This window comes from Ornithodoros turicata, chromosome 1, assembly GCF_037126465.1.
Source record: "Ornithodoros turicata isolate Travis chromosome 1, ASM3712646v1, whole genome shotgun sequence".
Lineage (NCBI taxonomy): Eukaryota > Metazoa > Arthropoda > Arachnida > Ixodida > Argasidae > Ornithodoros > Ornithodoros turicata.
Genome location: NC_088201.1, coordinates 123,423,631 through 123,554,385, shown reverse-complemented (window position 1 = coordinate 123,554,385; position 130,755 = coordinate 123,423,631). Strand labels below are relative to the sequence as shown.

The window sequence follows — 130,755 nt, the reverse complement described above, 5'->3', positions numbered from 1 at the left end:
CGCTTGCCATCTATTTAGTTGCTGCGGCCAGTGCCTGTGTCAGGTAACTTCGGTTTTGTTGGCCTCTGTGGCCGAATGCTGGGGGACTCATTCCTTTCCTTTTGACTCCTCAGTCCTCGGAACGTGTCGGACACCTCAAAGGTTTGGCCTGAGCTTCTCTAGAAAAAGGACAGCAATATTGTATTGTAGAGATATTCTGCATCATGTAGCAAATTATGTGTGAAAGAGCTCACCTCGCTGGTGTTCTCTTCGGTGCTCGTTTCATCAGGTGAAGCAGATGGCTCTTCGTGGATCATTGAGAGGAGAATGCCTGCATAACAAATCATTGTACAAAATATGTTGTGGTACACGGGAACAGCAAATACAGTGCATATTGACTGAGAATAGTAATATGAAAATGCATTACTTAGTGATCTACTTTTTAGTTCCGCATTTTTATGCTTGCATCTTCTCCGAAATATCAGCTAATGGGAAAAACCAATGTTCTGTGGACAAGCACGCTCATACAGGCAGGACAACTATCACATGTATACTTACTATTTTTGTGCAATTTTATCATGCACAATTTTATGTACTGCTTGTCATATAAATATTGTGTAAATGTACTATATTTATACATAATATATCATGTAAATATATGACTACTGTTGTCATCTAACCTCATCTATCGTTTACTGTACTCTTACTTTCACCTAACATTGTATGGTGTAGATACCTTCTGGAGTAGCTACACTGTGATGCTCCGAAGTGTTCCCGTCGTCCACAGTGTTCCATTCTATTAGCCTGGTTATTCACAGAACATGATTACACATTTTTTTTATGCTTGCTATGTAAAAGGTTTGTATTCACAACTTCAAGGAGACCATGTTTCAATTGTCGAGCACTTACATTAAAATGTCCTATGTAAAGAAAATAGTACTACGTTATCCTAAGAAAGTACACTTTCCATCTATGAGGTGGTGGCTGTGCAGTCTGCACTTCGTCATTGTAATTCCGCAGGGAAGAAGTTTGTGATAGAATTTCCTCATAACTTTGTGCTCAATGCGAATGGTTCTTGCTGTGCAAGTAACATGGTTGAAATTAAGGATAATCACTCGCTTATGTGGAACGTAGTTACACAAGCTGGCTGTACGTAGTTTCAGGAGCATTATTGCTGCAGTAATACTTACTTCTTGCTCTTTAAACAAGTCTTGAGGAACCCCGAATACTTGTACAGAGCCCATCTTGAAGTGGCAACTTCGGGAGAGGTATTTCGCAGTAGCTTCCAGAAGCGGAACCCCTGCGTATGCTCGCTCGTCGCATAGCAACGAAGATGCCATTCTGGCTTTTCTTTGTTGTTTTTCGTCGCAACTTCGCACTTCGCTGTCGGTAGTTTGGCGGGAACAAATCAACTTCAGCTTTCAACGTTTTGTCTGCGATTGCGTAATCGCGGTTGTGCATCTCTCAATGGAGAGCTCCCACTCGACATCCTCTGAAGAAGACGTTGTCAGAAAGCACCTGCGTGGCTTAAAGAAAGACGGCCACACGTGGACAGGCTACACTGAATCCAAGGAGGAGCTCGAGAAGTTCCAGCGTGACCTTGCCGCAATCAACGTCTCCTTTCCAAACCGAACACTCGACCAAGCTAAAAGGTGCGTTGGGCCCCAAAAGGGCCCCAAGCTAAAGCAATGGGGCCAGTGAAACGCAGGAATTGGAAGCTACGAGAGGAGGGGATCGGACTTCAACCATCCGATTTCTGCACTCTAAAAACCGAACTTCACGGCATTGCACGCTATGCACCAACCATGGCCACGAGCTATTGGCGACGAGCGCGACCTACAGGGGGTGCTCTGAAAGTCACGTGACCAGCCCGTAGTGTGGAAACAACCGGAGAGTTCGCCCGCAATGTGGCCCTCGCTGGTACTCGTCATGCGATATTGCACCGTTTTTAACTGCAAATCATCAGTTGCTACGCCAGGGATCACTTTTCATAACTACCCGAAGGATGAAAAGCTTCGTAAGAAGTGGCTAATAAAGCTACGAAACGAGAAGCAGGCGCGGATGGCGACTTCAGAGTGAAGGTGAAGCGCAAGCTTTATCACCACTGCTCGGTTGACCACTGATGCGGTATGCTACTTTTGATAACACGTTTAGACGCGAAACGTCGTTTTCTCAAACGAAGTGCTGTGCTGTCCAGACATCTTCCCACGCGACCGCTCGACAAGCGCCCAGCAAGAGCAGGCCCGAGAGGAGTCGCTGCTGTGCCACAGGTACGACACTGAGCACTTCGCCAATATTGTGCAGAATTGTTGGAGTTGTGTACCTGTTGTAGCCCATCTGGGATGTAATTACGCATAGCAAACATTCCGCACGCGCGTGTTCACGTGGTGGTTTCTACGGAGGCCGGCTGCATATTCGAACGCTATGGCCGCGTCGACCGGCTTACCATTGCATCGCGGATTTTACACTGCTGCAACGCAACGGCGCAACGGCGTGATATCTGTATGCGGTTTAGTAGACTTACTGTGCTTCCGCACTTCCACTAATGGAGGCAACACGCAAATGTAACAGCCTACAGTGCCTGGTAAAGCTTGTGGGCCAACTATATTTCACACTTGCATTTCACTGTGATAGAAGATCACTATTAAATTAGAGATTCTGCAACACCTTTTTGCGATGTGTCCATCCTGGCTGAAAGGGAAGCGCAACTGTCCCAGTCCTGCGATCAAAATGATGGTGAGGAAGATATCCTACTATCTAAGTGTATCGCATACACTCATGCGTATTTTAATTTTATTATTTGCAATTTTTTTTTTTAAGTGAGAAGTCCCACTGCGACATCAAGTAGCCGCAATGTTCAGCTCCAAGCCCCAGAATGTGAAGGTTATGATGAACAATCTTGCGTGGAAGCAGGTGCCATCATCAGTGAATTTCAGGGACTTACTATTGATTTTGGTTGCCAAGTGAATACATATGAGAAGAGAAAGATCTCCCCCTAGTTTCAGCAAAGGACATACAAAGTCAGGGGGAACTGACAGCACTCACCTCCCTTCCCTGTCTAGAACCCTTCAACAATATAGTTCGAGAGTACAAAGAATTGCGCAAGACAATCATGCCAAGAGGGTTTTCTCTAAGTGATGAAGATGCAGTGCTCATGACTGTTGTCAAGCTGTACCATAATGTTCCCTATAGCCTTCTCGCTATCTTATTCCGCAATCACAGGACGACAGTTGCTACAGTTTTTAAGTGCTCCATTGGCATATTAGCAGTTGCCTTGACTCCTGCATTTTACTGGCCAGAGAAAGACGAGGTCTTTACAAACATGGGGCCCCACTTCGTACCGTACAAAGACACACGTGTTGTCCCACACTGTACCGAATTCCCCCTACAGAGGCCAAAGGACCTTCTGTCACGAATACCAACGTACAGCCTCTATAAAGGAAGGTACACTATCAAGGTTCTTGTGGGTAAGACTCCAGGTGGGATGATAAGCTTCTTGAGCAAAGGTTATGGTGGCCGAACCTCCGACTCTCATATTACAAAGGAATCTGGGGTGCTTCACCTATGTGACAGGAAAGATGCAGTAATGGTAGACAAAGGATTTCTTATGGATTCACTCTGTGACGAGGTTGGCTTGAAACTGTACAGGCCTCCATTTTTGTGCCGTAAGAAGCAACTATCTGAGGCAGAATCACTAGAAAACCAGAGAATTGCTGCTGCTCGCGTACACGTCGAAAGAGCAATTCAAAGAATCAAAGTCTTCAGGATTCTCAGGGATCCATTTGACGTTGACTTGTTGAAATATTTCGATGATATTGTGCTTATCTCTGCGTGCATAGGTAACCTGTCAAGGCCAATATTCAAAGGATGTTGTGATGAAGAGCTGTAGACCGTCAAGTTCTCTAATTTATGACCTTTTACTTCTGATTTTTGTAACCTTTTTTTGTGAATGTCCTTGACAACGATTAATAACACAAATGCCACATTTATTGCACAGCTAGTTATCACAATGCCACGTTTACAGTTCTACAGAAACAAAGGATGTGTTGTACTGCTGTATGACTTTGGGAGTACTATACGTACGGAGACATTAAACATTAAAACAATTTCTCACGTGTAATACAAATACACTGCCACAAATACTAAACAACATTATGTGCAATCACTGATCATAGCACTGTACAGATGCATCGTGTACAACTCCTTGAGGGCTGCCACTGCGGAGTTGAAACCAGGTTCATCAAACTTGTATCTCACGCAACTGTAATCATCAGGGACTTTGTACACGGAAAAGTCATAGCTGTGGGCACCTGTTATTCTCATCTGAGTGTTCATTTGCATTGAATAATATGGCAGTGGCTGCTGCTGCTTCCTATCTTTAAATGCATTTTTAGTCTGCATGGGACACTTGATCTCCACAAGCACAACTGAATTGCGGCAACAAGCACAGCTGAACCTAACTTCACCATCGGGTGAACAGCCTCTTATTTCCTTGTTTAAATGAAAATCCCCGTCACGACGAGCACAAAATTACTTTCAACGTGTCCCTGCATTGTGTTCGCTCTTGTCCATAATTTAATGACATAAATGCGGTAGTGTAGCAGGCACCCTTCATGCAATACAATAAGTTAAAGAAAAGTATGAAAAGTCATGTTGAACATATGCGTGTGCCACACATCATCGTTACCTCTCTTGAGCACGGAAGATCAGCTGCATGGCGTGGCTTGAATCTTCTTTGCACCGTTTCTTTGGCCTGCTTACCCCAGCGCTGAGTCACGTCAGTGCAGGATAGCTGCGGAAGAACCTTTCTCTCTTTGATGACAAGTAATATCGCCACACAGTGCTTGCAGAGTTATGAAAGCCTGCGGTAAATCGAGTTCGTCTTGCATTAATATGAATAGCGAGAACCTGGCTTGTGATACACTTCTCTGAGGAAATACACAACTGCGTACTTTCACTCTGAAACTTACCCGGCCTTACACGTGCAGAAAACCCTTTCGATTCCGCCGCCGTTCAATGTTGCAGTCACTCGGTGTCACTCGGTCACCCGACAGGGCTGACGTTTGTAGCACAAACGCTAAAACATCTGTTTTCGCTGTCGTTGCGTTTTCGACACCACATTCGATAACCGTGGCCAGCGGACAGTACCTCGTCTCCTTCTATAAAGCAACCCTTCCTGTCCCCAACGTGGTCAAGAAGTGTGGCCATCGTCAGAGGCACTGCAATGCAAATATACACCCATAAGCGCGCTGTAACACGACGTGAGACAGACACACATTCCTCTCCAACTGTCATAAATTGCAACAAAGGCACTGTTACCACGAATTTCGTTTGGATCCACCGCTGGCACGCATGACAATACACGGTGATCTTCACAAATAATAAGCTACCGCATGCTGGAGATACGAATTGCATTGGTTGTTTCCACACTGCGCAGTTCGCTCAGCCGCCGCGCGAGGGGCGCCACCGTTTGCGCTCGTCCGCAATGGGGTCGTCGCTTCTGATTCGAAGAGAGAGGAGGGCGAACGGTTTTTTGTGTCAGTTATCATTTATCCGAATTGACACAAAGGGGGAGGGGAGTAATGGCAGGATCGGCTCGCAGTTATTTTCCACACAGAAGTGGCCGTCATCATGACTACAGGAAAAAAAAAAAGAACCAAGACAGATGGAGGATAGAGGATGAAGGGTAGTGTTAGCGAAGTAAGAATCCATCGCCAGGCATCGCTGCTTCTACAGGTATCGAATGACAACGGAGGCGCCTCGGCCGACTCCCGAGAGAGGGAACCACGAGACACGAACGAAACCGGACGCGTGGCCGCACAAAGCGTTTAATTTTATCCTATATCTAGTAAGTAACCTACGAAATAAAATTCAGTTATCCCATTACGAATTCACTGTGACTACGGTGCTCACAACTGACAGTGTAGATGCGTAGACGGTGCATGAGTTCGTCTAGGGGAGCAAACTGTTAGATGGGTCGTTGAGCGTTGAGCTTCTGCATAAAGTGGACAAGGTTTCTTGCTTTAGCAGAACGTGCGGCAGAATAACTAGCACACATACACCATTGACACAAAATAGCTGTACGCTCCATTCTGCCCTCCAATCAGAAGTGAACCTTATCATTCACGGCAATGGTTTGCGCAGAGCGTGTTATGCGATGACGCTGCTTTACTGTGTTCGAAAGGCGCGACCTTTACACCACAGCCGTCTCTGCTTTACATCACACTCAACACCGCTGACTGCTGCGGAGTCACGGTAGAATAACACACAGATAATTCGAAGAACCTGTTGCAGATAGGTTATGGACAGACGATCACTTGCTAGTATACTGTCACGGATATTCGTCTCTATACTCTCCTTATGCGCTTTGCTATGCGGAGCAGAATGTATTCAAAAGTGGCCTCATTCATTCTCAAAACATTCCGATAGACACATGGGTCTCCGTGTCGCAGCTCCCGTAGAAGGTTATTCTGCAGACCGTGCTCTTTCCTCGACACCCATTCTTTCGTCCATATCTTCCTTAACCGCTTATTGTGATGGTAACATTCACTATCGTCAATGAGAACAGTAAGTGCCACCATTTTTCGTCTTCTTTCGTCCATTGAGTACCAAGCGCCGTGCACATAAAATTAATGCTGCAATCTTCAAGCGCAGCGCGAACGTTATCTCCGGCCGCTAAGCTGAGAGCACATTGGAACAGTATCTGTGTAGGCATTCCAGGAGGGCGTAGCTTCAGCGCTTTATCATTTACCCTCTCGCGCCGTCAGTCGCTGCGCCGGCAGAAAACAGGCTCGTGTGAATACACGGTTCCTGACATTGTAGCATACCGCCGGATGAAAGCTAAGGTAACTCGATAACTTAAGAAAGAAGACCGGAAGCGTTGGCGTAGGTTTTGTCAACACCTTTCATCGTTTATCCTAGCCACAAAGATCTGCAGGACATTCGGAAGCAAAGAGAGGTTGGTGGGAAGGGGAGGAGAGTGGGACGAAGAGAGCCCCAGCGCCGGTACCGATCCAGTAAGGGTATAACCCGGCTAATGCTGGGGGGGGGGGGTGCAGACAAATGCTACTATCTTCCAGCAAATCCCCGGCCGAGAGAATCGCCGCGGCAAGACCGACGAGCAGGGAAAACCCCACCAAGCCCGAAGTCCATTGAATCTGCAAAGATAGCCGCCGTGTTGGTTCAGGTCTGGTAAACCCCCATTGCGAGACAAGTCCCGCGGAAGCGGCCATGCTCCTGCAACGGCTTTCGTTTCTTTTGCATGTGAATTCGCCCACTGCCTATATTCTGATAGGGACAGTGGGAATCTCGTTAATCCATTCGAGCTCTGGAGGATGCGCCCCCAAAAAGGAATCCTCTCGCGGCATTGGCTATCGTTAAGGGTGTAGACGAAATCACGCTAGCGACTCCAGGGAGGACTCCAGTTGTGGACACTGTAATCATCCGGAGACTATCGCGCATATCCTCACAGGATGCCGTGCATACCATACTATGCGGCAAACTCATCTTCTCCACGCCAGGCCTGGCATACTGACGGACGTCCTCTTCCCCGAAGGTTCTTGTGCGGAACGACTTTCAAAACTTCACGGCCTCGTGCGCTTTCTTCAAGAAACGGGCCTAGCGGAAAGACAATCCTAGTGCACCTCTCACCTACAGTGTGCCTCCGTCCCCTCAGTATCGGTCATCCTGCCTATGTATCACTTTGAAGTCATCAACTCCCCTCTCCCACTTTCCGTTTTTTTTTGGCTATACTCGTGACGATGCCCACTTGAGTGCGGACAACAACGGCAAGCTACCTCGACCTCGTCTTCGTCTCCGTCGTCCTAACGACTCAAGTGGCTGCCTCGACGACAACTGCAAGTCCTTCCACAGAGCATGACGACAGAAATTCACTAAGACTGGCTCCGTCCACTGGAGGTTATGGACCGCGACTTTACTGTAATCGAGCTGCAGACTGCGTTGAAACTTGAAAATTTACCGTCCCGACTACCAGATAAAATCACCTATGCCGCACTGCGAAACCTTAACGAGCGGTCACTCCAACCTCTCCTTCATGTTCATAATACGTCTTGGCGAGAGGGGTCCGTACCGTCTACCTGGAAGGAAGCATTGGTTGTTCCCATCCTAAAACCAGGCAAACCCCCAAATACCCATACTCCTTTCGCCCTGTGAGCCTGACAAGCTGTATGGGAAAACTAATGGAGAGAATGGTGCTGCATCGCCTCGACTGGTGGCTCGAAAAACAAGGTGTGTTCCCCCAAGAAATGCTGGATTTCGTCGCCACCGGAGCTCCATGGATCCAGTTCTCGACCTAGTCTCTAGTGTCCAACATGCTCGTGCTCATCGACGGATCGTTGTATCTGTTTTCCTGTACATCAAGCGAGCATATGATAACGTCTCGCACATTTGTGTGCTTCATGCCTTGCGGTTTTTTGGAGTATCTGGTCGGCTCTTTAGCTGGATGCACGATTTCCTTACGGACCGAACTGTCGCTGTCCACACATCCCACGGCCAAAGCCCTAAGCACCCTGTTCATCAAGGCGTACCCCAAGGAAGCATTCGGAGTCTTACACTCTTTAATGTGGTAATGGCAGGCCTAAAATCGATAATTCCTCGCAAAGTAGCATTGTCTGTGCATGCCGTTGCCCTATGGACAGTAGGCAAGTCACGACCAGCCATTCAGCGCCATATGTAGCTAGCCTTAAATAGTGTCCATCTCTACCTCACGCGACTTGGAATGAACCATTCGTCCGGGAAGTGCGTCGAGCTCCCTTTCACTTACAAAGCTATGAGAAATTTCCCTCTTCGGGTTGGTGCAAAGAAGCTCGAGCCTGTACGTTCCCATCGCTTCCTTGGTGTGGTCCTGGACTCGAGCCTGCGCCGGGCTCGCCACATTAAGCACCTTGAAACCAAAGCGCAGCGATGACTTCCTGCAATTCTACGTCTTTCTGGCTTAGGATGGGGCTGTGATCAAAGCTCCCTACTAGCCGTTCACGCGATTTTGGTGAGGGCGACTGTGCTTTACAGCCTTCCAATCTTGCACAGTGTTTCTACAACGTCGTTAAATACCATTCGGGCTCTGTTAGCCTGAAGCCTTCGCCGCTGCCTTCGAGTTCCTAGAATGACTGAAACACGACAAGTCCTAGCTGAAGCTGGTAAACTTCCGGTAGAAGTTCTCCGTAAGCAGGAAGTGGCTCGACACTTCCTACGTTTGCGTGCGCACATACCCCGTCACGCGCTGCTCACGATAATTCGATACTGTCCTGAAAGTGATTTCCATCGCGTAGCACAGAGGACACGCAACGCTTTCACTGCCTTCATACCTAGGGACGCCACACCACCAAGCGCCCCCGGTCTCTGACTCTGCCACCCACCTTCGCACGTCTTCCGGAGCTCCAGGACCGCAGAGATCACGTTCCCCCTCAAGTCCTTCGAGCCCATTTTTATGCTCTCGTAGACGCGATGTTTTCTCCGTCTGCCGCAGCAGACACCGATGGGGCATCTCGAAATGGCAACTCCGCGTTGGCATTCGTCATCCAAAGGTGTAGTTGAAGGACGTCACCTTTCGCATCAAACCTCAGCCAAAGCTGCGGAACTTTATCCCATACTTTTCTTTCTGCAGCACATCGTTCATTTTACCCCACGGGATTGGGTCGTATTCACTGACTCAACATCTGCGCTGCGAGCAATCGAAAACTCTTGCATCCGTGGCTCATCCGCACCGTTGGTCATGGGTGTGTTAATAGCTTACAAACTTGTCTACGAAGCAGGGCACAGGCTGGTTCTCCTGTGAGATCCAGTTCATTACGGTGTCGAAGGCAGTGAACAGACCGACACTTCGACGTCTCGTGGCTCCTCTGGCTACCCGCCTATGGACCTCTGACGTTGCCCAGTCCCTACTTCCCGCCATGCTGAGCAGGTTTCCGCATGCCTCGACATATCTCTCGTCAAGATGCCGCATTAGTTCATCGAATGCGCTTCGATGTGGCTTTGACAGCACACTGGCGTTACCGCTTGAGGCAAGTTGACTCTCCCCACTGCAGTCACTCCGGTTGTGTTGAAGACCTAGAGCACATTCTTCTCGATTGCCCACACTGCCAACCTTCCCTAACCGTACTCTCCGGAACGCTGAACGAGCTACACTCTTGCCCCCTCCCTCTCACAAAACTGCTTGGTCCCTTGCCACATCCAGCCCACTGACGCTCTGTCCTCAAGGATCTCTTCATCTTTCTCGACACCATAGGGCTTCGATCCTTATTGTGAAGGGGCTCATTGTTTCATTCCCCGCATCATCACGAGCAATAGGGTAGAGTATCGCCCTTTGCGATGAAACTCCCCAGTGATCATCTCGTAATAAAGTTGTTGTTTATGAAGACCATGTGAATGACGATAAGTGATATCGTATTTTATCCCTGGCTCTGTGTACCCCTTAACCAATGTTAAGGGCATTGCAGAATATGCCCTAGTTTATCCTACGTCATGATTGCAGAATAGTAGGGCTTTGATGGAACGCACTGCACATGGCGAAGATGACAGTTTTTCTGAGAGGCTAGCATAGCTAGGTATGATTCTCGAATGAAGAACCAACTAACCAACTTTGAAGGTGGTGTTACGGAGGTACTCTGCACTGGTAAGTTTCAATACGGTAGGTATTGCTGCCGTTCTGTGTTAGTATTTTACGTGTATCCTGAGGATGACAAGTGGTGTCAGTGTTCAATACTAATGCTGTCGTTACTAAGTTTCACATTTACGAGTGGCTAGCACAGCACAGTGGCAAAAATGAATAAAAGAGGTCTCCCACACAAAGGAAGAAAGTAATATGCAGATTGCAAGAAAAGAGAAAGGGAACAGTGAGATTAACGACCAGCTCATCAATGACAAGATCAATAGAGGCAATATGTCTCGATGAACAAAAGAGTAGGAACATATCACCAATTAATTTGTCCACAGATATTGTTCATTTCCTTAGCACATGTGAATGGTTATTTAGCGATAACATTTGTCATATCACAACGTGACACATCGCCAGTGCTTGGACTCTCATTATCTGTATTTATGTTGGAAATTATTATACAGTAGGAGCAATTCATGTGCTTGCTCATCTGCTGAAGGACATCAGTCTGATCGGTCCGCTGGTGTACTTATCTTACTCCATGTTTAGCAAGATGTGCTATGTAGCCTGATATACAATATGCCCCCTATTGCGCGAGAGCAGTTCTTTATAAGCAAACTACCTGGCGGGCATTGCACGTTATGCCTGAGCCAGATTCATTTGAAAATTTACCCCTCTCCCAGCTTTGCCACGAAAGAGCTGAGAAGTGGGCGCAAATGTGCCGAATTCCTATAAACTGGGATGTGGTGTGGTGACAGATGAAGAAGTGAAAAAGAAGGAGATTCACTTGAACCCCAGCATGCACATCCCAAGCACTTATCTCTACCAATCCTGGACAGTACCCACATCGATGCGGCCTATGGTGTTTACAATGCATCCGACTATCTGCCCTATCCTTATACTTTAGGAAGTAAAAGCTCCTTGTAATGGAAACAAAACTCTTCTCCCTTAGTTTAATAACTCTATGCGTACTTGGCTGACGCTACTTGAGAAGGCCACATACAGAGAAATGTAACACAACCTCATAATATATCACTCTATTACTGTTTTCTCTTAACAGCGTTGCTTAGGACAAGAGTACTGTATATATGCAATCGCTACAGAAGACCCTTTCATGTTCTAGCCGTGCTGTGTGACAGTGACAGTCCACGTGTGCACTAAATGACAGAGCAGATGCCATATCTACCGCGTACGAACATTATGTGGTGTTCTACCAGAAGTATGCTGCGTTGCTTAGGAGACTCTTCAGTTGGTGCGACAGACTTAGGATCTAAACGAAGGTTGTTTCTAGTCACGTAATTATGTTTCATGTACGTACCACGCAATGCGCAGTGTAATGTACAAGTTAGATGCATACTGTTTCCGTTCCCGGCCCTGCTGGAAAAATCAGGCTCGATCTCATTCAATGCGCTGGTCAATTTCAATGAGTTTCAATGAGAATTTATGCACCCAATTCACTTTATATGAATAAAGCAGGTATTTCTCATCGAAGCAATAAGAGATGTTGCGGGAAAGCCGACTTTATGTTTCAGCGCTCCAATAGATGTTGTGATGAGGGAGTCTTCCGGGAAACCAGAAGCTAATTTGCCCAATGAGAACCAATGACTTTCAATGAGAACTGAGGCATCCAATTCACCCTGCTGGAAGAAGCACGCTCCATCTCATTCAGCGCCCTGGACAATTTCAATGAGTTTCAATGAGTTTCAATGAGAATTTATGCACCCAGTTCACTTAACATGAATAAAGCATGTATTTCTCATTGATGTAATGGGAGGTGTTGCGAAAAAGCTGACTTTATGCTTGAGTGCTCCATTAGATGTTGTGGTGAAGGAGTCTTCCAGGAAACCAAAAGCTCATTTATGCGAGGAGAACCAATGACTTTCAACGAGAACTGAGGCGCCCAACCCTATCCTACAAACTTTCTTAGAATATTAGAGCTTTATTTATTTATTTATTTACTCGTTCAGGAGTACAAAGTTTGGGTCAGTTTGTACAGAAAGAGGTCCCATAGTTAATGCTAGTTCTGGGACCTCGAGTTATTGTCTTATTTTGTTAGCAGCTCTATATGGTAAATGTATATGTTAGGTAGATCAATCTTTAAAAAAAGATTAAACAACAACAATAACAGATATACAGTGTGATACATATTAACATACAGTAGATACAGTAGGAATAGTTAAATTATTACATTAGAAATATACTGTATATTTCTAATGTAATAATTTAACTATTCCATATGAAGCGATCCAATCGTGGCGCTCGACCCCCGTGGATTTCGATGTGAATTTTTTTACCGGTCGGAGTAAATGAGAAACCGACGCCCGAGAAGTACTTTTGCTGAATTACGCGGCGTTCCTGCGTTACGTGGGGCCAAGCTCCGATGATCGCCCTGAAACCATGTTTTCTTTGACGGCTTCTGTAGGGAAAACGGGAAAGGGTATTTTGTGTCTGTAAATGTCACTGCGGCCGCGAAGGGCCCTTCTTTCATCCTGTACCCGACAAAACAAAAGCTAGCGTGTCTGTGGTACCCCATGGCTAATGCAATCATGCCGCCTTTTTACACGTCTTTGACATTTTCTGCTGACTCACTGCCTACACCTAGAGACATGAAAATTGTTAGCCTTGTAGTCCGGGACATGAGGCATATTTTTTAAAAAAATTGGCTCTTAGGATAGTCGGGCAAGGTGAGAAATAATTCGTGAAATATGCGAATTTTTGAAAATTCGTCATATTGGAGCGTAAAAGAAAACATGTGGCCAACGATGTACGAACGTTCTGTCAGCGGTGAAACATGCGTCGGTCCCTCCACTTCAACGTATAAAAAAATGTCAGGGGTGCTTTTTGTTGTTTTCTTTTTGCAACGATTTTTTAAATATGACATGGTTACGAGAAGCGAGCATCCTGTTGCCGAGTGGCTGTTATATCAAATATACAGTGAGATACGTATATAGAACTATATCACTATTATGCAAAGCCATCAACGGGGGAAGTCGAAGTGTATTGTATTTGACTTTATTTCTTTATTGATGTTTTTTCGTTTTTGTGTGTGTGCAATTTATAGGCTTTCAACCCTTGTGCGCCGTATTATGGCGTGTTTCACGTCACGATTACGAACAATTCGATTTTTACGCCTATACTCTTGGTTATGCTGGTTGTGCCTTGTTCGAGTGGTGCTTTGGTTTTTTGTTTGGCCTCCCTTTGAAGAAGGATTGCAACAGTATGCACGCAATAACGACACAAACACCTGTATCCCATTAGACTGCTTCCGGTGAGGAGATACGGCACACCAGTATCTGCGCTCGCTCCAATGCGATAATAACGGGTGGCTGAACTTTCCCCTTTCTCACTCTTTTTCTTTGTGTGTGTATGTGCTTTGCAATAAATCCTCAAATCCTCTTGAAGCTCAATGTCATGACAATATTTGTTTCCGTGTTTTCGATACAAAAACAACCACTGGCGGCCCTGAGATCAAAGGACGCCGGTTATAAAGGCAACACATGTGACGGTCCAACAAAATTATCCTACCGACATTTGCGAAGGACCTTGTCTAGTCCAGCTGCCTACAGCTTTCCTGCGTCCGTCAATTTGCGCGCAACACTGCACTGGTGAAGCCCACTGACTACACAAGTTTACATCGTACCTCTGCGGGACTCATATTGGCCGCGTGTGTTGTGGACAGTACTGGTATGCCTGGCCATGAATTCTGCATCTACGCCACCAGAAGTGAGTGACACTACAATTTGCTCATTCGGTCCAAAAGGATGCCATCAGTACGTGCGTACCCCATCCGTGACGAAGTTCTGCGACTTAGCTGAAGAAGAGCAGTACCTCATTTCTGCTCGCGCAAAGCGGCTACCTTCTTCAATTGCAGCAGTTTGCAGAGACCACTACCTCCTCTATATTCGCAAGTACACCGATAAGTTGGCATCGAAATGTTGCGTGGATCCCTTCGAGAAACACAAGAAGAACGTACACGGGACTATAATAAAATCTTCGGCTCTGACGAAGCGCACTACACAGTTTAAACTTACTCCCGGCGATAAGATTGTGTCCAAAATGCTATGTGGAGTGCACGAAATATCAGTATGAGGACAATCCAACTGAAGCAGATCCGCGCTGAAGTCCCACACAAGAAGTGAGGGAAACGGAGCAGGAGGATCTACATCTCCTTAACAAATCCTTGGAACTTCTTGGAGAAACTCCGGTGACGTTAAAGAGGTCAGCAGCCCGAAGACAGAGCTACGCGCAAGCAAAGCAGCGAAAAATTGAATGCAAAGCAAGGAAAGCTCTAGAGACAACGCTGGGAGTGGCATTAAACTAACCGTCCACCCCTGGAACAGGGTGTCATGTAGTCGCAGAAGATTACAAAACCTTGCTCGAGAACCTAAAGGAAAGGTTTGCGACTCAAGAAAACACTTCCAGAAAAGTGATGATATTGCCGTTGGCTCCATTATCATGGTCAAGACGGCAGACTATGAACTATTTTGTGGCGTCGGATCGTATGGTGCGCAAAGCCAAGGACATCAGGACAAACGTGGGAATCCTCACTGAACCCACCAGCTCGAGGGGAAGGCCAGCAGTGCGAGAGGATACTAAAGAGAACATCCGTCAGTTCTACGAGGATGATTTTATATCGACCTGCATGCCGGAGAAGAAGGACGTCTTGAAGGGACATCAAAAGCGCCTGATGCTGACTGGCCTAAGGGAGGTCTTCGAGATATGGAAGTCATTCAATCCAACGATGAAAGCTGGGTTTTCCACATTCGCAGCCCTGAGACCACCGTGGTGCGTCCTTGCGGGAGATCCTGGATGCAACTCGGTTTGTGTTTGCAGCTACCATCAGAATATAAAGATGATGCTTCATGCAGCAGGGATGGAAGAGAACTACAAAGCACTTCTCGGACTAATGGTGTGTCGCCTGGACTCAGTGGATTGTATGCTTGACCACTGTGCTCAGTGTCCGGGGTTATCAACGGTTCAGCAAATCTTGGATGTCAACATGGCGCGAATATCGGAATTTTGTGACACAGTAACATTTCAACAGTGGGTGCCTGGTGCTTCAGTGCTTCGTACCTTTGTGGTACCAACGGAAGAATTCAGCCAGAACCTCCTGAGTGCCCTCCAGACCCTAAAGAAGCATCACTTCATAAGCTCATCGCAATCGCTTTACTTAAAACAGCTAAAAGATAACCTTCCGCAGAAATCGCCGAGAGTAGTTAACCATCCCAAGGAGACTCCTTACTTCCTGAGGGATAGTTGGTGTTGGGACTTGTAAGAAGGCAATGATCTTCTGGGGATCGGGACGGACGCCTTCAGCCAAAAAATCAGTCCATAGAAGGTTATCTCACTCTGGTGGAAGTGACACTTCTTGTAATTGAGCGTTATGCCGACTTCTTGCACTCGACGAAGGACAGCATCCAGGGCAGTGTTATGTTCGTTCTGAGTCTGCCCATAGACTATAATGTCATCGCTCACGTTCAAGACGTTTGGGATGCTGTTGAGGACTTGACGGATAGTGTTCTGAAAAATTTCAACTGCACTAGTGATGCCAAAATTGAGGCGTTTGTATCTGAATAGGCCAGCGTGAATCGAGAATGTTGTGAGCTGTCTTGAAGGTATGTCCAGTTCACACTGATCATAGCCATCCTTCAGATCCAAGTTGGAGAAGACTTTTGCTCCATTTAGTGCTACAATGATGTCTTCCACAGTTGGGCAGAGATGTCCTTCACGTTGTATGGCCGTGTTCACAGCACGCATGTCGACACAAATTCGAATTTCGTCGGGGTGATGCGGCTTGGGGACAATTACGACCGGGGAAAACCATAGAGTTGGATCGTCTGCTCGTTCGATGATGTCTTCAAATAGGAGTCGTTGGATATCGTTTTCTGTGGCCTCACGCAGTGCAAAGGGTATACGACGGTGGGGTTGGGCTACAGGAGGTACACTTTCACCTACAAAGAGATGGATTTGTTGCTCCTTGAGTTTTCCAACACCGTTGAACAGGCCAGGAAATGATTCCACAATAACTTCTTTTGTTGCGGTGTCCTCGACTTGATATGTGATGTGGACAAAGCCTAAGCCAGACGCTGCTGAAAAGCTAAGAAGCAGTGCACAGTCGCCAGGAGTGACAAATAGGTCTTCTTGGATATCCTTCTCTTTGTATGTCATGGTGACACAAACTTTCCCAAGTATTTGCAGTGGAGAAGTTGCTCTGTACGGAAACATTACCCAGTCACTACGAGAACTAACCTTGAAAAAAGCAAAGCTGGGCTTGGACTAAGCGCCACCAAGACGCCTTTGACCACCTAAAACAAGCCATGTCAGATGTTTCAACCCTGACTTACTTCGATTCATAAAAGCGGACAGATCTGGATGTAGATGCCAGCCCACATAGACTCGGTGCCATTCTCACACAGAGTTCCGACGCCGAGGAAGAACCTGCAGTGATTGCCTACGCAAGCAGGGCACTTACACCTGTAGAAAGTCGCTACTCACAAATTGAACGAGAAATGCTTGCAGTAGTATGGGGGCATGAAACATTTTCGACTGTACCTTTGTGGTGCTAAGTTCGTCTTACTTACTGATCACAAGCCTCTCGTGCGCATCCTCAGCAACCCAAGATCGTCACCTTCGGCTCGTATCGAACGCCTAGCACTACGTCCACCAGTACGTCTTTGACACACAGCACTGACAGCACACTGCACAGCACACTTGACTTTTGACTTTGACTGACAGCACACTGCGGGCAGTAGTAACCCCTCTGACTACCTGTCAAGGAACCCGCTGCCTATAAGCAGCTCCCAGCGTAGGATCACTACAGTCCCAACGGAATATGTGAACTTTATCCAACGTCACTATGCCCCCAATGCCTTCTCAGTAGAAGAGATTTCAGAACACACAAAGGAAGACCAGCAATTATAGCTCCTTGTGACTGCCATACTACAACCTAAACGCGACATCTGGTCATCGCCGGAACTAAAACCATTTGCAGCCATAAAAAAACGAATTGATGTTCACCCCAGAAGGTCTTATTCTTCGAAACACCCGTATTGTCCTGCCCGCCAGCCTTCAGCAACGAGCAGTACAATGCGCGCATCGTGGCCGTCAGGGAATCGTAAAGACCAAACAGGTACTGCGAGAAAAAGTCTGGTTCGCAGGCATGGATAGCCTTGTGCACACAACAATTAAAAGCTGCCTTCCCTGCCAAGCAGCAGTACCCCAGACAACTCGCGAAGCACTACCTATCACAAAACCCCCTAATGGGCCCTGGGATGAACTCTAAATGGACTTTTGTTGTACCTTTTCCTGACGGCAATTACGCCATGGTGATCATTGACGACTTCTCAAAATACCCTCTGGTGCATGTGGTTCGATCTCCCAGTGCCCGTGTGGTGCCCCCCATCCTTGGAGCGCTGTTTGCTCAATTTGGAATCCCTCTACTTCTTAGATCTGATAATGGACCAAAGTGCAGACTTCCAGGAGTTTGCTGCAGAGCTTGGCTTTCATCACCACCGAATCACTCCGCTATTGCCTCAAGTTAATGGTGAGGCGGAGCGATTCATGAGAACCCTAAAGAAACATGTCCACACTAGCAGTAATTGGACAGCAGAGCTCGACATATTCCTCATGGCCTACCGGTCGACCAAACAAGCAACAACTGACACGACACCCTATGAACTATTATTCGGCAGTAAAATGAAGAACCTCCTCCCGCAATACTTCATCTCCAATCAAGAGGAAGCTCAAATAGATTATGTGAAATCAGCCATGCATCATCAGAAAGTTCACAACAAGAACAATGCTGATCGTCGCAGACATGCACGACCACATCAACTTCACGTGGGGCAGAAAGTGCTTTGTAAACAAATTCGGCACAACAAATTCACAGCGTGCTACGAGCAGGTTCCCTGTACAATCACCAACATCCAAGGATAGCAGGTCACGGCATCAAACAATAAGCGAGCGATAGTTCGCAACGCGAGCTTTTTCAAAGATGCTACTGGAATATCACAAGCTCCAGATAGTTCGACACTGGACACAGATGATCTGTTATCTCGACCACCTGTAACGAACAGCAAGGACGCAGATAGCGACTCAGTGGGACCTCCAAGCCAATGCTGCCCTGAGAGACGATACCCCACACAAGAACGAAGACACCCAGTGCACTTCACTGACTTTACCACGTAAACTCAAACCACTCAGTGCCTTTGTACCGAATGATGTTGAACTTTAACTTTCATATATTGTTCTTTGTTTTAGTCCTATATTCCCCTAGAATCTCTCCCACAAGGAGGATAGTGTAGTGTCCTATTGTTCGATCTGCAGCTACAGTTATGCAACCCGTTGGCAACTATGTACCCGCCCCGATCATCGAGAGCTGCAAAATAAACATGGTGCCCGAACGCGCGCAGTTTTCATGAAACTCCGTTCGTAACGTAACCACAAGAACACAACACCAACGATGAAAACTTTTTCTTTAATGGACACTAGCTTTCATGCAGCAGACTACATTTCATCAGGTGATCACAGCTGATGATCACCTGATGACTGTTGCTGACTGTTTCTGCTGACTGTTTCCCCTCATCTACATTCTATTACTAATAAACTATAATTACTATAGTACTATTAATAAACTCTAGTAAGACTTAGTTTCATACCATGGCCTCAAAATATTGTATATCCATCGTACTAAAATACAGGTAGCGAGATAGTTACGCTACTGACGACTGACTTGCACAGCTCTAGCAGCACAACCGTGCTGTGAGTAGTATAGATAAGACGGCATAATAACGGTGCCTGGATAAGAACCAGACGGCATAAGGACCGTGCGCTATAACGACATCCTTTTTTCTAATCCAAGATGGCCGATTCTAATCCAATTCTAAGCCAACACAATCCAGTTCTAAGCCAACACAATCCATTTGTAATCTAACACAAGCCAAATCCAAAGCCATCTGATTGGCCGCCATTAGCCCCGGCCACTTCACGTTGATTGGCCACCGCGCCCCACTGATCTTTGATTAGCTGACCGTAGCTCCGCTCCGTTATGCTAATTAGTTGGCTTGGCTACGCCCAGTTCACGCTGAATGGCCCGTGCTAAACCTTGACTGGTCATTGATTGGTTGACTGTAGCTCCGCCCCCCTTATGCTAATTACTCGGCTCTGCCCCCACTTCACGCTGATTGGTGCATGCGTATCGCTGAGCACGGCTCCGCCCCCGTTATGCTAATTAACCGGCTCCGCTGATTGGTCCATTCTAAGCCTACTGATCACTCTCCCAGACTTTCTAAGCCCTCTGATTGGCCGCCGCCACCGATTGGCCCGTTCCAGGCCCACCGACTAAGCCCGCTGAACATAGCCTTCATTAGCGCCCGCCAGACGGCAGCGGCCCCGCTGCGGCTTTATCTCAGATGTTCAAACTTACCCATCTCTTCACGCCGATTGGCCCGCGCCATAATGGCTAGCGGGTGGCCTACTGAACATAGCCTTCACCGGCGCCCGCCAGGTGGTGCGCGGATCGCTAGGGCTAGGAAACAGCTAGGGCTCTCCTATTTTCTTGACGCATGTAACCAGGCGACGGAGAAGGCGCACGGCTATTTAGTTGTGGATCTGCACGCGCAAACACCTCCCACTCGTAGCCTGCGAACAGGTATTTTACCGCACGACCGGCAGTTCCTGTTTACGCCCGCGAAATGACGGCCGATCTTAGAAGACATCTCACGCTCCTCAAAGTATTGGCCGCCAGCAAACCGACGCACCGTGCGGAGTTACTTAAAGAGCTCAGCTGCAACAACATTCGAATCCTTTCGGAAATCTGTCTGAATATTCTACGCGGAAATATCCCACTTTCGACGGAACTTCATAAAAACCTGAAGAAACACAAAAAAATCCTCCGCTTCCTCGCTTACAAGTCACTTCATAAATGCCCCCGGCAGTTGAAGAAGTATATTAGGGGACAACGAGGTGGTCTCATTCCCATACTTCCACTGATCCTCTCAGGGCTATCAAGTCTCGTGGCGGGAGTCGCCGGGCGAGCGATATCCAAAGCAATTGGTCATGGCTCATAGGTGAAGTTCTCAAATCTAACGATTCGGACGATGTAAAAGTGGGCAAAATACTGGAAGCCCTCTATTACTTGCTGAAGCGCGCTCACTATCATCCTCCTCCTCCTCCTCCTCCTCTGGAACCTGTCCATTCGGAGCCCGAACCGGAACCCAATCAATTCAATTTTAATCTTCTACCCTCCGGCGTTGATAAAGCACGTGCGAAATCTGTGCTAAAAGAATTGAAGAAGGTTTTCACCTGGCGGGCGGATAATGTGCTAGTATATAGAGGGAAGCGAATCAATCGCTCAAACATTGTGGCTCTCGTGAGCTACTTGGCACGTCGTACCGCGCTCATCAAGAAACCGAGTTGGTACAAAAAGTATCGAAAATTATAAGCACTCCGAAAATACACCGCATTGCTCACTGGAGCCAGTATGGGGTCCTATAGAAAGATCAAGGAGAAAGGGTTAGGTGAAGTGGATCGGTACCGACGTTATCACAAGCTCACGCGCGCAGAAGCTGTGGAACAGCTGAAAAAAGAAGATGCTTACACCCTGCACAAGCCAGTGAAGAAAAAATTTAAGCGCCGCTCCATCATCGCAACTCACGTGCGGGATTTATATCAGGCAGACCTTCTGGAAATGCGTAAATATCAGAAATTAGACAAGGGCTTCTGGTACACCCTAACGGTCATAGATACGCTATCGAGGTACCTGTACATGGTCCCCATTCGCACAAAGCGCCCGCAAGATGTAAAGAAAGCCTTCCAACGAGTTTTCCGCCACGGAATTCCGAAGAATTTGCTCACGGATTGCGGAAGCGAATTTTGGGGTTCCCCCGTTCGTCAGTACTTTCAGTCGCTACTAAATCACTATAGCACGCAAAGCGGAATGAAAGCGGCCTCCTGTGAACGCGTGCAGAGAACAATTAGAGAAAGAATAGCCAGGCATTTCACTAGTACGGGGAAGTTTAATTATATCAACGCGCTGCTGAAGATAGTGGCCGACTATAACGACTCGGTACACTCCGTCACGGGTGAAAAGCCGAAAAACGTGAACGCCGGAAATGAAGTAGCTCTGTTCAGCAGATTGAATCGTAAGACGACCCCGCGCGAGAGCAAGTATAAAGCAGGGGACCAGGTGAGGCTCGCGCTAGATCGCGGTGTGTTCGCCAAAGGCTACGACCAAAGGTAGACGGCCGAAGTGTTCGAGGTGTCGCGAACGAGAAAGACCGATCCGTCCGTAGTGTACGTGAAAGATTCGACGGGAAAAGAAATACTGGGATCATTCTACGAGCAGGAGCTGCAGCCCGTCCACCATCTTTCCTCGTACGATAAGCGACTCATATCCGCGGTGATTAGAAAGAAGAAAATTAACGGGGTATTGCACTACTTGGTTCGTTGGTTCGGATACGCCAAAGATCACGATTCTTGGGTGCCCGCCAGCGATGTCAGAAAATGAATTGTACGTGTATCTGCTCTCGAACGCCAGCATGGACCTGTACCCGTCCAACACGCTGAATGACTTCACGATCGCGTTAGATAAGCCGCTACACCTGGATGATTCGTACGTCGTTGGTCTAAAGGGATTTTCCATTCCCAACAGCTTCCTGAACGTGAACCAACCCAAGCAGCACAATGTACTGAAAGTCAAGTGCAATAGGGGTGGACGGGTAGGTGGAAGACCTTGAACGAGCTGGTGAAACTAAAGAACATTGATAAGACACATACCGTCCACCCCTATTGCACTCGACTTTCGGTACATTGTGCTGCTTGGGAAGCGCCTGATAACCTGATAACGCTATCAACAGAGAAGTGGCAAACAAAACCGCTCACGTTCGAAGACACGGACACGCTATTGAATCAAATATTCCCCGAATATGGGATAGCGTTGGCTTACGAGGAAGATCACTACGTGTTTAAGCTACCGTCACGCGTGCGCTCGGTGAAATAAATCGACAGACCGCTGCATCTCGCCTGTGGAATCGTCGACATCGATGGAGATCACCCGGGGGGCGGTAAAGTACGCGCCGTCCCAAACGTGTTACCGCTCGCGTAGGAAAGAGCCGTTATGATGCGTGTTCGCCGGGTGATAGTGATCAATAACGTTCTAATTTTAGAACCCCGATCGCTAATTACCGACACGTTCAACGAATTCTTTAGAGCGACGAACGATACAAAATCAAGGGTGGAATACAAAGACAACACTTACTCGCTTTCTCTCCCGGCGAATTTCAACTTATCGACCGACTTCCTGGACCTCATTCAGGTGAAGCACGTCCGTGTTGAAGGATCCCGAAAGAGCATCACGTGTAATCCCATAGTGAAGACGTACCGCATCCACATAAACACTCGAGAGACGGAAAGTCGGCGCATTTCACTTCCACCGAATTCTACGAAACACCCGAAGCTCTCGTGAGCGCCATCCATGAGCGTCTGCAGCCAGAAGCTTCCCTCACGTACGATGCATGGGCGAGGAAGTGTTCGTTGAGCTTGCGGTAAAACGTGTCCCTTACATTATCCGATTACTTTGCGTACCTACTGGGTTTCGGCGCGAAAACCGTATTTACCGAAAACGATACAGGCGTCGACGAAGTGACCATAGATCTTCCCATTAGCTGTATTATGATATACACGGATCTCGTCGCGCCCTCCGTAGTGGGAAACGGGCGACATCCGATACTGAAATTAATTCCATTCGTATATGATAGAACGAAAGAACAACTGAGTTTCAGCTTTCTACCCGTTCAGTATTTTAAGTTAGTGCAGCGCGAAATTTCCTCAATCACCATCTCTATACGCGACGACACGGGTCGCAAGCTACTGCTACAAAATCGCGGTAGATCGACGCTGACGCTGCACTTTAAGCATGTACACTAAAACGGTACCAATCTACGGATTTAGCGTTCCGACGGTATACAGGTCGCACCTGTACCAGAGGTGAGGCAATTTCTTTTCTGAGCTCGGGCGTTTCGCTATTCCACTCTTTAAACGCGTATCACCCTACTTAAAAAGACGGCTGTTGCGGCTGCTAAGCGCGTAGCCAAAAATCTGTCGGAGGGAGGCTCTTTCCGAAGTGCGCTTAAAAGATCGGCGAAAGATACGGGCCGTGAAATTCTCCGCGACCTCGGAGTGGCTGGCGGGCGAAGAAAGAGGAGAAAACCGGACGTCTTCGACGGCATAAATAACGCTGGTTGCGCGGCCACAATTTAGTTGTGAGATGGACACGATTAACGTCGTACATCCCGACACTCCTCTGTTGGATAAGTCGGAAACACTGTTATTTTCCGTGCCGGGAACGCAGTGGCATATACTGAAGGGGGAATATGTGGTATTCTACCCGGTCGCTGACATATCCTCCGTCATAGAGCTCCAGCTTTCGAATTTGGGGCACCACTATTTCGATTTGAACTCCGCGTACATAGTGACGAAAGTCCGCATCGTACGTGACGATGGTTCGCTACCGGAAACACAGGCTGGCGATCGGACGACCTACGACGAGGTCTACCCCGTCAACGCGTTCGCCAGCTCGCTTTTCAAGAACGTAGCCGTCTTCTTGAATCAGACCATGATTACGAATAATGATTTGTATAGCTTGAGAAGCTACCTGGATATTTTGCTTCACGCCAGCACCACGGAGCAGAATACCGTGCATAAAGTAGGTCTGTACACGCAAGAAGAAGCGCGTCAATCGGAAAACAACATTCGCGCTCGTGGACCGACCGAACGATACAACGTCACACGTGGCGGCAAGACCATCGACCTGGTTTCCAAGATCAACTCGGACATTTTCCTGCAGCCTAAGTTACTCATATCGGGAGTGGAAATTAGGCTTGTTTTTTATCAAGGCTCCGACGCGTTCCGCATTATGAAGACCGATCAGGAGCAGCACACGCATAAAGTGGAAATCATGAGTGCCACCTTGTACATAAAGAAAATCACCGTGTCTCCCAGCCTATTCCTCGGACACGAAACGGAATTGCAGCAGCGCAAGGCTCTCTACACACTGGCCGGAAGTGAATCGCGTATTCGTTCGCTACCAGTTGGCAACCTGGATGCATGCCTGGAAGATTTATTTCCAGAGAAGATACCGTCTAAGGTGGTTGTCGCATTCGTGCCCACCGTAGCCTACCAGGGAGCATTCAATCGGGACCCGTATCGATTTGTGAACTGGGACATTGAGTCGGCGACGCTCACCGTGAACGGGACGCAGCGAATAGACACGTTCGACTTCAACAATAACCTGAACCACCGAAGCTACTTCAACCTCCTGGAGCAGCTGGGTGAGAAGCACGTCTCCTACGAATACGACCACTACGTTGGAAACAAGTTCCTACTGTACTACGACCTAGATCCCGATCAATCCTCCGTCCACCTGTCACCGATCAGGCGTGGAAACGTTCGTCTGCAACTCAAGTTCCGACGTGCCTTGGCCGAACCCACGACCGTGTTGATACTGTCCGAGAGTGTGCGAATTATGTCCATCGATAAGAACAGGAACGTCACACTGGATTAGCGATGTTCGAGCAAGATATCGAGAGATTCCTGAAGTACAACGATTACGCTTCGGCAGTCTTTCGCGGTGTATACGCTCGAGACGACCGTCTGCCCGCGCTGGATAGATCGGGTATAATCGTGGTGAACACCGATCGGCGACAACAAGCTGGGGAGCACTGGATTCTGTACGCGAAAATGAAGGATGACCTCATCTACTTTGATTCCTTCGGATTGCCACCCATCGAACCCGAGTTGAAACGCCTCACCGTCGACGAATATAATGATGTCTGTATCCAATGCCTGTATTCTCCAATCTGTGGTGTGTACTGTTGTATCGTGGCGACATTGTTGGCGAAAGGGAAATCACTGAAGAGCATTGTATCCATGTTTTCCGATAATCTCGCCGCTAATGACCTAAAATCAATAAAGCTGCTAGAAAAGTTGTTTGTCGCTTAAAAAAGTGTGGTGTCCTTTATTCTCTATAGCTCCCAACAAAGTATACTTGCTTAGTTAATGAATACGTGCTATAGCTCCCTATCATGTCATTCTATCAATAGAGCTTCCCATCATATCAGCCTATCTTCCTAATCCATCACAACAACGCAACATTTTTTTCTCTTAAAATCAGAAATACATGTATTTTTATTTTACTGCTGATTACATATGGGACGCGGACTTTCGCTGGTCTCGCGGTCACTTCTTCTTCGCGTCAGTAAAGATGATGTCGGGCGATGCGACTCTTTTACCATCCGTGAATCTCTCCTTCTTCTCTAGTTTGAGATCTGGTAATTCTCGCATTTCTTGCAAATCTTCATCTGTGAGTCGCTTAACGCGACTGGGTAGGTACACCTTTACGCGTTTATCGTTGTCCACCAGGAGTTCACGTACACGGACTCCCCGTACATAGTATCCGCTTTGCGTAAGTCCAACACGTCGAGCTTTTCGTTGTTCGGAACAATGCTCATTTTCTGAATGTCCCCATCACCGGGTTTCTTTAGTTTATCCAGCTTCTCGAAAATGGATGGCATATCTCTCAGTGCAAGTTTCTACGCACGCCAAATGAACTGAAAATGAGGACAACTATTACCTACCTTTCCTCATCTTGAAGACAATAGTGAAACATACCTTTCTCGTTGTGCGCTTCACCGGGAGTCGACCGACGGAAGTAGCTTCACAGACCTCAAATGAGTTGTATATATCGCAACTTTTATATAAAGCACCCCTGGAGGAGCGCAAGGGTGGTGCGATTCTGTTTATACAATCACGCAGGAACAGCATGTGATATATGATGCGCGCGCGCGCGCGCGAAGGACATTTGGAACTTCTTGGAAGCTGCATAAGCGAACCCTTTGTTTTTGGTTACAGAAAGCTTGTTTCGGCAATGAGCAGGTGGTGACGTGGGCTCATAGGGATATTTTCCTTGAGATAGACTTGTCTCATCAGGCACAACAGTTTACTTTTGGTTTTAATATGCACGGCCTCGGAAAACATGATTTATGAGGTGACCCAGTTTCTCGGAGAAAACCTATTTACATCACCTTGACGCAACATCTTTTCGCTAGGGCCCGCCACGATGGGTGGAAGTGCGTTTTTGATAATAAACAGATGGCGCCGTCGTGTTGGGGCTTGTCTCAAGGTGACCCAATTTCTCAGAGGAGACCTATTTACATTACCTTGACGCGACCTTTTCTCCAACAAAGCTCACCATTCTATAGTATAAACTCATTTTGACCATGAAGCGCATTTTGATATAAAACAGGCGGCCCCAACGTGTTGGAACATGCAGCCGACTCATCCTCAAGGTGACCCAGTTTCTCGGAGAAAACCTACTTACATCACCTTGACGCAACATTTTTTTTCCCGCTAGGGTCCGCCGCAGAGTTTGGCCATAAAGCGCGTTTTGATATTAAACAGATGGCCCCAACGTGGCCTCATCCTCGAGGTGACACATGATTTACGACCGTGTGGAAACAAGCGAGCCCCGACGTATTGGCGCATGTAGCGTGGATGCTGGTTTATAAGCCGCGCGATCGCCTCAGGGGGGGAACAGTCTGCTTTCACTCGCTTCGCAAGTAAGTTATTCCCTTTACTTGTTGCACGTTTCTTACGGATCCATTTATTTTCAGTGCCTCGGTGTGTGTTCCGCTTTTTTGATCCTCACGATATCGAGGATGAATCGGACGACGATTCTCGGGACGGCGCACCTCCTACACTGTCTGCTCACGTGATGCCATCGCACCCCGACGTGGATACATCCTTCCTGCCCTTCTTCCAGACTGACTCCGCATTTAGAGGTATCGTCAAAAGATTCATGCTATTGGCATCTGTTCACGATCAGGGAGTAGAGGATTTGCGACAATATTTAATGAGTCGCTTTCACGATATGCTCGCTATATTGAGAGCGCAAAGAATACCCTTTAGGTTTTGCATTTGTTCGGATGTTTTAATGGTAAAGGAGACTCGTGGGAAGATAACAGCGCACATAGCCCACTTTATGGCGTTTGCTCGCGAAGTCCACAGCGACGGAGCCGTCGCGAATACCTTGATGGACGTGATTCAGGAGTCCACGGGGCGCGTCGAAAATTATCAGCGGGAAGGGAGTGGGTTCGTGTCCACCGACGTCCAAAACGTTCAAATATGTGTTTCCGCGGTGAAAACTAAAAAATTCGGATGCAAAGGGGCACTTCCCGATCATTTGGCTAAACGCAGGAACGTGCTGACGAATATTAATTTACCGGCACATAAGGAGGGTGAGTGTTTTAAATACAATACGCTTGCTCTCCTGCACCCGCAGGAAAGGAATTCGTGGAAAAAACGTGAAAACTACGCAGCGGGGTACTGGCGGCCTAGTCGCTTCCCCGTTTCCTACTCTGATCTGGATGAATTTGAAGACAAAAACAAGATATCCGTGTACGTATACGAGTACGTCGATCAGGGAGTGCACGTATCGCGACCTCCAAAACTTGAGTATAAAAAGAAAATTCACTTATTGGCTATAGATGAACATTTTTTCGGAATCAAGTCTCTCGAGCGGTTACTGATGAGAGACAACAGGCGTTTCGTATGCGAGCGTTGCACGCGCTCTTTTAACAAGGAAGAGAGCATGACGAAACATCGTCGCCTGTGCGCGGACGTAAACGAAATTATATTGGAATTTTGCGAACCGGGCAACAACAACAACTTTATTTTCGACCTTGGAGAGTGGGGAGTTTCATCGCCACAGGCGATACTCTACCCCATCGCCGGATGGAATGGGGGGAATAAAACAACGAGCCCCTTCACAATAACGATCGAAGTCCGATGGTGTCCAGAAATGTCAGAAGAGCTTTGAGCGCAGAGCGTTGCTGGGCTGGATTGGGCCAGGGACCAAGCAATTTCGAGAGGGAGAAAGGGCGAGAGCCCAGCTGACGAAAAAACTTTGTAGAATTTACTAAAATACAGTACAAGCAGCAGTATAACTACGTCGTCGCGTTGGACACGGAAAGCGTACTCGCGCCCAGTGGCGTTGGCATGCAGCGTCACGTCACCTCGAGCTTCTGTGCCGTGCTTGTGCGCACCCACGACTCGAAGGTGATACGCATCAGGGCGCACCACGGTGAAGATTCCGCGAGGCAGTGCGTCAGAGCTTTGATGGAAATGCGGGACGAGATGATCGCCCTGAACGCCTGCCCCGCAGAAATGGTGCTGAATGATGAGCAACGAGCGCGGCACAGAGCTGCCACCCACTGCGCATACTGCGGGCGGGAGTTCGCGCAAGATCTACCACGTGTCCGGCACCACGACCATTCCAAGCGTTGTACTGTCGGCGAGACAAATTACATCGCGACGCTGTGCAACCCCTGTAACTTGGCGTGCACGACGCGGGAAAAACTACCCATCATGGTGCACAATCGGGCCTACGATTTGGCCGGACTGTTGCGGGAATTTCACCTTCTCGAGTGGAAGCGTGGCCAGTTCCATGGAAAAAATCCGATCGCTCGAAATATGCACATTCCTATTCAGAGATACCATGAAGTACCTAAATTCGTCGCTGGGAGAGCTCGTGGAAACCGTCGAATCCATGGGGGCGCAGAGGCGTTCCAATGCCTGAAGCAGGTATTTGGAGACGACTACGAAATTTTGCTTCGTAAAGGTGTATTCCCGTACAGCCACGTTAGCTCGTTCGCGGTCTACGACGAATTGGCTCTGCCGGCAAAATCCGCCTTCCGAAACGATCTGACGGGGGAGGATATAAGCAACGAAGACTATCAGTACGCGCTGCACGTATTTGAACGCTTTGGATGCTCGAATCTTAGGGATTATAATGCATTGTACCTGAAAACGGATGCCCTGTTACATGCTGACGTAATGCAGCACTTCCGGCGCCTGTGCTACGACGCGCGCGGATTGGAATTGCTTCATTGTGTTTCGCTGGCATCCTATTTGTGGCAATGCGCTCTAAATTACACGCGGGCAAAATTGGAGCTGATCATCGACGAGGACATGTACCGGACCATCGAATCGGATGTTAGAGGCGGATTCTGTCAGGCGAGCAGGCGTCATTTACGGGCTAACAACCCGCTGTGCAGTGGCTATGATCCCGATAAAGAGGAGGTGTACATATCGTACATAGATTGCAACGATCTTTACGGATTCAGTATGATAAAGCACCTCCCCGTCGGCGATTTCGAATGGGTCGAGGATTTTAGCTCCGTGGATTTTATGCGTCATCCCAGAGATTCGGATGTGGGATACGTGTACGTGTGCCATTTGGGGTATCCAAAATCTATCCACGCGCTGACGCGTTACTTCCCCCTGGCTCCCGAGAAGGCGGTCGTTCCGAAGGAATGGCTCTCACCATTCCAGCGAGGGCTCCTCGAAGAGTTAATGTATCAGCCGGCGAACAGCAAAAAGCTGCTGCTCACGTGCAAGGACAAGGTCGAGTACGTTGTTCATTACGCGCTGCTCGCGCTCTATTGTAGATTGGGCATGCGGGTGACGAAAATTCACAGAATTCTAAAATTTCGTCAGGCACCATTCCTGCGTCCCTACATTGAGGACAATGTTGCTAGACGCGTCGCCTCAAGCACGACGTTCGAGAAAAAATTCTATAAAATCTCAAATATTGCGGTCTTCGGGCGTACGTTGCTAAATAAATTTAATATGCGAGACATTCGAGTAGCCTTCGATGAGGAGACGGCGAGTCACCTCGGGGGTCGGGCGGAATGCGTGCGAATGGAAATTTTGTCCCCCGATTGTGTCATGTACGAAATGCGCAAGAGAAAAGTGCGATGCGATTTCCCCCTGCAGATTGGCTTCACGATTTTAGAACTGAGTAAGTTAACCATGTACACGTTCTACTATGAAACCCTGTTGAGTAAGCTCACTTGTCCGGTGATTACCTGCTACTTTGACACGGACTCTCCGATCCGCGGCCTATTCTGCAAGGACTACGAAGATCAGTTACGTGCGATCGCCGACGACCATTTAGACTTGTCTTCCTTCGATCGTGATCATCCACTGTACAGCGAGAGGAATCGCGGTAGACTTGGCGCGTTCAAAAGTGAAACGGGTAGCGTACCCATTGAGGAAGTAATATGCTTAAAAGCCAAAATGTATTCTATCAAATTAGCCGCGGGAAAACAGATTGCAAGAGCTAAAGGGGTCAAAAAGAACATTGTGCGCAAACACCTCCTCCATGATTCGTACCGCGATACCCTATTCAAGCACGCTAGCGTATCGCACGAGCAGGTGTCAATAGTGGGAAAGAAAGAGTGCATGTACACCATCAGAAATGTGAAAAGAAGTCTGATGGCGTACGACGACAAACGGAAGCTGCGAATATGGTAAGCTCGAGTGGATGACGTAGATAGCGAGATTTCACCCGGCGTTCTTTCCCCCGCCGCACAGATAATGCAGTGGATGAGAAGGAATAGCGTCGTTTGGGCTGCGTCACTGGAAGGATGTGGCACCTCGTTCTCTTCTCGCTCGTCTCGTGCGCGCTGGCGCTGGACGCCGGCAACTGTACGGCGAGCATCAAGCTCGAGAAGGATAAGCACACGTACGCGCACGAATGCCCCGGCGACATCTTGGCCATCAGAGAGTGGCACGTGGTACCTATGCGGTCCGGCATTAACCTGGACAGGAACGCTACTGGATCGTTGCGTACGTGCCTTCACTCGCTGGACGTGAGCGACAGCTACGAAGATATCCAGTGCACGCGGAAGTGCCAGCTCACGGAGGACGAAATTTTTCTCAGCCGCTGTCCCGGAGACGTCTACATGATCCGTCACTTCCGTGGAACCATGCCCAGCATCAAAGGAATCAACCTCTCCAAGACTGCCATGCTTTTCCTCAAACATGTACTCAATAAACGTTGAAAGGCATTTTTTTCCCTGTCTGTTCGATCTCATAGAGCTATATGAGATAGAGACATTGGGTTAGAACCATCTGAAGTCACCGCCGAGCGATCCGCGCACCATCTGGCGGGCGTCGGTGAAGGCTATGTTCAGTAGGCCACCCGCTAGCCATTATGGCGCGGGCCAAGCGGCGTGAAGAGATGGGTAAGTTTGAACATATGAGATAAAGCCGCAGCGGGGCCGCTGCCGTCTGGCGGGCGCTAATGAAGGCTATGTTCAGCGGGCTTAGTCAGTGGGCCTGGAACGGGCCAATCGGTGGCGGCGGCCAATCAGAGGGCTTAGAAAGTCTGGGAGAGTGATCAGTAGGCTTAGAATGGACCAATCAGCGGAGCCGGTTAATTAGCATAACGGGGGGCAGAGCTGTGCTCAGCGATACGCATGCACCAATCAGCGTGAAGTGGGGGCAGAGCCGAGTAATTAGCATAAGGGGCGGAGCTACAGTCAACCAATCAATGATCAGTCCAGGCTTAGCACGCGCCATTCAGCGTGAACTGGGCGGAGTCAAGCCAACTAATTAGCATAAAGGAGCGCAGCTACGGTCAGCTAATCAAAGATCAGTGGGGCGCCGTGGCCAATGAACGTGAAGTGGGCGGGGCTAATGGCGGCCAATCAGATGGCTTTGGATTTGGCTTGTGTTGGATTACAAATGCATTGTGTTGGCTTAGAACTGGATTGTGTTGGCTTAGCATTGGATTAGAATCGGCCATCTTGGATTAGAAAAATGATGTCGTTATAGCGCATGGTTCTTAAGCCGTCTGGTTGTTATACAGGCACCGTTATTATGCCGTCTTAATCTATACTAATGCTGTGCTATATCGTTTCAAGTTAATATCATTTGCATCAATGTGAATCCGCATTCCATGTTTTACAGAAAAGAAGATAATAGACGCATAGCAAACAGACTCCGCGAATACCAAAACTCATGTGGGTCTGACGTTACCGCAAGCGTCTCCACCAGTGGGGAAGCACAAGAGAGATCACGTGCTTACGACTACCAATGGGAATGCCCGGAACTTTAATGTTAGGGCGTAATGAGTACGTACCTGCAAGGGTTTATATCTCACCGAATATGACACGTTGAAGTATAATAGCAAACTAATTATTTTATTCTTCGTTACTCTAGTACGCAATACAATGTGTGCATGATGCACCTTTATCAAACACTTACAGCCCCATTACCTGATGGATCACTGTATTACCGCTGTGAATTCGTATTCAGGAGAATTCAGCAGCACTGGAAAAGTCATGCATTGCGAATATCACAATGGTAACATCTGAACTGGCGTCTCAACTTCCTGCCGTGGGTTCGCATAATTGTCTGCTAACTCTGAAGCAATTGTTCTTGTGGTCATTTACATACATCCTGTCTTAACGCGTAATGCTTTCTGTGCAAATCACATCTCTATTAGAGTCAAGCGTTGCTTGCAAACACAGAAATGTTAATCACCGGTCCACGAGTGATTAATAAGCGCACTGATATTTCGAAAGTCACTGACTCGCCTTCGTACAGGAAAGAATACTAACGTAGCGTATGCATACCAGGTAAAGTGCTATTAAACAAGCTCACATTAACCTTGTTCTCTTGAACGGAAATGTTGCAATAAGCCGCGGTATGACGATGGCTATAAAACGGCTACCGTTTCTGCCCGTTTCATTTCTTTGTATCGCCCTTTCTTCGGTAGCTGCGCTTCAAATGTTGCGGAGTGGTTTGCTTGCCTTGTGGTGCTTCGCTTACGTCCAAGGTAAGGATTGATTTTTTTGTACTTCGTGTTAGCGCCGCGAAACAAATGGTGGCTTTGAGCGGCGTGCAGACATGGACACATGGAGAGAGGACAGCAGGAACGAGTGAAGAAAGGGTGACTTAGTATGCGTTTTGGGTTGACTTCTGAGGGAACTGTGCCGATGTGAGTTTCAAAAGTGTGCCGGGCACCCCAGCGAAAACCTCAGTCGGCACAGCCGGTGCCGGGATTCGAACATGCGTCAGTCTCATCGCGGACAGTGATTATCCTAACCATGAAAGATGAAAGTCACTGAAAAGGTTAGCCAGCTGTAGGACTCGAACCCACATCTTCTGGATTGCCGGTCCAGGGCTCTACCAATTGAGCTAAGCTAACACGCCTTCTCAGCGACTTCCAGGGGCGTCATCTGAAGGGACAAACCAGCCACTCTCTCTCACTCATCCTCCTTTCACTCTTACATTTTTTGCTCACTCACACGCACATTCATACGACGGGATCGACGCAGGCGGCAACTGATGAACATGAAACAACTGATGTTCTGAGGCTGGAACAACATAGAAGGGACAAATACATACAAAGCCTCAATTTGCCTAAGAAATTAACGATGAAAGATGAAAGTCACTGAAAAGGTTAGCCAGCTGTAGGACTCGAACCCACATCTTCTGGATTGCCGGTCCAGGGCTCTACCAATTGAGCTAAGCTAACACGCCTTCTCAGCGACTTCCAGGGTGCGTCATCTGAAGGGACAAACCAGCCACTCTCTCTCACTCATCCTCCTTTCACTCTTACATTTTTGCTCACTCACACGCACATTCATACGACGGGATCGACGCAGGCGGCAACTGATGAACATGAAACAACTGACGTTCTGAGGCTGGAACAACATAGAAGGGACAAATACATACAAAGCCTCAATTTGCCTAAGAAATTAACGATGAAAGATGAAAGTCACTGAAAAGGTTAGCCAGCTGTAGGACTCGAACCCACATCTTCTGGATTGCCGGTCCAGGGCTCTACCAATTGAGCTAAGCTAACACGCCTTCTCAGCGACTTCCAGGGTGCGTCATCTGAAGGGACAAACCAGCCACTCTCTCTCACTCATCCTCCTTTCACTCTTACATTTTTTGCTCACTCACACGCACATTCATACGACGGGATCGACGCAGGCGGCAACTGATGAACATGAAACAACTGATGTTCTGAGGCTGGAACAACATAGAAGAGACAAATACATACAAAGCCTCAATTTGCCTAAGAAATTAACGATGAAAGTCCCTGAAAAGGTTAGCCAGCTGTAGGACTCGAACCCACATCTTCTGGATTGCCGGTCCAGGGCTCTACCAATTGAGCTAAGCTAACACGCCTTCTCAGCGACTTCCAGGGCGCGTCATCTGAAGGGACAAACCAGCCACTCTCTCTCACTCATCCTCCTTTCACTCTTACATTTTTTGCTCACTCACACGCACATTCATACGACGGGATCGACGCAGGCGGCAACTGATGAACATGAAACAACTGATGTTCTGAGGCTGGAACAACATAGAAGAGACAAATACATACAAAGCCTCAATTTGCCTAAGAAATTAACGATGAAAGTCCCTGAAAAGGTTAGCCAGCTGTAGGACTCGAACCCACATCTTCTGGATTGCCGGTCCAGGGCTCTACCAATTGAGCTAAGCTAACACGCCTTCTCAGCGACTTCCAGGGCGCGTCATCTGAAGGGACAAACCAGCCACTCTCTCTCACTCATCCTCCTTTCACTCTTACATTTTTTGCTCACTCACACGCACATTCATACGACGGGATCGACGCAGGCGGCAACTGATGAACATGAAACAACTGATGTTCTGAGGCTGGAACAACATAGAAGAGACAAATACATACAAAGCCTCAATTTGCCTAAGAAATTAACGATGAAAGTCACTGAAAAGGTTAGCCAGCTGTAGGACTCGAACCCACATCTTCTGGATTGCCGGTCCAGGGCTCTACCAATTGAGCTAAGCTAACACGCCTTCTCAGCGACTTCCAGGGTGCGTCATCTGAAGGGACAAACCAGCCACTCTCTCTCACTCATCCTCCTTTCACTCTTACATTTTTTGCTCACTCACACGCACATTCATACGACGGGATCGACGCAGGCGGCAACTGATGAACATGAAACAACTGACGTTCTGAGGCTGGAACAACATAGAAGGGACAAATACATACAAAGCCTCAATTTGCCTAAGAAATTAACGATGAAAGATGAAAGTCACTGAAAAGGTTAGCCAGCTGTAGGACTCGAACCCACATCTTCTGGATTGCCGGTCCAGGGCTCTACCAATTGAGCTAAGCTAACACGCCTTCTCAGCGACTTCCAGGGTGCGTCCATCTGAAGGGACAAACCAGCCACTCTCTCTCACTCATCCTCCTTTCACTCTTACATTTTTTGCTCACTCACACGCACATTCATACGACGGGATCGACGCAGGCGGCAACTGATGAACATGAAACAACTGATGTTCTGAGGCTGGAACAACATAGAAGAGACAAATACATACAAAGCCTCAATTTGCCTAAGAAATTAACGATGAAAGTCACTGAAAAGGTTAGCCAGCTGTAGGACTCGAACCCACATCTTCTGGATTGCCGGTCCAGGGCTCTACCAATTGAGCTAAGCTAACACGCCTTCTCAGCGACTTCCAGGGCGCGTCATCTGAAGGGACAAACCAGCCACTCTCTCTCACTCATCCTCCTTTCACTCTTACATTTTTTGCTCACTCACACGCACATTCATACGACGGGATCGACGCAGGCGGCAACTGATGAACATGAAACAACTGATGTTCTGAGGCTGGAACAACATAGAAGAGACAAATACATACAAAGCCTCAATTTGCCTAAGAAATTAACGATGAAAGTCCCTGAAAAGGTTAGCCAGCTGTAGGACTCGAACCCACATCTTCTGGATTGCCGGTCCAGGGCTCTACCAATTGAGCTAAGCTAACACGCCTTCTCAGCGACTTCCAGGGCGCGTCATCTGAAGGGACAAACCAGCCACTCTCTCTCACTCATCCTCCTTTCACTCTTACATTTTTTGCTCACTCACACGCACATTCATACGACGGGATCGACGCAGGCGGCAACTGATGAACATGAAACAACTGATGTTCTGAGGCTGGAACAACATAGAAGGGACAAATACATACAAAGCCTCAATTTGCCTAAGAAATTAACGATGAAAGATGAAAGTCACTGAAAAGGTTAGCCAGCTGTAGGACTCGAACCCACATCTTCTGGATTGCCGGTCCAGGGCTCTACCAATTGAGCTAAGCTAACACGCCTTCTCAGCGACTTCCAGGGTGCGTCATCTGAAGGGACAAACCAGCCACTCTCTCTCACTCATCCTCCTTTCACTCTTACATTGCAACTCACACGCACATTCATACGACGGGATCGACGCAGGCGGCAACTGATGAACATGAAACAACTGATGTTCTGAGGCTGGAACATCAGCCTCAGAACATCGTCTTCGTCTGGTCCTGTCTTCGTCAGGACCAGACGAAGACAGTGCCACTGTCGAAGCGTCGACCATTCTTTTTTTAATCTATGTGTTAAATTGCCCATTAAATAAATTAGTTTTTCTTAACGTTCCTGTAATCTGTAGTCCAAGTCTTATTATTTCACTTATATATATATATATATATATTCAATTACCTGGTGAAATCGTGATAGCGAGTGTTGTGCAATTTGCCGATGATTTGCTGAACCACCTGAAAATAGTGCCCCCTGCTCGCTTTTTTCTGGGACATTCGCTGTCTGATTACCTGTATGGAAACGCTCGGAGCCCGCCACAATCATATATTTGTCACCAACTTATTAACGACGCCGGTTGTATGTTTTTCCTACCTTTTGTTTAACTTTGCTACAGTTTCTCTCAACCTGGAATATCACGTTACACACAGCTGCTCCGAGAGTTGCGCCAACGTTGGTATATCCAAGGCTACTGGAAGGCAGGTCATCTGATGGGCAAAAATTGCTTCGCATCAACGATGACCTAACTCTGAGCCTAGAAAGGACGTCCGTGTTCTCCAACCCACTGACACTAACTACCCACGAAGGAAATGCGCCGAAAGATGTGGACGTGAGTTTTCACACCGGTAAACGACACTCAAAACGAGCTCGAAATCCTGTTTTGTCGAATACGGATGCCTATAGAGAAGTATGACTGCATTTGAAATTTCTTAAGCTTTATTACTGGCTCATATTCTACTTGTTAAGTGGAGCCTCTGATGGTTATGCACCATCTAGCCTTTTAGCTCGCTCGGAAGGTTTCCGGAAGCAAATTTTGGTGAAGTTGGCACAAGGAAATAGATTAAGCAGACAACTTCTCGTATATTCTATTATCTCCTCGTGTTTGCAACTAGTGATCCCTATTGTGGTCACGTTTCATGAATCTTCCTAAATGCTTCCGCGCGGAATACGTTTTTTGCCACCCGAAATGGTGGCTTCGACTTTCAAAGAATGACAGTGGATTCATAGCTTAATGTTTGCTCAATCGGTTGCTGTGCTCAATGGAAATATGTGTATGAGACCGATACGGTAGTGTTTGGAACCGCTTCACAGTCTACTGGTCAAATTGCACTTCAAAAAACAGCTTAGATATTATGTAAACGAGTTTTAAAGACTCGCACAGCCTCTGCAGCTATGGAAGGCTCACCGATTGTAACTTCATAACGACGTGAGCCAGGCACACGAATGGGAGCGCAGGCGGTTGTTTCCGATCTCGTTGGTTTAGCGTTCGCATGTGAAAGGTAAATCTTTCGCTAATCAGTGTGAGGTCTGACGCGACCATACCACGTGTAACACGCGGTTTCGTTCCTGGCCCTACGAAGACGTCTGCCGCTAACCCGGAGGTGACATTCACTAATATGGTTACCACTACCTGCTGACGCTTACCTTTCCGCCTGTCGGCAAAGCACGCTCCCCGTTTAGACTTGTGCGTATGACGCTTCCTTTGATTCCCAGAGAAAGTAGTTCGGAATACTCTCAACGTCCGGCGTCTGCTCTTACCATGAGTTATGTCAGATTGCACAGAAAATACTCCAGTAATTCGCGGCTTATTTTCGGCGTTATTCTCGATTATGAACGAGGAGTAAAATGGCGAAAGTTCCGGAATGGCCGGGGCCCATGCGACAGCCCCTTTAAAGTACCACTACAAATATCGTGTCTTAAGAATCTTACTGTATCTATATCATTGAAATCCATGTATTTCCCATTCTATTCTCCCAAAATATTGTACCTGTATTGAAAAATTTACAACAAAATAATTTCTACCATTGGGAAGTGTTACGTCATGTGCTGTCCGATCCACCCCTACGTTTGGGAATATTCCTCAGCGAACGTTGTTTTCGTCTCCTCACCACGACTGCTGGAAGACTTCCAATGCTTGGTGAAGAGCGAGGACACTCGCGCTGCTGCAACGCTTATAGAATCTGAAACAATAGAGCTTTGCAGCTTATTTCGAAAATGTGGGGAAGCGCGTAATGTTAAATTTTGCTGGTGGGCCCGGATGGATATTCTAGATAAACAGTATGGTTTTCGGTTTGACGCTGCGTGTTCCACTACGATAAAGTCGAATGTCTAAAATTCTAATTTATAGAAACTGTGGGGGTTTAATGCATCACTTTTCGAGTGGAGAGGACTTTTTGGGTGCTTCATCGACTGCAAGCATGATAGAGCTCCCACAGCTTCTGGCCATAGTCCCTATAATTTGTCTCAGTTCAGAAATGTGCATGGGAAAACACGCAACGTGGTCGTGGGTTAACGCGGGTAAAGATTGTGGAAGGTTAACCACAATGAGCGAAAAGGATCGGGAACAAATGGGAACATTTCGTATAGTATTGTCAACTCACAGTGACACAGCGCTTCGAGCCGGTGTTTCTGTATGCGAAGTGTAAAGAGGAAGACAGGTGTACGACAAAATACGGGACGCCTCATTCGTCGCAGTTGAAATCGTCCTGAGACGAATTCTTGCGAAATAAGTGGTCGCAGCACCCTACTCCGACACGCTCTAGCGCGTCACAAGTCCTTGAGTGTGATCAAGCGCCCCGCGCCGACTTCAGCGCGACCTTGGCTACCACCAACGAGAGGACGCTTTTAGCTACTCAGCCATGCCGGTGGTGCTATATTTTATAATAGGAGAAAAATTCCGTGATGTAGTTTTTGTCGTACATGTGCCTGCCCCTTTAAGCCCCTGTCGGGAACCATATGCATCATTTTCTGGACAGGGTGTAATGTTACGGAATAGGTATATGAACAAAGTAGGGGTATGCAGCAGAATGTGCACGTGAGAAGGACAATATCTCCTTGACTCACTAAAGGACGGCAGACTGTAAAAACAGCAATAAACCTTGCACCTTTGCTAGTTTCGTGGCTCTTCGCAAACATAAGAATCCATTGCCCTTCTCGTCAGGACAAGTGTGCTTGGTGGCGCATTTCGCATTTTTCTATAATTCTCGATGTTTCTGGAGGAGCGTGAAAAATTTCCAGCCATTTAAATTTTCCGGAAATTTTAAATATCTCACACATGGCCAGCTGCGCCGCTGATAAAGGCAGCTCGTCATTGGCTACCACCGATGCTACAGTTCTAGTGACTGGAAGGACTCTAAGTATTACATGACGTTCGAGATGACACCAGACCCCGTTTGGCTTGGAAGGCGGTGGCGTCATGAGGTACCACCACGAGGAATTCAAAAACAGTTCTGTGACGTAATTACCTACGTGTATTTACGTTACGGCAGTTAACTACTCCTGAAATAATTAATTATTCTACCTAAACACTTTTCAAAATAAGTGACTAAGTTAATTACCTCTCGTCTCGGATTTGTGCTCGGGTGACCGTTGCTCGCTGCCGCGATTTGAACAAGTGCATATAAATTTCCGTCTGTGCCACATTGCCTCTCCACAAACGCTGATGCAAACTGCAATTAGGGTGTCGTTTTCTTTTCTCTTTTTTTTCTTTTTTGTTGTTGTTGTTGCAGGAGATAAGGTCGCATTCACCTCCGCGCTGTGTGCTGTCATCTAACAGCCTTATATCCCAACAAGAATGCGTCTAAACTACCGATGTAATAATTTATGCATGGAAGTTTCCTGTCATGCAACTGCTTAGCACAACAACTTCGTCACATCCGTAACAACTGCCATGTGCACTTGCAGGTAGATGTCAGGAGCATTGAAGAGAACCTCTATCACGACCCGGACACGATGTCGGCGGTGATAATGGACAGATTCGACACTGGGGTCCACATGGTAAAAAACACACTTGAATTTTGCATACCTCTTTGCGATCGGGGTCTTGGATTCATTCATTATACAGCCGTCAGCACGACTAGCGCAGGCATAGAACGTCAATTCTAAACGAAGAGCAGTGACTCAATAAACGCAGGGCAGGCTCAAAGCTTAATACGAGCTAAAAAGTGGAATGTACAACATTCCATCAAGTATTCGAAAAGCGAAAAGAGGAGAACAAAAAACAGGTTCCTCAGAGGAATAGGCGGCTGTGCATAAAGTAAAAGAAAATTCATTGTATGTGCAAATTGTTATTACTGACAGGTTTTATTCCCACTGAGGAATTTGAATTTGCATACCTCGGCGTCCTCCGTGCACTTCTGAGATATTGTTGTGAATAGCGCGCGTATTTTCTAGATTTGATATTTTATGGCTTGCAAAGGACGCTTGTGAAAAATATGTGTCGTGTTTGGTTGTTTTTCCGGATCTCAGGGTTTAAACACCTGTACGCGGATTTGTCTTTGTGTGTGTGTGTTGTGCTTTGTGTGTGCGCGTGCATGGGCGTGTATGTGCATGCGCTCGCTCGCTCTGATCGCGTTAGTAAAGAGCGTATGAAAAACAAGAGCGAAACACTACTTGCACAGAAGAATACGGAAGACAAAGTGTTTCTTCTGTTCGCTAGCAACAGAGAAGTTAGCTCCATCTTGCTACATGTCTCCTCGCCTTGGTGTGCCACTTAGCGACACAAATGCTGATCTCAAGGTTTCGAACCCCGACCGAGGATGCCATCAACTTGATGGCAGAATAGAACTCTGCTAGAAGTGGCTTTCGTTAAAGTGCCCTCAAGCGGACACAATTAATCCACGGACCAGCCGCCGCAGTATCGCTCGTGGTCATAGCTGTCTCGCGACGTAAAGCCACGAATTATCATTATCGAACTGCTCACAACGTCGAACGGCTCGAACGGCTCGAACGGCATCGAACTGCTCGAACGGCTCCAACCCGTGGCTGTGTTCACACAACATCACCGTAAACCGCGAACAGCGGGAACTCATTCAGCGCTTTCGCAGCTTTCGCGACCTTCACATTCACATTGTACTGCGAAAGCCGCAAATGCCAATGCAACCGTCCTCCGCTTCATTCTTCAACCTGTACTCAAGTACTCAAGCTCCGCACGTGTAATACGTATAATGTTGTGCTGCAGCAGACTGCATGTCTTTACACAGTATTTCCACATGATCGACACACACTTAGAGTAAGGAGGCGCAAGATGAGACAGAAATCTGCAATTGAATATGTTTTTTATTTTATTTTTCGTGTTTAAAAAGAATCTAGCCATAGGCATATTCTCAGTGGTCCACAGCTTCTGACCTGTAAATGCAGAGCGGATTAAGCCAGTGTAAAGTAAACACAGAACAAGAAATTAAAAAATGCATATTGTCACATCTTGCCGCAAGCATCGGGGCAAGACGAGACATCGCGTGGGGCAAGATAAGACACGCCATGATAACGAACTATGCACATTTGTTTTGGCAGTCCAAGCAGACAAAAGTAAAGCCCGTATGCCCCTACCAACCCCCTTGAGCCCACCGCCCACATCATGTGCAATAAAACCACACATAACACGGTACTATTTTGGACCGCCGTCCTCTGCAAACACGGCACCGCCTGGAAAATCCTAGGCAATATGCAAAAGAAGCAAAAAGAAAAAGAAATCTCTGAGGAACAAGCATAACGCCGCCTAAAAGTTAATTTATGCTGTTTATGAGTTATGATGTTGTAAAAGTTGATGATGGTGGTGATGACGAGACCAACTTGAAGAGAAGATCATCGCATATGGCGCTCAGGGCTAACCTTATCCAGAATATTATGTGTCTCTTTTCTTATTTCATTGAAATGAGAGTTGTGCGTCTCTCTGTGACAAGTAGGAAGATACGAGGGTGGTTTCATAAGTTTCAGGCCCGAGGCAGAAAATGCGCGCGAATTTGAAAATGCGATTAAGGACGCGTGGCGCCATCTGTTGGAGGGCCGGAGCACCCCCTTCAACCCTCTACATGCTTTTGTCGGTTGGAGAGCGGCATTTCAAACAGCCAGGGTGCACTCTTCAGTTAAAATAGAAAAAATCGAGTACCGCGCTGTGATAAAATTCTTGACAAAAGAGGGACTTTCGCCTAAAGAAATTTAAGCGCGACCGGACAAGTGTACGGGGAAGCCTTTCCCCCGTATACAACGGTAAAAGACTGGGCTAAGCAGTGGCGACCGGGGCAAGAGTCCATTGCAGATGATCCACGCGGTGGTCGTCCAGTGGAAGTGGTGACACAAGAAAATTTGTCTCTTGTCGAGGAGGAAGTCCTGAGCGACAGGTGTCTGAAGGTGGAGGAAATCTCAGAAAGGCTGGGGCTTTCCAAAACAACCGTTTTTCGCATCATCGGCGAGGGCTTCACATGAAAAAGGTCATTGCGAGATGGGTGCTACGACTTCTCTCGTCAGTTCAAAAGCAACAGCGCGTCGTCTGTGCCAAAACGTTTTTGGAGCTCTGTCAAGAGAACGAAGAAGAAATATTTAAGTCAATTGTCACACGGGATGAGACTATGGTGCTCTACTATGATCCCATTTCGATAAATGAGTCGATGGAATGGCGCAAACCAGGAGAAGCCCTCCAAGAAAATCCAAGGTCACACAATCCACAAAGAAGATCATGGCAACAATATTTTGGGATTGTCACGGGATCCTCCTCATCGACTTCAAAGAGAGGAACTCCACAGTGAATGCGACTGCTTCACTCCTGCACCGACTGCGAGACGCCATCAAGGAAAAGAGGCGCGGCAGGTTGAGTTGAGGTGTCCGGTTGCTGGAGGACAATGCCCCTGTCCACACGGCTTCTGTTGCCAAGGCTGCACTGAAGGAGTGCGGCTTCGAAGAAATCCACCACCCACCCTACAGTCCAGTCTTGGCACCGAGTGACTACTTCCTGTTCTCAAACTTGAAAAGGGATCTCAGAGGAGGGAGATTTCAAAACGATAGTGGGATGCAAGGGGCAGTTTTCCAGCATTTTGCGGACGAAACTTCGGACTATTTTTTCAATGGTATAAGAATGCTGGTTGAAAGGTGTCAAAAGTGCATCGACGTAAAGGGTGACTATGTCGAAAACTGATACACTTGTTTCGTCTCTATGACTATTAAAAGTTGGTCGGGCCGGAAACTTATGGAACCACCCTCGTATATTGCCTACATGTTAACAGACACGAAAGGTGTAAGCATCTCTCTCACCAGAAATCAGAAGCGTCAACTGGGTGATTTAACGCTAAATCTGGCAGGGCGGTCCGGTCGAGCTCTCCAATTTTTTTTCTATCAAACACATGTTAAAACCTTGTCCCTAGGAGGCATATTGGCGCTGAAGGTAGTTGAAAATAATTGGTGGTTATTTTTTAATTAATCATCATTCAGGTGTGGGTATTTCGACCACTGCGCCCCTTATGAGGATTGACGCCACGTACCTTCATAACTATTCAACATATTCAGCTGACTTTTCTTTTTTTTTACATATTGTCAGGTGTGGGTAGCATTGCGTCCTAAGTTCTGAAGATTGTAAGGTCTGCCTCTGGCGAGATAAACGAGTTCAAGGTTGCCTCATTTGTGAAATATGGTACGTTCTGGGAACCTCACTAGCCTTTTCCCAATAGTGATACCCGTAATCTATATCAATGTGTTCTAAGTAATATATGCCATTGTGTTCCTCTCGAAATGTCCTTTCTTCTCCTAGCAAGTACAACGTATTGTGATTTCGGGCTTTTTGTGAGCGGTGTCTACCGAAAATGCGTAAATTCGACAGCGCGCATCCCATATATCCCCACTCATGACATCGTTCATATTACTCGCAAACGTTCATGACGACTCAAAACAGCACATAAAGAAGAAGAAAAAAACGAGACACAGAGATGGGTGAAGTTACGTTCATAGCGCAACTTCGTTGATCTCAGGAGCTTTTTTTTTCTTTTTTTTTATGAGCTGCTTTGAGTCGTAGCACTAAAGTAGTACTTTAGTAGTACTTTTGGGAGAAGGAAAACTAGGGCGACATCCTCACACCACGTAATCACGTAATGTTACCGTAGAGCCTCTCCCGAAAGGTTTTATTTTTCTGGCTAAGCTACCGCCTCTTGCAATTCCTGTTAGGCGCTGAAGGTCTGGTTTATTGACTGCAGCGATAGATCATGATACGAGGTATGTCCGGGCGTCTGCGCGTTAGAATGACATAGGGCGCCTTACGTAAACTACTGCACTGCCTGCAGCAGATCACGAGGGGCGTAAATGTGAAACATTTTTGTCGGACTGGGGATTCTTTATGCTTCACGGACAATAGGATTCTAACATTCACCCAACTCACTGCGGTGCAACGGTAAGCGGGGCAGGAGGCTATCCCTGTTGGTCGAGAAGATATTTAATACTGAATGACGCGCTTGCTGCGAATTTGTGTTCGCGAGTATGCGTAGAGCAGACGATATCGATGGTGATGCTGCTGCAAATGAAAGAATATACCAGGCAATCGTCACAGGGCTCGATTTTAAAGCCAGTGAACTCCCACAAAGGTCATTACCTAAATTTCTCGATCAAGGTCTCACAAATCACGTACCACAGTGATGGCTATGATAAGTGACAAAGAGTAGTCATCTTGTTGTCTTATGATATGATAAAACAATTCAGTCTTGTACTACCGTGCTTTGCCGCGTTTTGGGAGGTGCCAGAAATCACAATCACCGTGTGTCAATCCCTATAGTCATCCCCTGTAACTTACAAGTGAGTCGATGCCTCTCGCGTTACATCTTCTCCTCCCTTACAGGAAGGAATACTAAGGGGAAACCTCCGCATTGAACCCTCACTCGCCAGTGCCCGGTCTGCAGATGGCCAAGTTGCACATGCACTATACGAGATCGAAGAACCAACGCACGACAGCTACGCCGATGGTATGTTTCATTCCCAAGAGTAGGTACATAATTGCACTTGCATGCTCTTCCCAATTTTTCATTCCACCAACTTATCACAAAAGATGTACTGCATCAGATTGATTTGGACCTGCCCAGAGATTGGCCTGCAACGACAGTGCTTATGCTGCTTCCGAACAGTTTTCGTCATTCTCATTCCAGTGGGATATTCGAACACAGCAGTAATGATAATAATTCGGATAAGATATACACGTAAGACGAAATGGAACGGAACATTATGAGCAACTGGTTGCCATCAGAGTATGTATGATCAATACGATATGCCTTCCCGCTTCAACCAACGCAGTGTTTTACCATTCTGATGTTATTGATACGACTCGCATGGTTCCCTTTACTAATGAGATAATAATTATATGCAAATGAAGTGCACAACCAATTCCTGGCAGCATAACGCTTCCAGAATGGCCCAAAAACCTGGAGCGAATGACGGGACTGATTTCAGCAGAATAGTGAAACTTCTTGATCTTGTGTATGCTTACTGCGACGTGTAGCGTGGTGTATAATGGTACATCGTTTTTTTTTTTTTTTTTCAGCGCTCTGGGCTCTGGAAGGCAGAAACCTCAAAACAGAACCACGTATGTTTTTGCATTCGTCTAAATCTTTCTCCGGCGTAGCTTCCTTTTGAATCACTAGAGTTTCCGCCTGAAATGCAGGTGAGGATGGGCCGACCTCCTTCAAATATCCGTCGATTATCTACCCGGAGCTTTTTGTGGTCACAGACTACGCACACTCAGGAACCCTCAAGGACTCAGAGCTCATCTCATACATGGCTATGTTCTATGCTAGTGTAAGTTGCACGCAGCTTGATATATTCAGCTAGTGAACGTATATTTCGTGTGTACTGAACCAAGCATATAAGGAAGCTCGCTTGTTTCGCTGACACAGTTTGCAGCGACCTCTACATGCTCAAGGACGAGAAGGGATCATTCGTCAAGTGTAGTTATACTTCCACACACTTACTAACTTTAGTGACATTTTCGTCAAGTACACTCGTTCCAAGCGAATGTCACTTTCACTATACATTCGTGCTACGCGGCGTAGGTGTCACAGCACTTTGATGGCAATGGTGATAGATGAGAATGAAGGACGGCAATATTTCTAGGCGTGCGCCACGATTCTTTCATAAGAATATCTTTCTTTGATTTAGAAACACTCCCCGAAAATCGTTTTGCAATCGTTTTGAGGCCAATATTATGTTAAACATATTGGCCTCAAATACAGGGTGTTTGCTCTAACGTGTCCAGAAATTGTATTTAGAGCGAGCAATAAAAGAGAAACGAGCGCTACTTTTCAGGTACTTGACTAAGAAACAGGTGCTACTAGTGAAGCAGTACCTTACTTCTTACTCAAGTAGCAGAAAAGTACCACTTGCTTTTCTTTTATCGCTCGCTTTAAATATAATTTCTGTACACATTAGAGAAAACACCCAGTAAATACCACAATAAATATAACTGCGAACAGATCGCTAGCCCGCGAAGTTTTAACAGGCTGTTAACGAGAGTAAGTACATGTTCTTTCGGTACAATGTTGCACTGAACTTAAGTCAAATGAGCACGATGTTCACGTTAGTAGTTTAAACATATTGTGGTTGACAGGCTATTTTGCTTTTCCTCAGTATTTTTATTTGTACCTCAAAGTCTGTTGTCGAGGTTACATACTTGGAGCAGTGAAGTGAAGAGAAGTGAGTTTGGGGAACCCACTAAATCTTCAGCGCACGTTCTGCAGAGTGTCGCTGAAAGATGCCATGTGACACCACCCGAATGACACTAAGCGCAAATATCACTCCTTGAAGGTGCAACTAAGTAAGTCCGTATGACAGCCGTAACTTGAAGTGAGTGAAGTGCTTTCTACTCGACACTTATTATGCTGTTATACTGGATTACTCTGGCATCGCTCAAAGAACTAGTCGTGAGGTTTTCACCATTTTCTTAACTTCCCTTGTTTTTAACTTGCTTTGTGTTTTTCTTTGTTTTTTCAGAGGTAGGTACACAAAATATACTGATACAGACATAAATACGCCGAATCTCAGGGGACGAATGCAAGGTATATGTTTGCTTACCAAATATTCCACTATCCAGTCCAGACTCTCCAAAAGTGAGGCTCTTTAGCACTGTTCACCGAAACGACCTGTTTTAGGGTGGACGTGTGCGGTGTGCTTCTTTCTGTGGATACATCAGTGTTTCACGGTGTTAGCGGCCACTGTGGATGTCGGAGCAAAAGTTCAAGAAACGATAACTGAATGATAGCACGTCGCTTCAATGTATCTTATCAAGTATAGCATCATTCCGGACGCCTTAGCCGTATGCTGCAAATTGTGGCTCTTTACGGAGCTTGGCGGGAGAGTGCCTAGGGGAAGGTGCAGTAAGACTGATCCGAACTGGCACCGTGGTTCCAGCCATGAGCTAGCGCATGTGTTGTGTTTCTTCTTAAGTCCTCGTCTTATAGCGCTCAGCAGGAATATGAGCTACGGCACCCGCTTTTCTGTCAAGATGCAGAAATACCCCCTGTGGAGGTATCGATCATTCCTATCAATCAGAGGTTCTGTGGCATGTCTTGAGGCAGGAGGCGTGCACAATGTCCGCATTGGAAGATCACCGAACTCGGGGTCGTATGGAGTTGGAATCCTGAACAACGTAGTCAGCAGGAGAAGCCTTTCGAAGGACTTGTATATGCGGAAGTAGCGGCGGATGAGCTTTGCTGAAAGGCAAACCTTATGATCTGGTTTCCAAAGCAAGACAGGTCGCCTGGGTGGTATTCCACATCTCTACAGGCAGCGTCGTATTGAGCCCATTGTCTATGTTGCGGAAACAGTGTATAGTCTCGAGCATATTTTCATGTTCCGAAATTCCACAATTTCGCTAGACCGAATACGGAAGTATATTTTGTCCTTTCTGACAAAATATGATTGGTAGTCCGTGTGACACTGAAATAACAGTATCTGCGGGTTGGCGGCCTCCGTTGGTCTATAGGAACACTGTATTCAACGTTGTTGCACTTGATGTGGCAAATATAGACCCATTTGAGGCAGTAAAGCTTATCCTACGCTTATCAATATCATGTCCGCATTGTACTACATTCCGTATTACTGAACGGAAAAATAATTATTTTCTACATCTAGATAATGGGAACACCGACGCTTGAACAAACTCTATCCACTGAGCTTTTCCATCAGTGCAGCGGGGATATCGGCCATTCCTATTGATTCCCGTAACCACCTGACCCTTTCACGGGCCGCCTCACTGGCAGACATTCCTGAAAGGACGTCACTGCCTGTTTAGTTTCAGGTTCGCGGTGACGTTTTTCTTACTCGTCTATTGCACTTATTGTTGTACACCTGGGAATGCATATGCGATACAAATATCAATGTTTTATATTTATCCGGAATAACATGGGCAAAGTTGAAAGACGAAAGTCACTGAAAAGGTTAGCCAGGTGTAGGATTCGAACCCACATCTTCTGGATTGCCGGTCCAGGGCTCTACCAATTGAGCTAAGCTAACACGCCTATTCAGCGACTTCCAAGGTACGTCATCTGAAGGGACAAACCAGCCACTCTCCCTCACTCATCCTCCTTTCACTCTTACATTTTTGCTCACTCATACACACATTCATACGACGGGATCGACGCAGGCGGCAACTGTTGAACATGAAAGAACTGATGTTCTGAGGCTGGAACAACATAGAAGGGCTTTGTATGTGTTTGTCCCTTCTATGTTGTTCCAGCCTCAGAACATCAGTTCTTTCATGGGCAAAGTGTTGCAACTAGAGTTGTCAATCGCGATATCCCGAAATCCCGGGAGCCCGACCAATTTTTGACGTCCCGAAGTCCCGGGATTCTGTGAGGGCAAATATGACATGAAAGTGAAACACCTGTAGGTCATCAGGCAAAGACTCACTCCTTCGTAAGGAAACGGCACGTCTTATGACAGAAGGTAGGACCGCTGCCTACAAGTGCGTACAGGTATTTCCTGAGTGTCGTTACTTCTAGCGCTGAAGCTGAACGGACCTTCAGTTCGGCAGCCGGTATTTGCACAAAAGTTCGCTCGGAACAGGGAGACACCACCCTCAACGCAATATGCTTTCTCAGGTCGTGCTTTATCATTGTACAATGTGATAAGCACGCAGCGACGGTGTTGTTTCCTATCATCACTGACAACCACAAAGTAACACGCATTTCCACTTTTTTGACCACTGCGCTGATGTCGTACAAGAAACCATGACACAGACACATCTAATTACCAGGCATTGACCAGGGAGTACTCTCGGTTTACTCGTCAACGTTCACACCGATGCGAGTAGTGGGTCGGGTGCGGGTAACCTCTGGAAAAAATATGCGGGCCGCGGGCGGATGCAGGTCTCAATTTGTAACTGGACGCGGGTTGCGGGTCGGGTGCGGATTTTAACTTGCGAGTACGGGTCGTATGCAGGTCGGATGCGGGTCAGATAATTCTGTCCGCGCAAGACTATATTGGAAGCACCATCTGAACTCGTCACGATCCCGAAATACCGTCCCGTGATCCAGGAATTGATAGCAAAAAATCCCGAAATCCCTGGACTGCAAGAATGGTGTAGAGGACGGTGGTCTTCCTCTACATGAGTCCCAACCGGCGATGATGGTATGCCACGGAGAGGCGGTGACGGTGGCCTATCTCCATGGCCGCGCCGGTGGAACTGAGAAGCGGGTGCTCCATGCGCGTGGCCATCGTTGTCGTCGTTGTCGTCGTCCAGCGTCCGCTACAGCTGGAGTCCAGGTAACGCGTCTCGGAAAAGTTGCTGTTGAGGGCGACCGTGGTAGACGTGCAGACGTGGTGACGTGTGGTCGAACAGGGGCACGGCACACGTTCGCGGAATTTCACAGAGGATGGAGACGGGAACAGCGATCCGTCAGGTACCGACGAGCGAGAGAGAATGAGGCGCTCGGTGTCGTGGTCCTGGGGTGCCGCGACCGGCACGGGAACCGAAGCTCGAGAGTCCCAGGTGGAGTGAGTGAGTTGCCGAGACGGGCTGAAGCGTGCCAAGGCGTCGGCTGCCGCGACTGCCGCGACCGGCAGGTGAGCGCAAGACTCGAGTGTCGCGGCCGACAGTGAGAACCGTGAGAAGAGGAGTGAAGAGTACCGACATGCGGTAGGAGTGAAGGCGGGCCGTGTGTGCCGGAGGTAGTGCTGCGCGATGGTGTCGTCACAAATTTGGGATGGTGAACTCTACAAACGTGAACGGAGCCTCTACAAATGGCTCCGGATTGACAACCCTAGTTGCAACCCCTTTTAGGAGAGGTAAAGGCGATGCTTGGTAAAGGTGAAGTAAGACTCTTCGGAGGTGGTGGCACGGTGCACAAAGGGAAAGGGTGAAAAAAGGGTGGGGAAACGTGATTATGATGCAGGAGAGGGGGGTTCCCTCGTACTCTGGGACACGTGTGAGCCCTCAGGCTACACGATGGGGATCTTCAGGACGGGTTAGAGAAATCGCGTCCTTTTAGGTGGGAGAATGCAGTGTGTCTGAATCAGAAATGAGTGTTCCACGGTGTTGGCACATACTATGGAGGTCATACGATGGTATCCGAAGCAATACGACATGAATGAAAAAAGAAAACTCAACGAATGCATGGAGTGTATGTGTTTAACCATGGGAGGAGTCGAGCCCAGCACTGCCGTGTTGCATGAAATAAAGCACTTCATACCGTTGAAGGACATTGGATTCTGTATGATAAATGCGTACAATGGTCTTTTCGTGACATCTGCGTTCTACAGAGTGATCAACATTTCTGGAGGGTCCAATAAAAACACCCCTGAAGGTATGTCTCCGAAAATAATCACCCAAGGGGAAAATGTCCCTCGAACAGAACAGTGAGGAGACTATTTTCCCTGAAACATTTTTGTTTTAATTCCGTGTCACCTCTGCGAAGCAACTGTGCTTATGAAGGGCGCGAGGTCGTAGGCAGGTGTAGACAGGACAGCAGCAAGGAGAAGGAAACGTGGGTTTAGCGTCCGTCCTTGGGTCGACTTTTGGGAGAATTGTGGCGAGAGCCTCCAGTAAAGTCCGTCGGAAAAGTCCGCCTGTCTGGGCCAAATTGGCCCTGTGCGTCTGTCTCTGAAACTGCCCGATCATGTGCCATGTTCTTCACAACCAGTTTTCGTGCGTGGCTCTCCAGTTGCCTGCGTTATCCTTTCTTTTTTCCCCTTTTTTTGCTTTTCATGACACTTCTTCCTCTAGAGCTCTATTTGCAACGCCTCCACGGCTGCGTTTATGCTTGGCATTGCTCATCCACCCGTCAAGTTTTATCGTTCAAACGCAGACGGATTCCAAGAATCCGAGACAAAAAGAAAAAAAAAAGGAAATAGGGCCATAAAACATCTATACTGCGCGTCGTCCCCGTCGCAGCTTACCAAAAGGCGTAAATTCAGTAGGTCAAACAATCAGCAGGCCGAAACATACAAGGTCGAAAGATCGCAACGCCGAACAGAAGGCCAAAAACCAAAGGTTAATTCACAGCACGGCATCCGCGTGGACGGCGAACGACAAGGGGAAGGCCAGGTATATAGGCGCTGCTGCCACTTGTCGCCAAATTTCACGCCGAGGCCGCAAAGTCGGAAGACCGAGCTGAAGAAAGGCCGGATGAACAATCAGAAACCACCAAGAAACGAAACGTCTATTTGAAAACTTGCAACTGTTACATAAAGTAGTTCCACAAGTCATGTTCAGGACAGGCTTTGGAAAGTGATGCACTAAATAACAAACTAAAAAATAAAAACCAGCAATCACGGAACCTGCGCTATGGGTTATGATCACGTTTATTGATCACGTTTGCACCCTCATAAAACAACAAGCATACAGGAATCGTCACCACCCTCTCCTCAATAAATTACCACACAAATTATCAGCAACCGCCCTGTAACAGCAGGCGGCACGGAATAACGAACTAACCCTAACTTGTCCCTTCTGCGGGTTACATCCTTGCAGTTGCAGCACCCGTGCGCATGTCATAGCCAACTACCTCTGCGCTTTATATTCAAATAGTTTATTTCGGCGACATCCCCTTCAGTACCATAGTTTTCGGGCTCGCCATAGTTCGGTCTACTGGCCAAGTGTCCTCACCCTCTCGGAGGCTTGCACCAACCTACCGCAACATATCGAAGACATGATATGTTTATCAGAAGGGAAAAGGAAGGAAGACATATGGGAGGCTTGTGATGCGCTTCTCTTGCAACCCATGTGCCGGTACCGCAACCTACCCCAGAAACGATCTAACTGTGTTAGGAACCGTGATAGTCACTCCCAAACTAAACAGGGTAGAACACGCCTTAGCCGCTGCAGCATGTACACGTCATGACACCAGCAGCACAACTATTAATTTTATTGCGAAGGGAGTCCCGTATGTAATGTATGAGAGATACTTTCTTCCGACCATAAACATGCTTCAAACAAAGCCCCCGTGATGCATGAAAACTCAGCACTTCTTGTAGAGAACCTGCAATGTAGTAATGAGGGAGCGGTATCACTTAATGCTGTCAGATGAAAGATTAATTGTGGCTGCGTTGTTGCACACACGATTCAAACCATTGTTTAGAGCAGAGTAGTTGGTGTCGTGGGTGGCAGTTGCTGGAGCGAGAAATGGAGAAATTGAGCTATGTGCACGCAGTATAGTTCTGCTGATAGCGACGGTGTGGCTTGTGACACACTTTTTCATGACGTACAACAAAAACATCGTTTCCGTGTGGAAACAGGAGTTTGTAAAATACACAGCCTCAACGACATTAGAAGACGTTAGTTACTTTGCAGCCCTTCCCAGCACTCAAGTCTATGTTTCTGAAGTACAACACTGGACTGCCAAGCTGTGTCGCGGTTGAGAGGCTGTTAGTTAGTGCGTCTTGTGACTACGAACCTCCGATCCCGCATCAATGACAATTGTTTTTGAAAAGGCTCTGCTCCTTCGACGGAACAAAAGGTTCAAAAATGCGAGTACACACATAAAGATCCCTGTAGAAACCAGCAGCGGAGTGGAAGGAAAAGTAGTTGCTGCTGGGCAAACTAATTCAATTGGTAAAACTAAACTGTCAAAGCACTAATTATATTTTTGAGGATCTCTAACTGTTCCAAAGTTACTTTTAAAAGCATCTCTAACAACCCTGCCATACATGTTGTATATGTTAATATTCATGCATTTACGCTATGTACACAGGATGTTTCACCTGAAGTGATGAAAAATTATAACCGGCCACTTACTCGCCGGAGGATTGTGGGATTTCCGGTATTTACCTTCTGGAAACTTTTGCCGTCGTTTAGGGAGGCTTTGGACAATATTTAACTGAGGGAAATTCATCTTGTTCAACTGAACTTTGAAAATTGGCAAACGAACTTAACTTTTTTTTAACAGAAATATGAAGCCTTCCACGGATAACCACAGTCCCAACAAAACCTATGCACAGTATCGCAACAGAAATAGTTAAAAAAACAGTAAAAATTCCGCTTTAGCCCCGCCAGCTTGATTGCCGCAAAGAGGTGCGCATGGAAGGTGCGGGGAGAGGAGGAGGAGTTCCCGCCTGTTGTTTTGCATTCCTTCACTCGGTTTGGGCTTGATGCTGGTGACAACCGTCTTATCACAAAGAAGGCAAAACAAATGAAGGCGGGGACACTTCCTCCTCTAGAAGCACATTTCGAGTGCACTTCATTGCGACAATGAAGCCGGCGGGGTTAACGCGCAATTTTCTTTTTTTTTTTCGACTATTTCTTTTGCGATACTATGCATAGTTTTTGTTGCGTCTGCGGTTAGTTCACAGATACATACGATATCTACGTGGGGAGGGGAATGTTCCACTGTTGGAATTACCCAAGCAGCAAAATGTACTGAAAGTCGAGTGCAGTAAGGGTGCACGGGTAGGTGGAAGGCCTTGAATAGACTCGTGAAACTAAAGAACATCGGTAAGACACATATCGTCTACCCCTATTGCACTCGACTTTCAGTAGATTGTACTGCTTGGGTAGCAACATACTGTCAAGCGCAAACGCCTTCTTTTACGTGCGGCTAGTTCACACATACATACGACATCTACGTTGGGATCTACCGTAGCTGATAGTGCTATCTGTTCAGTAACAGCCGGCTGTAACAGCCGATAGTGATAGGCAAGTGTTCCTTCCATTGAAACAAACTTATATGAAACACCTCTGCACTCTCTCTCATTCATGCGCTGTGTTCAAATGTGATTCCAGTGTACTTCTTAGTTCCTTTGGTGTGTAGTTGAAGACGTGGATCATACACTCCAAGACTGCCCGAGGTACAGTGCACACCCTTGTACCCTTATGTCATCGCTGGCCCACCTGGATAATGGCCATACTCCACCGAAAAGGTTATTGGGTGTTGGCCCGGAAATCAGATCATACCTGCCATGCGCGCCGTTGTGCAAAGCCAATATCTTGAAATTATCTGTCATCCTGTTGAAACTGTTTAGGCCACTTCCACGGAGATGACGTTTTCTTAGTATTGCTTCTTGTAAGCTTTTCGGTTGTAGTAGATTTCCGTTGTTGCTGCATTGACACAAGCTGTTTCTTTTTAACTTTGCAACAGTGTAGGTCAGGTTAAGCCTAGCTTGGGTTAGGTTAAGCCAACTCCGCACCAGGAAGGGTCACCAAAGAGCACAGGAAGTGTCAGCAACAAGGGCGGGACCGGCGCGGAGGCGTTTCGAAGAGGCCGCGTTCCCTTCCTGGTGCTTTGCAATGGATAATTGTTAACCTAGAGAAATATGGATTTCTGTAGTTGTGAACACACTTTTGTATGTCTACACGCAACGCTCGTTGTGTGCGTGCGTGCGTGTTTGTGAAGCCGGGAGCCCTCTTCACACCTAAGCTCTTTGGTATGCCATTTTGTGTGCTGATGAACTTAGGACATTTACGCTTTCGACAATTCAATTATTTTCGAAATATGTGTAATTGTTATTATGTATATAGTTACGTTCTTATATCTTATGTGTGATTATTAACATGTATGCGCTATTTGGTGCAAGAGTCTGTATGATGAACATTGCACGTTTACGTTTCGACAATCGCTTTTTTTTTTCGTATTATATAGGCAAAATGAATGTAAACACAAATAAGAGTTTGAGCACGAGGTACCACAGGAGTTGATTTCATACGTTAAAGAGCATAAATGAAACGCAGCAGGAACTTGAAGCAGTGGCATTCTTTGCTTCGAATTCCAGCGGCCACAAACGAACACCTGGTGCTACGAATAATTCGAAATTTCCTTACCGGAAATATTCGGATCGAAGTGTCACCAGTTAAGCCTGAAAAAAGAAAAGTGTCACTCGAAGGAACACTAAACGCAAGTGCAACATGACACACAAACGCTATCACGGAAACCTGAATCACCGGCATAGACGCGCAACGCTTCATTTTCTCCGTTTGAGGCAACTACGAGAGCTGTTTCCGCTGGAAGCATGGCCAATATTTCGTAAACGTGCTAGAAAATCTATAACTTAAAAATTCGAGGCTGGGGACAAAAACGGATCTATACCGGAATGAAGTAAAGTTGTAATTGATTCGTGTACTATTACATGCATACGCCCATCTGAAGAAGTTGGAGGCGGCCGGGAAATGCGGTGTAAACGATAGTGAAGACGCATACATCACAAATACGACGACGATGAGAGACGATAGTAACAACCAAAGAATTCACAACCCTGAAAGCTTTCCCCGAGAATTCTGAGCTTAGCGCACTCCGCAGAATCACCACGTTATAACGTACGCAAAGGCGGTGTCATACGATGCACGAAAGCTTCCTAATATAGGATTTTATGAAAACGTAATCTCACGATAACGTTTTCGAAAACATGATAAGCCAATCGGGGTATATATGTTGGGAATGGACGACTACGCTTTGTTTTTAATTTATACGTGCGGCTAGTACACGTATGCATTCGGTATATACGTGAGGAATGGATGACTGTCATAATTAGCGAATTCCGCGTTAATCCCAAACACTTTGTTTTACGTCCGATGTGATCAGTCGATTCCTCTCACGTCCAGTGACACGTCCAGCTGCACGTTGAGCATATGTTTACAATTTGATCGTGCACTCCCAGCCAAGGACAGCTGTTTCGCTCTACTTGGAGCTCGTCAGCCTGGCGTAGGGAAGTCACACGATCTTGGGTCGGCACAACAGTGCGTCTCGGCGAGACGTCAATGTTCCACGGTGACGACGCCACCTGTGGAGGCCGCAGTGCAAGCCAGCAAGTACATATAAAAAGTAAAAAAATACCCGAAGCTCTGTAGCTGTAAACATATGCTCAACGTGCAGCTACAGAGCTACGTGTGACGTCTAGCGTCATTTATTTATTTCTTTAATGGCTTTTCCCCCCTTTATAATTCACAGGCTTGCACTGTGGCATTGAGGAGTGCTCAGTCACCCTCCCAGGTGTATATCGCTCGCTGAGTGACCCCTGGTTTGCCAATCCCGAACGATGCGCAGCTACCGAGGGCTGACGAGCCGCAAACACGGCGAAACACGTGTCCCCTGGTGCTGTCACATCGTTCAATGAGTATCTGTTTCTCTACGTGCAGCCATAGAAGCCATCTTAATCTGCAAGTTTGAATTTCAAACACGTCTAGCGCCATTTATTTATTTCTTTAATGGCTTCCCCCCCCCCTTTATAATTCACTGGCTTGCACTGTGGCATTGAGGAGTGCTCAGTCACCCTCCCAGGTGTACATCGCTCGCTGAGTGACCACTGGTTTGCCAATCCCGAACGATGCACAGCTACCCAGGGCTGACGAGCCGCAAACACAGCGAAACACGTGTCCCCTGGTGCTGTCGCATCGTTCCATCAGTATCTGTTTCTCTACGTGCAGCCATAGAAGCCATCTTAATCTGTAAGTTTGAATTTCAAACACGTCTAGCGCCATTTATTTATTTCTTTAATGGCTTCCCCCCCTTTATAATTTACTGGCTTGCACTGTGGCATTGAGGAGTGCTCAGTCAACCTCCCAGGTGTATATCGCTCGCTGAGTGACCCCTGGTTTGCCAATCCCGAACGATGCGCAGCTACCCAGGGCTGACGAACCGCAAACACAGCGAAACACGTGTCCCCTGGTGCTGTCGCATCGTTCCATGAGTATCTGTTTCTCTACGTGCAGCCATAGAAGCCATCTTAATCTGTAAGTTTGAATTTCAAACACGTCTAGCGCCATTTATTTATTTCTTTAATGGCTTCCCCCCCTTTATAATTCACTGGCTTGCACTGTGGCATTGAGGAGTGCTCAGTCACCCTCCCAGGTGTATATCGCTCGCTGAGTGACCCCTGGTTTGCCAATCCCAAACGATGCGCAGATACCGAGGGCTGACGAGCGCAAACACGGCGAAACACGTGTCCCCTGGTGCTGTCGCATCGTTCAGTGAGTATCTGTTTCTCTACGTGCAGCCATAGAAGCCATCTTAATCTGTAAGTTTGAATTTCAAACACGTCTAGCGCCATTTATTTATTTCTTTAATGGCTTTTCCGCCCTTTATAATTCACTGGCTTGCACTGTGGCATTGAGGAGTGCTCAGTCACCCTCCCAGGTGTATATCGCTCGCTGAGTGACCCCTGGTTTGCCAATCCCGAACGATGCGCAGCTACCCAGGGCTGACGAGCCGCAAACACGGCGAAACACGTGTCCCCTGGTGCTGTCGCATCGTTCCATGAGTATCTGTTTCTCTACGTGCAGCCATAGAAGCCATCTTAATCTGTAAGTTTGAATTTCAAACACGTCTAGCGCCATTTACTTATTTCTTTAATGGCTTTTCCGCCATTTATAATTCACTGGCTTGCACTGTGGCATTGAGGAGTGCTCAGTCACCCTCCCAGGTGTATATCGCTCGCTGAGTGACCCCTGGTTTGCCAATCCCGAACGATGCGCAGCTACCCAGGGCTGACGAGCCGCAAACACGGCGAAACACGTGTCCCCTGGTGCTGTCGCATCGTTCAATGAGTATCTGTTTCTCTACGTGCAGCCATAGAAGCCATCTTAATCTGTAAGTTTGAATTTCAAACACGTCTAGCGCCATTTATTTATTTCTTTAATGGCTTCCCCCCCTTTATAATTTACTGGCTTGCACTGTGGCATTGAGGAGTGCTCAGTCAACCTCCCAGGTGTATATCGCTCGCTGAGTGACCCCTGGTTTGCCAATCCCGAACGATGCGCAGCTACCCAGGGCTGACGAGCCGCAAACACAGCGAAACACGTGTCCCCTGGTGCTGTCGCATCGTTCCATGAGTATCTGTTTCTCTACGTGCAGCCATAGAAGCCATCTTAATCTGTAAGTTTGAATTTCAAACACGTCTAGCGCCATTTATTTATTTCTTTAATGGCTTCCCCCCCTTTATAATTTGCTGGCTTGCACTGTGGCATTGAGGAGTGCTCAGTCAACCTCCCAGGTGTATATCGCTCGCTGAGTGACCCCTGGTTTGCCAATCCCGAACGATGCGCAGCTACCCAGGGCTGACGAGCCGCAAACACAGCGAAACACGTGTCCCCTGGTGCTGTCGCATCGTTCCATGAGTATCTGTTTCTCTACGTGCAGCCATAGAAGCCATCTTAATCTGTAAGTTTGAATTTCAAACACGTCTAGCGCCATTTATTTATTTCTTTAATGGCTTCCCCCCTTTATAATTCACTGGCTTGCACTGTGGCATTGAGGAGTGCTCAGTCACCCTCCCAGATGTATATCGCTCGCTGAGTGACCCCTGGTTTGCCAATCCCGAACGATGCGCAGCTACCGAGGGCTGACGAGCGCAAACACGGCGAAACACGTGTCCCCTGGTGCTGTCGCATCGTTCAATGAGTATCTGTTTCTCTACGTGCAGCCATAGAAGCCATCTTAATCTGTAAGTTTGAATTTCAAACACTGCTAGCGCCATTTATTTATTTCTTTAATGGCTTTTCCGCCCTTTATAATTCACTGGCTTGCACTGTGGCATTGAGGAGTGCTCAGTCACCCTCCCAGGTGTATATCGCTCGCTGAGTGACCCCTGGTTTGCCAATCCCGAACGATGCGCAGCTACCCAGGGCTGACGAGCCGCAAACACGGCGAAACACGTGTCCCCTGGTGCTGTCGCATCGTTCAATGAGTATCTGTTTCTCTACGTGCAGCCATAGAAGCCATCTTATTCTGTAAGTTTGAATTTCAAACACATCTAGCGCCATTTATTTATTTATTTAATGGCTTCCCCCCTTTATAATTCACTGGCTTGCACTGTGGCATTGAGGAGTGCTCAGTCACCCTCCCAGGTGTATATCGCTCGCTGAGTGACCCCTGGTTTGCCAATCCCGAACGATGCGCAGCTACCCAGGGCTGACGAGCCGCAAACACAGCGAAACACGTGTCCCCTGGTGTTGTCGCATCGTTCCATGAGTATCTGTTTCTCTACGTGCAGCCATAGAAGCCATCTTAATCTGTAAGTTTGAATTTCAAACACGTCTAGCGCCATTTATTTATTTCTTTAATGGCTTTTCCGCCCTTTATAATTCACTGGCTTGCACTGTGGCATTGAGGAGTGCTCAGTCACCCTCCCAGGTGTATATCGCTCGCTGAGTGACCCCTGGTTTGCCAATCCCGAACGATGCGCAGCTACCCAGGGCTGACGAGCCGCAAACACGGCGAAACACGTGTCCCCTGGTGCTGTCGCATCGTTCAATGAGTATCTGTTTCTCTACGTGCAGCCATAGAAGCCATCTTAATCTGTAAGTTTGAATTTCAAACACGTCTATCGCCATTTATTTATTTATTTAATGGCTTCCCCCCCCCTTTATAATTCACTGGCTTGCACTGTGGCATTGAGGAGTGCTCAGTCACCCTCCCAGGTGTATATCGCTCGCTGAGTGACCCCTGGTTTGCCAATCCCGAACGATGCGCAGCTACCCAGGGCTGACGAGCCGCAAACACAGCGAAACACGTGTCCCCTGGTGCTGTCGCATCGTTCCATGAGTATCTGTTTCTCTACGTGCAGCCATAGAAGCCATCTTAATCTGTAGGTCTGAATTTCAAACACGTCTAGCGCTATTTATTTATTTCTTTAATGGCTTTTCCGCCCTTTATAATTCACTGGCTTGCACTGTGGCATTGAGGAGTGCTCAGTCACCCTCCCAGGTGTATATCGCTCGCTGAGTGACCCCTGGTTTGCCAATCCCGAACGATGCGCAGCTACCCAGGGCTGACGAGCCGCAAACACAGCGAAACACGTGTTCCCTTGTGCTGTCGCATCGTTCCATGAGTATCTGTTTCTCTACGTGCAGCCATAGAAGCCATCTTAATCTGTAAGTTTGAATTTCAAACACGTCTAGCGCCATTTATTTATTTCTTTAATGGCTTTTCCGCCCTTTATAATTCACTGGCTTGCACTGTGGCATTGAGGAGTGCTCAGTCACCCTCCCAGGTGTATATCGCTCGCTGAGTGACCCCTGGTTTGCCAATCCCGAACGATGCGCAGCTACCCAGGGCTGACGAGCCGCAAACACGGCGAAACACGTGTCCCCTGGTGCTGTCGCATCGTTCAATGAGTATCTGTTTCTCTACGTGCAGCCATAGAAGCCATCTTAATCTGTAAGTTTGAATTTCAAACACGTCTAGCGCCATTTATTTATTTATTTAATGGCTTCCCCCCCTTTATAATTCACTGACTTGCACTGTGGCATTGAGGAGTGCTCAGTCACCCTCCCAGGTGTATATCGCTCGCTGAGTGACCCCTGGTTTGCCAATCCCGAACGATGCGCAGCTACCCAGGGCTGACGAGCCGCAAACACAGCGAAACACGTGTCCCCTGGTGCTGTCGCATCGTTCCATGAGTATCTGTTTCTCTACGTGCAGCCATAGAAGCCATCTTAATCTGTAGGTCTGAATTTCAAACACGTCTAGCGCTATTTATTTATTTCTTTAATGGCTTTTCCGCCCTTTATAATTCACTGGCTTGCACTGTGGCATTGAGGAGTGCTCAGTCACCCTCCCAGGTGTATATCGCTCGCTGAGTGACCCCTGGTTTGCCAATCCCGAACGATGCGCAGCTACCCAGGGCTGACAAGCCGCAAACACGGCGAAACACGTGTCCCCTGGTGCTGTCGCATCGTTCAATGAGTATCTGTTTCTCTACGTGCAGCCATAGAAGCCATCTTAATCTGTAGGTCTGAATTTCAAACACGTCTAGCGCTATTTATTTATTTCTTTAATGGCTTTTCCGCCCTTTATAATTCAGTGGCTTGCACTGTGGAATTGAGGAGTGCTCAGTCACCCTCCCAGGTGTATATCGCTCGCTGAGTGACCCCTGGTTTGCCAATCCCGAACGATGCGCAGCTACCCAGGGCTGACGAGCCGCAAACACAGCGAAACACGTGTTCCCTGGTGCTGTCGCATCGTTCCATGAGTATCTGTTTCTCTACGTGCAGCCATAGAAGCCATCTTAATCTGTAAGTTTGAATTTCAAACACGTCTAGCGCCATTTATTTATTTCTTTAATGGCTTTTCCGCCCTTTATAATTCACTGGCTTGCACTGTGGCATTGAGGAGTGCTCAGTCACCCTCCCAGGTGTATATCGCTCGCTGAGTGACCCCTGGTTTGCCAATCCCGAACGATGCGCAGCTACCCAGGGCTGACGAGCCGCAAACACGGCGAAACACGTGTCCCCTGGTGCTGTCGCATCGTTCAATGAGTATCTGTTTCTCTACGTGCAGCCATAGAAGCCATCTTAATCTGTAAGTTTGAATTTCAAACACGTCTAGCGCCATTTATTTATTTATTTAATGGCTTCCCCCCCTTCATAATTCACTGACTTGCACTGTGGCATTGAGGAGTGCTCAGTCACCCTCCCAGGTGTATATCGCTCGCTGAGTGACCCCTGGTTTGCCAATCCCGAACGATGCGCAGCTACCCAGGGCTGACGAGCCGCAAACACGGCGAAACACGTGTCCCCTGGTGCTGTCGCATCGTTCAATGAGTATCTGTTTCTCTACGTGCAGCCATAGAAGCCATCTTAATCTGTAAGTTTGAATTTCAAACACGTCTAGCGCCATTTATTTATTTCTTTAATGGCTTCCCCCCCTTTATAATTTACTGGCTTGCACTGTGGCATTGAGGAGTGCTCAGTCAACCTCCCAGGTGTATATCGCTCGCTGAGTGACCCCTGGTTTGCCAATCCCGAACGATGCGCAGCTACCCAGGGCTGACGAGCCGCAAACACAGCGAAACACGTGTCCACTGGTGCTGTCGCATCGTTCCATGAGTATCTGTTTCTCTACGTGCAGCCATAGAAGCCATCTTAATCTGTAAGTTTGAATTTCAAACACGTCTAGCGCCATTTATTTATTTCTTTAATGGCTTCCCCCCCTTTATAATTTACTGGCTTGCACTGTGGCATTGAGGAGTGCTCAGTCAACCTCCCAGGTGTATATCGCTCGCTGAGTGACCCCTGGTTTGCCAATCCCGAACGATGCGCAGCTACCCAGGGCTGACGAGCCGCAAACACAGCGAAACACGTGTCCCCTGGTGCTGTCGCATCGTTCCATGAGTATCTGTTTCTCTACGTGCAGCCATAGAAGCCATCTTAATCTGTAAGTTTGAATTTCAAACACGTCTAGCGCCATTTATTTATTTCTTTAATGGCTTCCCCCCTTTATAATTCACTGGCTTGCACTGTGGCATTTGGGAGTGCTCAGTCACCCTCCCAGATGTATATCGCTCGCTGAGTGACCCCTGGTTTGCCAATCCCGAACGATGCGCAGCTACCGAGGGCTGACGAGCGCAAACACGGCGAAACACGTGTCCCCTGGTGCTGTCGCATCGTTCAATGAGTATCTGTTTCTCTACGTGCAGCCATAGAAGCCATCTTAATCTGTAAGTTTGAATTTCAAACACTGCTAGCGCCATTTATTTATTTCTTTAATGGCTTTTCCGCCCTTTATAATTCACTGGCTTGCACTGTGGCATTGAGGAGTGCTCAGTCACCCTCCCAGGTGTATATCGCTCGCTGAGTGACCCCTGGTTTGCCAATCCCGAACGATGCGCAGCTACCCAGGGCTGACGAGCCGCAAACACGGCGAAACACGTGTCCCCTGGTGCTGTCGCATCGTTCAATGAGTATCTGTTTCTCTACGTGCAGCCATAGAAGCCATCTTATTCTGTAAGTTTGAATTTCAAACACATCTAGCGCCATTTATTTATTTATTTAATGGCTTCCCCCCCTTTATAATTCACTGGCTTGCACTGTGGCATTGAGGAGTGCTCAGTCACCCTCCCAGGTGTATATCGCTCGCTGAGTGACCCCTGGTTTGCCAATCCCGAACGATGCGCAGCTACCCAGGGCTGACGAGCCGCAAACACAGCGAAACACGTGTCCCCTGGTGTTGTCGCATCGTTCCATGAGTATCTGTTTCTCTACGTGCAGCCATAGAAGCCATCTTAATCTGTAAGTTTGAATTTCAAACACGTCTAGCGCCATTTATTTATTTCTTTAATGGCTTTTCCGCCCTTTATAATTCACTGGCTTGCACTGTGGCATTGAGGAGTGCTCAGTCACCCTCCCAGGTGTATATCGCTCGCTGAGTGACCCCTGGTTTGCCAATCCCGAACGATGCGCAGCTACCCAGGGCTGACGAGCCGCAAACACGGCGAAACACGTGTCCCCTGGTGCTGTCGCATCGTTCAATGAGTATCTGTTTCTCTACGTGCAGCCATAGAAGCCATCTTAATCTGTAAGTTTGAATTTCAAACACGTCTATCGCCATTTATTTATTTATTTAATGGCTTCCCCCCCCCCTTTATAATTCACTGGCTTGCACTGTGGCATTGAGGAGTGCTCAGTCACCCTCCCAGGTGTATATCGCTCGCTGAGTGACCCCTGGTTTGCCAATCCCGAACGATGCGCAGCTACCCAGGGCTGACGAGCCGCAAACACAGCGAAACACGTGTCCCCTGGTGCTGTCGCATCGTTCCATGAGTATCTGTTTCTCTACGTGCAGCCATAGAAGCCATCTTAATCTGTAGGTCTGAATTTCAAACACGTCTAGCGCTATTTATTTATTTCTTTAATGGCTTTTCCGCCCTTTATAATTCACTGGCTTGCACTGTGGCATTGAGGAGTGCTCAGTCACCCTCCCAGGTGTATATCGCTCGCTGAGTGACCCCTGGTTTGCCAATCCCGAACGATGCGCAGCTACCCAGGGCTGACGAGCCGCAAACACAGCGAAACACGTGTTCCCTTGTGCTGTCGCATCGTTCCATGAGTATCTGTTTCTCTACGTGCAGCCATAGAAGCCATCTTAATCTGTAAGTTTGAATTTCAAACACGTCTAGCGCCATTTATTTATTTCTTTAATGGCTTTTCCGCCCTTTATAATTCACTGGCTTGCACTGTGGCATTGAGGAGTGCTCAGTCACCCTCCCAGGTGTATATCGCTCGCTGAGTGACCCCTGGTTTGCCAATCCCGAACGATGCGCAGCTACCCAGGGCTGACGAGCCGCAAACACGGCGAAACACGTGTCCCCTGGTGCTGTCGCATCGTTCAATGAGTATCTGTTTCTCTACGTGCAGCCATAGAAGCCATCTTAATCTGTAAGTTTGAATTTCAAACACGTCTAGCGCCATTTATTTATTTATTTAATGGCTTCCCCCCCTTTATAATTCACTGACTTGCACTGTGGCATTGAGGAGTGCTCAGTCACCCTCCCAGGTGTATATCGCTCGCTGAGTGACCCCTGGTTTGCCAATCCCGAACGATGCGCAGCTACCCAGGGCTGACGAGCCGCAAACACAGCGAAACACGTGTCCCCTGGTGCTGTCGCATCGTTCCATGAGTATCTGTTTCTCTACGTGCAGCCATAGAAGCCATCTTAATCTGTAGGTCTGAATTTCAAACACGTCTAGCGCTATTTATTTATTTCTTTAATGGCTTTTCCGCCCTTTATAATTCACTGGCTTGCACTGTGGCATTGAGGAGTGCTCAGTCACCCTCCCAGGTGTATATCGCTCGCTCAGTGACCCCTGGTTTGCCAATCCCGAACGATGCGCAGCTACCCAGGGCTGACAAGCCGCAAACACGGCGAAACACGTGTCCCCTGGTGCTGTCGCATCGTTCAATGAGTATCTGTTTCTCTACGTGCAGCCATAGAAGCCATCTTAATCTGTAGGTCTGAATTTCAAACACGTCTAGCGCTATTTATTTATTTCTTTAATGGCTTTTCCGCCCTTTATAATTCAGTGGCTTGCACTGTGGCATTGAGGAGTGCTCAGTCACCCTCCCAGGTGTATATCGCTCGCTGAGTGACCCCTGGTTTGCCAATCCCGAACGATGCGCAGCTACCCAGGGCTGACGAGCCGCAAACACAGCGAAACACGTGTTCCCTGGTGCTGTCGCATCGTTCCATGAGTATCTGTTTCTCTACGTGCAGCCATAGAAGCCATCTTAATCTGTAAGTTTGAATTTCAAACACGTCTAGCGCCATTTATTTATTTCTTTAATGGCTTTTCCGCCCTTTATAATTCACTGGCTTGCACTGTGGCATTGAGGAGTGCTCAGTCACCCTCCCAGGTGTATATCGCTCGCTGAGTGACCCCTGGTTTGCCAATCCCGAACGATGCGCAGCTACCCAGGGCTGACGAGCCGCAAACACGGCGAAACACGTGTCCCCTGGTGCTGTCGCATCGTTCAATGAGTATCTGTTTCTCTACGTGCAGCCATAGAAGCCATCTTAATCTGTAAGTTTGAATTTCAAACACGTCTAGCGCCATTTATTTATTTATTTAATGGCTTCCCCCCCTTCATAATTCACTGACTTGCACTGTGGCATTGAGGAGTGCTCAGTCACCCTCCCAGGTGTATATCGCTCGCTGAGTGACCCCTGGTTTGCCAATCCCGAACGATGCGCAGCTACCCAGGGCTGACGAGCCGCAAACACAGCGAAACACGTGTCCCCTGGTGCTGTCGCATCGTTCCATGAGTATCTGTTTCTCTACGTGCAGCCATAGAAGCCATCTTAATCTGTAGGTCTGAATTTCAAACACGTCTAGCGCTATTTATTTATTTCTTTAATGGCTTTTCCGCCCTTTATAATTCACTGGCTTGCACTGTGGCATTGAGGAGTGCTCAGTCACCCTCCCAGGTGTATATCGCTCGCTGAGTGACCCCTGGTTTGCCAATCCCGAACGATGCGCAGCTACCCAGGGCTGACGAGCCGCAAACACGGCGAAACACGTGTCCCCTGGTGCTGTCGCATCGTTCAATGAGTATCTGTTTCTCTACGTGCAGCCATAGAAGCCATCTTAATCTGTAGGTCTGAATTTCAAACACGTCTAGCGCTATTTATTTATTTCTTTAATGGCTTTTCCGCCCTTTATAATTCACTGGCTTGCACTGTGGCATTGAGGAGTGCTCAGTCACCCTCCCAGGTGTATATCGCTCGCTGAGTGACCCCTGGTTTGCCAATCCCGAACGATGCGCAGCTACCCAGGGCTGACGAGCCGCAAACACGGCGAAACACGTGTCCCCTGGTGCTGTCGCATCGTTCAATGAGTATCTGTTTCTCTACGTGCAGCCATAGAAGCCATCTTAATCTGTAAGTTTGAATTTCAAACACGTCTAGCGCCATTTATTTATTTATTTAATGGCTTCCCCCCCTTTATAATTCACTGACTTGCACTGTGGCATTGAGGAGTGCTCAGTCACCCTCCCAGGTGTATATCGCTCGCTGAGTGACCCCTGGTTTGCCAATCCCGAACGATGCGCAGCTACCCAGGGCTGACGAGCCGCAAACACAGCGAAACACGTGTCCACTGGTGCTGTCGCATCGTTCCATGAGTATCTGTTTCTCTACGTGCAGCCATAGAAGCCATCTTAATCTGTAGGTCTGAATTTCAAACACGTCTAGCGCTATTTATTTATTTCTTTAATGGCTTTTCCGCCCTTTATAATTCACTGGCTTGCACTGTGGCATTGAGGAGTGCTCAGTCACCCTCCCAGGTGTATATCGCTCGCTGAGTGACCCCTGGTTTGCCAATCCCGAACGATGCGCAGCTACCCAGGGCTGACGAGCCGCAAACACGGCGAAACACGTGTCCCCTGGTGCTGTCGCATCGTTCAATGAGTATCTGTTTCTCTACGTGCAGCCATAGAAGCCATCTTAATCTGTAGGTCTGAATTTCAAACACGTCTAGCGCTATTTATTTATTTCTTTAATGGCTTTTCCGCCCTTTATAATTCACTGGCTTGCACTGTGGCATTGAGGAGTGCTCAGTCACCCTCCCAGGTGTATATCGCTCGCTGAGTGACCCCTGGTTTGCCAATCCCGAACGATGCGCAGCTACCCAGGGCTGACGAGCCGCAAACACAGCGAAACACGTGTTCTCTGGTGCTGTCGCATCGTTCCATGAGTATCTGTTTCTCTACGTGCAGCCATAGAAGCCATCTTAATCTGTAAGTTTGAATTTCAAACACGTCTAGCGCCATTTATTTATTTCTTTAATGTCTTTTCCGCCCTTTATAATTCACTGGCTTGCACTGTGGCATTGAGGAGTGCTCAGTCACCCTCCCAGGTGTATATCGCTCGCTGAGTGACCCCTGGTTTGCCAATCCCGAACGATGCGCAGCTACCCAGGGCTGACGAGCCGCAAACACGGCGAAACACGTGTCCCCTGGTGCTGTCGCATCGTTCAATGAGTATCTGTTTCTCTACGTGCAGCCATAGAAGCCATCTTAATCTGTAAGTTTGAATTTCAAACACGTCTAGCGCCATTTATTTATTTATTTAATGGCTTCCCCCCCTTCATAATTCACTGACTTGCACTGTGGCATTGAGGAGTGCTCAGTCACCCTCCCAGGTGTATATCGCTCGCTGAGTGACCCCTGGTTTGCCAATCCCGAACGATGCGCAGCTACCCAGGGCTGACGAGCCGCAAACACAGCGAAACACGTGTCCCCTGGTGCTGTCGCATCGTTCCATGAGTATCTGTTTCTCTACGTGCAGCCATAGAAGCCATCTTAATCTGTAGGTCTGAATTTCAAACACGTCTAGCGCTATTTATTTATTTCTTTAATGGCTTTTCCGCCCTTTATAATTCACTGGCTTGCACTGTGGCATTGAGGAGTGCTCAGTCACCCTCCCAGGTGTATATCGCTCGCTGAGTGACCCCTGGTTTGCCAATCCCGAACGATGCGCAGCTACCCAGGGCTGACGAGCCGCAAACACGGCGAAACACGTGTCCCCTGGTGCTGTCGCATCGTTCAATGAGTATCTGTTTCTCTACGTGCAGCCATAGAAGCCATCTTAATCTGTAGGTCTGAATTTCAAACACGTCTAGCGCTATTTATTTATTTCTTTAATGGCTTTTCCGCCCTTTATAATTCACTGGCTTGCACTGTGGCATTGAGGAGTGCTCAGTCACCCTCCCAGGTGTATATCGCTCGCTGAGTGACCCCTGGTTTGCCAATCCCGAACGATGCGCAGCTACCCAGGGCTGACGAGCCGCAAACACGGCGAAACACGTGTCCCCTGGTGCTGTCGCATCGTTCAATGAGTATCTATATATATATATAAATATATACTCTTTCTTTTTCTGTACAGTGGATCGGTATGCCGGAAGACGAAATCATATACAAGTTCATTTTTCTGCGCCCGTAGATATTGTTCTACTGGTCCGACTACATCTGTAATGTTGGCAGGACGGAATCGGAAATGGCGGAATTAGTGCTACCGGCGCACGTACCGGTGAAGTTAATGCGGTTATCCGTGGAGGACTCTAGATTTCCGTAAAACAAAGTGAGGCTCGCTCGGCAATTTTCAAAGTTCAATAAAAAAACAAATTTCCCGCAATTAAATTTGTCCAGAGCCTCCCTTAGTTGTGACAAAACATTCCAGAAGGTAGTTGCCGAACGTCCTACAACCCTCTGGCGACTAAGTCGCCACTTAGAATTTTTTATTAAACACCCTGTATATGCTGGTTGTATACGGTCCGGTATATAAAACCACTATTCGCCTACTTTTTGCCGGATGAAAGGATTACGGATGAAAAATCTCTTCACCTAGTGACCCCATGAGTTATGTTGTGGCGGACGCGAAAAGTGCATGCGCCAAATAATTCGTGCCTTTACTTCGGGTGTCAACTATGATCACGAACAAGAAATGTGCATGGGGAAGTTTCTTCCCGGAACAATATTCTCGGGGGCATTTATCACGGGTACATTTTTTCTGGGTCACACCGCAGTGCGTACCGAGAAACTGCATATGCAAGAGGGGAGGGAAGCCGAAGCTTAGCACTTCATATACTGCATGTGCTTGCTTATTCAGCTTGACGATACCGAGCTGCGGACGGCCGTCTAACACGAGTTCCAGCTCCTCAGCACAGCTACGATAACTACAATTCGGGATATAACAAAAACAGTTTATTGAGAAAGAATAAATTTACCAACTACCAGGACACGTAAGCTTCACTTGGCACACATTCTGAATATCCAGTTGGCGTGATTGCTTATCAATAGTGCCGCTACGTAGCTCAGGAGGACTATCTGTCCCAAATTGGGCCACGTTGGCGCAGTTCAGACGGTAGCTATATGGTATGTAACAAACAAGAAACAAATGGTCTTGTATTGTTCGCCAATATCAACATCAACCATTGTACGTTAACGTTTCTTGCAAACCTTAATGACCAATTCCTTTTTACGTTTCCGTCGCATGAATCTATTGTATACAATATGACATCATTCATTTGTGATGCTCGTTTCGTTTCAGGTAAATCTGAGATTTAAGGACTTGGCGGACCCCAAGGTACATTTTACGGTTGGACGCATAAGCAGACTGGGTGTAAGTCACTATATACAATTTTGCATCACATCATTAACCTCCCTTTCAATTCAGCTCCAATTTTGAAATCTAATTTGGCTTAAACACATCTTTGCACAGTGTAGCAAACGTAGGTAACTGGTGTCACAGGGTTCGTAAGTAGTCCAAAGCAAAAAAAAAAAAAAAAAAAAAGGGGTGGGGGACGCGGATTTCTGCCTTCTTTTTCATTTTCTACGATAGATGTCTGTCTGTGGATCTCACCTCTGCCGTGAGACGGACAGCGGGGAGTTTTTCTTTTTTTTTTCTTGGATCGTTGAAAAAAAGTTCGTACGGTTCTTCTTCTCGAGCATTCACACTCTCATGTGCGCCACGTGTACTTCACGGGGTTCGACGTCAAGTCTGTCGACGTCAAACTGTTCGGAGCATGCCCGAAGGAACTAATGCGGCGAACCGCGGGAACATCGCTTAACTTTCCCATAGATACCGATGTCTCCCACGCATCATAATATGCTTCCAATGCTTTCGCTTTGTCGTACGCGCATACATGCATATGGAGGCACCGTCAGGTTCGAATGAACCTGACCATGCCTCCATATGCATGTATGCGCGTTGCCGACCAGCACTGTTTTCTCAACAACACACTCTTACCTCATAATTCGTCCTTGGATAGCCGTTTCTTCACGAATTCGTGAAGTTGGTGAGAAAAACGCTCTCTTATCACAGACGGGGTGTTGGACCGTAAAACAGGGATTCCGGTCGGTTACATTAAAGGTGTTCTGTAGAGTCCGAAAAACGCTGCTACTGTTTCGTGCATCTCATAAAGTCCCCGCTGTAGAACAACTCTGCAAAGTTTCATCGCATTTAGTAGACGCAAACATATTTTAAAATCATTCCCAATTATGTAAAAACTCGCTGGCTTTCAGCTGTTGGCAACCTCTCCTGCACGAATGGAAGCTGCCATCTTCGCGTCTTCGCAGTCGGCCGCAACCAGCTATTTGGCTACCCTGCGATTTCGACGCGCGGCATTGTCCTGCGAAAGGGCCTTCCAGTCCGGCTTACCTTGAGCGCAACCGGCTACACTCTAAGAAAAAAAGGTGTAATTTTCTACCTTTTGGGGTAGAAGTGCGTTGTTACAGATTCTCAACCCTTTTGGGGTAGAAATGTTCTACCCCTCACTTTCTACCATGCTGGAACATTTCTACCTCTGAGTGTGAAGAGAATTCTACCCTGTTAGTGGCAACATTCTGCCCCTACATGGTTAACTGTTATTCCTCTGGGGGGTCTATCTTTTCTCTCCATATGGGAGACACCTCTACCCCAAGGATGAGAAATATCTGCCCATCTTGACGCTAAATGTTCAACCATTCCCGAAGACAGTTCTACCGTGAGTAGAACTGTTCTTCCTTATTGGAAGATAATTTTTTTCCCGATATGGTAAGAACCTCTGCTATTATTCGTGCTGTGCCTACCGGTGGCATATCTCTACCCGTAATGACGGGGCATTTAGACCTTGTAGGGAAATATTTACTCCGTCTTCCATGAAGGACGTCTGCCCTTTTGAGAAGAACTTGACGTATAGTATTTGTGTGGATGAGATAGGATATATACGTAGACAACTGTTACTGGTCACAGCATGTTATTACCACGTCACAATTGGAATCGTACACTTGCGCTAACCAATGCGAAAGGTACATCCATTTTGTAGAAGCCTGAGCATGGAGGCACGAAAGAAAACACGACACAACACAGACGACTCCATTGTTGCATCATCAGACTGCACAGCATTTGCATGGACTGTCTTGCACATAAATTCCACATGCATGCACCATAACAAGGGCATCGGGATAACTTCTGAGGGCTTGACGTTTCACACTACTGTGTCGCGCTAAATACACACGAGCCTTCGCTCGGTGTGTAATATCTGCCCGGAGGAACACATCGCAGGACGGATGATTTCAACTGAAATGTAAATGAAATTAATAGAGCATTTAAGATAAGCGATAAATAATAACGACGGTACATGTTTCACTCCTCAGAAATATGTTTACATATGTGATTCCCTCAGAAATAAGCATGCAAAAAGAAGAAGGCTATCCCGGCAGTGGACAAAAGCCAAAGAAAAATAAATAAATAAATAACACAGAGCACATCTAAAAAACCATGACTCGAGTGATGAGTGCCTTCTCCCATCAAACAGTGGCTCACCGTATGTTATGGCTCCGTTTCTTCGTTTTCGATGTGGATCCTTTAATCACATCCGGCGGGCGCTGATAAGGTGCCGTGCTAAAGTTGTCATGGTGACCTGCGTGTATTACACAAACGCATTTGCTCATATAGGATGCTGAAAAAGTGTCAGACGACATGCCGATCAACCCGAACACGCAATGCGCAAAACACATCTGATCACTGCATATAAGACGCTCGGGAAGAAAAATATTGAATATTGCAATTACTCACCTGATTCTGTCCTAACTCTACCTTGCTTATGTTCATACCATTGCAGCTGAACCGATAACACCTTCCACCACGGAGATGCGAATACCCGACTCAGCATAGCCATTAGGCCGCATGCATGGCCTTCGGTGCAGCAGTGTCCACGTGAAAACGGACACTTTCAGCGTGCGTCTCTATACTGACCCCTTTTACACAATCAGCGATTCCGCGCAAGCGCAGACACTCTGTGTTTGGTCGCTCTGGCTAATCTCTTGAACAGTTGCCTCGAAGCTGGACCAAACGCCTTTGTGCGCAGGATTAGTAAACCTCAACTCTTCTCGTCGCTTGAGTGACTCCATTTACACTTCCATTAGTGACCCTGCTACGAAACACACAAAAAGAAAAAAGAGTCACTTGAACCCTAATAGTGACAAGATTGCCACAGTGGTTCTACCGTTAGGGGGAGAGAGTTGAGTAAAAGAGCAGAAACAGCACAACTTCAACCTGCAGTCGGTAGAGGGAAAATAGGTCGGGGAAAACTGTTGCGCTTCTACCTTTTTTGAACCTTTTTTTCTTAGAGTGTACCCCAAGATCGGAAGCGCGCACGCCTGACGGCTGGCATGGAGGTGTGACGTCGTATTCCACACAAAAATGGCGCATCTTTTGAAATGGCGAAACGGAAACTGTACGGTTAAACGCAGTTAATTACCAGTGTTCTGTAACAACCACAGAAACCAATACTAGCGGACTACGAGAATTGAGTTCATGCAAGCATTATGCACCCAACATTAGAAAAGTTCCGTTCTCTATGTGCAGAACTCCTTTAAGCACGACAAAGCACGCGCGGGTCAGGTAGCAGGGGGTCATGAAAATGTCACCCACCAGTTGATCGAAAAGCGCATCTGGGACGGTTTTGTTTTGCCAACTGCAGTATGGTACAAGACGCAATGCTTCACCCAGAAGGATATATCGTAGACTCGATCTTCACCACGAGTCGGCAAGGCATCAAACACTACTATCCAAAAAGGTAGACATTTACACAATAAGAGGAGTAAACGGCTTGTCCCATAGCGAACCCCTCCAGATGAGTTTTTTTTTACCACTTCTAGAAGGAGAAGGCATGTACTCCTTGTGGGCTGAAGTAGATACACTCCTTCGATGGAGTTCTGTAGCCCACATGATATATCGAATGAGGAGTGAAATACGAATACCGAACGAGAGAAGTGCAACACGTAAGTTTGACACCAGAGAACAACGAATGTGAAGTGTTACACACATTTATTAACCATAGAGACACGAAACAGGTAAACAGGTAAGAGTGAAATAGTACATACGTCCAATTTCCAATATCCATATGTCAACGTCCATATGTCCAATCGAATCCAAACCGGCTTGGCCATTAGTATTGAAGTATCGACCCCAACACACAAGGAAAAGAAATGCAAATCGGGAAAGTCGCAGTACCTACAGAAACACAGCAAGTTCTTACGCATTAACACCATGACGCCTCTGTGCACAATTTCGTCGAAAGTATGTCTTTTCCAGTGTTTGAACGTCCAGCGGCCAATTTGCACGATAAAACTGCAAAACAAACAGACGCACGTCGTAAGCGACTCACCACAAACACAATGTAAGGACCTGTATAGCAACATGACCTCATCTGTGTTTCAATCACAGTGACACGCTTCATTACCAGTCAAGCTAGTATGCAACCTGAAAATGATAAATAATTCGCTGAATTGACTCCATCGAACAAAGGTTATCAGTATGAAACGGTTTTGTTAAGCATTACCGTATTCAAGAACACCTCTCACGGCCGTGGGTGCCCTATTAAAAAAAAAGAGGTATGTGGTCCAAAAAGATCCACTCGTATGTGATTATTGAAATGGGCCCAATTCATAGAAATCTTATTAGACCCCATTCAAGGGGTCTTATTGGGCCCTGGTACCTTACCTGTGTGATCTCATTTGTTCCGGTCTCATAAAATGCAATTAGGTGTACTCAATGTGGCCTAATGTGGTCTCACATTTTCCCACTTGGCGCCATATATATATATATATATATATATATATATATTGGCGTGGAGCCAATGTTGCCTTCTGCCGGAACCTACGTTCCAAGACCGAAGGCTACATCAGATCACGTTGAAGCAACTGATTCAACGTAAATTGCTGCACGAAGAAGCACAGAAAGTTGAAATATGCCAGCAAATTAACAAGTGACAATGAGCAATAAATTGAAATATTTATTGTATGAGCGTGAGACAGTCTGACTGCAAACGAAGACACTGTCTATGCAAACTCGTCTTACAGCAACGAAGGAAGATGTAGAAAGAAGGTATAGCTAAAACAATGAAAGTACCCCTCTGCTCCATTAATTTCTAATGCACACTAATACCCATAACAGGTATGATAACAGATGTATGCTACATATATTTAGTTTACATGCGGTAACAGTGGCAACACTGTGAGAAAATAATGTGATATCACACAATTTAATGCAACGTCTGGTGATAGATGCATGACCGAAATGAGAAAAGTCACTTATCAGTCGCTCTTTCTCATTTGTCCGACAAAGTAAGTCCATGCAGTACAAGCGTGACGGTGACACGTCATAAAAGCAGTTAAGATAACTATAAATACATATCGGGTCACTACTACATTTCTTGGTTCAGATTTGAGACTTGAGGATATTCAAAACCGTCCTACCCACGCCGCTTACCCTTTGTCGTAATAAAGCTCTTGCACGTATTCAGGAACAAAATGCATAACGGAGCACTTCACTACACAAATGCAGACATTCACATTTTTATACTGTCGGAGGAGATGAAAGACAGGAGGAAACAACTAATTTATCAAGATGCGTCTCAGACGCCGACACGCCAACAGAAATTTCTAAGTTCAAAACAGATCCTGAGTTGATGCCGATGGCGCTTGGTCGCATATAACGACAAGAGCATTATAGCTCTAGTTTCGGTTTGGAAGACAGGGAAAGCCCACGTCTCGCAGGGTAAAGCCAGAAACTATCATATCGCATAATCATTTTTTTTTTTGCAACCTACTGAGGTAGGTGGAGTTGTGCGCATAACTTTGCACACTTTTGGATATTTATTTATTATTCAATTTATTTTAATTTATTTTGATATATTTATTTTATATTGAACCATATATGCACACATTTGTGCAACTAATTTCGGCATTGTTTGCTTTATATAAGACCAGGTTAACTTCATAGCCAGGAATCTAGCCCAATCCAGCGTACTCGCTGGAGCATCCCATTTCCAGCTCTGCTCCAGCAAGGTACCATCCTGGTTTTCGAATGCAAGTTGGATGGTTCCAGAATGGAAATTAAAACTGCAGTAGACCCAGCATGGAAATAGCCTTGGCCAGCCCAGATCTAGCCTGGGATCGCTTTTCCAGGCTGGTTCCACAGTTGGTCCATGCTGTATTTTTTTTATTAGGGATATCAAAATGCGTGTGTGCGAAAACTCATTACACTTGTCTTGTGTGTCCCGTGTGGCCGTCAATGGCCATAGCCAGTGCAAACTGTCATTTTTTTTACACGTACGCATCACGCTTTTCGAGCAGTCAACCTGTGCTTGTACACGTGAAATGTGTTCTGTATAAAATTACCTCCAATGACATTGGCAGTCGGCTGCTACTTTGCTACCAATGTTCCACAGCACTTTTAAGCTGAAAAGTTAACGCACTGGATGGAAAGCACATTTTTAAGAGAAATTTTCCTTGTGTGTTTTCTGGAGGTAGAGCACCAGAGTTGAAAAAACAATTAGAGTGAGACACGAATGTCAGAAAGTGATAGTTAAACGAGTCGCCCCGTGAAAATTCTGCTAGCACTTACTACTTTTCTGGTGTCTGCTAAATATAGTGTTGAAGGTGCCTCACAGAACGTAATGTGATGCAATTGGCTTCTTTGAGGTGACTCTTCAATGGGGTTCAGACTTGTGGGGTTCACCTATGGCACTTCAATGATACCCTATAAGCCTCCAAGATGCACGGGGTAGGGAGAAATTGGATCTACTTGAGGTCACATACAAACCCCTTGCCTTGCCCTAATGGGTTGCATAAAACACCTTTCGGGTCTTAGGTGGCCCACCAGAAACACATTAAGCCTTAATCGATGATCTAATGGGATTCTAAAATATTTTTTGATAGGGTGGACTTATACTCCCGAATGTATTCAGTCCGAAGAATCATTCCGAAGAGTATAAATCCTTGATAACACTCAGCTTCACACATACGATCTTTAACGCCTCTGCTACAGTGAAAAGTTTGTGAACGACCGAACACAAACCAGCGTTCGCCACACTCCAGACCGACGTGAAAGGTCGCGTAAGCGTACAAGAGTGCGGGAGTATCAAACATGTCCACAAAGAATTTACTTGCGTTGGTGACGACTGACGACTAACGAGAGACAGAGTTCACCTATTTTATATCATCACGGAAATGTATATTTGAGATTTAAGGTGTTTAAACGTTTAAAAGTATTGGGAACTATGTGCCTTACATGCGCGGATGAAGGTGCACGTCGGCGGAGCGGTCGAGGAGAGAAGGTGTAAGAAGGAGTAAGATACACGCGTTACCGCTTCTCAGCGAGGTTCGTACACCTCTAATACGCCTTCCTCTCAAACGAAGGGGTAGATGTCCAACTTTTCTCCTTTTGTGAGGTGTGAATCTGACGTGAAAAGAGTAGAAATGGGAACTCTACCTTTTTCACTCCATGAGAACACCTTTTCGAATAACAGTGAAGAGTTACGAAAACTCTCCCTGCAAGCGACTGATCCGCTTGGAGATAGCATGTAAGATAGATGATGCAACTGCGACAATTGAAGCATTAAGGAGCTCAGGACGAGTATAGTTTGGACAGAACGGATGGGACGCGGATAGGGGAATGGACGGGAACTCTTATTCGCCGTTTCTTCGTTCAAATTGTCCTTGACCTGAACTCCACAAATTCAGGGAGACGCTACCGTCCTCCGCCTTGCTTGCGTTTCGAATTAACGTCGCAACCGGATGTAACAAGAACCATGTTGCAAGCTTCACCACCTTCATTAGTCAATTCAATGTTACAACATGGTTACGTCCACTCGGTGAGAGGGTCTTCAAAGACCGAAGCAAGTGAAAGGTTAAGAGCGGAGAGAGACAGAACGAACGACCACATCACGTATCCGCTTTGTTTGCCTCAGTTGCCTATACACTGAATGCATTCTACATTAATAGAATCCGCTTCATGAGTGCGCGAGCTCTAAAAATGAATGCACGACACAACGGTACGCTGCTGATGTCATCCTAATGTGGAAACAATTTTAAGATATGTCACAACGCTTCAGCGAAAAGCCGTGAATGCTATTTGAAATCTATTTCTGCAACAAGATTGTTTGGAAAAATAATTAAAAAATGATATGGAACAATAACAAATATTGTTTCTGTTCATCCAATGCAAATATTCATTTAATTTTTGTGCGCGTGTGTGTATGGCTTCCTGATACAATTCGGTCTTGTAGGCTGCTATTTAAATATATTAATACATAGTCAAATAACCTACAAGTATTCTCAGAGCAGCATTCCAGCGTTTCGTCCAGGAACTGCAGCTTATCTGTCGCTGCATTTGTTCTAAAGGAAGTGGCGACCCATCGTTTTCTTCCTCAACAAATTGACGGTTAAGTGTTGCGTTCCGCATGTGTTCAGTCGCTTTCATAACGTTCTATCGTGGTTACCAGTACTAAACACCTTTTGTCTGTTGTCGTTCTCTTGCAGGTGGACACTGGCTATATTCTGACCAAGGTATTGAAGGATAAGAAAGTTTACTTGAACTTCACAAGTACCTTGGGAAAGTTCAGGGCGCATTACAAAGAGCACCAACAGGATCAACACATTGCTATTTTAATGACGGGGTAAGTTGAAATGTCCATGCTTTAAGTGCAAAGTTTCTCTTTAATAATACCTTGTAGTTATATACCGCAATGAATTGAGAACGTAAACATCATTTGGGACTTCTGATTGTGAGCTGTTACTAGTTCAGCTAGGGCTTCGTGCTACTCACTAATTCCTCTCTCTACAGTACGCGTACCTTCGTGGTGTCTCTTGTTGCATATTTACCACAGCCACCTGTAACGCTGTTGTAGTGCGTGTTCGGGAGATGACCAATGAAAGCTTATTCTGCATTCATCAAATTGCGTGACAAGGACCAATCATGAAATTGGGTCATGGAACGTAATTATGAGATATCCCTGATGTCATCCTTCAGTAAGATTTTACTGTAATCCACACACGGTGGCAGCTAGAGGCGTGAGGGCTGACTAAACACATCTAATGCTGAACTTAAGTCACGTTTTAAATGCTACATATCGGTGTTAAGGAATGCCATGGAAAATAATATTTTGAGAGCCACGTTATCGGCGCTAGCAGCACAAAAATGTGGTATATCGTAAACCTTGCCGCCAACAGAAAAAATCTAAGAGAACTACATGTATTCTTGATGAACATAATATAACTAACTTCATAAAGCAGTGAGTAGACCTAGCGACCGAGTTCAACAAATGTCTTTGTAACCTCGCTTCTCATGTTCAGTTACACTTCATCCGAAAGCCATTGTGTACACCTTTTTTCCAGCCTACCTGAGTCTTAACGCCAGTTGACACGTAAAAAAAAAAAAAAGAAAATTATAATCTCAAGGGAACATGGTCAACGGCTTTTGATATACATCAAATGTGATCAAAATATATGGTATAAAAAGTGAAATTGTTTTTGGAGCTATCAATCTGTGTACACGAAACAATAAATTTACAGGTCTGGCATCGTGTTTTTCCACATAGAGCACAACTTGGGGGTTGATGGTGAATCTTTGACGAATATTGTAGGTAACGTAAGTTAGTCTGTCGCTCGGAAGCGACCGTGGGTGCCTGCGGGAAAACTTCCTTCAATTTCCTGTCAGCGTGAAGGATATTTAAATGGCGGTTTATGATTGTTTTACAGTTATGGAGAGATTTATGAAACTGGGTGGTAAAAACTAAGTTTGGACTTTCTGTTTTAGTTTTTGGTGCTAGTATGACATATCTTTCCTGTAAGTTTGATTTGTGGAGGGCATCACTGAGTAGAGGGGAAGGATAACTACGGTTTAGGAAGTCTTTAGTCATGTCGCGTACATGCTTAGTAAAATCTTCCTGGTCTGAGCATATACGTTTTAAGCGCAAAAACTGTACATAAGGTATGTTACCTTTCTGTTTCTGGGGGTGGTAACTGTCAAAATGAAGATACTGGCGTCGATCTGTGGATTTTTTGAAAAGCTCGGTAACAAGTGGGCCCGACCTAAGAGAGACGGCTACGTCTAAGAAGTTAACAGATTGGTGTGAGAAGTGACATGAAAATTTAATGGAATGATGGAGCGAGTTAAAATGCTCAAAGAATTGCTTTAAAGACGTTTCATCATCAGGCCAGATGATGAATATGTCATCGATGTACCTAGAGTATCCTAGGGGCGTATATCAAATGATTCTAGTGTTTTATGTTCAAATTGGCCCATGAAAAGGTTAGCATAATTTGGAGAAACTCGCGAACCCATCGCTGCTCCGTGGATCTTTACATAATATGTGTCTGAAAAGGTAAAGTTTTTGTATTTCACAACCAACTCTAACAGTGCAATTATAGCGGTGCTGTGTAGAATATTGGGAGGATGTAAAGAAAGAAACGCTGAAAAGCTTTTAAGACCTTCATCATGAGGGATATTGGTGCACAGGGATACTGCATTTATGGTCGCTAGAACTACATTATCAAGACTGAGCTGGAGATTGTTGAGTGAATCGATCTTGCCAAGAAAATCTTTTGTGTCCTCAACATATTATGGCAGAAGAGGAGGGATGTGGTTGAAGCATCTAAAACTACAGAAATCTTCTCTGTCGGGGTATTCTTTAGTTTTAGATAAGATCATCAACCACAACCCTCCTCTTCTGCCATTATATCTTAAGGACACAAAAGATTTTCTCGAAAGATCGATTCACTCAATTTTCTCCAGCTCAATCTTAGTAATGTCATTCTACACACTAAATCTTTTACACTCTTCTTCGTGTCAATTGGGTGCGTCATATCGCACACCCTTTTGAGTGTAACAGCTACACCCAACATAGTGGGTGTGATGAAATACACTTTAACCATGGAGTGTAATGGCTAAACTACACATCAAACTTTTTACACCCTTTTGAGGTTGAGGTGGGTGTACTAGAACTCACACTCATTTGAGTGTAAAAGTTTGTAGGTGTAATGAAATACACCACCTGTCAAGGTGTACTTCACAACACCCTCAAACTTTCACACTTAAAAGGGTGTGAGTTATGGTACACCCACATTACCTCAACATTTCATTACATTTCATACAACATTTCAGCATTTCATTACAACCATATTGTGGGGTGTAGCTGTTACACTCAAAAGGGTGTGCGATATGACTCATCCAATTTACACCAAAAAGGGTGTAACATTTTAGAACAAGGTAAACACCCTTAAACCATTACATCCTTATCACATCCCTATTACACCCTTAACACACCAATGTAGATGTGCACCCCAATTCACACCCACATATCAGAGGATCAGCCTCGCAGTGATGTAATATGAGTGTGATCTGGGCGTGTATTGCAGAATACACCCCTCTTACACTAACACAGGTGTAAAAAATTTTAGTGTGTAGCGACCATAGGTGCAGTATCCCTGTACACTATCCCTCATGATGAAGGTCATAAAAGCTTTGTAGCGTTTCTTTCTTTACATCCTCCCAATATTATACACACAACGCTATAATTCCTCTCTTAGAGTTGGTTCTGAAATACAACAACTTTACCTTTTCGGACACCCATTATGTACAGATGCACGGAGCAGCGATGGGTTCGCGAGTTTCCCCAAACTATGCTAAAATTTTTATGGACCAATTTGAATATAGAACACTATCATCATTTGATATACGTCCCCTAGGATATTATAGATACATCGATGACGTATTCATCATCTGGCCTGATGATGAAGCGTCTTTAAAACGATTCTTTGAGCATTTTAACTCGCTGCATCATTCCATTAAATTTTGATGTCACTTCTCACACCAATGTGTTAACTTCTTAGACGAGCCGTCCCTCTTAGATCGGGCTCACTTGTTATCGAGCTTTTTAAAAAACGCACAGATCGACGCCAGTATCTCCATTTTGACAGTTACCACCCCGAAAAACAGAAAAGTAACATACCTAAAGGAGAGTTTTTGCGCTTAAAACGTATATGCTCAGACCAGGAAGATTTTTCTAAACATGAACGCGATTCTTGACATTCTTGAATTCTTGCCACCGTCTCGCATGTTTTCTCATGATCGTTTCATTAACAATATACAGGGTATCCCAGAAAACGTGTCATTGAATTATAATAAAAAAAACTATGCCACCTAGAATCATGCGGTCAACAGCATTTGTTCTTATTAGGTTTTTGCCACCTCCTAATGGGAATGTCCTGTACTCCAAGTTTAATTATGTAAATGTTTGCGAACTGAACTCGGAAATTTGCCAAGTAAAGGTCACTTTTTTACCCCACCAATATAAAGAGCGTGCCGAATTCACTCAAATTCATGATAATTCACAGTGATATTCACGAGTTATTCCATCGGAAAAAATAGCCGAATATCATGCTTTTCGGAGCACCGGACCATAGCGCGCGATGACTTTTTGAGCGCAATCGCTCTGAGTGCGACGAAACGAGGTTCCGAAGCCAGCCCACAGAGTGATAGTAGAAAAAGTAACAGTTCCTAAAGTGGGAGAGGGAAAGCATTATCCCAGCGAAAGTCGAACGTGATAAGCCGTGCCTGTTTTATCTCCCTCCGCGACGTCGGGGAGGGCTGGGTTTCCAACCTCCATTCGTCGGACTGACAAAGATTGCGCTGAAAAATTCATCGTGCGCTATTCTGTGCGACCTCCGTACAGCATGATGTTCGGCTATTTTTTCCGATGGGATAGCTTCTGAATATCCCTGTCAATTGTCATTAATTTGACTAAATTAGACACGCTCTTCACATTGGTGGGGTAAAAAGTGACCTTTACTAGGCAAATTTCCGACTTTACCTCGCAAAAATTTACATAATTAAACTTACGTTACACGACATTCACACGAGGAGGTGGCAAAAACCCAGTAAGAACAAATGCCATTGACCGCATGAGTCTAGGTCGTGTAGTTTTTTTATTATAATTCAATGACACGTTTTCTGGGACACCCTGTATGTACTGTTTTGTAATTTTTAGTAAGAAAAACATTGCAATGTATGTGTTATTTTTAGACAGTTGAGTCAACTAATTTTTATATGCTATTCCTTAAACCGGGTATTTTATTACGGCTCCCATGGGGTCTACACACTCAGAAGCGTCACTACCCTTGAACAAAGCTTTTTGTTTGGCTAATTTGTTCTGAAGAAGCTTTTCGCTAGTTCGTCTTCCCGTCGATGGGAACTAAGCAGTTGTGTGCGAATGTCTCTTTCTGTTCCCCGGTCATGGTTTTGCAATATTGTAGCAGTGCTCAGCACATCGATTAGAATTGATCATTATCGTGGCACTGTAAGCACTCGTCTACCACCATCGTCTACCTCCACCGCAGTCACCACCGTGAGAGGTCTTATCGCATCGTTGGTGTGGCTATAGGGATAATGTATTGCTTGTGTATTGCTTGTCGTTGAAATGAGAGCGCTTCGCGAGAGACGAATGTAGGAAGAACACAACGTCCCACGAACAAGGAAATAGGTGAGTTTGTTGACTGGAGGTGTGTTATCAACGAGCTTTCAGCCTGCCAGTGCGGCGGAAGGCATGTTGGCCTGGGAGGACTGTAGGCACTGAGCTAAATTAATCGGGACCTTTGCTGATATCTGGCAGGACCCAGAGAAAACAAGGAGTCAGCGCAACCGAGTCACTTGCCAGTCTCAATATGTGATGCCAAAATCTCAGCTACTAAGCCATTGTAACAACCTGAATTCGGCGAGTTGGGAATGAACATGTCGGTCATGAGGCCGGTTGGTAGGGTAACAAACTGTGGCTATGAGTGGCGTTAAGACCTGGACAGATGGAGAGAGGACAGCACAAAGGATTTTGAGACATGGACGTTATTATCCGTTCACTGTCGACCTCAGGGGGAACCGTGAGGACATTCGTCTTGAATGTCTGTCAGAAAATCCAGGGAAAACCTCAAACAGCACAGTCGGTACGGTGATTCGGACCCATCTCACTTTACAGTATCGGTTTGGAAGGCGATCATCTTAGCCTCTACACTAAAATTAATAAAAAAAAACTGTGTCGGGGAACACATATTAAACTACACGACACGCAACATTGAGTTCCAATCTCTAGTTGGACTAAGCGCTACGCCACACGTGCTGATCCTTTTCGTTTGGATTGATTAATACACTTTGTGAGTACTGCTTCTTTGTTGGTTTCATGTGATTTTTACTGCCTCAACCACACCTGGGAAACTGCTAGTCAGTTACTCGAGAGAGAATCTTTTCGGCTCGATTAACCTGCAGGATGCATCAGTGCCAACTAATTTAGCGCAACAGTGTTCGCACAGCACATCTCGAACTCTTTCATCAAAAGGAAATTTCAACATACAATGTGGCAATAAATAACGAACAATCTAACCCTTGGCACAGATGACACAGGCGTAAAGCAGAAATCGCACGAGTGTAGGGGAAGCAAAGTACCCTTCAGAGAACAGTGCTCCTTGCGGGAATGAAGTCACTGTGACTGATGCTATGGAGCCATTTTACCCTTCTGACAGTGTCACATTTTCCTTGCGGAATCACGACCATGCGGGAATCCGCTTTCCGGCACTGAAATACACAAATGACACTGCATAGCGCGAGCTCTCCAAGTATGAAAGGGTGGGAAAAAGGACGTGAACGAAATACAAAAACAGAGCATAACGCTTCGCGCGCGTAACCCGGACGACTGCCTAGAGCCAATAATCGTTCAGAAGATGCGGGTGAATGCAGCGATCGACAAGCGGAGAGAAGAGTTCACGCTCTTTCGGCAAAGATCTCAAGGTGTCACCACTTTCCAATATCTAAGACTTTAGTACTGGTCAATCTAAAAAAATTGAGAGAGAGTGTACACTCCCTTGAGGGTGTAGGAGAACCCCTGTCGCGGCACAGTTTCTCGTCTGCTGGATTGCTATTTCGTACGCGTTACGCAATTTGCGAAAGACTACAGACATATATTTTCTTTCTTTCACAGCCTCGACATGGTAGTTTCTACTGGGGAGAACGCATGGTTAACGGGCGCAGCTGGTAAGTGCCTGGGATGTATGCAAATGAAGGTAGAAGTGTTCCTTACCAAGTACAAGAACGAAAAGGAAAAAGGATGACGGACTCACACACAATCAGACAGACTGAGTCACAATCATCATGTTTATTTGTTGATACGTTTATTGTTCAAAGCATATGCCAATAACGATGACAAATCCTCTAAGGGATCCTGTAGCCCGACCATACATAAAAATTGGCTGTGCTCTTTGGCGCACTGTCAAACACGTTTGAAATGCTATAGCGTGACTGCAGTCGCGCAGCGTGTAGCACTGCAGTAGATGAAGGACGACGATTCCATTTTGGATGCGAAAGAGGAATACTTTGGGAATTTTAGCAGGTAGGCAGCACTCAATGAAGACGACAGGATAATAAGGGCGTTGTCAAATCAAATATCAGCAACTTGATGCAAGCTGGGTGACTTGTACTTTCCCAAGCGGTTATCATTGAGAGCTTCCGTTCTGCTACAACTCAGCATTCATTCTAAAGGCCATCAACCTGAACATGCAACCGTGCACGATCACTCGGACGGTTCCTCTTCGTCTGGATGATCTGCAATTCTAGAGATTCACACAAGAGATTGGGGATACTGTATTAGCATATGTAGTCCATGTTGCGCACGCTAACATTCACTGCTCGCGAACATACAGTATATCGTTCTGCTTTTGCGTGTGATCGGCACATTCACATCACTCACGATATCCAAATTGGGCATCCCCTTCATATAGTTGATAGCCAGCCCATTGTTATTGTCCCTGACGTTCATGTTAAAGTCCCCACGCACAATTAGTGGTAAGTCGGTACAGTGTTTACCTCGTGAAGCTTTAATTGCGTTTTAGGAGGTGGCGGCAGGATATTCCAAGTGATGGAGAGTTTAATGTCGTCTTGTGAAACCTTGGCGAGAGTTAGGTATCAACGATGATGATTCTTACGACCATTGATAGTGCTCTCCATTGCGCACATGTCTCCCACTCACTTTTCCCTTGCTTGGCGTAAAGTGCGACACCAGCCGCTCTGCTCCTTTGGCGCGTATCGCAATCGAGTATTCGAAACTGGTCATGCAGATGAGTGGTTAGCGGTGCGCTTGAAGTGATAGAACATCAAGTCTCCGCCGACATTAGTGATGTACAGGCCCTCAAAGGCTGTTACTCAACAACATTGACGAGGTGTGGCGGTTTTCACTTGCTCTAGGAGTACAAAACCTTGTTGTATGTCGTACCTTGCAATTTATGAATGGTCATGGCGTTCGTGTAGACGAGAGGGAAGTGAGAAAGTTTGCAGGCGACACCTTTTTTTATTTTTGAGGACATCATGGCAGTGACCGTTCTCAGGTTCATGGTAACCCTATCACGGCCGAGACAACAGTTGATGGCACGGGCCGAGGCGGCCTTGATTTGAGCTGTGCGACCCTTTACTTCACCAGCAAACCGGAGTCATAGGCGGACGACGCGAACTACTCCATCGTTATCGACGAATTTGAAGGTCCCCATGGAACCGTTAACGATGCCGTGGTGCACAACGACATTTGCCGTGATCATGTCGTTTACAGTGTGTGGGGCGCTGCACTGATGCAGTCGCTGGTTATCGAAGGAGATAAAAGCGTCGCGGCGATGGGAGGAGAAGGCAATGTTTCTGCCGACAGCTGTCGAGGTAGGGAGCGAAATTTTGAGCGGAACGGAGGATCCGCGACACATGAGATGCAAGGGGTGCCCTTGTCACTGAGTAATGTGTGTTTGTTCACTTGTGTCTGTGCCTCTCGGTGCAGCGGTTGGGCAAAAGACAGGTGGGACTCAACCCCGCGTGAGATTGAAGGGGGCAGAATCCTACAAATTGGCGCCCAACCTTGGGGCCGACCCGTCTTGCCGCACGCCCGGGACTGACAGCTAGTGTAGTTGCAGTGTAGTTAGTAGCATTTGTCGCCCGTGCCCTCCGCTCGGTGTCGCTTTTGTTGTTTTATTTGTAGTTCGGGAGTGTGCATTTGCTGGCCATGCCGCCCTAGAAGCCTCTCGAGCCCGTCTACGAGGACTACCCGCCAGTAGCGGAGGACCTGCTTCGGCAGATGACAGCTCTCTGCGCTTTATTGTCGCAGCAGCTTGGCAGTATAGCACGTCCGCCGCCCAGCCGTCCTCGGATCCGCCGCTACGCCTGAAACTGACCGTACCGACATTTTCGGGCTATAGCGACGCCAAGACTGTCGAAGATTTCCTTGTGGACCTGGAGGCTTACCCGACAGCCGTTTGAGCAACCGACGAAGCCGTCCTGCGCCGGATATTACCCGCTGCATTGGTAAGCTCAGCTGCTGTGTGGCACCGGTCTCAACCCGCATTTCCGTCTATGACTGAATTTCAGCGGCTGTTTCGGGAGGAATTTTTGTGGCCGGATTATGCGTACGCGTGAGGAACTCATGACTCAAGCATGGTTCACACCAGTGCGTTCCGCCGCGTGCGGATGCATGCGGGCGCTGGTTACTGTGGCAATAGATACGTGCGCGACCTCCCGCAGCAGAACGCAAGGAGTTCACCCGAGCTCAACATTTTCCGACCCACGCAGCAGCCCGCAAGCGGAGAACGAATCGCGAGGCCGCCTTCCGAGCGTATGCAGTAGGCTTGTCTCTGCGAGACTGTTTTCAACATGGCGACCACCGGAGTGGAAATCCCGCTCGGCGCACATTGGCTTACGGTTTGGTGACGCACGCATTCGGACGCAGGTATGTGAACAGTGGAACGGATGCCTTACAGCGCACGCATACGCACACAGGCGCCCGCATGCAGCAGAACGCACTAGTGTGAACCAATCTTCAAACGCACCACGCAGAGGAGAGCCTGTTGGAATATACCTGGGCAATCCAAGAGCTGTATCGCAGAGCCGAAACGCTTGCTACAGGAAGCGAGAAAGTGGCCCGCGCTATTCGCCAGTGTCACACTCGTTTTAAGCCTTATTTGCGGGGGCGAAGCGTTTCTTCGCTCGATGACCTTGCCAAAGAAGCCCGTGTCATCCGAGCAGATTTGTTGGCGGAATTGCAGTACCTCCCACCGCCTAGGCCGGAACAAACACTGGAGCCTAGTTGCGCATGAAACGGGCCGAGACACTCGGTAGACGCGGAGCTAAACTACCGCGGCACTGTGGGAACACACGGCGGTTCGTCCGCCGGAGCGGTATATCGTTCATTGGTTCCCTTTGCATATGAGCAAAGGAACCGAGCGAGGTCGGCACGAGCAGAGCAGCGCGAGCGCGAAGTCATGCATGTCATGCACCGAGGCAGGAGAGGCACGACTCTGGGGCAGGTAATAACGCTGGAACACAACCCCGTTGTTACGGTTGCGGCGAACGCGGTCATTTTCGTCGTAACTACCCGGAACAGACCACTACCACCCCCAGACAACCCCCGCAGGGAAACCCGTGACGCCGGCGGCGGTAATTCGGAATGACACAGGTGTGTCGTCGGCCGCGGAAAACATCGATAACAGGCAAGCGAATTCTAACCATGCTATCTTGTCTGATAACGTACTGGCATCGGTCCCGCTCGTGTGTCGAGCGCAGGATGACATATGCAACATTGAATCGTATATCGTGTAGCGCGTTCTGAGTAAGGACGTTGCAGCTTTGGTGGACACTGGAGCGGCTGTAGGTCCCTGATAGGTGACACCATCCACTATTGGTGCCGGGAGCGGAACATTTCCGTGCGAACATCCAGGACCTGCCTAAGGCTCGCATCAGATGTAGTGGTACCAGCCAGAGGAGCAATACGTCTCACTTTGACCGTCGACGGACAAAGTGTGAGACAACGCTTCATGCAAAGGAGGCAAAGGAAGGCAAGGGAAACGCTTCATCTACCTGCCCCGATTGGCGGGACTGATGATCCTGGGACGCGACTTCATTATCCGGATGGGACTCGTCCTGGACTTACGTCGCGGAGGCTACCAGCATGCAAGCGGTACTACATTCCACCCGTTCATGGAGTGGAAGAGGCCAGAAAAGGAGCAGAACTGGACCGGCGAGGAGACCCAAGATTCCGGAACTGGACAATCTACGCCCGTTGAGCTATTTTCCGGGGCAGAACACCCAACAGGCGACGGTTGTACCCGCTGTCTTGGAGGACGCCCTGAAACCATTTCCAGGGAGCACGGACCAGCGACGCATGCTCGCTAAAGCATTGCGGCCATTCTCCTGTGTGTTCACAGAGAGACCAAGTCTAACCCATGCATTGGAGCAACGGATAGAAACCGGCGACGCAAGGCCCTGGCAATGTAATCTTTGGCCTTTAAGCGTGCATAAGCGCAAGCTCCTCGATGCTGCGCTAGATGAAATGATCGAGACAGTTGCTGTGAGACATTCCCGCAGCCCGTGGTCTTTTCCAATGGTTCTTGCGCCGGAAAAGGATGGAACCGCAAGGTTGTGCGTGGATTACCGCCGACTGAACGAGGTGACGGTAAGAGATTCGTACCCTTTTCCCTCGATAAACTCGATCATGTATTCGTTGGGATCAGTCCACGTGTTTACAACTTTGGACTGCAGTAGAGGATTCCTATGATTCCGATAGCAGGGTATGATGTTGAGAAAACAGCAGTTGCCAGCCACAGGGGACTATTTGAATTTGTCCGACTGGCCTTTGGACTGTCTAATTCCCTCGCTAGTTTTCAGCGAGTGATGGACGAGGTGCTTGGCGATGCGAAATACAATTTCGCTATGGCGTACATGGATGACGTAGTAATTTTTTCACGTACATTACAGGAACACCTTTCTCATTTGAATCTGGTGTTAGGACGCGTGCAGGCTGCAGGAGTGACTGTCAATCCCCGGAAGATGCATGGTGAAAAATTGGAACCCGAGAAAGCGACAGAGGAGGGACGACACGACACGTGTCGAGAACGTGTCGTGTCGTCCTTCCTCTGTCCATTTCTCGAGTTCCAATTTTTCACGATGTACCAGCTGGCCTGCACCCTTGCCCTTTTGTCATTCCCGGAAGATGCAGTTGGTTACCAACAGCATCGATCTCCTCGGGTTCAAGGTGGAGTCCTGCACGGTCAGGCCGAACGAGGACAAGCTAAAGGCTATCCTTGAGTACCCCCGCCTGACGGATGTTAAAAGCTTGCAACGCTTCCTGGGTTGGCTTTTGCGGAAGGGAGCACGATGGTCGTGGGGTCAAGCGCAGGAACAGGCATTTACCTCTCTGGCTAAAGCGATCGCGGAAACTACCCGCTTGTATCTCCCTGACCTGAATCGCCCATTTGTACTTCAAACAGATGCGAGCGATTACGGCCTTGGTGCAGTCTTGTTACAAGAGCATCGCGGTGAACTGCAGCCCGTGGCATTTGCAAGCCGCACGCTGACGCCTCCCGAACGCAATTACAGCGTGGCGGAGAAGGAGTGCCTAGAAATCATGTTCGCACTACATAAGTTCGATATGTATCTGTATGGCGGGAAATTCACTATTCGAACTGACCATCAGACACTATCCTGGTTAAAGCGGTTGAAAAAGCCAGCCGGACGGCTCGCACTTTGCAGATTAACGTTGCAGCGATACGACTTCTCGGTGGAATACCAGAATGGAACCTTAAATAAGCCGGCAGACGCGCTATCTCGAGCACCGCTGCCCCTTGAGGACGTCGTTATTCTGCAGGAGCTATTGGCCGCGGTTAACCATACCGTCACGGAGGAGGAGCTCTCGTGGGGACAGATTGTACGCAGGAACGACATCCTGGAAGCGCAGAGGACCGACGGCCTTTGTCAGCGTGTGTCAAGGCGGCTGGAAACGGCTAGAATGCAAGGTGGCTGGAAACGGCAAACCTGGAAGGCAAGGAAGACGCTAAGGAGAGGTACGACTCCTATGAGCTGAGCGAGGAGTATCTCCTGGTCCGGTACATTCCCCAGGCGGACGACGAGGAGGTTGGTGATAGCCCCTTTCGGATCGCAGTTCCAAGGAAGCTGCCTAAGTTATTCCTCAAATACTTCCATGATTCTGCATTGTCGCGTCACGGTACCGGCAGCAAGACTTATTCTAAGTTGTGTCGTATCGCGACTTGGCCAGGCATGAGATAGGATGTTTTGCTGTATACACGCAGCTGTCCGATATGTCAGAAGTCTAGGCCGCGTGGAGGGCAGCCTCCCGGCTTGCTGCGACCGATTGTTTGCCAGAAACCTTGGCAGATAGTCGCATGCGACGTAATGGGTCCTTATCCGAGAAGTCCCCGTGGTAACCAGTATCTGTTAGTTGTAACAGATCACTTCACGAAGTGGGTTGAGTTTTACCCTCTGCAGAAGTTGGTGTCCACTCGGATCTGGGACAGACTGCTGGACGTTTTTTCCCGGTTTGGATTCCCGGACCAGCTCATCAGGGATAACGCCTCGTACTTTACAAGTAAGGTGTTTGTCGATAGCTGCTCCGCGTTGAGCATACGTCACGTAAAGACGTCCCGTCTGAGCGGGTTAATCGCAACATCAAGATGATGTTGGTATCTTCTACCGAAAGGCATAGAGATTGGGACGCCCGTCTTACGGAGCTTGGCTTTGCCACTCGTACGACGGAAAATAGGTCGACAGGATTTACCCCGGCTTATTTGAATTTGGGACGGGAAATAGTGTTCCCGCTCGAAAACACATTGCGAACACGGCATGCACAGCCTGGTCGTTCGACGCGAAGTATGCAGACGATCTTCGCGATAGAATTTCGACTGCCATTCGTTTGGCACGAGAGAGTCTTGAGGTCGCAAGTCTGGTCTCTCCAGTACAACAAAGGTCGAGGCCAGGTCATTTACGCGTTGGAGACCTGGTTCTAAAGCGAACTCATACTCGACATGTCGGACCTGCCAGACATGTGAACTCTAAGGGGGGGGGGGGAGTGTGGGGCGCTGCTGTTCGCCCATGATGCAGTCGCTGCTTAACGAAGAAGATAAAAGCTCCACGGCGATGGGGGGAAAGGGCTATGTTTCTGCCGACAGCTGTCAAGGTAGGGAGCGGGATTTTGAGCGGAACGGAGGATCTGCGACACATGAGATATAAGTGGTGCCCTTGTCACTGAGTAAAGAGTGTGTTTGTTCACTTGTGTCTGTGTCTCTCGGTGCAGTGGTTGGGCAAAAGACGGGTGGGACTCAACCCCGCATGGGATTGAAGGGGGCAGAATCCCACAAGTGTAACTCAAATCCAGGACGACATAACGAAGTGACATAGTCAGCAGGACGCAAGCGCTCTACGAAAACGGTAGAATAAATAGAGAGTTTTAGTGTATCGTACGGTATCGCCTTTGCGTACGTTGGGGATAGCGTAGTGGTTCTGCGCAGTGCGCGAAGCTCTCTTTATGTTTTGCGCGTGCGCATAACCACCAACGCTATTCCTTACATACGCAAAGGCGATAGCATACGATCCACTAAAACTCGCATATGAAGCTGTCAAAACAAAGATCGATAACATGATTCCAGCCGCTTGAAAGAAATACGGGCTTATCGTATTTTAGGAACCGCAATCACGAAGACCTTCTAATCTGCTAAATCCCCTTCGCCGAAACCTTTTTTTAGGAGCCGAGGCGCGCCACTAACGAGGGGGACATAACTCATCGCGAGAGTGGAAGTGTCGCTCTCCACTGACGCTGTACTTTCAAGGCCCCAAACACGTCAAAGAAGTGCTGTCGCATATTAGAGAGTTTTAGCAGACCGTTGATAACGTGGCTTGCGTCGAACCGTATCAACCGGAACCAATCAGTGGATAAGATTCTGAGTCACGTAGGACTGCGATTGGTTCCGATAGGCACGATAACCTTATCGACGGTATGCTAAAACTCACTATTGATATGTTTCGGGGAATTGCTGCAGTGCATACGGTCGATCAGTCGCTCGGTACATAGTCCAGTAACAAGGAACCGACCGGAGACTCACCACAAACAGTTTTCGTGAAACGGAGGAGAACAACTTTTGTGATACGAGTGGCGCCATCTCACATTAAGAATAGAAGAAAAAACAGTTTTCGGTGCACTGTAAATATTCTTCCACAGAACAATAAAAAGCACACTCCCACACGTATATTCGAACAGTTCTAAGTCACCAAGCATCCCCACATGGAATGACGTTCAAAATGGCGCAGTGATCTTGACGATATTTTCTACGCCGAGTTTCTGACCTTCAATCTGGGTAATGATGAACCAGGAATATCAACACACCGCGAGGTTACCGAGGAACGGAACTTTGTAATGAACCATTACGCCATCCACGGAATACTTCACAGCTGCCAACTTAACACGAGGAGAGAATTCAGGGACATTCACTCTGAATGCTGGCTTCACCTTAGTTCAGAAATGCCTTATAAAATAAGCAATGCCACGGGTCACAATCAGCTGAAAGGAGGAACTCTTGGGTAGGGCGGGAGAGTAAGCCGGAGGCCGCGTGAAAACAACTTATCATTGTTTCGCTATTCTTCCGCCAGCGCGATTATCAGTTTATCATTTTTTGTTTCCCCGATTTTTTACCAGACGCCTGCTAAACAAGCTGAAGAAGTAATCTTGTTTCGCCGCTTCGGTTGTACGCCGATTTAGCTCGCCGTTTTCGGGCTGCAGGAGTACAGTTTAGGGGGAAAAGAAGTTTCTCAAACGCTGGGATCTCTCAGCCTCCCCTGCTGCTTTGGGGAGCAAGTGTTGAGCAGAATCCTTGGAATAAATCAACTCACGGACTGTGGTCAAGAAAAGTTCCCTTAGGGCCACAGGGGAAGAATTTAAATACAAGATTTCAGCGTTAGAGAAACTTTTGTCCCAAGCTGTGTTGACGGCATAGGTGGATAAAATCCAAAAATCCCATCACAGGCCTAATCATGAACTGCATACCGCAAGCGTTGTCGTTGTTCTCAAGATTGGCGCGAGCAGGGCTGCATGTGAATTGGCCGTCGCGGTGCATAATGAGGACATAGCGCGTGCTACAGGATATCCGGTCCCTTAGGTCATGTCTCAGTAATCAAAAACAATCTTTAGAAATATGGACAAAAAAACGGGGATATTGAGTTCAGCGCACGCTGCAGCAAGCTCATTTGCAAGCGACTTTTTAAAAGCGATATCAGGTGGTCGTGCAACCTTCAGGACGCTTACAAAACAATGCGGGTTTTCTAACACTTGGCTACAATTCTACTATCCTCGTGCTTCCGAACATCCACCAAAGAGAAAGTTAGGAAGTTAATTTGGATATATCCAATCTGACACACGTGTACTGTTGGTCATCGAATTTGCACCACTCTGCGTTCGTATGTATACGAAAACCATGCCACTCATAATTACGGAATCCAAAGTGTGCGATATTCGATATCGTATTTTACCCACACAGTGGCTACCTCTCCCTTTTAACAATGCTGCTTTTAAAGTGACCAAGAGCCAAATAACAACTACGTTGTTGCACACTGTATATATGTCGTGGCGGAAATGATACGACCCATAGTGCGGGCGTGTTTGACGAAAACAAAAATTTGCTAGAGTCGCAGCGTTGATTGCAAGAAATTAAATCAAAAGCCCGCAAAACAGTGTGATATAAATAAGTGGTTAGAAGCTTTCTTATATCCTTTAATTAGTTGCAGGACTTTCGTGCAGTGGTTGCGCTAAAAGGTCGCTAAGTAGGCATTCAATGAGCTACATTACAAAAAACCCCAGATAGCTTATTTGTCGGTCGGCATCAGAAACATCAATATTTTTCACTACAGTTGCCAATGCCTTCATAATGAAGATAAATGCGATTTCGAATAGCGCGTGGTGTGCGCGAACCATTCGAGTTTTTTGACGGCGCCTTTCTTCGTCACATTTTTTTGTTAATGCCAGGCTACAATTCTGCTGGCACGAATATTTCAGACGTCAGCCGTAATTGAGACTTCCTAATTATTAGTCACCGGGCACGCGCCTACTCCCGGTCATATTATTTCCGTGTATATCATACACAATATAGTAGTTGTACTTGCAGTTAGCAAATTACAAAGTTGAGTCGATTAAAAGGAAACTCTGTACAATGATATACATGAATATATAACGTCCTTGCGCTGTCGGGTCTACAGGGTGTCCAGCCTAACGGGTCACGAAATTATATTTGAAGAGGGTGATCAAACGAAAGCGCTCGCTACTTTTCGGCTACTTCAGTCAGAAACACGTGCTACGTCAACCGTAGCACCTGTTTCTAACTCATGCAGGTGCAAACTTGCATTGTTTTTCTTTTATTAAATTTCGTGACATGTTAGGCGGGACACCCTGTATGTGGATGTACTATGTATATTACATGTACTTCCATTTAGACATTATCTTATGTCTTGGTAATGTAGCACTTTTGAATATAACTGTTTATGCATGAAGGCTTTCGAAAATGACGTGTTCCTTGCATCGTTATATAATGCGCACGCCGGACCTTTAACGTAATGCAGTGCATTATTAAGCGTAATAAGCGCATCTTTTGGGAGTACACGGCAAACGCACGAACAGCCTCCGCTGCACTGAGTAGATCATAGTCGGACCCGCCGAAAAGCACGAGCGAGGAAAGCGATCTTGTGGGTCTGTCCTTGAGGTCGATGCTCCGCCGCACACTTTATTCGCCGTACACCGCTTCATTTCACCTTCTTGACCGCAAAAATATAGCCCCTCCCCCGCTCGAAAATGTAAAGAAATAAAAGGAGAGAAACCACTTGCTTGACGCCCTCATGAATCGTCCTTATCATTGCTAATAAACACTCTACCACTCTTCTTTGCTGCCTTCAACCAAGCTGAGTAGCGTTCCTGTACCAATTGGAAGAAACACTGATCACCTGCACTGGCCGTTCGTGGCCAAAGATAACTGCGGTTATATGAATGCGACAAAAGCGTATCATATCGAGCTATCGCAACACATCCTCTCTGACAGGGCCAAGTCAACCAATCCGCCGCTTGGGGTTGGTGCGAGGAGGTGCGATAACTCGATACGATACGCTTGTGTATCATTCATGTAACCGCTGCCATTGATAGAGCTGCCAGCTGTGACAGCGACAAGTCTTGTTCTTGCTTCCCACAGAACGCGAATGTCTTAGATTGCAATGGACTTTTCCTTGTCATTTTGTTGAAATCGTGGAACACATGGTACACCTGAATTGAAATGGTATGATGTAAGTTTCGCTTTTAGGCTTACGTTGCCCTCTCATCTGATGTGCACACGTCGTATCTGTCACAAAGACATGCAGCATGGATAGAGCGAAAAAACGAATGACAAAGTGCTAAGCAACAAATGCAAATGACCATCTGTGGGGTAGCTTGTCTGCAACAGGAGGACTTTGCCCTTGCTTCCACGGCTCGCGAGCACATTTTCTTCTTATTATTATTATTATGTGTGAATCATCCAGGCAACAGGCCTGTGTCGGAAAGATCGGGCCGAAGAATGTAACTAGAGCAATAATATATGATTAGAAGAATCCGTAACGAGGTTCACATTTAAGAATAAACTGTGATAGCACGAGGTATTCCCTTTTTCATAAATCACTCGCTTTGACTTAATTTCGGGAGACATCACTAGTCCGAAACTGCTCTCGCGATAGCGTGTAAGCAGTAGGGAGGAACTGGTTCCTATATTTAGGTCGGTTGTGGGTATAAACGTGCAGATCAGCAAACTGCCTACCAACTCAAAGGCTCAAACAGCAGTTGCTGCAACGCATCCGCGATATCGATACGCGATTTTAAAGTTTCAACCAGCGAACTGTTAGAATGGTTCCCAGATCACGACGCTCACCACGTACTAACAACAACGTACTCATATTAGTTCCATGCATCTACGCAACGGTATCTCTACTGCGCTCGTCATCCCGATCCCTGTACGCGCGACTTTTAGCAAAAATAAAAATCAAAAAGCGCAAACAGCAACCGGTGCGAAATGCATAAAAATACGTATCAAGGAGTCAACAGAGTAAAACAAAGTAAGTGCAATGAACGAAACGCGGGGGTGGGGATTCGAACCCGGGCATTTCTCAGTGAACGCTGAAGCATTACCAGCCAGGCCAGCTGAACACGAGTTGTATCGGCGTAACCCGGCATAACCTCGATCACAGGCCCCGTTCCTTGATCGAGAACTTTATACGCCCGGGCCAAAAATTGACGCTACTTTGGGTGGCGTTCTTCGTCTCAGCTTGAAGTAGAATCTTGCACCTTCACGTCCCATAGTGGACATTTTTTGGGGAGCTTAGAGTTTCTTAGATATTTGCAAGCAAAAATTAGGCGTACAGCCAGCCGTTACTCCGTAGAAGAAACGCGAATAGGCTAAGTTGGTCGGGCAAAAAATTATGTGGCTCTAGAGGCGCCATTTTGCTATCAAAATGACGTAGAGTTCTCATTCGTTCGTCTTGATGTGGACATTTTCTGGCAAAACTTAGTTTATTGAGATGCAAGAGAAAAACGTGGTGCAATACATTGCACCTATGGGATATGCAGGTATAGCACACTTTAGGGAGGGTGTCCCGCGATTCTCGGAATGTCGAATCAGGAGTCCCCGAAAGTGAACGATATAAAGTGAACCGATCGTGACCTTGAAGCGGTCAGGAAGAACGCCGCGCGGGAAGGATAATCCCTCCGAGGTAAAGCACATGCACGTCGTCCGCGTCACTCCGGACCAGAGTTGCACACGTTACTTGATTATGATTGATTGATTACAGTTACTGTTACTAGTGCGCAAAAATTAATTCTTTACCATTACAAATTACTTCATCAAAAATGTAATGCGTTACCAAGTAAAAATGTAATGCGTTACATTTCCTGTTACTTTCAAATTGTGGGTCATAGCAAAGCCAACAAGCCTGCAGAGAATGCAACCATGCAGCTCTTGTTGCAAACTCTAATTTGAGACACCAGCATACATGATAAGTGAAATTCACAACCCCAGGCCACATTGCAGGACATTGACATGGACGACGACGACTGCTTATCGCAGAAGTCGTCTTCTAGTCTCCCAGGTGCTCTCTCTCAGGGAAAACAAAAGAGAGAGAGGACATCTAACCAAGGTAGGGGCAGCAGACCAAAAAGTACACAGAAAATGCCTCCACCAAGAATAATTCCTCCCTAAGTAACATTGATGTCTATACGGTCCACAGGGTTCTGTATTAGTGACCACATGATCAAGAGTTTGCTGCTTCTCTCTTCCATCATCTTTTTCATGGGTGCACAGGTTATACTCCAATGGAATTGTCGAGGTCTTTTATCAAACTTGGACGACGTTCATGACCTGTTTGAGGAGAACAGTGCAATGTGTTTGTGTTTACAGGAAACATACCTAACTCCGAAAAATTTAAATCCCTTTCGTAGGTACACTATCTTCCGCAGGGACCGTGCGCACACAGCACGTGCATCTGGTGGTGTAGCTGTTGTTGTACCACTCTCTGTCCCTACAAGGAATATTCCACTGGCAACAGACCTTGAGGCTGTAGCCATACAAGTATGCCTAGACCAGATTATTACAGTCTGCTCTTTGTACTTGCCTCCCTCAGCTATTGTACGTCAGAGGGACTTTGAGTAGCTTTGCGACCAGCTGCCTCAACCATTTATGATTTTGGGAGATTTTAACGCCCACAATTCTTTGTGGGGCAGTGCAAAAACTGACAACCGTGGTAAGATGTTGGAAAGAGTACTCTTTTCCCGGTCAATTTGTTTGTTAAATAAAGGGTTGCCGACTTACATGAACTCTGCAACCCAGTCACTCTCTGCAATTGACATCTCATTATGCTGTCCCAGTCTTTATCCTTTCGTTGACTGGAAAGTCGACCAAAACCCTCGAGGTAGCGATCACTTTCCCGTTATCCTTAGATTATCTGGTACCAGTAATAAAAGAGCACGGCCACCCCGATGGAAGCAATCTGAAGCAGACTGGGAGTTATTTACCAAAGAGGCAGAACTTGCGCCTTCATCTTTTGATCCTCTCGGTGTGGAGGAGGCCAACAAGGTGACCACAAACAAAATTATTCATGCCGCTAAACTATCCATACCACAAACACAAAGAAATCTCCCCAGGCGTCCTAAACCCTGGTGGACGAGTGAATGTGAAAAGACACGCAGGAAGCAGAACCGAGCGTGGGGGATCTTTCGAAGATACCCCACGGGTGCAAACCTGCTTGCATTTAAAAAAGCTCGTGCTAAAGCCCGATGGACGCGACGCCGAGCAAAGGAGGACTAGTGGAAAAATTTTTTATCCTCTCTAAACTCTAGCGCCCCATCAAAAGCACTGTGGGATAGACTAAGAAAAATTAAGGGCGACTACGTCATTTCCGTACCTCTACTACAGGTTAATGGCATAGTTTGTAAGAGCATAGATGAACAGGCAAATGCTCTTGGTGAGCACTTCTCAAACGTTTCGAGCTCATCACATTACACACCTGACTTCTTAAGGTTCAAGGAACGTGCGGAAAAACAAACACTCTCAAGCGCATCAGGTGACCGATGTGGCTACAATAAGCCATTTACAAAGACAGAACTTCTTCAAGCCTTGTTTTCTCGAAAAGCCACGGCACCTGGACCAGACAACATCACTTATTCTATGCTCAGCCATCTGTTAGACACCTCCCTTGACAGTCTTTTGGACTTCTTTAATCTGGTCTGGCCAGAAGGCATGCTGCCTTCTAGCTGGAAACTGGCAACAGTCATCCCTCTCTTGAAGCCAGGAAAAGATAAATCTGATCCATCAAGCTACAGGCCGATTGCTCTCACCAGCTGTCTCGGAAAAACCTTACGAGCGCACGGTGAACAGTCGACTTGTGTACTACATGGAACAAAACCAATGTCTGGACCGTTTTCAGTGCGGGTTTAGAGCTGCACACTCAACAACTGATCATCTTCTGCGCCTAGAAAGCATAATAAGGGAAGCTTTCATCAGGAAACAGCACTGTGTTTCTGTCTTTTTTTTATTTGGAGAAGGCCTATGACACAGCGTTGCGTTATGGTATTCTCAAGGACCTCCACTCTCTGGGAGTGCGTGGTCGCCTGTTTCGCTGTGTCAGAGACTTCCTCCAGGGTCGACTGTTTCAAATTCAGTTGGGCATTACTATATCGAGGCCTTTCGTACAGGAGAATGGTGTCCCGCAGGGCGCCGTTCTCAGTGTCACCCTTTTGTAATCAAAATGAGTTCACTTGCCAGTGTTATACCCTCATCTGTCTCGTATTCTTTGTATGTAGACTATCTGCAAATATGTGTTTCGTCTTTGAACCTTGCTCTGTGCGAAAGAGAGCTCCAGCTGACTATCAACAGGCTAACCAAATGGTCATCTGAAAACGGGTTCAGGTTCTCACCCACCAAGACTGTTTGCGTACCGTTTTCCAGAACAACAGGTCTTTTTCCGGATCCATCACTCCAAATGAAAGGTCAGGATATTTGTGTTCAGTATGAACATAAGTTTCTTGGTCTGATTTTTGACAGAAAGCTGACCTTCCTGCCCCATGTGAAGGATTTGAAACGCAAATGCTTAAAATGTTTAAATGTGCTTAAAATCCTCTCTCACAGGTCTTAGGGAGCCGACCGCGAAACCCTACACCGCATTTAGATATCCACTGTCCGTGCTAGGCTAGATTATGCATGTTTCGTGTATGGGTCTGCACGTCCCTCAGTTTTGAAGGCCTTAGACACAGTGCATCACCTCGGATTAAGGCTGGTCCTTGGAGCCTTCAGAACTTCTCCAGTCCAAAGTCTTTATGTTCAAGCCAACGAATGGTCCCTAGAAAGACGACGATTTTATCTTGGTGCGTCGTATGGGCTCCGAATTAAAGGTTACCCTCAGCATCCTGCGCTGCCCTGTACGGAGGGCACATGTTCCGAACGGATATTCATGAACAAACCGAATGCCATACCTGTATGCAGTATCCGGCTCCAACAAGAGGTAGAGCACTATACTTTTACGCAGAGCTACAATCTACCCCCGCTACAGTCCCCACAAATGCTCCCTCCTTGGCGAACACCCGTGGCACATGATACTTCGCTAACCAAATTTAACAAACAAGAGAGACCTGCTGTGGAAATACAGCAAGAATTTGAGACCCTCAAGGAAGACTTTGGTAAACACACTGATATTTGCACGGATGCCTCAAAAACTAGTACAGGAGTATCGTGCGCCATGATTTCAGGAACATGTACAAAATCGCATTCTTTGAGCAGTGTTCTGACAATTTTCAGCGCAGAAATGTATGCGATTATTGTTGCACTAAATCATATTCTAGAAACACGGATAACGTTGTCTGCTATATACACAGACTCACTGGGTTCCATACATGCCATTTGTAACATCAAGCCACACAAAAATCTTTTAGTCAGACGTGTGCAGCATTTAGCAAATGCCATACATGAGAAAGGGTACAGTTTGAAACTCTGTTGGGTACCCAGCCATGTCGGTATAAGCGGCAACGAGAGGGCTGACCGTGCAGCTCTCGCTGCCCATGGATATGACACCGCTTCTTTTGAAATCCCTCTCCCTGATCTACTGCTGGATTTGAAAAGGGTCATCAGCAGGAAGTGGCAAGCTTACTGGTCTGGAGAAACGGATAACAAATTGCACACAGTTAAACCTCAAATAGGAGCCGCAATTCAAGTATTTGAAAACCGGCTACACGAGATTTTGTCAAGTCGGTTAAGGTTGGGTCACGCACATTTGACCCATGGGTACCTTTTGCGAGGAGAGGAAGCACCTGAGTGTGCACACTGTGGCGCAGACCTTTCCATTTTGCATATACTCATTAGTTGCCCTTCCATTGTGACACATCGCCAACGTCATTTCCATATCTTCTACAAGTACTGTATCCCCCTTCACCCCGCATTATTGGTGGGATAAGGCTCTGAACCCTTTCGAGGACGTTTTCCTATTTTTAAGAGATACAGCCATCGTGAATGAATTGTAATGTCTTAGTTATCTTTTTTTTATATGGTGATTTACACATCTATCGAACCAACTCCTTTCGATTCCTTTTGATTTTAAACAAATCAGTTTATTTTTAAGTTACATTTGTTTTAAACAACAGCAGAGTTTTGGCGCATTAGGATCCCAGTTGTTGCTGCGCCACAAAACTCCCAATCATCATCATCATCACTTGAAAGCAACATACTCAACACATACACGCCTTCATTACAGATTTATATACGCATTTAGAACAACATCGAAATATCCGCTCCGTTTTGTTACCGTTATGTTCAGCCCGCACAATTTCTAAATACTGTAGCTTTTACTGTAATTATATTTTACTGTAGCTCCAGCAGGTCGCGCTTGTAAGAGATTATCATATTACTGTGGTGTGCATGGAACACGTGCGGACTAGAGGCGGCCGTCACAGTGACCTCTGCGTCGTTGCTTCAGTCGAACTCGTTCTGGAATAGAAGAACAGATTGGTTTGCTGAAAAAGGTTACCATTGTTGACAGAAGGTTAAAAATGTAATCAATTACTCAGTAGTTGATTACCGGAAATTGTAATCAGATTACTTGGAAAATTACTTGCTCACAAAATTAATTGATTACGTTAGAAAATTACTGAAAAATTAATTGATTACGTTAGAAACGCAATTACTAGTAACGCGTTACGTACAACTTTGCTCCTGACTCATCGTATCTGGTGTGCTCAACTGGTTCCTAAACACTTTCTAATAAAATTCGTTAGTCTTTATCTGCAACAAAATTCGTTAGTCTTTATCTGCAACAAAATTCGTTAGTCTTTATCTGCAACAAAATTCGTTTTTACGTCGCGAAGCAACTATGACATGCCGCTATAGAGCTCCCCGTGTTCTAATAAACACTGCAGCGACTGAAGCGTCACGGTGGTCGGCGTCGATCGCACGTAGAACCGTCTGCCTGTGTTGGCGTGTATGATCACGTGTGTTTGTTTTACCCACCAGTAGGGACACCGCGTCACAATGACGTAGTTCTCGAGGAACTCTATTGACAAGGCAGAACCTCGTATAAGCTTGCCATCCACGTGAGTCGTCCGAGTGTGAGAAAACTGAAAAGTGATGAGAAGTTATTCAAAAAGCAGCTCGGGTTTTCGATGTTAGGACAGTGTTGGGCACCGAAGAAGTCGACGGAACGAGAAATAGCAGAGAAATAAGCTGGTATAAACGATGTGGCCAACGTAACGTTTCGCTTGGATGGACTTGGATTGAGCTTCAGCGTGGAGCTTGACAATGGACAACCAGAAAGGAACAGTCGATGCTCACAGGTGTCAGATATGCCCGATAGCCGCCTTCGCGCTCCGAGGCACACACGGACGACGCATAGAGACCTAACGTAGCAAGTAGAGCCTATGAACTCTACCAATTAGACCACCGACTGTGTCGGCAACTAACAGCTGTGACACCTTTTGTGTAGATGAATCTTATAGGTCTGTATTCAAGCAATGCGATCACGTATACCTCGGCTACTGTTCGATTCCTCAGTCATTCGGTCCGCCACTAGTTTTCAACGTGCTTCGTATTTCAGGCTTCGTCGCACCCGACGATAACCGTTGTGAAGTGGAGCAGCCCTTAGGCTTTTTCAGAGCCTTTGAAAAAAGAAATGTAACCGTCACGGACCTCCCGCCGTAATCTGGACGGGAGGTCCAACGTCTCTATGACACTTACCACAGGTCAACAGGTCCCCGTCAGCCCTGCCAAACGACAACAGGTAGGGAGCCCTTCGTCTGGTGATCCTGACAATCCACGGACCGTGAATGTTCCCGATAACACCATGGACACTTCGGTACCGTCAGCTCCTCAGCAGACAGATGAGATGAACGATGGCAACCTTGCCACTTCTCTTCATGACCCGTTCACCACTGTCACCCACAGGAAGAACCGAGCCGGCGGTATTCCCATACTGTTTCGACCAGCAACTAGTGACTACTCCTTCTGGAAGGTGAATCCTAATGCGGTCGCTAGTGAGGTACGCCTGCTAGCCCAACAACAGGTTATGCACAACCGTTTCCACCGAGATGGTTCTCTCTTCGTCTCCGTACGGTCCGAAGCAGCTGCCTGCAATCTTTTGTCAGCTAAGTGCTTAGCTGGGATTCCGGTGATACCATCAATACCCCAATCGTAAGCCAGAAATATGGGCAAGATATATGATGTTCCAAGAGAGTATTCGAACGACGACCTCGTGCTCTACCTCAAAGACGCAGGAGTTTTATCTGCACGGCGACAGGTTCGGCATTCCATGGCAGAAGATGGCAGTGATGTGTTTACCCCGTTACGGAGCGTTATCCTGACTTTTGAACCTACAATCCGTCTTCCCCACCGAATTGCCCTTGGGTTTCAGACCTTCACAGTCCAATTGTACATAGAAGGCCCCATACAGTGTTATAACTGCCAACGATTTGGCCGTATTTCACGAAATTGCCGAGGTTCTACACGGTGTGGCATCTGCGCCAGGCCTCACCGGAGATCAGACTGCAACAATAAAAGAGAGTCAAAATGTGCTAACTGCAAATCCAGCCATCCCGCATCATTTTCTTTATGTCCTGTCAAGACCGCCGCCACCAAGAAGGCACCAAGACCAGACACTACGACTTGCGTCTGACGCTCCTAGGGATGGTAGGTAGTGCCACACTCCCGTCTCGTACAAATGCACAATAATTTCCTGCACTACCCCCTCGATCTGCACCAGGTGAACGAAGGTCGCTGAACACAGTCGCGGCTAAGCCTATCAAGCAGCCACCCACCGCCTCCTCGTCCATCAAGGCAGATTACAAACACGTACGCCAGTGTGATGGAACCAGCAGGCACGAGGAGACAGTTACCCTCATCAGCCTCTGAATATATGCCTTCTCTGGAACTCTTCTCAGCGGTACTCGCTGCCCTTAAGGCAATTGTCTCTGCTTTTCCTCGTGCGTCGCAACTGCCCAAGGTTCAAGAGCTTCTGGCACTGGAGGCATTATCTTCGCATCAGCATGACGTCATTGTATAGAAATGCCATGGCAATGCAGTGGAATCCTCGAAGCCTGCGTAACAAGCTCCCTGATTTTAAATTACATCTGCAACAGTACAAGTTCCCTTTCATAGCTATATGCGAACACGGCATGGATTGTACACATCGCCGTTAATGGATACACGATCTATCGATCTCATCAATCCCCTGAGAGCAGAACAGCGCTATACGTTCGCAATGACCTCGTTGCTGTACCCAAGGGGTCAGTTTGTCATCGCTCTTATGATTACGTCACCTACAGGATCCGCCTAGGCCCCATGTTGTTAACGGTCGTCAGTATCTATATCCATCCCGCGGTACAGGTCCCGTGGAGTGACCTCGAACGCTTACTTAGTTCTCTGGAAGCCCCGGGGCTTGTGCTGGGTGACCTCAATGCACATCACTCGGCCTGGGGAAGCCGAAGAACGGACAGTAGGGGAAGGAGGTTGTTGGACGCAATGGAGAATAATAACATGTGCCTGCTCAACAACCGCGAGCCCACTTACATGCGATCCCCAACGTCACTTGATGTATTGGACCTCTCGTGGTGCTCAACCGATATAATTAGCCACTTGTCGTGCGCTACGGACGTCGACACTAGAGGTAGCGATCATTTTCCTCTATATATTTCGCACGACAGACTGCCCCTCTCAGCCACTACCGAACTGATTTCTTTCACAACCTGGAGACTTTTTCGTGCGGGCCTCAGAACATCTGTGCACACCGGTATGTCCCCAGAGGCTCTCTCTCAAGCAATTACCCGCGGTATCCAGGACGCGGTGGTCATGTCTAAAAGATTAATTGCTGGGAACGAGGAACAGGCCATGTCGGTCATTCCCCAGCAATTAACCACCTTAGAGCATTACGTCGCCGAGCAGAAAGAATGGCTCGTCGGACACAGCAACTTACGGATGAAACCGCCGGATGAAAGCTAAAGTAACACGAGAACTTAAGAACGAGGACAGGGAGCGTTGGCGTAAGTTTTGCCACCACCTCTCACCATTTGATCCGGCCACGAAGATCTGGCGGACAATCCGATCTCTGAAGGAGGCGCCCCCTCAAAAGAATCCTCTCGCGGCCTTGGCTATCGCTAAGGGTGTAGACGAAAACACGCTAGCGACGGACTTCTGTGTGGTACTAACGACTCCGCCGGCTGCCTCGACCACGCCACTACACCGCAGTTTTGTCCACAGTTTGACGGCTGAACTTCACCAAGACTGGCCCTGTCCCCCGGAAGTTATGGACCGCGACTTCACACTACTCGAGCTAGAGGCAGCGTTGAAGCTTGTGAACGCCGGCTCGTCCCCTGGACCCGATAAAATCACCTATGCCGCCCTACGAAACCTTGACGGCCGGTCACTCCAAGCTCTCCTTCATGTGTATAATACGTCTTAGCAACAAGGATTTTTACCGCATACATGGAAGGAGGCATTGGTTGTTCCCATCCTGAAACCAGGCAAGACCCCAAATGCCCTATCCTCCTTTCGCCCTGTGAGCCTGACAAGCTGTATGGGGAAACTGATGGAGAGAATGGTTTTGCATCGCCTCGACTGGTGGCTCGAAAAACAACGTGCGTTCCCTCACGAAATGGCTGGATTTCGTCGCCACCGAACAGCCATGGATCCAGTTCTGGACCTAGTCTCCACAGTCCAATATGCTCGTGCCCATCGACGGATCGTCCGATCGGTTTTCCTCGACATCAAGCGCGCATATGATACCGCCTCGCACATTAGTATGCTGCACGCCTTGCGCTCGTTTGGAGTATCCGACCGGCTCTTCATCTGGCTCCAAGACTTCCTTACGGACCGAACTGTCGCTGTCCGTAAGTCCCAAGGCCAAAGCCCTCAGCATCCTGTTCCTCAAGGAGTCCCCCAAGGAAGCATTCTCAGCCCGACACTCTTTAACGTGGTGATGGCCGGCCTACAATCACTAATTCCTCGCAAAGTGTCGTTTTCCGTGTACGCAGATGATGTCGCCCTTTGGACAGTAGGGAAATCACGCCCAGCTCTCCAGCGGCGCCTGCAGCTCGCTTTAAACAATATCCATACGTACCTCACGCACCTTCGGATGGACGTTTTACCCGAAAAGTGTGTCGAGCTCCCTTTCACGCGTAAAGCTATGACCAATTTGCCTCTTTGGCTTGGTACAAAGAAGCTTGAACCGGTACGCTTTCAGCGCTTCCTTGGCGTGGTAATGGACTCGGACTTGCGCTGGGCTCGGCACATTAAACACCTTGAAACTAAAGTGCAGCGAAAGTGCAGTGCTCCCCGCAATTCAACATCTTTCTGGTTCAGGATGGGGCTGCGATCAGCGTTCCCTGCTCGCGGTTCACGCGGCATTGGTGAGGGCGACTGTGCTTTACAGCCTTACTATTCTGCACAGGATATTAACAACTTCATTAAATACACTTCGGTCCCTGCTCGCTCGAAGCCTTCGTCGATGCCTCGGAGTTCCAAGAATGGCTGAAACACGGCAAGTACTGGCTGAAGCTGGTGAGCTCCCGATTGAGGCTCTCCGTGAACGGGAAACGGCTCGGCACTACTTCCGTTTGCGTGCTCACATTCCCCGCCACCCGCTCCTCAGGAAAATTCGATACCGCTCTGAAAACGACTTCTATCGAGTAGCGCAGAGAACACGCGAGACTCTCAATTATACCGCCGGAAGCCCCCTGGTCTCTGCCGGTACCGCCGACTTTCGTAAGCCTTCCAAACCTTCTGAAAAGAAGAGATCAGGTTCCCCCTCAAGTCCTCCGAGCCCATTTCCATGCTCTGGTAGATGAGAAGTTTTCTACGTTTACGGCAGCATATACCGATGGCGCATCCCGAAACAACAAGTCCGCCTCAGCATTCGTCATACCATCCGAAGGCGTAGTGCACGGAAGACGCCTTTCACATCCAACCTCCTCCACAGCTGCGGAACTCTATGCCACCCTTTTCTTTCTACAACACATCGCATATTTTATACCCCGGGAATGGGCAGTCTTTACAGACTCCAAATGTGCACTTCAAGCAATTGAAAATTCCGGCATACGAGGCCCATCCGCACCCCTAGTCACAGATGTGTTAATGGCTTACCACGCTATCTACGCAGCAGGACACAGGCTAGTTCTCCAGTGGGTTCCACCCCATTGTGGTGTCGTGGGGAACGAGCAGGCCGACAGCGCCGCAGAAGCAGCACTCTCGTATCGGAAACGGACCAATATTGTTCTGCTGAGAGGAGATCGCCGTTCAATTCTGCGACGCCTAGTGACACCCCTGGCTTCCCGCCAACGGACAACCGACATTCTTCCCCTCTCTATGTTCAGCAGAGTTGATCCAACGCTCGCTTTCCGCATCCCACGAAACACCTCTCGTCAAGATACTGCATTAATCCACCGAATGCGCCTCGATGTGGCCTTTACAGCTGAGTGGCGTTACCGCTTGAGAGAAGTTGACTCTCCCACCTGATGCCACTGTGGTGCTCTTGAGGATCTGGAGCATATTCTTCTTCGTTGCCCTCACTACCAACCTTCCCGAACCACACTCTCCGAGTCTCTTCGTCAGCTGGACTCTCGCCATTTCTCCCTATCGAAATTGCTTGGTCCCTGGCCCAATCCAGCCCAGCAACGCTCTGCGCTCAAAGCTCTTCTGACATTTCTGGACACCATCGGACTTCGATCGTTATTGTGAAGGGGCTCGTTATTTTATTCCCCACATTCCCACCAGCAATGGGGTAGAGTATCGCCTGTTGCGATGAAACTCCCCACTCTCCAAGGTCACAAATAAAGTTGTTGTTGTTGCTTCGCCGCACACAGCGTGTTTTGGTACCCGCGTGCGCTGTGCACGAAGGGCCTACCGTGTGTGGTGTTGTCGTCGGAGTGAGAGTCAGAAAGAAAGTGAACTGCACTGGACGAGCTGACACTGATGGTGAATTCCACTGGGACAGCAATTTTTGCCCTGCCCTGGGTGGTGTTTCCGTGTATGCTCATGGCTGGGTCGCACGGGTTTCCATTTTTCTTGGAATGCTGACATTAAAAATGTACGATGCTGTGCATAATGCCTGACCCGTGTGCTTTTACGGGTTTGCTTTGGCCACGTGTGATTCAGGACACTGCTTAGGAATCGCACCGTTCATAGCATAAGTTACTTCGCGGCGCTAACATCTAGTTCGGAATCGCACCAGACAATTACACACAGCGGGATGCGGCGCGTCTTCACCGTTCAAGATGCGCGCGACTACATGCGCGACACAGCAGTAAAACGAAAAAGAAACGAAGTCTCGAAGGTCACGGTCTCGCTTATAGCGCGCACATCCCTCCTCTTTTCTGTCGTGTACCTCTGGCTTTGCCCCAAGGCAATCTCTGGGTCAAAAAATATTGGTCCTCAGAGAAACTTTTTTGTCCTGTTCCGCCAAAGCAACATTGAAAGCATTCCCGGTTCTGACAGTGAAAGAGTTGCCCATTCCGGGGAAAAGTTTTGACTCAACTCTGCCAATGGAGTGCGCCATTAGAGCAAACACGGCCCAAGCAGCACACAATATTGGTCCAATACACACACACAATATTGGCATGACCCATTTCATTTAATTGGGCCTAAGTAGGTCCAATCAAGCGAATGAAGAGCCAACAAATGTCGGTTTATTGCCTCTATTGATGTTATCTTGGTTCATCCGCAAGCATGCAAAACCGAACAAATCAAGTGCATCGTATTAGAAAATGACCAGAATGCCATTGTTATTGAAGTATGAAAACATGTCGCCCATGTAATTACGCTCTGGAATTTATCATTGAACAAAGGCGCTTAATTGGCGTTACATTGGTTTGCCATCAATCGAAAGTGCCAATGCAGCCAGTTTTCAACCAATGTACCTTCATTGGCACTCCATTGGTAATCCTGGGTGGAGCAAGGCAATATTCCCAAAATGCGTTATGTGAGGGGAAGGGAACAGAACTGTATTGATAAAATTGAACTTGTGGTCCCGCCAAATATTCCTGCAACAAATATTTCTTATTTGTACGTTCCATATACTGCTCATTTTGAAATTCTTTGAGTAAGAGGCTTCAAGCCACGCACGAAAATTATCGGTTTTATGGGCGCCAAAGCAGATAACGACAGTAGAAGCGGAAGTTTATCTAAAACACACAATACTCGATAGGGATGAATTCTGCATCTGCACGTTGGGCGTCTTGAGTGAGTTACAGATTCCTTGCAAGTTGCTAAGATGGACGTCGCTCACCATTACAGGAGAGTTACGCTACCTTTTACTCCAGGAGGTGGTTGTGTGTACAATTTGCTGACTTTGTCAATGATTCTGGCTATTGCGGCGATACTTCCCAATGAAGGCTGCTGAGGGATGCCCGCTTATGTTTTCTATGACGGGTAGTTCTGCGGGGCCACCCGGATCCCAGACCAAGCGTTATCTTACGATCCTACCACCGCGTGCCACCGAGGGCAAAGTTTGAGAATCTACACAGAAATATAACAAAATAATTTAAATGAAAAATAACGATTTGTAACGTGATGCGTTCCTGTTGCCGTGCTACATATTAAAAGCAATTCAAACTAGACTGGTGCTTCAGTTACTATAGCTACAGGTCACTCATATTTTTCATTGGCTCACCACTGGCTTGCAACATTGGAGCAATATTGGCAGTTTCATTGGCCTAATATCGGGCCGAGTTGCACGGCCAATGTTGGACCAATGTAACCTGTATTGGCTGCCAATATTGGACCGATATTGTGTGCTGCTTGGGGGGGGGGGGGCTCTGACCAAGAGTTGGAGGGACTTTTCCGCTGTTGCTACCGATAGAATACACGAAAGCAACTTCACATATAAAAATGCATGCCTCAACCCCTCGTAGTTTTCGTAAACTCGAATTTTAATCATCGCGGGTCACTCCGACGCTGGCACAACTAGTGTCGAACCAAGAAAACGTACTCATATATAGAAGGCTCTGTAAGAAAAAGGAAGCTGATGTTTCGTCCCTTGACGCTCGTGGCCTGTGCGCGCTTCACCCGCAGTTGTTCCCATCGTCATCCGCACAGTCGGTCTTAGTCATCTGCCATTAAACGTTACCTAAAGCTTGATTCCTGCTCCTTTCCAACATTTTGGTGCCTAAACCCGGGACGGAGGCATCGCCTTCCCTATCTAGGACGAAAGGACTGCAGGAACAGGACGACACGTGGAACAGCTCCAGACGCTACGTGCCCCTCTTCGTTCCTGTGTTCAGAAGCTAGTGGATGACATCACGGCATCACTTCAAGAAACAGCTCCATCCAAGACAAAGATTCAGCTCAAACTCGCCTCACTAACGAAGGAGTCATCCCTGCTCGCTGATCTGGATCATAACATTGCAGCACTCATAGACAATGACGAAATTGAAAGTGAGGCAGAGTCATGCTACAGCTACCTGGAACTCATCACACGAGTAACTTTGAATGCCAAGCGCTACCTCTCGACAAATCATGACCTGACTACGAACCCTAGCCCTGCTTCCACAACTTCAAGGAATACATCGCAGCATGTAAGCCTCTTAGCACCATCGTTCACCGAAGCTCCAACGCGAAAGCACCCCGATTACGAGCCACAAACACCAGAAGTTCAAGACGCCCTAGATGACAACGACCACCCTGAATATACAGATATGAAAGTTGAAATGATAGAAGAAAGTCCATCGGCTAACTCGACTACCACCAGGGGAACGATCAAACGGAACTTGTACGACATCTTTTGGACAACGATACCACAACCGACTCTCTTCAAGGACATCCAACTCCGGGAAGCGGAAATGCCACCGGACTCCAGTGTCTGTCCTTTGACCCTAAAGTCCGATCGGGATAGAAATCTCTCAACTGGCCAGTCGTCGACCCCACTGAATCGTCCCGTACTTCAAGGCTTGCTGTTACAGGACATACCACCGCCATCTACACATAAGTCCTCCGGACTACCCATGCTCATTCCAGCACCGCCTCCGCTGAAGCAAGACCCACTGCATCCTTTATACGCAACGGATCGCGAATCCTCGCCTTGCATCATATATTGCAACAGGTACCGCAGCCCTGCAAATTCAAGGACTACTCCCTTCCGACCTCGTTATCAGAAGCCATCACCCCGTCAGTATCGTTGCTACTGTCACAAGAGACTGTACCACCTGGCCAACCACAGGCTCCGTCTTACCCATGCGCCGCCCGGAGTGTAAGAAAAAGGAAGCTGATGTTTCGTCCCTTGACGCCCGTGGCCTGTGCGAGCTTCACCCGCAGTTGTTCCCATTGTCATCCGCACAGTCGGTCTTAGTCATCTGCCATTAAACGTTACCTAAAGCTTGATTCCTGCTCCTTTCCAACAGGCTCATCTTGGCATCTTACTGGGATTACATCAAACGCCCATGCAATCAACGCGCAGAATGCCGTCACGTGATCAAGCACTACAACAACAACATTCTGCAAAACCCAACATTTTTTCGCCAATATCCTGATGTCATAATGTCTGGAAATAAAATGTGTGTACATACTTCGACATATGCGTCCTGTTTCATAACTGCGAGTCAAACCGGGACTTTCTGCCTCCTGAGTGTACAAATGGCTCGCGCTACTTCTTTTTCGTCATTTTCACACGCGTCAGGCCTCCGCGTTCACCACGTGGGGGTCCAGAGTTCGTGCAAAACAGAAGAGACGTGCTGGACAGGATGGCCGACAACGAGGTGAGCGCGCACATCGAACAGCGAATTGTCATGAAGTTTCTCGTGAACGAAGGCGTAAAGGCATCTGAAATTCACAAAAGCCTTCAGGCACAGTATGGCCACGACACACTTAGCTGCAGCTTAGCGTTTGAGTGGTGTAAACGGTTCCGAGACGGCCGTACATCAGTGCAGGGTGATCCCTGCCGGGGCGGCTCAGAGCCCTGTGTTAGAGTTCCTGAGAACATCCGACTTATGGGGCGCTTGATCCAGAAGGACCGACGGATCACATGTCTCGACCTGGCTCGAAAGACGGACCTTTCTGTGGGAACGTTGAACGCTATCATTCATGACCTCCCCTGGTTTCGGAAAGTTGGCGCCCATTGGGTCCCGAGGCAGCTCTCCGCGTTTGACCGGCAGGGAAGACTGGAAATCTCCCAAGAGCTAAGGTACCGTTTCGACACTGAAGGACAGCCGTTTTGATCAGATCATCACGTGCGAGGAAACGTACGCACGTCGTACGTCGATCGCAAGGCACTCACACTCGATCGAAACGAGGTTCTGGAAAACCGAAAAAATCCTGACGCGTGCCAAATAAGCTTCATCACAAGATATTCCAAGATATTCCTTCCCCCTCTCACGTTGGGGATGAAGGAAATACGCGTCTGCGAAGATGCGCAATGAACAAAATAAAGAAAAAAATGGCGTTCCTTAACTAATTTTTCGCGGGCGATCTATCGAACGGATTTTTGTTCTGAAAACGGCTACGATATCAGGTGACCGAAAGGAACAGATGTTCTCATTGGGACAATTTTGTAGCTTTTATAATTAAAAAGTTAATTAATGAAAGTTAATTAAGACATTGCCTTTGGACTTTGCTAATGCCCTGCTAGGGAGTGCCCTTCAGCATATGCTATATTGCAATTGATTTCATCTTGGAAAAAGTGATATATATATATTTAAAAAATATGTTCACACTTAGCGTGGGCACCCTGTATAGTCCTGCCCAAGTCTCTTCATTACTTGTAATCTCTATATATTTATATATATACTTTTATATGTTTTCCAATATATTCACCCATCCAATACAGGTGACATACCGACGCGCAAAAAACCTAGCAGACTCCTTGGTCAATGCCAAAATCAACAAAACGAGCACCCAGTACACTGGAACACGACCCTGCAACCTGCAGCGCTGCAGAACATGCAAGCACCTTCAACATGCTAACTCCATCAAAAGCACTGGGAGCAATTACACCCACCCCGTTAACCACGCATTCGCATGCACAAGCTCCAATGTCATATACTGCATTGAATGCGGTGACTGTTCTATGCAATACATTGGTGAAACCGGCCAACAAATGAACAACCGCCTTACCGGACACAGAACCGATACGTCCAACAAAGTCCCAAAAGCAGTCGCCGAACACTTTAACGTTCCTGGTCACAATTTTGACAACATTAAACTATATATTCTAGAAACCGGGTTTAGATCCACACGTGACAGACGTGATAGGGAGTCTTATCTCATATACAAGTTCAACGCTCTTCACCCGTCCGGTATCAACAAATCACAAGGCACCCTAGAAAGACTTCACAAATAAAATATACTTTTCCCTTCTATCTCCGTTATAATCTGTTACGTTCTGCATGGCCACTGCTTTTTGCTTTCTTTATTGCATGCCACAACTTTGTATTACAAATATAAAAAAAAATAAAAAAATACTTTGTTCGCTCTGGAATTTTCCCCACGTAACCACTAACCTCCTTATCTTTCGCTATGTTTGCCAATACGCTCTGCAAGTAACCGAGCGTTCTGCGCATATCTCCTCTCCCGGTTACTCCACTCGGTTTGCCCAATTGGGTAAGGCGTCGCCCTCCCTCTTCCCTCTCACTGCCTCCTCTCATGCGCAGAGACGCACTTGCACAGCGTATTCTTCCTGTTGTCCCGTTTCGTTCACGTGTTCGTGAGCCTCCCATTTGTTTGTAATTGGCCTGGAGCCAAGATCACTTCGTTCACATAATCCCCTCCACACTCTAACAAAGCGGCCATTCACTGCGGCCGTAGAAACCCGTACGGACCCTTTCTTCCCTCCGGGCTGTTGACCCACAGTTCGCATGCACCTTTAAACACGTCACACCTAATCCTTTAAATACCCTGCCAATGATAAGGACGGTGCCCAGAAGAAGAACAGTCTCTGTTCGAAATATCGGCGGCTTCTGTCCTGAGGCACCTCCCTTCCTACATCTCTATCGGTTCGCTGGATTTCTAATGATTCCAATGATTTTAACTGTTTGTTTCATGGCACCTTGACGTTAGTGAAGCCAAATGTGTTTAATACTCGTGGGAGTTGACGGGACAAACTCTGTTCGCCATAAGCTGTTCGGGCTCTTGGGTATTCCCATGTGGCATCTCTCCTAGTATGACAGCAACTTTGTTTCAGCTTGAGATCGGCAAGAGATAGGAAATGATCGTTGTTATTTAAGACAGATGTCCTGTATGTGCACAAGCATTTGTATTTAAAGAAGTCACTAGCCCGTACTATCGTATTGTTGAAACAATTCCTTCAACAATTCAAACAATTCTAGTGGCTTTGTATATTGGCAATTGCGCGTAAAAATATCTTCTGAATTTTTTTCAATGGTCTGAAATATTATGTTGAGTTGTAGAGCGCCACACTAGGTGACAATAATTTAAGAGCCCTAAGAACAATGCGTTGTATACAGCTATTTTGACATGGCGGGGCAAGCGGCTTTTGAACCTATTCGCTGCGAGATCGACCTATAGGGGGCGACACTGTCACCATTCTAGTGTGGATAACATGCCGGCCGATTTTTAGAGTTGGTGGTTCTTTTTCGTAATTCTTGTGTATATTCACCGGAAGATCACTTTTGCCGCGATGGTACGACACTATTCGGTTCCCCCTACGGCACTGAACGCGGAATAAACGTATAAAAGCAGACGACGCGTCCACACTGCGATAGTTCTCTGTTCTCCGCAGCGCGCCGACACCGTTCGATCTCGGAGTGAATAGATCCTACCTGTTGCGCTCAGAGATGACTGAGATGTTTGTCCCAAGATAACGTTTTCTGAAAGTGCACGCCCAGGAACTTTACGTTATCAACGATTTCAACAACAGAAGCTCCCAACTTCAGAGTCGAATCTATCTTAATCGTTTTGTTTTTGCCCTAAAGATAACAGCTTTTGTTTTGGATGGGTTTAATCTCAGTGAGTTTTGCGTGGCCCACAAATTTACTTCAGTTAAGATTACATTACCGTGATTTAAAATCGCCTCCGGGTCATGTCCTTTAATAAGTATTGCCATATCATCGGCATCCAAGATGAATTTTGCATCTTGAGATATTTGTGTAATGTCATTGACATAAAGGTTAAAAAAGGGGGGCCTAAAATGTACCCTGTGGGACACCCGATACAATGCCAAGTGGATTAGATATGGTTTCTCCTAGTTTCACGCGCTGAATCCTATTGTGTAGGTATGAGGCAATCAGTTGGAGCGGAAGCCCACGGACTCTGTAGTATTTTAATTTTGATAGCAGTATTTCGTGTTGTGTGAGGTCGAATGCTTTCGAATAATAAACGAATACGGCCAGTGCAAGTTTTCTATATTCGTAATTACGTGTTCTTTTGCATGCAGGAGTGCGATTTCTGTTGATCGACCTGTGTTTAGTATGAAATGATAGCAGCCTCGTGTGCATTATTTTTTCGAGTGGTTTCGAGAAAATTGGTAAGATTGAGATTGGCCTATAATTGGAAAATAAATTGCAGTCGCTGCAGTCGTTTTGAAGAGTACCGTAACTTTAGCTGTTTTCATTTTACTAGGAAAGATGCCAGTGCATAAACAGCAGTTGTAGGTATGCGATAAACATGGGGAAAGTACATCGATTACATGTTTGAGAGGGGTGACTTCTATGCCGTCTATATCAGCACACTTGCTAATTTTTAGTCCTTTCGTTATTGTAACTATTTCCAGAGGGTCAGTAGGCAAAAAGTATACAGACTCAGTGCAACCCACATTTGAAATCTCCACATTTGGCTGAGCAAACGTCGATCCTATGGATGTGAAGTATCTATTGAAAGAATCAGCCAGATCAGCAACACTTATTTCGTCATTACCCACCAGCAGTGTGCCTGGTATTTCCGGGCTGTTATTGCTATTCAACAAGCTGTTCAGTTTCTTCCACATAACTCGGGAGTTTCTAACGTCAGAAAATAGGCTACTGTAATAGTTTTTTTGCAGCACAACGAAGCCTGGAGTTTGTGAAGTTGTGCAGTTGTTTAAATTCTGCAGGGTGTTCCTCAGATCGCGTTTTTAAAAATTGTTTATATTTGTAATTTCGTTTTCGTAATAGTCTTAATAAGTCTCTGGTTATCCACGGCTTTCTGGCCTTTTTGTGTAACGAGTGCCTCCGAAGCGGAAATGCACTGCAATAGCATTCTAGGAATTTTGATAGAAATGTGCTGTATGCCTCTTCAGCATCATCGATACCAAGGATTGTATGCAATCCATAGTCAGAATATGCTCCCGAAATGCCTCGAGGCTTTCTTGTGTCATCTTTCTACAATCAGTGTTCCTTTTTGTTTTCTGCGTTAACTGCAGCGACATAAAAATAGGCATATGATCATTGATGCCCACATCAATAACACTGCTGCAAGTTATCACGTTACGGGCACAATTGGTGACGAGAGGGTCTATAAGTGTTGCGGTGGTAGCCGTAACTCTGGTAGGTACGTAGATAACGTTGTGCATGTCATGCAGTTGCAACACGTTAGCAAATTCCACTTGGGGACGAGAAGTCTCTAACATGTTAACTTTAAATTCTCCACCCAGTATGGGGGTGTATTTTTCATTGTTCACAAAATCAAAGAGAGTTTCCAGAGTGTTTAGCATGGAAAACACATCCTTCTGAGGCAGGCAATACACAACACTAAATAAATTCTTTCCCGTACGTAATGTTAAGATCTCACTATCAGGAGTCATTATAGAAAACTGTTGTAGCACTTCACAATTGTGTCTTTTCTCTACATGGATTCCAACACCGCCGCGTCTTTTTCCTTTGTGGTTAAGATAAAAGTGATCAAACCCTGCATAAGTGAAGTAGTCACACAGTCCCTGGCACCATGTCTCGGAAAGCATCAACACATCTATCTGTATTGACCGATCAGAAATAAATGTTTCAAGCTGATCAATTCTACACGGGCATTATCAACCATCTGTGTATGCCCACCTTTAAGGCAAGGAGAACGTCACTGACATTTAATTTCTGCAAAAGTTAGTCAATGGCAAGACCTGGTTTTCTGAATTGCTCCACACAGTGTCTATACGATGTGCCTTGGGATCAAGCAGACGTCAGCTATTGTTTTACACATCCGTGCGTTTAATCATGAATGAATGAAGCGGTGCCTTACGCTTCATAGCGTAAGGCACCGCTTAATATTCCGTGTTAGCAGCGGAATATTAAGCAAAACGCTATGATGCGAACTTACTGTATACAGCAGGTGTACAGGGTGTTCAAAATTAAGCTTTCACTAGCACTTTATAAATAGGCGAACAAAAGAAAACTGGCTGCTATGTTTCTGTTCCTTGAGTAAGAAACAGGTGCTACATAATTAGCAGCATCTGTTTCTTACACAAGTAGCGTAAAGTTATCAGTTTCCTGTCATCGCTGTATTTGCGTAGCGCTCGTGAAAGCTTAATTTTGAACACCCTGTATAACGATGCCTTACGCCCAGCACTTGACATCTTTGCTGATCTTAAGGTTTTAAAAAGAGTGTGCCGCAGTCTTTTATGCTAATTTGTGCTTTTGTTTATAGTCCATACTTATTGTGTTTTACATTTCCTTCACTCCTGTGTTGACATTTACTTGTGCGTTCTGGTTCCCGTTTACAAGTGACAACTTACGTGTCTGCTTTGTATAGGAGTACTGACTTGCGTACTGACTTAGGCACCAGGACAAATAAATCACAATCAATCACAATCACACCAAGGACGGCGAGACAAGCGCAGCCGCAACGAGTTTTTATCCGCCACGAACCCTCTGTTTTGGTCGGCTGAGCAGCTTTTCCTGAGTTCTTTGAACCGCACGTAACATGTGACGTGTCATGGCAGAAGGAAGGAGAATCCCAGTAACTTTATTTTTCATTCGCTTTAACTTTCATTCTCAATCCTACCGAAACGGACTTCAGCGGAACCTGTTGTTTTCCCTTTTCCAGTTCTTCGTTCCAGCGCTTTGAGACTCACCAGTCCACGTATCGCCCGAATTTTCGAAATAACTGGGCTATGACGTTGACATTCTCCCACCCGAGACTTGGAAGTGATCAGTGTTGGAGTCGCGGCGTCCGCTGGGTCTGCATGTTTTCCATGGGTTTTCCTCAGACGGTTTAAGTCGAACATAGGTACAGCTCCCTACCAAGTCGGCTGTGCACGCACGATCCCTTCGATAGTCGTGACCCTGATCGCCGTAGCGTAGCCGGCTACGGCAAACAGTTCCGCTACCGCTGCCATAGCTTAATGGCTAGGAAAGTGTGTCCCAATACCCGCTGACCTGGCGTGTCCGTGATCCGTCAGATTGATAGACTTTTAGGGTCCCCCGCCCCTGCGTAAGGTTTTCGGTTTCGGAGCGGGAACGCTGCCCAGGCTTGACGCTGAAAGTGCACTTGACAGTTGAACATAGGCGGAGAGTGACTGTTTCTAACGACAAAAGTGATCGTGTTTGTTAAAGCACAATTTGTCACAACGGGGAGAGAGTTTGGACGCAGCAACTCCCTGTGCTGGCTCGATGTTGAGCTGCAACCTGCAGTTTGTTTTTATCTATACGCCATCCCAACAAACGAACGTCACATAAATATGTCAACGACTAGATCTAACGATCGATAATAGTGAAAGGGCGCAGACTAGCTGGTTCATATTAACGACAGGGAGACCCGAGACAGGGAGGGAATAACAAACAGCAATTTCTCTCTCTAACGAGGCGAGCGACAAAGATGGACAGGATGCCCTGCGAAAGTAACCCTGTTGGTCCGGTGTGTGACATGACGCGGTTTCCAGACCAACCGCTGACGTGCGCGGTACCCATTTCCCGGAACTGTAGGTCATCAAAATACTGCGTCCTTGGGACGTATGTGCACACCGTAAAATACACAGGTCGTGGACGGCGCAGCGCTGTAAACAGTTCACGTAGTAGGGGAGACCGGGGAGAGTTGTCACAGACTTTACTTCTGACTTTGCTGTGACGAAGGTACCTTCGTCAAGCAGATGAAACTAATGCTGGATTTTATGCGATCTTTCGACTAAACAAAGTGCATATTAAACTAAAGCTGCCTTCCAAAAACAGCCTATAAAAGAGGTTGCGCGTAGGTCGTCAACTTTGACAATACGCCCACCACTCTAAGAAAAGAAGGAGTAAAACGGGGAGCAATTGCAGCTGCTACTCGCCTAGATTGCAATCACTCCCCATTTTAGTCCCCAACCCCGACATTTAGTCCCGATATTTACTCCCCAGGACTGGAAATTGTCACTAAACTTCGCGAATGGTCTCCTGAATGCAACAGTCTACGGAAATATGTGCCCTTGGTCAATTCGATGACATCAGGCTGTACAACTCACCAAACGTAGCAATTTTCCAGCCACACAGAGTAAGAAACAGTTAGCGCTGCTTTTTTCGCAAATTGTGCTTTATATATGTCGCAAGATTTTATATCACTCGCTATATCACAGTTGACGGTTTGCTTCAAAGTATTTTCATGCATGCACACGAATAATGTGCCTGGGACTCTTACAGCAGCGCGTGAAATGCAGTCTCCACTCTGTGACATTCATTTACGCCCGTGCATTTACTCCCGAGAGGGACTATTTTTTGTGGAAATGCATTTAGTCCCCAGAAGGAGTAAAATTACTCCTTTTTTTCTTAGAGTGCAGTAGCGGGGCAGGTTGTCTCAGCTGCATTTTCTCGTAACCTTTGTTGTGGAGGTGTATCGAATGAAATACCACTGGGGGAAGTGCATATGGAAAGCAACTAACCAAGCAGAGAGTCATCTATTATCTTAAGGCTTACGCATTAAGTTTGCACGTTTGTCCTGGCTGTACACGATTCATGCCAACTAGCCGTTACTGACTGCTAGACCTGAATTGTCAATGTAAAAAAGCGGCACTAAATTATTGCACGGTCTCTCTAAGATGTACTAAAGAACGCTACTGGAGCACTTTCTCGCCGATATAGTTTTCGCTGTCAGTTGCTTGACGCATCTGACAACTTACCCCTCCTCGTATGGGACAACAGACCCCTATGACACCCTCAATGACTTTACCTCAGCGGTGGACTTAACTATGGAGCGTATTCCTCTAAAAATCCGTGAAAAGATTTTCGAAAGTTGTATAAACTTTACGAACTCGTGCATTGTTTAGAGCTGTACTGTGAGTGTTGCGAAATTTTAAAATTGCAAGAACCGAATATTTTATGTATTTGTGACAAAACAAGTCTAGTGATGTGTGCACATTGAGGTACTTTCCAAGACAATGAAAGTTTAATCAGTACGTGGTTGCTTATTCCGCTTACAAACAACGGAAAAATGGTTCAGCTGCTCTGCTTCATTTCCTTTGGCGAGTGTGACAATTGTCCCGTGTAACAACTGCTCCCGGTCTCCCCTATATTTGTTTCAGGCAATATTTGGGGGTGGGGCTGCCGCCGCCTTCATCTCGTCACTGGCCGGCGGTTAGACAGCATTATTTTTGCTCTCCGCATCAAATTTCGCGTAAAATGAGAAGGTATACACAGACAAAAAAGAGAGAATAATCGATTGTTTATAAATGCGCACGATATAACTTCATAAATAAGTACACAATTAAAAATAATAAAGAAAGCCACCAAAATACAGATGTCGATTTCATTCTTGCTTACACAAAACAGATTTCGTACTGAGGGGTGACTGCCACTTAATGCCTTTAATGTTCTCTCGTTTGTTTGTTTTTTTTTTCGTTTTTTTTTCGTCTTGCAGGAGTGGCCGTCGTTGGAGGGCTTTGCACTTCCAACTTGAACTATGCTGTTGCTGAGGACAAGGCCCCCATATACTCCGGCATTTACGTTGTTGCACATGAGCTGGCACATTTGTAAGTTGAAATACCAAGATAAGTCGTCCGGTGCGTCCAGTGTTTCCAGTTGAACTCACACTTTCCTTTTCTTTTCTTGTGCACCAAGAGCGAAAAACCGGATAAATGTCGAACGGCCAAAACAGATATAACACGGCATGGGTTTTCGAGGATCACGTCTCTACTTCAAGGACGTAGGCGTATTTAGTCAACTGTATAGCTTGATTGATCGATTGATTGTTTTTTTTGCGCAAAAGGAGCTGTATAGTATTGATCGGACTGTCCCATTCACATATACCATTGAGGTTTGTTTTGGCATTTTTTATTTCGTGTTAGCGCCGCGAATCGATTGTGGCTATGAGCAGCGTACAGACGTGCAGCGATGAGGAGAGGACACCATGAAGGAAGGAGGGACATAGGGGTTAGTATGTGTCCTCGGCAGGAAACTGTGCCGACATTCGTCTGGAAAGTCCGCGACAGTCTCGGCGTGGAAAGCGATCATCCTAACGGCTATGCCACCGGAGCTGGTCTACCATTTTTCGGCTTAGGAAATTGAACATGAGCACTTCCGTAGCGGGAACCGCTTCAATATAGGCAGTACTGTAACTGCTGACGTTATCGTCATCTTTCTGGGTTTCGATGCAGACTATGGGAAGCTTTGGGAAAAAGCCTTGCTGTTCATGCTGCACTTTGGCTGTTATGGTATCATCAGAGCCGTAGTTGTCCAATTACAGTAATAATCACAATTGTATGCAAAGAACTCTCACAAGAAAGAAGGGCTGCAACGAAGTGCTAAAGGAGCAATCAGGTAAATGTAAAGATGGCTCGAAATCCTCTCTCATTTGTCAACCTATCCAGCAGCAGCCACCAGGCAACATATTTTCACTCTGCGGCGTTCCATAATTGTGTCATCAAATTTACAACAACAACAAAAAAAAAAAGAAGAAAACGGAAGGAGAAAGCTGCCGCGGACTGCCGACACACATCGCGTGACGTAGGGAAGTCCCCGTGCCTTCATTCTTCGTTTCTTTCTTCTCAGCTCACTGGCCGATTACATGTGCTTGAGCTGTACCGCTCTACGTAAGGAATCAGGTGTCCGGGAACCACGTTGCGTCGTTCCCTCATTCTTCGAAACGCTCTTTTTTACGAGTAGAAGACTTTTTAAAGGTAGGAAAAGAGGCCGCGCGCGCGCTGTGTAGTCTTCTGCACTCGTTCTTGTGCAGGAGCTAGTTTTATTCGTTGCAAAACACGTCGCAACAAAAAAGAAAGAGTAAAGCGAGCAACGAATTTGGGGGCTCACCTTAGTAGCCTTTTTAAGTTTGATCTTGAGCTACGGTGATTTTTCATTCTTCACTCCATATTATCCACCATATATCATCCAGACTGGGAGCACTGCACGATGGAACGGGAGAGGCGAAAGACTGCAATTTCCAGGATGGGTACATCATGGGCGCTAACCGACCAGGACCAAATCACTACACCTTCTCAACATGCAGTGAAGCAAGCATGATGGAGCATCTACTGTGAGTTGGCTGAGTGGCTGCACGAGATTTCATTAAATCCTTAGTACAACGCCGTCGCACGGTGCATCGCTGACTAAACGCGAGGAGCCGAATACAACTTCAGTGGTTCTATATTGTAGATAAAATTATCGGCGCTATATTTTTTTGCCCTCAGGAAATTCAAAGGTGGTACAAGTGTGTCCCAGTTACATTTAAAATTGCTTTCTTTTATAAGTGCCGATGGTGCACAACACAACATTAAGTGAAATTCATATTGCGTATCTGTTAATGCCACTCTTTAAGACGCTGTAGAAAACAGTAACGATTACTTTTTTTTTTTGCACGTTGTACCCTGAGATGCATCCTGTGTCTCTCAAAATTACATACGTCTCGGTAGATCATTAGAGAGTTTTAGTGTATCGTACGCTATCGCCTTTGCGTACGTAGGGGATAGCGTAGTGGTTCTGCGCAGTGTGCGAAGCTCTCTTTATGTTTTGCGCGTGCGCATAACCACCAACGCTATTCCTGACGTACGCAAAGGCGATAGCGTACGATCCACTAAAACTCACTATTCTAGTTGTTCCTTATAACGTCCGACGGAAAAATACAGATTTTGATCTTCATCACGGACAAATGGAGAAATTGTTGTTCATTTCACTGCAGATTTCAAAGCGAATGTCGCTAGCATTCACTTCGACACTCTGACTCGACACAAACACATGCTGATTCACACGGAAGAGCGTCGTGAGAAATGGCGCATCTACAAACAAGAAGCATCCATCGAAGTTCGACATCCAGCATTTTTTTAGAAGGCCTCCTCTAAACACACTCCAGTGATCTCTCAGATGCCGATACTGATGCTTCAAGTCCCGGTTTTGTCGGATGACATATAGTACTTTCAGCAAACTAGGAACTTTGTTCCGGTCCGAACGCTAGTGCCTCAAGGAGGAAATTGTTCCTGGGTTGATATAGATCTACCTTTATTATAGACTAGTTTTGTTGAACACGGGTTTAACAGTTTCGTTTCCTGATAGCGCAATATTCTTGTGCAGTGTATGGGATGTTTCCAAGTCGAGAGAACAAACACATATTGCGAAATTTGTAAAGGTGAGCTAAGTAGGTAAAGACAAAATGCGTGGTACTGCAAAATGCTTCTGCATACCGCTTCAGAGTTACGGTCTGGAGATATGCCTACCATGCGGATTTGCAGCTATTTATACATTGAATCATTCTCGACAACAACAGCAACAAAACATACGCAGTGTTCCCAATATTTTAGCACGGAATTTGCGAATTTTGACAGTGGAAAACTAGGATTCTTGGCAACAAATAAGAAACTAGATCATTTAAAAACTTCGTTTGTTCAAATATTGTTATATCAATGAAATTTCCGAAATTCGCTGCCAATGCTCACTTTGACGATGAGGTATTACTGTTCTTTCCTTTACAGCGGCTCAAACCAAAGCTGCTTGATATCTATGTCTGAGACTTCACGCTACATCCCAACTACAGTGAGACTGCCTGGCCAGAATGTAACCTTGGACCAGTATTGCAGCGACTCCTACGGGCATTACGGCTTTGGTTTCATGGTACTGTTACCCTCATGTCCTGGATACTGTACTTTGCAGAACTGGCGTCGTGTAGGGGAGTCTTCTGCATGATATCGGCCTAAAGCCTCGAATGAATTTTGTACTCACAGACTCGCAAAATTGCTCTGAAATTAATGGCGGTTCGAAACAAACAACAACTTTATTTCGAGATGGAGAATAGGGAGGTTCATCACCAGAGGTGATACTATACGCCATTGCTGGTGGGGATGTCGGGAATGAAATAATGGTTCGAAACAAAATCATGTTATTACTCACCAAAGGCCATGATCTACCTCTCTTGAATTGTAGAATTTTGGTAACGCTATCTCATCGCGAGACGTGACATTGCTACCCAGTTTCAGTGCCGTAACCTTACTGACCATGTGTGTTGTCCTTTCCTTGAATAAAACAATTTTTACTTCAAACAAACAAAAAAGGGGCGTCTACGTGTGCGGTGCGGCGGCAGCGGCGATTGTGTTCCGCCACACAACTCCGCCGAGCTAAAAGGGTGTGTGAATTTTCGCGAAGTCACAGTTTTTATTGGTTGCTATAGTCCGTTTCCGGTATCACGATAAAGACATACGTATAACCCTAACAGTTTAATGCCCGCTGTTCTTTCTTCACCAGTGCGGTTGAAATGTCTGCTGATACGTCAATCACGTTACTCTTCTGACTTCCGTGGTGATTACGATCAAGCTAATTATGTTATTGCGTGACATGAGGCTGAGGGACCAGTATTCGCAAGGCCATTTGCAGTTAACACCAGAAACAGGTCCATAGGAAGTACCGGCAACTAGTATACTAGTTAGTGATACAACTGGTAGCAACAACTTTATTAGATGACGGTGGTGATGGTAATTAGGGAGTCTCATCGCCAGGGTTTGATACCCTACCCCGTTCCCTGTGGTAATGCTGTGAAATGGAATACAGTGTCGCCTCACGGCGAGGACCAAAGTCTTACGGTGTGCAAAGAATGGTCAGGAGACCTTTGAGGACTGAGCGTGAGAGAGGGGCGAGAGTCCAGCTGGCTGACAGACCCGGAAAGTGTGCTTCTGGAAGGTCGGTAGTGTGGACACTGAAGAAGAACGTGCTGAAGATCTTCCAGATGACCAAGTATGAGTAGCCATAAGACCGGCCTAATTCTTTGAAGGATACAATCATTCGACTTCTCCCCTACAAAATCTCCCGTCGCCCCGTGCTTCTTAGCAAGTTTTCTTCGTCCTTTTCGAGTGCAAAGGGGTGCTACCGTAGTTTTGATAATGTGAATATGACATCCTGTAGAAATGAGTGCTCCGTTGAGTACGCAAACACTAGTTTATAGTTAAACTAAGCATATCATCATCATGCTCAGGTATGTACTCGGATATGTCGAACACAGCAATGGTATGACTGCTGTGTACGACAAAGTGTGTATACACTTTGGGCATTGGTGGCAGAGACTACTATGCCGCGGAGGGGAGATTCGCCGTATAGATTCTATGTGAGTAAAAGTAAAAATGCGGGGTAAATGGTGACACATGATGAAATTTGACTGAACCCTGAGATAAGGAAAACACGGATGATCACAACACATTCTCGTTTGTGTTTTCCATGTCTCGGGAGTTCAGTCAAATTTCATCATATTTTATGCGACAGCCATTAACGAAGAGGTAAGGGCCAGTAGTAACATTAGTGTCATTCATTACAGGAAGTGGACAGTAACTCCAGTTGCAAAATGTACTGCTGCCTGATGAAATCCAGATCCAAAGGCTGCAGGGCGGCAGCCGCTCCAGATGGCTACTTATGCAATTCTACGCAAGGACATGTAATGTGGCATTTGACACCACTCCAATCTCGTTGGCGTACTATTCGTAATTTTGAGTCCGAGCGAAAGTGTTAAATTTCGTACGTAACGTGCGAGCGCCATATAGATTGAGCCATGTAGAAGCCACCACGCTCTGCGGAATGTAAAATTTATAGACAAAGGAGCAGCTCCAAATGCCCTTTAATACCATTCAAGCTAGAGGCTGAGCACAGTACAAGTAAGGCAGTCGATGAAAGAGACAATAGTGGGACCCTAACCCATATCCGCGGATTGCCAGTGAGACCACAGGGGCAATCCAAGATTCGCTGTCATAGATATTTACTAGATAAACTCATCCCGAATTACGGATTTATTTCATTTACTCGCACAGAAACGCAATCACGGCATGTTTAACAATGACAAAGACGGTGTACACGTTCAATCTGCAGCCGGCAGACTATAGGTGTTGATTTGTGTCCCATTCCTGGTACACCAGCACCGCCTGCCTTTCCTCAATCTTAATGTGCTGTTTCTTTACTTTCTTGTTGTGATCTTTCTTGAGGTTTTGTTGTAATACACTGTATGTGAGGGTCCACCTGTACAGCTGTTTCTTTACTGTGTGCATTTCGTTTGGTATATGTTACCGGAGGTAATTTAAAATGTACTGAATATCGCAGTGGAATGTACGGAACATCATGTTGTGACAAGCCGTGTACTGGTGCCCATAACTGCACGAATGGAAGGCACTACACTGACAATGTCGATGAAGTCATCAGTGACCACTCGGTAGTGTTCATGTATAAGCACTCATGTCATGTTCTGTCATGTCATGTGACATGCTGTGCGCGTTACCGCAATAAACCTCAAATGCTTAAACTTTATGATATCATATCCTTGAGGATGAGGAACCCCATTATGACCACTCGAAAGGACAACGCAAACGAAAAACTCTATTCGCGTCGCCATTTTGTGTGGTTCGTCTTCCTCAAGGAAATGTCATCGCCACCTTCGGGTAGTATAAATCAGCTCGCTTGCATTCTACTATTGCTCTCTTTCTCTCATGATTATATGGTTGATTCCAGGTTTGCATTAATGGCGTATGCGGCAACAGAGAAGAGCTCATGATGTCTAAAGAGAGAGAGGAAGACACAGGATTACTAATGTACTAGAACTTTCGGCAACCAAGCATCACGACGCCATCAAATTGACATTCACGTTAAAATCAAATAAAATTTTGGTGCAGACAAATCGAACGTTCCCTTCTTCTTGTACCCTTCGCTGATGTGCTGATGTATTCACATCTAAACTGCGCACATACACGAACATAAATACACACCGTATCTGCCTCCAAAGTGAGATTGTAGTCGCTTGCGAGGTTGGCCTGACTTTACTGGGTAATGTCGTCACCTGCTGGGAAATGATGACAAAGAGGATGTTTTCATCCATTGTATTAGTGTTGTTCATGAAAACAGAGATTAATTCTGAAAGTGTATCTAGAAATGTAATTTTGAGGAGGACGGCAACGGAGAACAGTGCAGGAATGGAACGAGAGATTTTGAAGTCCTTCATGGTAATACGAAGTGATATCGAACAAGTGAGATTGAAAATTTTGAGCGTTATTGGTGTAGATTGGTGTAGGGTTATAGGTGTAGATACTTACTTACCCCAGGTATCATTAGAATACAATTACAACTCTTTTAATACAATCACGGCTGAATTACTGCCGTTTGGTTTGGGGCACTGGGAGAGGACACGGCAGCCAATTCCTCGCCCAAAAAAGGTACATCGTATACTACACTCTTAAAAAATATAACTCCTTTTTGGGTGTAATTTGACGATACCCTAACTGACTTCCTTATTGGTGTATATATACACCCTCTGGCAAAACTACACCCCTCAGAAAGGGTGTTCTCTGTACAGCTCTTTTGGTGTAATCTGGCGGTGCCCTAACTGACTCCCTTTTTGGTGTATGTCTACACCCCCAGGCAAGACAAGGCAAGGGTGTTATGCCGAGGGCAACAGAAACACAACGATTAAAATAACAGGCATATTCTTTATTTGGATTACCTATAATACACTGCATGCACTGGAATAAGAATTGCATAGTCACCGCACAATACAAAACATAAAAGTGTCCACCAATATGTCGATCAAGATGAAGGTATTACGGTGAGGCCAAGAGAAGTCCTGCCTCTGTAGTGAAAGAAAAAATGAACTGTGAAATTCCTTAATCAAATTAAGGGCGAACCACAAATTACATGATAGTTACGCAGATGGCTGAGGCTAGAGAAGAATTAAGGGTATAGACAAACACAGCCCTCATCAACATGCAAGCAGCTCAAGATAGAAAGTAAAGCAATCCATAAATGATGGTGATTGAATTTTATTGGCGCAAAGGCAACTCAAGCTATAATACGCCAAAACCATGGTAATATTGTGACTAGTTAAAAATCAGACGATTATACTAAAAGAACGTAGAAATTAAGGACACAATCATAGTGTACTTAAAAGACTAATATCCCTACAAAAGCTGCAATCGGTAAAGGGTCAGCGAAGTGTCGGTAGACTCGAACCCATACTTCTCTGATTTCTGGTCAAGTGTATTACCAATTACAGCATTCTGACATCGCCAACACACAATCTTGCCAGGGCCTTGTTCAGAAGACGCGCACAGCCATTGACTCAGCACATCTGACCGGAAATCAAAGGGTTGTGGCCTTGTGGTTTTATTGCCCGCTACCTCTTGCCTCTTGAGTTGTTGACTCTTGCCAGCTGCTTTACTTGCTAGCACAAATTGCACCAACTTCGTCTGTTACGTATACCCCTTGACTTTGCCTAACGTCCACATGTGACCGTTACAACGCGACGCGCACTGTTCTCTGATCTAATCCGTGCATTCCACTTTATGTTCAAACGTAATCTCAAAATACCCGCTTCAACGGCACTTCAATCAACCAGACAAGCAGACAAGACAAAATACACCGACAACACTTACCAAACAGCACGCTGCAGCGAGACGCTTGGACAAGCTACTCGATCCGATGGGCGCGGCGCATCTGTTGCTTGCATCCGTTCGAGACCCGGAACCATAATCCTTGCAGTGTATACTAAAGTCAGATAGTCAAACGACCTGTGGTTCACCAAACGACCTCCCCAAAGAACACGAAAACTACCACAACTAACTCCAACCGCCATAGCTGGAGAACACAGAGTAAACAGCACACTGTTGCCAGACCTGTCGTAGCGAAGCATTAGAAATTTGATGGCCACTACACCTTTTTCACACCAATTACACCCTGCAGAGCGGGACATACACATATTACACCCATTTCAGACCAAAAACAGGGTGTATTCTTTTTCTTGAGGGTGGAATAAGGAAGTAAAGCAATTGATACACCCGAAATACACCCCAATTACACCTAAAAAGGAGTTTTATTTTTTAGAGTGTAGATGATATTCCATCCCGCCACACTAAAAAAAGGTATTTCTGAAAAATATAGAATTATTAACATCTGGAGACTATACATGGAGGTGAGTACGGGTAAGCAAACTTGGGCCCGCACCCACACAGTACCCGCCACACAGTACCCGCGCGTGTGTGACCCGCACCCTCAAGAATTAAATCTGGGCTACCCGCACCCGCATTGCTGTCTGTATACCCGCATACCCGCAATTTGACCCGCAGGGGGAAGTGAGCGGTATACACGCGCTCGGCCGCCAACTCGAACCCCCGCTTTCTTGTTCACCATCTGGGTGATGAAGATGACGATGCGGGCACGATACACCAGCCTTACCCCAAATCAAGGAATGCGTTCCTTGTGTTCGTTATTGGACGTCCACTCGTCCCCTCGTCCACAATACCGCTGTTTCTGTTTTAAAACAATGGAAATTCTGAGTGTTGGCTACGTCTCTCGGACGCTCGCTTTCCGCATGCCACGAAACACCTCTCGTCAAGATGCTGCATTAATCCACCGAATGCGCCTCGATGTAGCCTTTACAGCTCAGTGGCGTTACCGCTTGAGACAAGTTGACTCTCTCACCTGCTGCCACTGTGGTGCTCTTGAGGATCTGGAGCATATTCTTCTTCATTGCCCTCACTACCAACCCTCCCGAATGACATTCTCCGAGTCTCTTCGTCAGCTGTACTCTCGCCCCTTCTCCCTATCGAAATTGCTTGGTCCCTGGCC

At 46.8% G+C, this 130,755-nt stretch overlaps 1 protein-coding gene across 1 annotated transcript; it reads left to right on the top strand.

The window, feature by feature from the left end:
- Positions 1–33,123: 33,123 nt before the first annotated feature.
- LOC135384774 (venom metalloproteinase BumaMPs1-like) lies at positions 33,124–127,737 on the top strand. The gene is made up of 14 exons (XM_064613962.1): positions 33,124–33,272; positions 37,214–37,392; positions 40,467–40,559; positions 45,376–45,499; positions 46,072–46,113; positions 46,192–46,325; positions 70,272–70,343; positions 78,530–78,666; positions 85,012–85,064; positions 121,604–121,715; positions 123,077–123,217; positions 124,647–124,785; positions 126,473–126,589; positions 127,651–127,737. The coding sequence occupies exons 1-14, from the start codon at positions 33,143–33,145 to the stop codon at positions 127,735–127,737; spliced, it is 1,560 nt and encodes a 519-aa protein (XP_064470032.1). The 5' UTR covers positions 33,124–33,142.
- The last annotated feature ends 3,018 nt before the right edge of the window (positions 127,738–130,755 follow it).

Coding starts and splice junctions, on each gene's coding strand:
- LOC135384774 (XM_064613962.1), top strand. CDS start 33,143: ATGACGATGGCTATAAAACGGCTACCGTTTCTGCCCGTTTCATTTCTT. Junction 46,114..46,191: donor AAACCTCAAAACAGAACCAC/GTATGTTTTTGC, acceptor CCTGAAATGCAG/GTGAGGATGGGCCGACCTCC. Junction 121,716..123,076: donor GCACATGAGCTGGCACATTT/GTAAGTTGAAAT, acceptor TATATCATCCAG/ACTGGGAGCACTGCACGATG.